The 117,871-nt window shown below is 38.4% G+C and overlaps 1 protein-coding gene and 1 long non-coding RNA gene across 2 annotated transcripts; one reads left to right on the top strand and one right to left on the bottom strand.

The window, feature by feature from the left end:
* Positions 1-47,712: 47,712 nt before the first annotated feature.
* On the top strand, positions 47,713-48,125 carry LOC113105278 (uncharacterized). The gene is made up of 2 exons (XR_003292330.1): positions 47,713-47,852; positions 48,042-48,125. It is a non-coding gene; the product is annotated as an uncharacterized LOC113105278 (long non-coding RNA).
* Positions 48,126-48,255: 130 nt separating this feature from the next.
* Positions 48,256-115,848, bottom strand: LOC113105645 (ephrin-B3). Its single transcript, XM_026266844.1, has 5 exons — positions 115,700-115,848; positions 78,229-78,524; positions 57,625-57,717; positions 56,344-56,412; positions 48,256-52,585 (listed from the first exon to the last, which is right to left on the bottom strand). Exons 1-5 carry the CDS (start codon positions 115,846-115,848, stop codon positions 52,164-52,166), a joined length of 1,029 nt encoding a protein of 342 aa, XP_026122629.1. The 3' UTR covers positions 48,256-52,163.
* Positions 115,849-117,871: the final 2,023 nt, after the last annotated feature.

Below are 117,871 nucleotides of genomic sequence, written 5' to 3'. Positions count from 1 at the left end.
CTTTTCCCATCATTTATTGTCAGATTCTGGTGAGCCTGTGCGAATCGTAGCTTCAGTTTTGACAAGAGTGGCACCTGGTGTGGTCTTCTGCTGCTGTAGCCCATCTGTTTCAATGTTTGACGCGTTGTGCAATTAGAGATGCTCTTCTGCATACCTGGGTTGTAACAAGTGGTTGTTTGAGTTACTATTGCCTTTCTATCAGTTCAAGCAAGTCTGGCAATTCTCCTCTGACCTCTGACATAAACAAGGCATTTTCTCCCTCAGAACTGATATTTTAGGTTACTTTTTTGGTCCATTCTCTGTAAACCCTAGAGATGGTTCTGTGTGAAAATCCAGTTTCTGAAACACTCAGACCAACCCGTCTGGCACCAAAACCATGCCACATTCACAGTCACTTAAATCACCTATATCATCAGATACAGACGTTACATATTTAAGGCATTGCCCTTTTGAATAGCTTAATGTAGTTAGCTACATTTTGTTAAAGCTAACTAGTGTTGGGAAAGTTACTTTGCATTGCACTGTAGCTTTCCAAGCTACAAGATATTTTCAATTTAAAGTAGTTAAACTCTAGCCAGATTAGCTTATTTTTTTATTTTATTTTTCTACTAAAAGTGGTTTCCTCAATATAGCTAACAGCTAACTACATTAAAACAATTCAAAAGAGCAATGAATCATCGCTTACAAACCACTGGTGAGTGAAAGACTGGTTCAAGGAAAAATATTTATAACGAAAAGAAAAACATATTCATATAATTTACCTATAAAAGTGGACAGGGAGATACAGAAAGAGAAGGATAACAAAAACATGTTAAATACAAATATTAGTCATATCTTACATCTTCAAGTGTTGCTGTTCAGTGTCATTCTTTGTCTCTAAACTGCCTGACCCTGAAACCACTACTATTTCCTGCTCCATCACAATTCAAGCAGTGGCTTCATTGTGGATCCTGCGGTGGCTTCATTAACCCCGCGACTGCACCGACTATTAAACCTCTGGCCTTCGCACAACAACACACGTTTGCTTCTGCACAACTGCAATCTGTAAAACACAGACGCACAGATTTATTCTGCATGCAACTTTGGAATATGAATAAAAATACTAAAATATCCACCACGAGCAAAAATCCACACACACAGGAGTAGATTATCACACAACTAATTATGCATAAATATGCATTAGCAAATTCAGATCCACACATATGCATATGCATTTGCCTTGCCATATTAATATTCACATAAACAAATGGTGCATGTGCATAAGTGCAGTCTTCACTCATGCATGCAGAATCTCAAGTCCTCATCACAAGATATAAGCACATGCTCATGCAGAAATGCTCCAATATAAACGGTATAGCCTCTGATACAAGACCAGACATGAATACACTTTCAGTTTTTTTTTATTGGCTTTATTCCTTATTTAGACTGCAACAGTCTGAAAAACAAGCACAGTTGCTTGATATGATATGAAACAGATTCTGAAATATGAACACTTAAAAACCAAATAAAGATGTATATTCCCCACCATGCAGAGCATGTTATAAACATTAGATGATAATGAAATATTTAATGGTACTGAAGATTGGAACTCGAGAGAGCTGCAAAAGATGGTTGCGTTCAAAGCAAACACCACGTTGTCTGAAAAGCCACTCAAGCTGTGAACTGTGGGAACCACGGCCTTGCAGTTAAAGAAACTGTTTGCACAAAAATGAAAAATTGCTCAAGATTTACTCAAACCTCAGTTGAGTTTGTTTCTTCATCAGAGCAGGGAAATAAATCTCTGAATATTTTATTTATTTATTTACTGGCCATTTGTGAGCTGTGCCTTAGATCACCGAACTCAACCAATGATCTCACATTACAGCAGGTCATACATCTCTGCACGACTGACCTCAACATTTCCCCCCCCACAAACTCTTACTGACAGGTTAAACAGCAGGATACCTACCTACTTTAAGCCATGAACAGAAATAAGCAAAAGGTTAAGACATAATACAACATGCTTTTTCTGGTCGAGGTTCAGTCAATATCTGTCCTTATCACAAAGCCTGCTGGGAAATCACTATAGCAACCAAATTTAGGGATTACAGGTTCAACAGTTTGACTGTGTCCTAAACCGAACGCAGACAGAGTATTAGCATGAAAGCTCCTTCTAAGAACTGGCTTTAAACCAGCACGCCACGTCAAGACTAAAACACAGAAAATATTCAAGAGCATTAGAACGTTCAGTGGCTAAAACATTTGCAACCATATTTACTTCACTCACACAGGATTGTGGGATACCACAGACAGTAGAAATAAGTATATAAATATTTTCCATGCTCCACAATTCCCTTGTAAACTGTAAGCATGGCCTAACGATTCTTAGCAAAGTCTGTCTAGATCCCAACTCATGAAAACTAGACTCGACAGAGATCACCAAACATTCCCACTTTTTTTTTTTTACCCTCTCTGTCTTTTCATGTCTGTTCTCTTTTTGCTCATGTTGTCTCTCACTCTCTCAGTGGATGAAAACCAGGTGTGCCTTCACACCCTGTCTAGCCCCATCTGTTTCTCACTGTCTGAAAGAGCGCAGGAGCGAGGGAGAGGAACGAGGAGGAGAGAAGATATTCCCAGTGGCAAACAGTAGTAAAGACATTCCAGAGGTGTGAATCTCTTCCTGTGCTCTGCCCACGATCCGTTCATCATTCTACCGCTCGTTCTATTCTGACTACTGTTGCAAGAGCCAGAGGCAAGGCATGACCCTGAAACACACACACACACACACACACACACTGAACACCTGCAACCGCAGGATTGAGATGTCATCTGTCAAAAACAGGTTTAACTCTGCAAAAAAGATCTAAATTTAAGATTTTTTAGATTAAGATTTAAAAACTTTTAAATAAAACACACATGCAAAGAAACAACGGTTTTGTTTGCATTAGATGTCAGAAGACATTTCCTCTGTTTATATATTAAGCACTGAGCAGCAGAATTGAATAACACACACACACACACACACAAACAACTGTGCGAAATCAGGAAATGAGCATAATTAAAACATGTGCACGTAAACTAATCTGCATGCGAGGGGGGCAAACACAAACACACGTGCAGTATTTGCAAACATTTGAATTGCTAGTTAATGGCCTGCAGGGCCCAGGAAGTGCACGCTTAATCATCATAGGTGTGACTATATCCTTGAACTGTCAGTCAAAGCAGAGGGGAGAAACAAAGAGAGGTCTGATCTCAGTACCCACACACACATCTCCATCCATGAGCCCGTGCAACTGTCCAAGGTCATTCGAATTCTTCATGTTCTCCAGAACTGCCCTGCATCTGAATATGACTCAGATATGTGATGACCTCCCCCTCGCCATGAAGTACCGGTGGGACTCGGCCATTTTTCCACAGTCTCACAGGCTGTATTTTAATGCTCGATGCTGCCAGGATTACACAAACACACACACACACACAGGGAACGAGAGGATCAGCGTGCCATTAGTAAGAAAAATCTCATAAAGGAGCAATAATAAAATCAGAGAAGTCACAAAGGACTCCCTCTCTCTCACTGGTTTTATTGGTTGCACTCCAACACTCTGGAATTGCAATTGCAGTCACACACACACACACACACACACACAAATGGCATTTGGGTTTTTGGAAGAATACGTGGTTTGGAGAGACAGAAGCAGAAAGGAAACAGAACAAAGGACCGAGATGGTAACAATTAAAGTCAGAGAGAGATTGGGCTGAGGCCGAGTCACCATTCAAAGGTTGGCGCATTCAAGCTCTGTCCCAAAACCTAGTGAGCTGCCTACCTAAACAACATTTTAAAGCGTCATAAGTATGCTCACAACATGAAAGATATGGCACTTCAACATGACATCAGTTGCAGAGAAGGCGATAGTGGAATGCACTATGACAAGCTCAGTAAAAAAAAATCATAATTGCAGATGAGTTCAGCAAAAATGCTGATTATAATTACAGTATACTTAGGCTTCATTTAAAATACAAAAGTAAGATCTAAAAGAAAAAATATTATTCTACCCATAATGTGTGTTATGTTTATGTATATTTGTTTTAGCTTAGCAATACTAAATGTCAAACTATAAGTAGGTACAGAACGACAACAATGGATAGATAGATAGATAGATTTTCATTACAACCACAACTTCTTTGAGAGAACACACATGAGCTCTGTGACCGAGTGTGTGTGTGTTAGTGTGTGTGTGTGTGTGTGTGTGTGTGTGTGTGTGTGTGTGTGCGTGCATGTGTGTGTGTGTGTATGGCTCAGGTGTGGATTAAAGCAGGAGGTTGAAGAGGGGCCCGTCACAAGCAGAGTGGAGGGGTTAATGAATGTCTCTGTCTCTCACAGCAGATGCTGGTATTTTCTCTCTGGGTGGTGGGAATAACGTGTGTGTGTGTGTGTGTGTTCATAGGTGCCTGTGCATGTGTGTTCTGCTTCAGATGTGAGTAATTGCATTGAAGTCCACAGGGAGAAACTCACAGACTCAGATTGATATACAATCAAGAGAGCATGTCAGATTAGAAAGAACTGGAAGCAGACTGACATTCTAGAGACAGAGAGACCATGCATTTAGCATCTAATGAACACTAAAGTTGATTAAAGCAAAAATAAAAGTTTAAATCGGCAATCACAGCTTTACACAGTAACGAACGGTGGATGCATGGATGGATGGATGGGCCAATACTTCCAAAAATCCCTAATATCAGCCAGTATATCAGCCTGGGTAACATATCTGTCAACTACTAACAAATACACATTGTATATAGTGGCTAATGAACTCTAGTGCTGATTAAAGCCAAATAATAAGTGTTTAAATGTGACACTCACAGCTTTATGCACTAGTGCACAAAACTGCATTAAAACACTCTAGTAAAGGACAAAAGTGATGGACAGAAGGAGAGTACAAATTAAAAGAGGTCTGTCAGAGACGACAGATAGCAGGGACTGAGCCTGATAAACAAAAAGACAGATAAGAATGAGGGACGCAGGAAAGAATAAAGATATAGACAGATATGAGAAGCTGGTAGAAGATTGAAGACTCACACACACACACATCCACGTTAATCTCAAACACACAGACACACACTCCTGTGGTCTCCCTCATTCACCCCTTCCCTCACACACACACACACACACACACACACGTCTTGAGCTGTGGGCGTGGTGCTCTTTGAACCCTCCATATGGGACACATGTCATCATCAAATATTCATACTATGGTTTTGTCTCATTAAATATTCAACAGCGCACACACACTTAAACGTACAGCGGTCTCCTCCTCCTGGAGTGCGTGTGGTGCGTCTGGTCTTGTATTGGAAATGGAAATGGTGCGCTAGAATAATTCACACCAATCTCAGTGAGGAGCCCCAGCAGCACGGAGTCAAGAGAAGCAGACTGATCTCAACGCTGTTATCACTCTCTCACACACACCATTGAGTGCTGCAACACAAGTGGCGTCAAACGTCCACTCATACTGTATATCACATACTGTACAGTCATTCTCTCTTTCTCCAGGCATGTAGGGATCTCCCTCTCACTTCCATATCACTGTATAATATAAGCTAATTGTAATTATAGACTAGGAATGTCAATCGATTCAAATGATATGCCGATTAATTAATCAAATCACTTGCAATTAATTGCATATATCAATATTTGCCAAGATAGGTCCTCAAATGAAGATCATTTACCAACATTACTGTTGCGACTGATTAAATCATTGCATACAATAGTCTTTACAAAAAAATAAATAAGTATGGAAATCACTATATATTTCATAACATCATTTAATACATGTCATTTATAAATGTAATTTATTCTTGTCATGTAAAAGCAGTCTTCAGTGTCACATGATTCTTATATCCTAATATATGGATTTGGTGGTCTAGAAATTTTTTTTATTATGATTATAAAAAACAGTTTGATGCATAATTTCAGCATTTATTTGAAAGAGTTTTGCAACGTTATAAATGTTTTAATGCAAATCCAAACTCATTACACACTCATACTACACTTTGCTAATGCCAACCAGAAAAACCCATTGCTATTCTTTTGGGGACGTTCAGAATTTTCATATTCACTTGGAAAAGCAAACTTCCCAAAAAGTACAGAAAACTCTCTTTGGTTTTACCACATGAAGTCACGGCCTAAAAGGGTCTGCCCTGGAACATTTCCCAGTCTAATTCCCCTTTATTTCCTCATCATTTCCTGTTGTCTCTCTCTTTCTACTACATCTGTAAATGCAAAATAACCATCAGTTTTATCAAATGCAGCATGGAAGCAGAACACGGGCCAAACAATACACTCTGATTTAGAAATGTATATGTCTATTTTATTGGCAACGGCTCATTCAGCTTGATTAGTAATCAGTGAGATCAGTGATTGTGTGATCATGTTAGCGCTCGCCTGCGCTGGTGTTTTGGCTCCAGCTGGCTCTGGCCCAGTTTAATCCTGTCATAAGCACACAGGTAGCCTGGGGCTCAATACAAGCTCCGCTCCGTTATGCTGTTATACTTCACAGCTCTATGGTCACAATGAGAGTTTAGCCCACCAACTATATATAGCAGCTATTAGCATGAAAAAAGACAACCAAAAGAGGGAGAGAGTGTTATGGAAAATAAATGAAGAAATGGAGATCCAGTCCAGACCCCTCCATCTACCCCTCAACTGTGTTTCTGCCAAACAATTACCTTACCACTGCCTGTATTCTTCGCATTACCTAAATGGACAATATTTCAGCATTTAATTAAATAACAAATGTAGCCTTTATTATAAATGTTGAGTAACTAGATTATTGTGTACACATTTGTGCCTTGTTGGTTTCTTTCAAGGTTTCTTCCTTGATGTAAGCATTTTTGTTCACAGTTGGAAATTAAAGAATAGTTTATCTGAAATTAATTCCTGCAATCATCTACTCTCCCTCATATCATGCAAACAGTATTAATTTCTTTAAAAAAAAAAGAAAGAAATTAATACTTTATTCAGCAAGGACACATCAAATTGATCAAAACTGACAGTGAAGACTCACGTTACAAAATATTTCTATTTCAAATAAATACTGTTCACCATGGTTTCCACAAAAATATCAACACTGATAATAATATATATATATTTTATTATTGTGCAGCAAATCAAAATATTAGAATGATTTATGAATGTTTTCTGAAAGCTTTGGAATCACAGGAATACATTATATTTTAAAATACTTTTAAAAACAATATTACTTTTTACTATATTTTTGATTAAATAAATGCAGCCTTTGTAAGTAAGCATAAGAGACCTCTTTTAAAAACATAAACAAATATATATATATCTTACCAACCCCAGACTTTGAGCAGCAGTATATATTCATCAAATTAAAACATGCCACTATTATAGATGTAGTCGATGCATGCAAATGTGATGAAATTTACAAGACAAGAAAAGAGCAAGTGTAAACGTGAAAGAGAAACAGATGGAGACAGTGAAAAGAGAAAAGGCGCGCTGGAGGGAGCGAGTGAGTGCGTCTGGATTAACCCGACTGACCCGTTACTGCTGTGGTGTTCAGATCAAACCTCTACTCACTGTCTCCATTACTGCTCCTGCAGCTCTCAACTCCAAACTTTGACCTTGAAGGTGCTGTCTGTGTTAACACTCCAACTGCAAGATCTACTGCTATGCATGCATCCTTATTATCATGATTGAGACAGTAATTATCTCTGGGCCAAACAAAGTAACTTCATTATCTGACCACAACTGAGCCGATCTGTCATGACATACTGGATTTAGCAAATCTGTGCATGTGCGGGTCCAGTTTTCCACCACATTAAACCCTGAAATCCCTTACAGTATATATATATAGTGAGCATGCAACTGCACAGTAAGAAAATGGCTTTAAAAACACACAAGAATATACTAAATATCTGTCTAAGGAAAAACATATTATAAAGTATTACAATATAAAATAGGTATAGCATAATAAATAATATAAAAAAAATGAAAATATGGTTTGTAATGAAAATATAAACAAAATTTCTGTGAATGTTAGAATTAGAACTAGGGAATGAAAAACATAATCAGCTCTGTGTGTCTTAATCTCCATCCAGTAACTGTGTGTGTGTGTGTGTGTGTGTGTTATGTGCTGGAGTGAGTTGTGTCTTCAAGCATTCATATATCGTATCAGTGCTAGAGCATTTCATTATATTGGTGTTTGTGCATGTGTGTGTGTATCTGTGCTGTACAGCATGTAGCTGTGGGCAGTACTGCTCCTAAATTGCAGTGTGTCCGGGGAGTTTGATTTGTGATGGTGCTATTTTGGATATTCATTATTAATGGACACTGGCCTAATTCAGACCACAGCTTTTAGCACTCCATTCTAAATGACACACACACACACACACACACACGCGCTCTAACTCAGTGTCTCTCAAACAAATCGCATCTCCCTTGAAAGCGCTGCCCTCAAAATTTCTCCCTCTCATTCATTCTCTCCCAAAGTCTCTCTATCATATCAGCTCTAGTCTTTCCATCATTCTCTCATCCTCCGTTCTATTCTCTCCGTCTCTCTCACTCCATGTATGTTGCAGCATTAGCTGTGTGTCTCCCAGAGGAGAGCTATCCGTCCCTCTTTGCTAATAATGCCACTTCATTAAAAGCATCTCATTTCTCAGCGGGCCCATCAGAGGCTGGTCTCTCCCTCAGACAGACGGCCATCTCTCCATCACAACTCCACCACACAAACTCACACTTATGCCACAAGCAATCTCAATGTGAAGGCCCGAATGTCCAAAGGACGCACAGCGAGGCATTACACACGCCATTTGGTTTTGCACACAAGCATTAAACAAACACTTTCTAAAAGTGAGAACAACTTTATCTAAAGGTTAGCATAACATTACCAAAAACATTAAAAGGATGCTCTTTTAAAATAACACTCAGAACATTCTGAAAACGCCAGTATGAACTAAAACGATCACATTTTTAAAGAATGCTCAAACTATTTTGCATTCGAATTATAAAAATGTTTACAGATTCTAATAACATCACACCGATTAAAAGGGCTAATGCGTTTAAAATGTAATGTTTTCCATTACAAAAACATCTGAGAGATTTTTAACCTCCAAACAGGACAAAAAAAGCCCATAAGCAGTTCGAGCCTCTTATGAAAACATATGTTGACAAAGGGCTTTTCCTTTCATATATGGGATCGGTCTGAAGCCTGCAAAGATACTGCATTGTTCACACATAATGAAATGAATCAGCTATATCCACAACATAAACATAATCTTGGTGTATACCATTGGTTCTTGTCATACACTAAACCCAATGCACCAGGTCTGATTTTGGAAAAACACAAACAACATTAGAGAGCCACAGCAGAGGGTCAGTTTCACAATATTCTTTTCCTATATACTGCTAAAAACACGTTTTTTGTGAAACAAAAATGGAGCTAATGATGAAAGAACTCAACTTATGTCCTTATGAACATTTGTTCATGTAACATTTAAACAGCCACAGGTTTTAGTCCGTTCTCTTTTATGCAGACGGCCGTCTTTGATGAATATGAATCAGAGCACTGTGGTGTTTTTAGAGAGTTACAGAGTTACAGTACAGACTCTTCAGGACCACCACCATGTGTTTGTGAAGTGTTAGGTTTGGATTTACCTGCATGTGACACAAAAGCTTAATACACCGGCAGAATGCACATCTGTCTCTCCCTCAACCCCTTCACGCTTCCCTCTCTCCCTCTGTCTCCGTCAGGATTTGTCCATCTCCCTCACCCCCCTCCTCCCCCCCAGGATATATCCATTTAAATGGACTCAGTTCCCTTGACAACCTAAGTGTGTAATGATTACCAATAATGGCTACCTGTAGCTTTATGAATCATGATTCATAAAAAGGAAATGACATAGAGTGACAAACCATGGCAAAATCAATACAGCAGGAAATGAAAGATTAATGACATCAATCAAGACGCCCATCACAAAATTCAAAATTATGAGAGAGGACTCAGGGTGTGTATAAAAAGATCAAGAAAACATCAAGATGGTGGTGAAAGTTGTACGTCTAAATTTACTGTGTTTCTTATTCATGTACTAACAAATTAAACTGTATAATCATTTTTTTTTTTTATCGTTTTAATGAGGCATAATAAGTCTTAAGTCGCTGGGGTATATTTGTAGCAATAACCAAAAATACATTGTATGGGTCAAAATTATTGATTTTTATTTTATGTCAAAAATCATAAGGATATTAAGTATAGATCATGTTCCATGTAATTTGTACATTTCCTACTGTAAATATATCCAGACTTATTGTAAGAACTATGGTCCTTTCATAACAAAGCTTATTTATTGAGCTTATTTTGAAAAATTGAAACTTAAGACTGGTTTTGAGGTCCAGGGTCCACATAGAAGTAAATCAGAATGTATATGTAAAAATCTGAATATTTAAGTGAAAATTATAAATATATAGATGTGAATATGTAGTTATAATTATGAATATCTCAATGTTAATTGTAATATGCAGATGAAAGTTTTAATATATTATGAAATTTAAATTATGAATAAAAGTATATGCACGTGCATCTCAATAAATTAGAATGTCGTGGAAAATTTTATTTAAAAGTTTATTCATTTATTTCAGTAATTCAACTCAAAATTGTGAAACTCGTGTATTAAATAAATTCATTCTTTAGTTCTTTTAATTGTGATGATTTTGGCTGAGATTTTGACCAAATTAGAATACTTCATAAGACCAATAATAGAAAAATAAAAAAACTTTTTTTTGTGAATTGTTGGTCTTCTGGAAAGTATGTTAATTTACTGTACATGTGCTCAATACTTGGTAGGGGCTCCTTTTGCTTTAATTACTGCCTCAATTCAGCGTGACATGGAGGTGATCAGTTTGTGGCTCTGCTGAGGTGGTCTGGAAGCCCAGGTTTTCTTTGACAGGGACCTTCAGCTCATCTGCATTTATTGGTCTCTTGTTTCTAATTTTCCTCTTGACAACAACTCCTAGATTCTCTCTGGAGTTCAGGTCTGGTGAGTTTGCTGGCCAGTCAAGCACACTAACACCATCATTTAACCAATGTTTAATGCTTTTGGCAGTGTGGGCAGGTGCCAAATCCTGCTGGAAAATGAAATCAGCATCTTCAAAAAGCTGGTCAGCAGAAGGAAGCATGAAAATGTCTTGGTTAAGCGGATGCAGTGATTTTGGTTTTGTGAGCTTCTCCAACCTTCCTCCAGACTCTAGGACCTTGGTTTCCAAATGAAATACAAAACTTGCTCTCGTCTGAAAAGAGGACTTTGGACCACAGGGCGACAGTCCAGTTGTTCTTCTCTTAGCCCAGTTAAGACGCCACTGATGTGGTCTGTTGTTCAGGAGTGGCTTAACAAGAGGAATACAATTATAGCCAAATCCCTTGACACGTCTCTATGCCTTGACAGCCTCAGTCCATTTCCGGTGAAGTTCATTCAAATTCTTGAATCAGTTTTGCTTGACAATCTTCATAAGGCTGCGGTTCTCTCGGTTGGTTGTGCATCTTTTTCTTCCACACCTTTTCCTTCCACTCAACTTTCTGTTAACATGCTTGGATACAGCACTCTGTGAACAACCAGCTTCTTTGTCAATGAATGTTTGTGGCTTACCCTCCTTGTGAAGGATGTCAATGATTGTCTTCTGGACATCTGTCAGATCAGCAGTCTTCCCCATGATTGTGAAGCCTAGTGAACCAAACTGAGAGACCATTTTGAAGGCTCAGGAAACCTTTGCAGGTGTTTTGAGTTGATTTGCTGATTGGCATGTCACCATATTCTAATTTGTCTAGATAGGTGGGTTTTTGTTAAATGAGAGCCGAAATCATCACAATTAAAAGAACCAAAGACTTAAACTACTTCAGTCTGTGTGCACTGAATTTATTTAATAGACGAGTTTCACAATTTGAGTTGATTTACTGAAATAAATGAATTTTGAGATGCACCTGTATATATATATATATATATATATATATATATATATATATATATATATATATAGACACACACACACACACACACACACACACACACACACTTATAACTTGTGGTACTTTCAATTAAATAACACAATATTTATATAAAAGCACATTTAAGAAAAATGCAAGGAAAATTAACACAAGATAATCACATTTATACAGGTGTTTCCAAAGAAACAATGCAACTGTTGGAAAGAAATGAGAGCAGCCCGGGTGTTTACAGACGGAGAGAGTTCTGATGAAAATTTGAGAAACTAAATGTCATGTGTGGATTGACTCTGAGACAAACAGAGTGAAGACACTATACAAACACACATCTCGGAGAGACGTGCACAGAAACAAGCGCTAAAGCACAGAAGAGAACTTGCTGTTTCCTTCACCCCTCAATTTCCTCTTCTTCATCTCTCTCTCCCTCCCTCCATCCTCCATCGCTCCACATGTGAGAGACATGTTGTCGTGGAAACGGCTTGCAGCGCTGCTTGTTTATAAGAGGTTGAGGGCTTCGTTCAGTCCCTCTCTTTTGCTTCCCGCCTTTTGAAAACAGAATAAAGCCAGTCAGAGAAAGAGAACATGAGAGTGAGAGAAATGGAAATTAATCATCTTTCCCCATGTTCTCCCTTTCATCTCTCTTCACATGTACCTCTGTGCTTTAATTTCCTTTTTGTCTCAGTTCGTGACCCGCTTCAGTCTCTCACACTTTTATAATAAGCAGCAAGATGAAGGTGACAATCTCATACACACAAAGACGTGTGACAGAACACACTCCAACCACTAAATTAAACACATTCAGCACGGAAATACAGGCACATTTACACAAAGATTAAACAATTACAGTCTCATCGATAGAGGGGCTGCTGGAAAAAAAAAAAAACACTACACACACAGTCTAAGGAGCTTTGCTGGTCTTTTGGCTGTTTTAGAGGAGTTTCCTGTGTTTTTTTTTTAGATGGAAGACCCACTGGCTGCCCAGTTAAACACCAGATTGGCCAGCTAAGACCAGTTTAAACAGCTGAGAGCAGAAAAACATATTAGTTTTTATTTATAGCCACATTTCAATTACCCTTTAAAATACACAAACTGAAATTGCAAATTGCAAATACGCCCAATGGAAACACATCAATTGTATAAAAACTCAAATTCATTCGCAAAGAAGTTTTTCAGGCAATTAAAAAAAAAGTATTTCCCAAAACTGCAATGTTTTTTTTTTTTTTTTGCATTTACAGGTCACCAGGCATACGTGATGATCACATGATCATTCTGTACTAAAGATCTAAAGATACATGCCTACGTCTTCCTCGATTAAAATGAACGGCTAGTGCAATGGCTGCAATGTATGCAAACCTCTTGGCATGACTTTTCGCAAGAGGAAATAAATTGCGTTTTAGTCACATTGGTTATTGAAAACACCGTCATTTCGGAAAAGTTTTTTTATCGACATTTATCAAATATTGCAAAAGTTTTGCATAAAATTGAAATGGAAACCCAGCTATTGAGATACTATTATAGGTTAAGTTAACATTTGATTTAAACTTAATTTTAATATTTTACATAGCTTTTATTGTAATTTTAGTTAAAGGTTTAAGTAATTTAATTAAGAACTTCAAAGCAATATATATATATATATATGTATTATGTGTTTCGAGTAATTACAATTATTTATATATAGTTTTGGTTTTCATTTGCTTTCAGTTTCATTTGCTTTCATTCATTGCTTTGGTGTTCAGAAGAAACAATAGCGATGTTAAAGAGATCTCATTCATGATTTTTCTTTCCAGCTTGGACAATTTTTAAACATTCAAACGACAAGATCCAAACACTAGCCTAAAGCATATGAAAGATGTGCAGAAGGAGATGCTGGTTGTGTGTGTGTGTGTGTGTGTGTCTGAACTTGTCACATTGACTTTTAGTCCTGCATGGTATATCCCTGCATAAAAACCATTATGTTAGCATTCACTGACACACACATGCACATTTGGCTCATATTACATATATAAAACACAGATGTTCGTGTGTATATAGCTGTGTTTGTTCTCGGTTTGTTTTGTACTACAACACTGACTCTCACATAAAACACAAGCCCTTTAATCAAGCCTGTATGTCTACAGAGAACTTCACTGACAACAGCAATAGATCCACCTGTCAGCGTACATTAAACAACACACTGTGTGTTTGTGTGCACGTTCATTAATTACACTCCGCCTTTCTATGGCATTTTGCATTTTGACAGTTATGCCAATAAAGCGCTATTGAACTGAAACTACATTCTGTCAGTGTGTGTGTGTGTGTGTGTGTGTGTGTGAGACAGAGAGAATGAAAAAGAGAGGGAGACACTGTCCAGCCATGTGTGTGTCAATAATAATATCAGTCTCATGAATGGATATATTGAGAGTTTAATAAAGTCGGTAGACTGATTCTCTCCATCTCTCTCTCTCGCACACACACACTTCACCTTTTCTCTCCTGTCCGTCGTCTCAAACGCTTGGCCAGACAGACCACTACGCTGTCGCCAGGGTTACCGCACCATTGTGTATCCCGTTGCCATGTAACCAGTCGCTGTGGCAATGATGGAGAATCCTAACAGTGGGGTTCTGATATAAATCTTCCCTCCTGTTTTCATTTCTTGTTTTTTTCGTCCTTCCTCTTTTTCTGTGTGTCTCCCATCTGCTGTGTAAAGAGGCAGAGCGACCTGTGAGAAACTGGACACGGCAAACAATGAGAGCGGACAGATGTCTTGTTTGTTTTCTTTTCCCCATTCCCTCCATCTTCCCCAGCCTTTAAAGAATGTCTCGATTTTGTCATTAATTTCTTCTGTCAGTCTTTCCCACTTTTTTTGTGTGTCAGTTAGGTCTCTTGGTTCTTTCTGTTATTACTTGTAAAAAATTGTGACCTTATGATTAGAAATTCTTATGGTTATGGTAACCCAAAGGTGTACAGCGCTCTCTCTCACCTTTAATACCATGACTGAGGAGCCCTTGAGCAATGCACCGAAACCCAACTGCTCCACAGGCGCCGCAGAAAAAAAAATGGCTGCCCACTGCTCTGGGTGTGTGTTCACGGTGTGTGTTTACTGCTGTGTGTGTGCAGTTAGGACAGGATAAATACAGAGCAATAATTCAGAGTATGGGTTACTATACTTGGCCACATGTCACAATCACTTTCACTTTCACAATCAAAAAGACTATCTATCGCGATAACCGAAATTTTGATTTAAACAACCCTTATTGTTCAAGAAGTAGTTCAATTTGGTATGTAGCTGAGATATGCACTTCTAAGTAATGTGTTTTTTGCTTTTTTTATATTTAAGCCTTACAAATTTTGGCTAGTGGTGCACTAAATTAAAATCATTGGCTCAAAATGAAATAGAAATAGTAGCACACACCTCTACATATATACACATATATACTGTATATACTGGTTACACACACACACACACACACACACACACACACCATTCAAATATTGGGGTCAATGTTTTTTTTGTATAAAATTTTTTTTTATCAAAATTATACATTTTCCCTAATAATATTAAGCAGCACAACTGTTTTTAACAAAAACAGTAAGTAATGATTCTTAAGCACAAAATCATCATCATATTAAAATGAGTTCTGAAGGATCATTTGACATTGAAGACTGGATGATGCCTTACATTAACAATAATTCGTTTTGTAAAATAATAAACAAAAAAAAAGCATTTATTAAAAGCAATTAGCATAATATAAAGATCCTACACTATTTAAAATAAATCGTTTTTTGAGACGTCTAAGTCCCTCACTCTCTGTATAATGCATGGATCAGACACGTGCATGAACGCAATCTGTTTGAGAATAGAAAACACTCTCTATTAATCAGCCTAATGTATATCCAGAGGAGTATCCTGGAAAGTACAAATATGTCATATAGTACTTGAATAATGTGTGTTATCTCATCAGTACTGTGGCCCAGTAGAGTACAACACAATGAAATCTCCACAACACAACGGAAACAAGCCACAAATTATGCCAAAATTATGCCTCTTGCCTGATGCCAGTAAGTTTGCAGGGACACGCACCAATCATATTTCCTTCAAACCTCAGAAAGTGTAAAAATCTAGTTTTGGTAACAGTTGCAGACACACGCTTGCCATCTCATTTTATTCGTTCTCATAATACACCGCCAACAAACCCTGAGCTACTGCAGACATGATTGCGCTCTCTCTCTCTCTATCTATCTATCAGTCTGTCAGTCTCTGGTGTTGTGTATTATGTGTGTATCAGGGATCTCCTGTCTCTGTGTGATGATAATCATGATCCAAACTGGCCTTCGTAGTTACAGAAGAACAGAATGGAGTTTACATCTGATGTTTGAATCTGAAATCAGCGTGTGATAGAGCGTGTGTCTGTGTGCGTGTGGCGCAGACGTTGAGAAAATGCTTCGCTGATTTGTATGGTAATACCGCCTGTTCACGCAGCAGGTTCTGCCTTCTGAAACCATCAGAAAGAGAGAGAGAGGGAAAACGAGAGACAGATGCGTTACTGGCGACGAGAGTGGGCCACAGGTCAGTAATGTCCACACTGAATGGATGTGTGAATGGGTGTCTGCTCACCTACAGTGTATACTATACGTGTGAGCTGAAGTATGGACTTCCCTAAATCCAATCTTGCTTCATTACAAGTGTGTTGCATGTGTGAGACGGGGTGCTATACGCTGAAATACACGAGTTCCCTATGGATTCCATATCTCTTTCTTCTCTTTCTTTCCCTGGTGTGGGCTATTTACAAAGTTTGAGTCCTAAGGGAATATCGACCATCTTCTAGCAACCAAATAAACACCTTATGGTGCCTGTCTTCCTGTCTGTCTGTCTGTCTGTCTGTCTGTCTGTCTTCCACCTGCGAGATGTGAGCCTCCCACCTCTTTTTCATCTGCAGCGTTTGCTCTCCCTGTCTGTCTCCTCACACTCATCTTCTCTCTCTCTCTCTCTCTCGAGGGCTGAGATTGAATCAGCGTCTTGACCCTCAGCACAGCACCTGCGCCTCTTCAAATGACGAACCCGAAGAGGAGGAGGGAAAGAATTATGGGTAGAAATCGTACGATGGTGCCTTCCGTGCACAATAGTTTCATTATCTGCTATATTGTGACTTTTCCATTCAGGCCTTTTCTGCTCCTGAAACAGAAACATTCAGGTGTTACGAGTCGTTAGGTTGAGTGAATCAGTGAGGGATCTCTGGTCAAAAGAAAGAAAGATCACAAATGAGATCTTGTCAGTGTCTCAGTTGCGTCTCCTCGACAGCTTTGAGATTGAATTGAGAGTAAATGGAGGGTTTTCTGCTTCTGAGAACTTTCTCCTAAGAAAAAGATACTAGTGATGAGACGTCTTCTCTAAAGAGATGTTACCTCAATGTCTCAGATTTCCAAAAATATCAATACTTGTTACTTATACACACACAGAAGTCCATGTCTGAGGTTTATTATGAAGTGAACTGGAGCACAGCATGATCTGTAAACACCAACATAAGCATCTGATTTAAAGTTGAGTGATATCATTTCTGTTCTTGGCTACTAGTGTTTTATTACGATGACAACAGCCGACTTGGGCAGATATTATTGCTGTGTGTGAGTGTGTGAATGCATCATGGATGCTTTTGCTGAACCTCTGGCTTTTGGTCTTATGGGAGTTACCTTGACAGTCAACAGAGAAGTGTTGGCAGAGTAGGACACATTACGTTACATAGGCCTCATAAAACTGGAGCGCCTGTAAAAATCACTCACGCACACCAGAAATTATCTGTCTCTGATACACCAGCATTTTGAACAAGTTCATTAAAGGAACAGTTCACCCAAAAATAAAAATTAGCTGAAAATGTACTCACTCACTCAGGCCATCCAAGATGTAGATGAGTTTGTGTCTTCATTGAAAAATTAAGCATTATATTCCTTGTTCTCCATTGGATCCTCTGCAGTGAATGGGTGCCGTCAGAGTCCAAACATCTGATATATAATCCACAAGAGTTCATCAAGTCTTGTGAAGTAAAAAATTTAGTATCTGTTAGAAACAAATGCATTGGGATTTGGTTTTGGTTTAAATAGGAGACATCTATCTATAATACTGCTTTCTTCAATTAAAAAGTTGACTGAGTCAGGAGAGAAATATGCACAGATCAAGCACCATTTACAAGAAAAAAACTGCACAATGTAGTTCTAAACAAATACGCCAGAGATGGACTTCATTGAAAGAAGCGCTATTATAGATTATAGACTGGTATTTTGGCTAGAAGTAATGGTTTAAAGTTAAAACGCCTCAATGATGGGTTTGTTTTGTACCGATATGCCGTTTTTCACTTCACAAGATGTTAATTGATGAACTGGAGTCATGATGCAATACTAAATTTCTCCAAATCTGTTCCAAACCCATCTACGTCTTGGATGGCCTGAGGGTGAGTACATTTTCATTTCTGGATGAACTCCCTCTTTAACCATCATCTCTCTCTGACTTTATTCATCGTCTGGTTTCATATTTCCTGTTTTCGTCTCATCCCCATCTCTCCCTCCATCTGTACTGACCCTGTTTCCTTCGCTCTCCAACAGAAGGTGGTGGTGGCTCTCTGGAGACAAACCCAGAAACAATGAATGGAAATGGGACAGTGGCTGAATACATTTGCCACCACTGAAAGAGGGAGAATGAGATGAAAAGATACAAAGATGGATTGCATTCATCTTCTTTCGCCTGTATGAAATGCGTGTGTGTGTGTGTGTAGCCTCACATTCACCCAACAGGCTTTGCCATTGATGCAACATAATTATGACAAGCTCTGTGCTGTACATCAGTGTGTGTGTTTCATACTGTACGTGCATCGCCACACACACTGATTTATCTGGTGTCCCCCTGCAGGCATCGCTACATTCATCATCAGTGCAGGATTAGAGAGGCATCAAGCTGAGAGAAGGATCGATACTGAAATGTATAAACAATCAGTAAAAACTGACCCGGGATCAGCTGCTGAGGCAACAAGTGGTGGCTGCAGCGCTGCACTCCAACAGCAGAGGGCGAACAAGAACTGCCCGCTGCAAAAACACAACTAAAGAAACAATTACTACATATCAAACACATGCTTGGAACACAAAAGCAAACATTCAAACTTTCATGAGTGGGCACACAACAGCTGGCAGAAGGCATGGCTGAAAATGTAGATGAAATAGATGTGTGTGTGTGTCTGTGTGTGAGTCAAAGTCTCCGCAGCTGCTTTTTATTGAGAAAGTTGAGTGGCGTTTTTATGAAGCTAAAGCACGCAGAGTAGGATGCGCACAGTGGTGGACAGTAACGGAGTAGCTTTACTTCGTTACTGTACTTAAGTACATTTTTCAAGTATCTGTACTTTACTGGAGTAGTTTTATTTTGAGTGACTTTTACTTTTACTTCACTACATTCCAAAGCATAAAATCGTACTTTTTACTTCACTACATTTCATAAAACATATCGTTACTCCCTATAATATATCACGTGCTCCGACACGCAGAGTCTGATTCATCATGAACGAACTGAATCTTTTCAAAATAAACTTTTAAATCGAATCGCGAATCGCACCAAATGATTCGTTTAGGAATTAGAATGATCCGATTGCAGCAGCTGTTCTGGAGTCGACCACTCACTGATTCAAATGAACCGTTTAGTGCGAGTCTCCAGAAGTAAGAACCGGGAGATCTTGTGAGCGCGCGTGCGTCTGATGTTGCTAAAAGTAAGTTATTAATGTCGAAATTTAGGATTAATAATTGTAACTGAAAATCATATTTAGGTCAAAATTGTCAGTTGTTTGGGAACTAAATCCGTTGTAAAGAGCGATCTGTTTAAGCCCACTGAAATGCTCGAGTGCAGACGCATCAATTTTAGGTAAAAAAAAAAAAAACTTTAAATAACACAGATTAAATACAATAACTCATGGACGTTCAAATTCCCCGCTGCCCTGATGTTAAACAGTTTTATTAAAATGTCCTATGTGACGTCTGTTTTTATATTGTTTATCAACAGTAACGTTATACATATGTATATTGTTTGGATTAACTAGAAGAGTAGACAGACATAAATGTTTATTCATAACCGTACTGAAAATAAGTAAATATTGTTAGCTGATGCTAACTGTCTAGCTAAGATTTTAAATTTTTATACATAATGTCCAAATATTTTTATTCAACCACCTATATATATATATATATATATGTGTGTGTGTGTGTGTGTGTGTGTAGATTACACCTGGGTAGAAAAGAAAGGATGTGATGTTCAGAACATGGTAACTACAGTAATTATCAAAGTGGGAAGAGATGCACCCCGTTTGGCCAGGGGTGTTTTTAAACCACAGACAAGGTTTGAGAAAGAAAAAATCATTATGAAAATATAATTATATTTTCCTTAATGTTCTTCCTAACTTCAGGCCTTATTATCATGTCATATATAAAGTTACAGTACAGACCAAAAGTTTGGACACACCTTCTCATTCAAAGAGTTTTCTTTATTTTCATGACTATGAAAATTGTAGATTCACACTGAAGGCATCAAAACTATGAATTAACACATGTGGAATTATATACATAACAAAAAAGTGTGAAACAACTGAAAATATGTCATATTCTAGGTTCTTCAAAGTAGCCACCTTTTGCTTTGATTACTGCTTTGCTCACTCTTGGCATTCTCTTGATGAGCTTCAAGAGGTAGTCACCTGAAATGGTCTTCCAACAGTCTTGAAGGAGTTCCCCGAGAGATGCTTAGCACTTGTTGGCCCTTTTGCCTTCTGTCTGCGGTCCAGCTCACCCCTAAACCATCTCGATTGGGTTCAGGTCCGGTGACTGTGGAGACTGTGGCGCAGCACCCCATCACTCTCCTTCTTGGTCAAACAGCCCTTGATGCCTTCAGTGTGACTCTACAATTTTCATAGTCATGAAAATAAAGAAAACTCTTTGAATGAGAAGGTGTGTCCAAACTTTTGGTCTGTACTGTAACTTTGATGTTCTGTGAAACAACAAACTTTAAAATACTTTGTTCTTACTGGTGAAAATCAGATGGTCATCTCTGTTTTCTCTCAGGTACATCACAGTGTAAGCTTCACAGTTAACATCACTCTCATCAGCGTAGTCCATATCAACAACAAAAATATATCTTGACTCCATATAGTGGTTATTTTGGAAAAAACCCCGGGTATTTTGAGCAGTAGGATTATAAAAAGAATATGTGCTAATATAAAATTAAATTAAGTAGCCTATATAAAATTGCAAACATCTATCTTTCAGTACTTTTTTACTTAAGTACATAAAAAATCGAGTACTTTTGTACTTTCACTTGAGTAAGATTGAAAAAGGAGTACTTTTACTCTTACTGGAGTAATATTTTATTATATGTATCTGTACTTTTACTCAAGTACTTGACTTGTGTACTTCGTCCACCACTGGATGCGCACGGTCTACACACACACACACACTTACTGGCTGGAGGGCACATGCACAAAAATACAAACACACACATACTGTAGTGTTCAGTCCTGAAACTAAAATCTCTGAGATTCAGTCCTAATGGAAACCATATTGCTGGAGAAAGTGATTGTGTTTTCCGTGTGCATTAGTATGTGATTGATGGCCTTTGCATTCTGGTGAACATGTACTTCCATATTCTGTTAATTAAACAGACTCATTTAGTAGGTCTGTATGAATTAATGTCCACACACACACACTCACAGAGTTTTGTGGAATAATATTAGCACTCTAGTGCCGTGACGCTCACAGCTGTAATTAGTTGAGTACACTCAGCTAACTGAACAAACTCACTCGCTCTCTCCATCCACAATGTGGTGGAACTAGAAGACCGCTGTTTCCAGGTACATATCTGCATAATTAAACCTGTTACAAATGCATTCAATTTAAGGCCTGGAATTAGATTTGAAGGGACCACCTTAATTATTTCTGCCTAAAACGGAAAAAGTGACATTTGGAAATTGGGCTTTTTAAAGCTTGATGAAGCTATTCTTGGACAAACTGGCCAAGCATTTGCAAGAAACAGTGCTAAAACACTCCGATTTTAAGCCTAGACATATCTATTATGACAAAAACCATTGTGCATTTTACATCTGGTCACTATGTTTTGCTTATCGTAGGCAATTTCAGATTTTAATATCTTTTTGACATTTAGTCCACACAATCTAGGCAAAAAACCTGTCCCGCTCACCCACATCCACTGAATAAAACATTTCATTCACAAACTAAAATATTTAACAAATTAATAAAAAAAAAGGCAAGTAACACACTGAATTAAACATTATATTTTTAAGTAGAAAAACTAAAATAGAACTTGCGGTCATGTTTTATTTTAAGGTCCAATTCTGCTAATAACAAACCATTAACTATGACATTTAGCTCTATAAATCCTAATTCACTGCTAAATACAGCAGTTAGTTAGTAGTAGTTAGGTAGTTGTTAAGTGTTATGTGCTAATGAACAGTCAATATGCTAGTAATATGCATGCAAATAAGCATGCCCTCTAAAACATTAAACATCTAAAACATTACATTTAATTTAAAATTTCAATTCACTATGTTTTTTTACAGTGTTCATGCTTACTTCACTATCTATATCTAATTACTTTTTGAATATTACAATAACAAAACAGTATTTTTCTTATATATATATATATATATATATATATATATATATATATATATATATATATATATATATATATATATATATAATACTACTTTTGAGAACATCCCCAAAAGCAGGTTTTGTAGCTTCTGGAAACATTTTCAGCACATTTGTGTTTAAAACTGAATACTTACACACATACAAAGAGCCAAATCATAACTACAGCAATGAAAAATTAATATTTGTAATTGTACAAATATCTCCTAATTCCTTTAAATAATGTGTCACACACCCACAGACACATGGTCTGTTAACGCTACGCTGGTTTATGTGTTGGGTGGTGGACAAAATCCAGACAGAGCACTTTAAGAACAAAGAAGAAAATCTCTTCCTCTTTCCACTACAGTGAACAGTTTGTGTGCATTTGCTTTCACAATCTTTTCACAATCTTTCATCAGTCTTTGTCTTGTCATGAGATCAACACAGAAATCGCATAGGATATTAGAGGATTGACTTTTTTTCTTTTTTTTCAGAGCAAAAAAAAATTTTTTTGAAGAGTGCTAAGCTACAAACAAGATTGTACTCCAAACACTATCATTGTATGAAAAAAAAAAATAAATAAAAATAAATAAATAAATATATATATATATGGCCCTGGAAGAAAGACGTAGCAAATTAATATTTTTTTTGTTGAACTTATTTAACTATTTTGTCTTCAACCATTGGCCAAAGTTATTTTAGTATGACTGAGGTACTTTTTTAATAATAATTTAAGTCTGTTTTAATTTGTATAGCTTTCATTTTCAATTTTAAAGTTAGTTTTTAATTCAATTTGGTTGTCTTTTGTAGTAGTTTAGTAGTTTATATATATTTACATATATTTTATGTTTTTTATGGTTGTAATTTTAATTTCAGGTTTAGATTAAGTTTACTATAATAACCCTATTCTTCACCAGTGAAGTGTTTAATTTTTGAACAACTAATGGTCCCAAAATGTTCCCAAATCCACATCCAGGGTGCTATTTGAGACAGGGACCAAACACGATTGCAAAAAACACTCACTTTTTAAAAACACCCCCAAATTACAGAGTAGGAGTAGTTCAGCCAAAAATAAACATTTTGACTTTTTTTCACATATAAACACACATGCATAGAGAACATCACAGTAAACACAGAAGCTCATGTCTTATGAGATATAACATATATTTACTATTTGTTATGTGCATTTTGATCATTGTTTAGATATAAATAACAAATCTGTTTATAACTGAATAACTACTATATCATTTCAGCTGTTCTAGGAGAACATATCTGAACTTTTCCTTAAGCATAAAAACATCAGACAATGAAATAACTATTGTATTATTACATAAAAAAGACATTCTTACAGTAACGCATCTGTGTTTAGCTGCAATAGCATTCAAATATGTCCAGTTTAATACTGTACGAGTGACACACACCCTGTGTCTGCATGTCAATGCTTTTTCCAGCTCATGTGATTTCCACGTCATATATTGTATTCATATGGACATAACACTCAATAAAACTACATAGCAGAACAGAGTTTAGCTAGAGAGAAAAAGAGAAAGACATTATACCTGCTCAAATGCACAAAAACAACCTTATATCATTCTTACTCCATAAAAAAAGAGCAAACCATAGCTTACAGAGAGAAATCTAGCTCTTCATACACACACCCGCAGGACAGAGAGAGATGGGGATGTGTGTGTGTGTGTGCATGTGTGTGTGTGTGTGTGTGTGTTGTAGACTCATACTAGCGCAATATTGTTCCAAATGTCAGGGATGAGACACCAACCCCACAGAGACTGCGGGAGCTGTCAGCACACACACGCCTCTCCTCTCTTTTCCTGTCTCACTCTATCACTCCATCTTTCTTTCCCTCCTTTCATGGATTTTTCAACCCATAATGCACAATCTCTCTCTCTATCGCTAGCTCTCTCAGTCGGTCAAACTCCTCATCCCTTCATTTTATAGAGGTGAGTATTTTTAAAGGCCACAGATTGTGTGGTGGTATATGGCCGATAAGGTCTTATGGGAGATTAGAGCTCATGTCAGTTATTGCTTTTTCCTCCTGCCATAATGAGGCCCGACAAGCTTCAAGAGAATTATATATAGAATTCACACACACACACACACACACACACACACACACACACACCTACATGCTGAAGCATCATACACATACTGCTTGGAGTATTTTTTTTTTTTTTACCATTTATGGAATTTAGCTGGTTGATTTGAACCTCCTGCAGATTATTTATTTTAAACAGAAAATCAATATCTAGCCACACCGATGACGTTCAGAGCTCATGATTTCAGATTTTTTTTTCCTGTGAAGGAAAATATGAGTCATACTTTTTTAACAGCTTTATTTGACTAAACAAATAAATATTTAACTTATAAACTTAAAAAAAACACAAATAGCTTTAAAAACTGGTAAAAATCTATTATATAAATCAATAACTAACAACAACAAAAAATTGCTTAAAGCTGAAGTAGTTAACTTTTGTAAAAATGTTATTTGTTAAACCTGTCATTATGTCCTGACAGTAGAATATGAGACAGATAATCTGTGAATAAATCAAGCTCCTCTGGCTCCTCCCAGTGTCCTATTGCCATTTGCAGAAATACATCGCTCCCGTTAAGAAACAACCAATCAAAGCTGCGCTCCGTAACTTTTTTTTGTGTTCAAGATTTACAAAATGTATATAATAAGCGAGTACACCATGAATCCATTTTCCAAACCGTGTTTTTAGCTTGTCCTGAATCACTAGGGTACATCTATAATAAGTGTTTATATTCGGACTATTTTAGATTGCTTCGGGGATACCGCGGCGGAGTAACCCAGTACCTTTGTGATTCTTCATAGACATAAACAGAGAGAAGTAGTTCCGGCTACAATGTTCCTCCGCAAGAAGCAAGCAGTTCTGTTTATTAACCGCTAGAGCGTCAAAAGTCCTACCGCAGCTTTAATATATAATATACTCAATATACAGTACTCAACCAAAAAGATACTAAAATAAATACCTTTAAAAAAAAAAACATACAAATTAACTAATCAAAATGTAAATATACTCAACCTACAGCCTGAATAAATATATTAACTAACTAACTAACTAACTAAATGTAAATGCCAGTGTACTTACACATACATTTTAAATGTAATTTTAAGTAAAAAGCTTAAAAACAAACTTATAAATAATCAGCATTAACATAAATATAAAAAAATAAAACTAATATCTTAAATAAATAAATGTAGAGTTTTGCAGCTGGGTGTATACTAAACAAGTATTGAAATATCACTGGAACAAAGGGCAACAGAAATGGACAGGGAGAAAAAATGGCAGCTAAAAACTGCAGACATATAAATGGTAAATCCCTGAAGTTTTATAAGGAAAAAAAACATGAAAAGTATGCCATCTAGAGAAGCAAGACGAAAGCCATGACAATACAAGGTCTGTGCAAACACAAAACAAACAACACATCTACACACTCTTTTGCCTGACTGAGTGCATTTTATGATTGATTGGGTCTTGTCACATGCAATTTTTGCGTTCGAGGTGGACAGACAAATTACTTGTTGCTTAAAATGTCATTGCGTTGTGTTTAATTAGTACGCGGTGCTATGGAATGAATTACTAAGTCCCTAAAAAGTTATTTTTTAGGTCAGGTCTGAACTGCAATAAGTGGGCAAGGACCACCAATGGTGCCTCCTCATAAAAAAAAAATATATATATATATATATATATATATATATATATATATATATATATATATATATATATATATATATATAAAAACACTGACATGAAGCTAACGCTGACCAGAAAGTCACGTAAACACACACTTGCACTAAACAGTGAGCTTTAATTAACGCGACTGCAGTGACACCGGTGAGAATTTATGTCTGTCTTCCGCTTAGCAGCGCACACAAATACACACACGAGACGGCAGATAAATGCACACATGTGTGTAGCATGTGTAACGGCGGTTTCAATTTAAGACGGTTGTAAATCTCGTTTTTGTTAATTAGACAGAAATGAAGGTTTAAGATAAATGTTGCCATGTGCTCTACATCACAGTGTGTGAAATGTGGTGCTCCGGCTTCCTGTTTTAAAAGAGCCGCATATGAAGGCGTGTGTGCGTCTAACAAGGAGGCGTGACATCAAGGGGACGACCGCCGAGGCTGGTAAATGGCGCCATCCGGACAGAAATACCCACAGAATCCACTCACATTGGTGACAGGATCGAGCGGCAGGTCTCCTTTTGGGAAGAGAACAACAGATTTTTAAATGAAAGTGGGAATAAATAAAATGAAGTGGGAAACTCCCAGCAAGGGTTTTAATCTGAAGACACACACACACTCACGTGTGCTTTAGAGTCAAAGGACCTGTTGTTGATTCATAGACTGGGGCGAGAGTGGTTTTTGCGTGTCTTAGTGCTGGTGGACTGCCTGGATATTAACTTTAGACTCAATCCTATAGAGGCTTAACCCCTAAACCCCAACTAACCAACCTTAACAAACCTCCCCCCATGACCTTATGCCATCAGTTTCTCTTACAGTGACCTCTGACCTCGCTCTCCACCTTCCCCCTGTGCACACACACATCCCCATCCGTCTGTTTCTCTCCGAGTCCAAATTGGGATCCCATCTGAAAAAACAGGCCGCTCAGATAAGCGCATCGGCTCTGAATGATGCCTTTACGTTGATTCAGCGTTGATTTAGCATTGATACAACACTGTAGATAGCCAGGTGCCTGCAGCGTTAGTAGAGATAAGGTAACAATTGCAGACCGGACAAACGTTTGCTTAAATGTAAGGCATCTAGCTAGAATCTTGCTGGTCTAAACGTTTTTAACCAGATAAAAAGAAGCTAAGCCGGAAAAGAGGGGTGCTTTAAAAAGCGGCGATCGCATCAGCGTGGCACAATGATAAAGTGTGTGCGAGTTTGTGTGTGCGTGCACAGAAAGGGAAGAAGAAATAAAACGAAAAAGGGACTTAATGACGGCAATCACTGTAAAGAAGGTGAGAATTGGAACTGGCAGCAAGATCAAATCAAAACGCCACAGGAGAGCAAGAAACGAGAGAAAGAAAGAGAAAGACAGAGCTATACTGTTCTTAAGTAAGGGACAGAAGGGCAGAGAACAAAGAGAAAAGAAAAGACAGGAAACCACAGTCAATGAATCACAAGAAACAAACAGACTTTGAAAGGGGGAGAAAAAAAATCATTCAGACCTTTATAGGAAGAGTTCACCCAAAAATGAAAATTAGCTAAATGAATGTTTGAAAGGAAGTGAATCATGAGTCTTTTTTAAACTGCGGTTGAAAACCATTTATTAACCAACGATGGTAAATGAAGCATCTTTCACAGATCATTCACTCTAAACACAAAATCAATATATAGCTATTCTTTTCCTGTGGAAAAGGAGTGATCATTTTTTACAACGTTGGTTGACTAAATAAATACCAATATACTCACCCTATACATAAATATAAAAAGGTCAAATATTAAATATAAATAAATATGTAAATGTCAGTATACTAAACAGATACATAAAAAAAACTAAAAATAAGCATAAATGCAAATATTATTTACACATAAGTATTAAAAATAAATATATTTTTTAAATATATAATATTATGCTTGCTATTTTGTAAATTTACGGAAAATAATTAAAATTAATTAATATGATACATAAAATAAAAATGAGTACATTTAACAGATATTTCCGAATACAAAACCTTCAAAAACAAACAGTACATAATGCACATGAAAATTATCAGAAGAGTTATTAAGGGACGATTGGTAATTAATAATGAAATCAAAAACTAAGCCACTTGAATATCTGCACACAAGGGAATTATTAATTTTTTAAAGCTGAAACCAATACCTTTGTATACTGTACACCAAAACACGACGTGTCCTCCAAAATAGGACATCAATGATGCCAAACAACTTGGGTTCTTACATGTGACGTATTGTATGGAGACGTGTGAATGCAATTCGAGAGGTGAAGCAGAGAGAAACATTTTCAGTGAAGAAAGTCATACAGGTCTGGGACGAGGGCGGGTAAATGAAGACAGAGTACTTCTTTTCGGGTGAACCAGTCCTTAAAATAAGCAAAACTGTAAGAAGAGAGAGACCGAGAAGAGAGTGAAGGAAAGAGAGCAAACGGCCAGGGAGGTTAAAGCCAAAGTCAATTGAACAACTAATGTGAATCGATCAGTTTCCTCTGCCATGCTCTTAGGGGAGGGAATGACATTTTACTGGCATATTTTATTATTGAGAGGAGAGAGAACTACTGCACTCTCACCACACTGACAGCTGGGCTTTTCTGGGGGAGAAAAACCCGCCAAAACTGGGTGTGTTTGTCGATGCGTACGTGTATGTGTGTGTGTAGATATAAGAATTATTTATTACGACTGAGTGAAATCTGGTAGCCCTCAGAGCCAGCCTGGAGCGAAGACGAGAGGAGAGAGGAATGATGGGGGGTGTCTGGGAAGACGGGGGGGTGAGAATAGAGCTCAATTAAAAATTAAAGCCCTTAAAACGAGATCCACCCTGCTGCCAGGGGCATCGCTCCCCGAGGACGAGAGACAGAGAGAGAGAGAGGGAGAGAGAGAGAGATAGATAGTGAATAAGAACTGTACATACAGTGTGGAGGCTCAAACCGGCAGAACAGTGTGTGTGGATATTTGATGCAAGTGAAAAAAAGAGAGAAAGTAAAAGATGGTAAAGAAGAGACAAAGACAGAAGAAAACAGAGGAGAGAAATATTTTTTAATGCATGCATATTCAAGGATGAATGCTTCAGAGACAACACAGATAATAATCCCTCACACACACTCTCACAGGTGCTCGCACACACACACACACACACAGAAAGAATGAGAAAAGACGTACGTACACAAACACACCACTCACTCTCTGTCGTGTGTGATCAAGTGAGAAATTAAATTTTTCTGATGAAAAACTTGTCATCCTTTCCCCTCCTCCCCCTTTTTAATTTATTCACTTGTTTATCAAATGTTTGTTTCACTGGCACAGAAAAATGAAAGCCACACAGCCGTGTGGACTATGTCACGAACACACTCCGATTATCAATGGCTGCTTGAGTTAGTAGAAAACGAGTTAACCTTTAAGACCAGGACCGTCTGGAAACATGCTTCAATGTACAGTACACAGATATATAGAGTATAGATGTATTCAAACCATATTGTCCAAACGCACACAATGATCTGAAGGTGCACAAATGCACAAAACAAAAGGTATGTTTGAATCAATCTTTCAAATATATCTGATGTATCTAGAATTTTACTTTAATTAAAAATAAATGTCTAATTTATCAAAAATTAAATTCCTTAAACTAGTGCTGTTATTGTTAAATGCAAATCAAACTAATGGAATTATAATCGTGCTAGTTAAAATATCTAGCTGGAATAAAATATAAATATTTGATGAAAAACTTAAAATAAAAACCCTATAATAAATTAGAAATAACTGAAATAAAACAAGTATTAAAATTACTAAAACAATAACTCAAATGAACATAGATAAAAGCTAATTAGAAATATTGAAAAAGTTGTGTAAGCAGATGCCTAAATTTTGCTAAAATTAAAATTCAATCTGAAATTCTAAAAATAAAGTTACATTTAAATCTGACCAAAAATTATATATATAAGATAAAATACTGAAATTATGATGGGTTTTAATTTGCGATGCAACAATATGGAAAGGTTCATCAATAATTTGTTATAATTTGAAGCCTTACATAAATCACATATTGCCCAATTTTAGATACTGGTTAATAATTAGAGTCATTTTAAAAAGTAACAACATAAAAGCCACAATCTACAGTGTTTAAAGTGATATCAAGTTAAAACAGGAAACAATAAAAAATAAAGGCACAGCAGACCTGTTGCTCTTATTTGTCCAGCCAGTTTTCATCATGTGCCTGCTTGACCTAAACTGACAGAATCTCACCAGCAGGCTCCGACCAAACCATTAAGAAGAGACAGAAGGTGTCCACCATTAACCCTTCTGAGGAGTGGATGAGTGGAAGAGAGGGATTTGAAGAGAAAAGCTGGTCCTCGAGTGGTCTCAGCCTCACGTGGACCACCCACAATCCCCTCACTGCCCGTCCACTGCACACAAAACTGGACAATCACAACTCCAATCACACTGCCTGATTTCTACACGCTCTGGACAGCAAGGTCTACCAGGAAACTACTGTACATATTATAAGAAAATTATAAGATATTAACAGCCTTATTTGAAACCCTTGTAGAAAATGTACATGTACTGTATGTGCATGCAGTGGTTTTCATGGAGAAAAAAGTAATTATTTGAAAAAATATTTCTTATTTAAGACTACATACAATATCTTTCAGTCGTTTAATTGTAATACATAAAATGCTAATTAATAAATCATCCCACACAGCAACATATCACAACTACTGTTATATACTGTTAAATAAATAAATTATTATTATTATTATTATTATTTATTTAGAATTCTATATATCTAAAATGTAACACATAAATAAATAAATGTGTGTGTGCGCATTTGTGTGTGTGTGTGTGTATACAGTACAGACCAAAAGTTTGGAAACATTACTATTTTTAATGTTTTTAAAGAAGGCTGCATTTATTTGATCAACAATACAGAAAAAAATGTAATAAATAAATGTATTATACTTTAAATTATAATTTATTTCTGTGATGCAAAGCTAAATTTTTAGGATCATTATCACATGACCCTTTAGAAATCATTCTAATATGATGATTCATTATCAAAGTTGGAAACAGTTCTGCTGCTTAATATTTTTTCAGAAAAGTGTGATACTTTTTTTAGGATACTTTGATGAATAAAAAGTAAAAAAAAAAATAAAAAAACTATTTTTTTAAAATATAAATATTTTGTAATAACAATATACACTACTGGTCAGTAATTTGGGGTCAGTAATTTTTTTTTCTTTCTTTTTTTTTTAATAAAATCAATACTTTTATTCAGCAAGGATTTGTTAAATTGATAAAAAGTGATAGTAAAGAATATATATTATTAGATTTTTTTTTTTTTTTTTTGAATAAATGCAGTTCTTTTTAACCTTTTATTCATCAAATATATTAGACAGCAGAACTGTTTCCAACACTCATAATAAATCAGAATATTAAAATGATTTCTAAATGATCATGTGATCGACTGGATGTTACATATGACACTGAAGGCTGGAATAATGATGCTGAAAATTCAGCTTTGCATCACAGGAATATTTTTTTTTTTTTATGTATATTCAAATAGATAACTATTATTTTAAGTTGTAATAATATTTCACAATATTACTGTTTTTTCTGTATTTTTGATCAAATAAATGTAGGCTTGAAGAACAGAAGAAACTTTTTTCAAAAACATTAGTAATGTTTCCAAACTTTTGGTCTGTACTGTATATATAAACACAGTGTGGGTGCGAGCTGGAGTAATCTGAAAAATTGGACCCAAAATTACACCAACCCATAAAAATCTGTCTTTATAAGACAAGTCGCAGAGAAGCATGAAGTGGCGGTGTTAAACAAAGCTGTTCTGTACATCTCTTCATATCTCCGCTCTTGCTTTAAATAAACATCATGTGTCTCTGAATACACTTCTGAATACACTTCAAGCCATGACATGCTTTGCACAGTTCTATCGTGCCTTCCTGCCTTTCCTTCAAACCGTCTTGCGTTCAGTCTATCCTGCCAGACACGTGTGCGTCTGGCATTCCCACGCCCACGATCTCCCAGCATGCATCAGGCCTCTGTGCAAACACACGCCCCCCGCATAGCGCCACACTTCTGTCTGCGTTTCGCCGCTCTATAAACAGTGGGCGAATTGAGGCGGGGCCTCGGTTCTTGACAGACAGCTGCGTAGGTTGTGGTCAGGCCCAGACATGTTAAAGGCCGCTGGGCAGCAATAGAGCTCGTTGACACGCTGATTGGTGGAAGTTTGTCGTTAAGTGGCAGTATATGTGCGTAGGTGGACGGCTCCATGTCCGACATGCTGCTTCTGTTTAGATTGGACAAGCCTAACACCCACAGCATCCATGCCTGTCACTCTCCGCTCCCACTCCAGCCACAAGGCCTCACGGACAGGAAGAATCCCCTTCTGCGCCCCCTGTCAGCTGATAGATCAAGACTGATTGACATCTTGTTTAAATGAGCTATAGAGCAGTCTCGCAGCATTGATCAGCAGACGTAAAAACCACTAATCAATAGCTAGTCATGGTGAAGAGGACGATGAGGGCTTTTCGACCCAGCTTTACCAGTTCCTCTAAGGTCTCTAAGGTCACTCATGGAGTCATAACAACTACTTAAGCCATCAATCCCATATTGATCGCCTGTTAAAAAAGCCCAGAGCCAACATCAGCCATCGTCTTTCTCAGTCCTGATCCCAGCTGGAATTGTCTAATGGACATAAACACATGATATATGTCAGCCACAAACAGATTTATCAGCCAATCAGTGACCTGTCTGTGCTTTATGTAAGCCAACCAAAATGATTTATCAAGCCATTACTGTGTAGTTATGCATAAAATGCCATACTGATGTAATATGTGTGTATGGTCAGACTGGTCAGTAGTGGGGTGCCTATAATAAATATTATCTATTTTCGTTTATCATTTTTAAGATTTAATTAATTAGTAAATTTTCAAAAAAAAAAAATAAAAAAAAAAATATATATATATATATATATATATGTATATGTATATGTATGTATATGTATATGTATATGTATATGTATATGTATATGTATATATGTATATATATATATTTCAGTACAAAACATGTAAGTGTGAGTGCATCTACTTGTTGTTATGTGCACAATAAATTACAATGAATGAACCTTGAAAAAAAAAGCATGACAAAAATTTGCAAGTCACCTAACAAACCATTAAAATAACCAGCTCAGGAGCATAATTTGCTTGAAGATCGGACTACTCTAATCGTGATGTGTTTTTTGCATGCATTACACTAAGACAACTGTAGAAAGATGATTTCTTGCCATTATTTTCAGTACACCATCTTTTCATGTCACAAGATTCAACTGCAGACTGCAAACACATCTGTGGTTTTGGTGTGGAGCTGATGATTCGTGCTGGAAACTGATGTATGGTCATCATTTATCTTCATGTGAATGGTCCAAATCAATTCTATAAACATATAATCAATGGTATTGAATATCTGCAGCTGAATACTGTAGCTCTGCACACGAGACATGAATATATCGGAACTAATCTCAGTCTTAAAGTGAACGAGGGAACTAATTAAGAACCTGCACATAGATTCTCTACTTGTTTTCATGATGGCACTTCATCAGCCTATGTACGTCAGTTATTATCCGAAAATAAGGTGTGAGAGGAAAATCATCCTCTTACAGTGTTTTTTTTTTACCTTGCTCCTTATCTTCTTGGGTTAAAAACAGAGCGTGACTTTCCTTCTCAAATGCATGAGATGCAGTGAGAGGAATTGACATCTTAACACAATAAAGAGCAAAATAAACAGAATAACCCTCATCGTTATAATTATCTACTGCCCTCAGGCTCAACTATGAATTATTCATTTAGTAGTTAATTAAATGCATGTGTGAGGGATGCAGTGACAGTATGTACAGGGATGTAACATTGATACGAGACGTTAAAGAAATAAATCTTTGTTTCCTGCAATCACATCCAACAGTCAGCTCCACGCAGGAAGCAAAATCTGAATTATCATGGTTCAGAATTGTACTTTTTTCATTCAATAGCACAGAATATTTATGACTAACAAGTATCGTACTGTATCTTTGCAGAATAAGCCAAGCTTCCAGTCTTAATGGCTAATATTATGGAAAAATTGTGGTCTATTACAGCCAGACAAAAGGTCACATGGGCCTCTTTTTGTGGTTTAATGCTTTGGTTTAGTCTTCACCACACATATATGAAATAACGTCACCTCACCCAGCACACAGTGTCCAATACCGTAACTCAGAAATATTACCATTAGTCACTACTTTATATTGTCCTTATTAAAAGAGAGTGTGTTTGAATAGAGAGCCTATTCCGCTCTGACGTGTGCACGTGTGCATGAGTCCAAGACCACTAATATCACGGTCTGGTCTGTACTGTAATAACATTACACTCCATTCACTTTATTACACATTACAGGGATTGTGGTCGGATTCATTTTGCCCTAATGGCATTTGGTGGGTTTACTAATCAGTCTCTAGGGAAGATTGTGTCTCCAGACTACTCTGATCCTCTAGTATCTGCATGCACACACACACAGCCCTGTAAACAGGATAGATAACACTACGTTCATGCAGCATGCGTACAAATCACGCCATCAGCAACATCCAGAATCTTTCATCAGACCAGCTGAAGCATTAAAACTTTCCTGTGCAGTTTCAAAATACAAGCTGAATTCTGGAAATAAGTGAGGAATTCTAAAAACAGATGAACATTTGGCAAAATGTGGAATTTTCACTATAGCACAGGGTTATTCAGACCCTTTAAATTGAAGAGTGTGAATAAGAACTGAATTGGCCACACTATAAATGAACTATAATGGAATTTGAATCGTAATGATCGGTGAAACTAATGAACTGAAATACAGAGAAATTCAAAACCTGCAATGCATTCTTTTACCTCTATTGATCATAGCTGTTCTCAACAATTAACACTTTTAATAATAAATTTTTATAATAAATTTAGTATATTTTCATAGTAATGCCAAGCGATTTCTTTCAAAACATTTTTTTTAAACTTATTTTTACTTAATCTTTATCCAGTAATTCATAAACAACTGGTTGAAAAACCACTGATCTAACAGGTTTATAAAACTTCGAACAAAACTTTACAATTCTTGACTTAAATTATGAGCAGAAAGCTGTATACTGTATTTATATTCACACTTGAATTAAAAATACAAAACAACCAATTTTGCAAGATGATAGCTGAACGCCACTTGCTGAATGAAACAAGATGATGAGGTCAAGTGGCAATAATGCGACACACAATATTTATAGTTACATAATGCATAGTTTTTCATGCTATTTTCTAAAATAGTAAGTAGTACACAAAATATACTGCATGTAATGCAGTAAACCAACGTTCTGTTGCAAAAACTGTGCATTTCATGCCAGACACTTCAGTTTCACTATCTTTCACAGTAACCACATTGCACCTTTATTAAGCACACATGTGTCGCTAATGAACGTAAAGGTGTTAGATGATAATTGCAGCTCAGAGAAAATTAAAAAAGGATGTGGCAGTTCCAATCTCTCTCACATTTACCTCAAGGACCTACATAAACATTTGCTATAACAAAACAAGTCTCCACATGAACACCAATGTATCTCGCCGTGAACAATTGGAGACATGAACACATAGAGGGCAACAAGCTCAAGGTTGAGCACCCTGGGGGCTCTTGGGTGGGTTTGAGACTCAAGACGGCTAATGTTCTTGGCACTAAATCTTCATTACCGATTCCACCAACACACCATCACAGCCCTCGGTCCAGCTGGGTCTCCCGTACCGACAGACTGGCAGACTTTAAGATGCCCAGGTGGCACAGGAAGCCCTGGAACTACGCCTAGACTAGCGGACACATGCAAATACACACATTTAACAACGCCGAGAATATAATACATTTTGCACACAAACACAGACCAAAGCGTCACTCCACCTTTGCGCAATTAGCGCGGCACACATTGCTCGAGGGCGCGGGAGGAAATGAGTTTTTTTGCTAGGCACGGGGAAAATGGGGAAAGGAGGGAGGGATAAGGAAAGAGAGAGAGAAGGGGAGCGGGGTTCAGGAGGATTAGGTAGGCGGTGGGGGTTATGCTTGGAGGAGGAAATATAATGCATGGTATGGGAGTATGTAGTCAGTAAGGTAATCGCTTGGCGCCCATATAAAAAACTCTCTGGTTCCCACACGCTCTCCTCACATGTACCTGTCTCCATCTAGCGCTTGTGCTTCCTGGCCCTCACTTCATGGCTCTCGCGCTGTCACGCCTAATTACAGGGAAAAGCAGGATGATGACAAAGCAAAATGCATTATAAAAGCGAGCTGCGCTTAAACAGGCTAATTACCCACCGTCAGCCGCCTTTTCCACATGCGACAAAGCGCTGGGTTCAATGGGATTTAATTAAAATTTATCAAAAGGCAGTTCATTACAAACACTCTGTTTCCACATTATGAATCATACAAATTTCAACAAATGTGTCACGGGAAGGACACGCAGTTATTTATTAACTGTAATACTGGAGGAACTCCAGATCTGATGTTGTGAGATTTTAGGTTAGGACTACAACTGTCACGCTATCTGACACATCTGCCCTTGTCGTTTAATGATCTTCTGGGTTAGCAGAATACATATGAGGTCTAACGCTCACTATCTCTGCTACTCAGACGCTCAAACCAAATCTTGCAGAAGTCAGGACATGCTTTAAATCCAGTTTTGAAGGAATAGATCATACAAAACTCTGCTTCATGTTCAGTGCTGGTGTCATGAATAAAGCATCCCATAGAGTGGATGTGTGTAACACCTGGCCGAACCAAAAATAATAATAATAACAAAATTAAATATGTCATTTGCATTTGTTAATTTTTTATAGGGATAGTTTCCCTGAAAATGAAAATCCTTTTACTCACCCTCTAGACGTTCCAAATCTATATGAGTTTCTTTCTTCTGTTGAACATAAAAGAAGACATTTTGAAGCATGTCTGTTTTCTAGATTTATGCATTAGAGTACGCATTACAAGTCATACATTTTTTATACTCCATAAAAGTAGCATATTGCATTCCCATCCTAAGTTAGGACCATTTTGTAAAGACGTAATATGTAAGATGCAGGGCTACATAAATAAAGTTGGAAAACTATTCTGTAGACATAAGTGAGAATAAGCTGAGAAGTGTTTGGCACATGCAACTCATTTCATATTCTTCTGAAATGAGGAAATGTCTGCTGGCCTTGCACAGAGGACCCTGGTGTTCAGCTTACTTTGGCAATCTTGGGGTGCGCAGCCTGAGGCTTTGGAGGCCCCTGGCAATCCGAGGTCCCGGGGCGTTGGGCCTACTGGCTCTATCCATAATCCAGCCTTGCACATTATGTTCCAAATCTGTATGACTTTCTTTCTGCAGTGGAGCACACAAGGAGTTGTTTAAAAAAAAAAAACAATGAAAGCATATTGTGACCATAAACTAGGATGGTTTAAAAATTGCCAAAAATATTCTAAAAGCAGTTCATACAGCTGGGACAGGCATTGTTGAAATAAAATAAATATTATATAAAAATGTAAACTCAATAAATACATTTTAATTTAAACTAAATAAATATTGCTTAATATGTGTATAGGTCATTTAAAGTCTTGTGCTTTTTATGATTTTAATATTATACAACTTTAAGAATGACGCTTTGCATGTATATATTTAAGAAAATTATGTTATGTTTATTTATTAAATATATGTATACAAAATATAAAATGTATTAATATAAATATATGCATGTTAAAACATGTAAATATTTTCTAAATATATACTGAACATGTGTGTCTTTATATATATATATATATATATATATATATATATATATATACATAATAAATATACACAGCACACGCACATGTATTATATAAACAAAAACTTTTATTTTGTATTAGATTAATCGCGATTAATCATTGCCCATCACTAGTTAAAATGCTTTATATAAAAATAAATTAACTAAATGAACTAAGTTTAAGTAGTAAAATGACTAAAGATTAAATAAAAATAAAGCTAAATAGTATAATATATAATAATAATTAAAACCAGAAAACAAATTACTAGAATATTAACTGAATTAACACTTGGCCAAAATGTGGTTAAGCAATAGTTAAGAAATAGTTTTCTGGGTTATCTGTTCCTTTACATGCTCTTCTGGGTTATCCCACAACACATTTCAGCAACCAACTAATTACTTTGACACACAACTCTTGTAGAATAATGATAATAGTAACAAAAAAAACTTTTGTCCACTCATTAACGAAACATAAATATGCCAATAAAGTGGAAGCAGTGAGGAAGTAATGACTGAGTTTGAGTCAGTAATGGCCGTCCTAATGAAAAGTACTGGCTGGGGAAGAGAAAGGAAAAGTCATTAGTGTTTTTCACAAGTAAGAATGGAGGGAGGGCCTGACATCTGACAGTGTTTCTGTCTTATACTCTCCTTCTTTCCTGTTGTGTCCTGATGGCAGATGGATACTGCATGACAACAAGGTTATGAGGTCACAACCATGTGTGTGTGTGTGTGTGTGTGTGTGTGTGTGTGTGTGTGCCAGTCCGGGACATGGATGAATGTGAGCATTACATGTGTCAGCAGACGGGTGACAGCACGGCATTCATTAATAAAAACAAAAAGAGTTTAGCTCCAGTAGTGCAGAAGAGGGGCTCGAAAAGGGGTGCAGGGAAAAATGGGAGGGATAGGTTTCACAGACAGGCCTGAGTGTTCAGTACTGACACGGTTGTGAGCTTTCTCTATCACTCTCTCTCTCCTTTTCTTGCTCCCTGACAGAGCCAACAAAGAGCTCACACTCCAGTCTATGCTGAGGTAAGCCAGATCATAATAAAGCTGAGGTCTCAAAGGGGATTCCCTTGTGTGGCGGCAAATTTCTCTGTGTGTGTGAGTGTGTGTGAGTGTGTAGCTACACACTATGAAAGTATGTACCCCTGAATATTATGTCTCCAGAAGTGCGTTCAAACATCTTGGAGTGTTTAGTAGTTATCCAAACTCTCCGTGTCCGTCTGTTCACTGCTGAAACGACCAGGTTTTTCTTTAGGGTTGCTTAACTAGCAAGTCTGCTTAGGTCAATGAGCTTCTCTTGCTATACTTATCACCCAGCACCAAAACCAGAACCGAACTTCAATAAAGTGATAGCTCACCCAAAAATCAATGACAAATTCTGTCATTGTTTATTTATTCTTCTGTTTTTATCGCTACAATGAAAGCCAAAGGCTATGCAATAGTTTGGAGAAAAAAAATACCAATTATGCAATGTATATCGTTTAAATAAATATATGCACTGCGTGTTTTAGTGATGCGTAGCACTGCATTTTTATATGCGCTGCAACCATCAAGCCAAAATTGTAATGAGAACTGCTTATAAACCATTTGTTGTCCAAAAAAGCTTTCAAATTGGACATTTGAAAATTATTTAATATCATAGAGTTGTATTTTTAGTATCATGTGTGTGACTGTATACAGTACATATAGATTTTTTTTCTTAAAATACTCTCGTGACATTTAATTTTGCAGTGAAATATTATTAAATATTTATTATTATTTATATATTTTATTAGTTATATTAATAATAATAATAATAATAATAATAATAATAAATAGCTATTATTTTAGTTGTTATAATTAATATTTTTAGTCATATTGATGAATAATCACAACAACGTTTGGCCAAATGTTACAGCTTCATAAACATAAAAACTTTTTTTACCCCACTGATTTTTCGTTGTATGGACACAGAAACACAGAGACATTTGGAGGATCAATTTGTGTACTACAGAAAAATAAGGCTATATATTTTTAAAAAATGACATGACAGTAAGTAAATGATGACAGAATATTTGGGTGAACACTCCCTTTTAAATTCAATGGAAATTCAATAAACAGTGTGTTTAAATGCTCAGCCTCCCTCCTGAAATCTCTCCGTCTGTCAGCACACAGGACTGAAGCCCAGTTTAGTATTAGAGCTAGATGGGATGGAGACAGAGAGACACATTATACTGTTTAGGGACCCTGCACAGCCCAGGACCCTCGTGGACTGGAATGCTGAAAAAGAACAAATTAGGAGTGGATGGACGAGTACGTGGGGATGTAGTTACGATTGGGAAAAAAAAAATGTGCGATCAGTTGTTTTTGGACACGCATCATTTTCCCTGCAAAGGAGCCTGGCAGCTGCTGCGTGAGCAAGAAGGGGGTGCTGGGGTAGATGGGGGTCGGGGGCGGAGCCAAGCGGAGTTTGGGTGAGTTTGTTCTGGCGGACGAGAGAGACCCTCCTTCAAGCATTGTTTGGAGAGAGAGAGAGAGAGGAGGAGGGGATAGAGTGACTGAAATCACAAATGAAAAGAGGAGGAGGGGGTGTTACACAGAGACCACCTGTTTTGTTAGAGAAACAAAAAAAAACATGCATTGAACTGATGAATGGTATAAAAACATTTCCCAAAAATCATTTATTATTAGTGATGCTTGGGGATTTGATTAAACTCTAGCATGCAATTCATCCCGTACCATTAGTGCTACAGACCTCAAAACATGTGGCGTGTTGAGGAGAGGTGTGCTAAAACTTTTCTTAGCAATCTGACTCAGGATTTTCACTTGGAGCAAACAAACGCATCCTATAGACTTACACCACAAGAAGGATGTGAGTCATATTTACAGGCAAGAACACATGAGGTCATTTATGCCCACCTCAGCTTCTAGTATAATTATAAACAGTGTACAAGTTGCTGTGTAAAATGCATTTACTGTAAGCCACACCTGAGCAACATTAAACCATCTGCAACCTTTGCATTCAGCAATAAGGCCTTGGTGGGCTCTGTTGACCAGAATCGATCACCTAGAAACGCCCTGATAACCACACAGCAACATACTGGCAACCACCCAGAATACCCTCACCTTGAATGTAAAAGTTGCTTTGGTGTCTGTGCAGGATTTCATTTAAAATATCTTAATTTGTGTTCCCGAGATGAACGAAGGTCTTAATGGTTTGGAATGACATGAGGTTGAGTAATTAATGAAAGAATAAAAATGTTGGGTGTACTATCCCTTTAATAAATCTGTGGAAACCGTGCTACATTATTTTTCACAATTCTTTGATAAACAAAGTTTTAAAATGCAAAAGAACTGCATTCATTTGAAATTTGTTACACTATAAATGTCAAGCCCAAACTTTTGAACTGTATTGGAGATCTAAGCCAAGAACTGAACAGGATTTATTTTATTGTCCAAAACCCCACTTGACCTAACGCATTTCCAAACTTTTGGACTGTGCTTCCTGTTATTCGGTGTTCTTGTGTGTAAAAGTGTGAGGATTGAGATCTATATGTATTCTGTTGAGATTGGAGACCTTAAGGCTGCTGCAAGCATATATGGAGGAAATGCTAGGTTCAGTTCAGCTTGGCTGAAGAGATTAAGGGCCTGCCCAACACAGGAACTTAAAGTAAATCACTCCTAGATGGTAGACTACACAATATACATCTGCTATCCACCAGAGAGATCGATAAAACCAAGTGTGTGTGTGAGAGGGCTGAAAAGAAAATCACCAAACTGCCCCCATATCTCTGAAAACACACATTTTGAGGCAAAGCGTGACGGAGCACCTTTGTCTGTATGTGGCACAGCTGCACAACCTGGACACACACACATTCCTTCTCTGAATACAGCATTTGGCAGTATTTGAGGCTGACACTGCTGATGTCATTTGCAGCAATGAGTCACTGGGCCCACACTCCTGCTGTGTGTACTAGGCCCCTCTCACACACACACACACACACACGTCTAGAACCAAACATGGGCCCATCTTTTAACTTCCCTTGGCATCGGAAATCATATATTTATGAGTGTGCCAAGACAAAACCAATATCTCTTTTCTCCTCTTCTTTTAAATGCAACTCTTTTTCTCTCTTTTCTCACTGTCTCTCAGTCCCCCTCGCCGGTTTAGGGAGCTAGCACGACTCATTGGCCCTCTGGACACACTCTATTCTGTCACTCTATTGTCGATCCGACAGCCTTTGTTGTGTGGAGAAAAAGAGACCCCCGCCGTTCTTTCTCTCTCTCTCACACACACACACACACACACACACACACACACTCACACCCACACACACACACACACATTCCACAAGCACAAAGGTTAAAGGGTGCAGCTGCCTCAATAAAGCAACGGGAGAGTGTGTGAGTCTTAAACAGAGAGTAAGTGGGGGAGTGAGGGAGGCGGCGGATTCATTTTTACTTTTTTCTGGGCTGAAAGTGTGAGCGAGGGGGGGGAGAAGAGGAGATGCAGGGCAGCTATTCTGCTGCTGAAGGACTCTTGTCAATTGGGGAATTTTTGAGAAACTTTCAAATTGAATTTCGAGGCTTTGTGGGGGTCCATTTTTGTCTCATTGTTTGGGAGACCATGCGTGTTTGCGCATGTCTTCGAGGCTAACAATTTTGTCTCGTTTTCCTGTGACATCTTTTTCAATGTTAACGGAACACCATAGAACTGAACACTTTTTCTTTGGGGACTTAAAAAAAAAAAGAAAAAATCCCTTCAGACGAAGGCCATATTGATTTTTGTTGTTGTTGTTGTTGTTGTTGTTGTGCTGTCTCAGGGTGTTGAAGTATTAAAGCAGGGTGAGACTGACCTCAGGTCACTGGGCATCAAAACAGGTTGTGAAGCGGAGAGATGGACGGTTGGTTTAGAAACAACATGAGTGGACGCTCTAGAGACTGTCTGTCTGTCCAACCTGAAAGATACATGATGATTGGGTTTAGAAACAGACAACTTTATGTGAACATACAGACTGACAGATGCTTATTCTGTTAGCTCCACAACCTCCTTAGAAAATTTTAGCTTTACTATCATCAGTGAACCACAGATACATCATTTTTTTATGAAAATCAGTCTGGAACAGCATTTGCAACCCATTTTACTTCCATAATGTGATGCATTTTTTGCATGGGGAAAAAAAAACATATGGTACACTATGATTTAAAAGTTTGGAGATGGTAAGAAGTCTCTCACGCTCATTAAGGCTGCATTTATTAGATCAAAAATAGCCTACATAAAAATCATTATTATTGTGAAATATTAGTGCAACTTAAAATCACTGCTTTATTTTAAAATATATTTGTAAATATAATTTATTCTTGTGATTAATTTTAAGCAGCCATTACTTCAAAATTCTTTGATGCTCAAGAAAAGTCTTACAATGTTATCACTGTTGAAAACATTTGAAAACGACTTTTTGAGGAAAATGTGATACATTACTTTTACAACTCTTTGATGAATAGGAAAATTAAAAGAGCAACATTTATTGGAAATAGAAATCTTTTGTAACGTGATAAACGCCTTTTCTGTCACATTTGATCAATTGAATGTGTCCCTGCTGAATAAAAGTAACAATTTCTTTCAAAGAAAAACTATCTGCTAACCATAAATGTTTAAACAGTAGTATACAACAGGAAAAAATGCATTCTGTCCATCTAGAATTGATTGGACCTTGAAAAGTGGGTGTTAATATCAGGGTCATCTGGTGTCCATTTTCAACAAGTTGATAACATTCTTTAGGATCTCAATGAAAAAAAAAAAAAGAGGCCAAGATTGCATTAAGTCTATAAAATACCTTGATTAAAATTTCTCAATGGTAGTGTAAAAAACACCCCTTTTACCCGATCAAAATCAGCGCTGCCGAAATCAACACGTTTTTTTGCATGTTGCTTTAAATGCTAATGAGCTTTGCTGACCCCGCCCCTCTCTTTCGTGGGGTGATGAACTGTGCACTGAGAGAATGTTAAATGTTTAATGTTTATGATTAAATAAAACCATTGGGTGGATTCTTATCATTATAGGGTAGATGTGTAGCCTGCACATACTGCCAACACACATATATGTTCAAACAACATGGAGACGTGAATTTAGCATCCGAAGACACCTTTAAATAAAATTTGCAGCAAATTTTTGTGAGGATTACATTTTTGTCCCAGGCATCAGGCCATATTTATTTAAGCCTCTACCAACTGGGAACCAAGATGGTGGAGAATGAAGGTCAAGCTCACCCTCGAGAGCTCCTTGATGTCACTTCCCAGTCACTTTATTTGCTATTATTGCTGTAACCTTTAAATTTACATACATTTAGGCAACCTGAAGGTACACTTTTTATCAGTTCATGTGTTCTCTGGGACTCTACAGCTGCTCTACAGTTTGAGTCCCAGAATTGCTTCAGGTTGTAACTAGTTTTAAATTACAGCAGGAAGGCTGAATTATCTGCAACAGCAGCCTCAAACAATGTCTAACTAGACTCTATCAGACTAAATAGCAGCCTTGGTGACATCAGACAAAAAGAAACGTTGTTTTAGAGACAGAGGTATTAAGATGAAAGTTTGATTATGAAGAACAAACCTTTACTTCTTGCGGTTAGAAAGCAATAAGCCAATTTTGGTTTCTCCTCGACTCGAATAACATAAGCAACCGAAGCATCAAAGATGAAAGAAGCACTCTAGATATAATGTGAATCAATGAATGATGAGATCGTGGGACCACCATACAATTTTCTGTGTGAATATCCGAGGGCAAACGATTACCCATAACTCACGGCAATGTTTTCGGATGCTATCACATACAGTAGATCTAAGGGTTTGTGAGAGCGTGTGGTTTGTGAATAAAGTGGAAGAGCGAATGTGAAACCGTGTGGGTGTATGAACTGTATTATATCGGATGTTCAACTGGTATGGTGTCATGTTAATAAATGAATCATCTGAAATGAACACCCTCTAATGACTCTCTCTCTAGTTCTTTTGCTTTATCAGCTTCGTTTTTACCAGCCCAGCTGTACCTGTCATCAGCCCCATTATTAACTGTAGCAGTTTGTTTTTCTCTCTCCTGCAACATAAAGAATGCAAGGCTTGAACGAGGAAGGGAGGAGAACATGTCGAAAGAGTGAGGGAGAGAGAGAATGTCCCTGTCAGAGATCAGAGCTGTGGTGGCTGTGAGACCGAAAGAGAGATTAAGCAGAGGGGGTTCCTGGTGACGACTTAAAGACCCGTCTTTTCATCAGTCGCTTCCAGTCGATGCTGCCTTCAGGTGCAATCAGAAACAGAGAGAGAGAGAGAAAGAGAGAGAGAGAGACACTTGACTTTCAGCCACCACCTTTCCTCACCTCGGCCTTTAGAAAGAAAGCGCAGGGGAGGTGGCCTGTACTTAATTCTCCTCTCCCTCGCTCATGTCGCACATTTGATATGCAGATGACTGACCGGCTTTTCAAATGGCCAAATTGCAGGCGGCTAGGAAACGATATCTCGCTCTCTGTGACCTTCAGGAGGGTCCCCATAGCAACGCGGTCTTAAGGCTCCTGTGGCGACATTCAAGTCAAGCGCGAGGTCTTCGGGATTTTTAGCTTTACCGCCAAAACCTGTTCAAATCTGATTATAGAGGATTATCTCCTAATTGATTTCACTCCAGGCCAACTCTGAGTTTTTTTTTCTTTCCTTTTTAATAACAAAAGAAAAGCACAGCTGTTGTCAGGAAGAAAGCAGTAGCCTATATGTGCATTTAAATTTTTTTTTTTTAAGTCTTAAAGCATAGCTACAGTGTGGTAGGAATATGTAAATATTAGATGTAAATGTATTTTTTCAGTTATTGTACACACCCACACGCACAAAGACTTTTGTTATATATGGAGATTAATATTCATATCTGAGACATTGATTTTGGTTTGGTTTAAACTGATCAAAAGGAGAGAGCAAAGGCCTCATAAGATTTAGGCATGTACTGTTACATGACGTCATTAAAACAATCACCCGAGTTGAATATTTTCTCATACAACAAAAAGTCTGTGAAATGTTAGGATACTCTTTTCCATCCCACTGGTACTTTGTAATATCCTTATACGTTAAGACTGAATGTAAGCTATGCCTTTTTATTATTTTGTTTCTCTTATTTGTTTGTATTGTTATTATTTGTATGTTCCTTTTTTCTGCAATAAAAAAAGTCTCTCATACACCTGGCATGGACTTTGTTGCGAAAAACAATCAAATTAATTTAAATCAAATCCTTGTACCGTAGTCTACTTCGACTCAAAGTGCATGACATCTTAATGAACTTGAGACCGCTCGAGTCTGTCAGACGCGCCGGAAGTGACGTCGCAGAGAAAATGCGTTTGCATCAAACGGATGTTCATGAATGTTAAGAGCGCTTTTGTTTTTAATGTGAAGTTATGTGATCGGTTGTTTATTATGTTTTCTTGACGCGAAATATAGATCCAGCTTAAGACTTGTTTTCACGTTAAGGGGTGAAGCAGATATTCAGTCATGGGCTTTTTTCCCACGAGGGAATATTGAATGGCTGTCTGATATGCATAGCAATGCTTTTCTTGGGAAAATGTATAATTAATTAATTTAAGGGCTGCCTCGGCCTCCCTTTCAATTCAGTTGACATTTTTATTTAGGCTAATGGCAGTGCCCACAAATAATGAACTGGAATTTGAAAGCAAGTTCAACAAAGTTGGCCTATGTGCAAAGCTGATGAAATATAAAATATAAATGTATTGCATATGATATATAGGTTAAACATTTCTATTTGTTTGATTTCAAACCAAATTTTTCCTGAAGTGGATGGCAAGCTGCAGTCCACAGGTTCATGTTAATGTCTTTTTCTTTTATCAAAATACATAATGTTTATACTATCAAAACTGAACACTTGCACAATTTTATCTCAAAATCTCTAATTTTTTTCCAAATAATGTGAAGATTCAATACGTTTTAATTAAAGTTTAGCGTTATGTAAAATTTGGGGGTACTTTGTAAGGCTTTTTATTTCTTTTTGAATGCAGATTGGATATATCTGTAGCACTTTTGGAAGCTAATCATATAATTAATTCAGGTCCTATGAGTTCAACTGGGGAAAAAAAGGTAACCACTCAGAGACAGCAATGATTTTAGATGGAGATTAAAAGGAGACTTTCTTATTAAATCCTTACAAAACCTAATTATCTGTGCAATCCACGTTAATTTTACCGCTAATTCTATTTAGCACAGAATTCTTGCAAAACCTAATTATCTACGCCGTCCATATTCATTTGATCAATCTATTGACTGTACATCAACAGTTGTCTTCATCTGCTGACATTTTATTTTTACCCACGGAAACTGTAAGAGAACAACCTGAGACACAGTTGAGAAATTCCCTGAGCAAACCATTGGGCGATAAAATACTCCTCTGGGTCATTAAAGGCATTTTAGAAAAATGATTACGCAATAAAGATGACCGCAGAAGCCTATAAGGCCATTTTAAGTGTTTTCTTTCTCTCCCTTGTGTTCCAGAACCTCTCTTCACACCTAAATCACATTGCACCAATGAGAGGACTGTAGCATGACATAAGCGTTCCCAGGCCAATAACACAGCCATCGCCTCTGCATCACCTGTAACTGTGTGGAAACCTCACGGGGGCAATCAGTACCAGATTTCGTGAGTTTTCATAAAAATAAAATTGTTGCCAGAAAGCAATGGTTGCTTTGGCAACATAATAGCATTAATGAAAACATACAGAAGGTTCTCTAAAGGAAAGCAATAAAAGAGAAAGAGATACAGTCTGAAATAACTAATATAAGAAAAGGTATTTCTGTGCATTTAAGAACACATTCATTTCTCTACTAGCAACGGATGGTGACTGTAAACACCACTGTTTACTTTAGAGAAGATGAAATACCAGGAAGAAGAGATTGATGGTAGAGTGAAAAATAAAAATAAAGAACATTAAATGGTTTCTCTATCTCATTCAGTTGCACGTTCAGTGGAAATCCACAAAACTCAATGCATTCGAAAACTAACACACACACAAACACACAGTAAAAACAAAAAAAGCCAAGAATGCATTGTAAAGTTTTTTTGTCTTTTTTAATCAACATTTCTTCAAAGGAATGTATTAGTTGTTTAACCCTTTATAAAGGCATGTATGCAGGAGGGAAAACAAGAGAGGGATCGTGAGGGGGAAGATGGAGCGATGGACACGGAAAAGAAAACAGCACACACAAAAACATGGTGTTTTACAAACGTCTGAACACATCACTGGAGAGGAATGGAGGTCTTTAAAGTGGCCACCACCCGCTGGCTATTGGCACAGAGAAACACGTACACACAACTGAAGCGTTCTCTAAAAAAAATACACACTTTGTGGTTCGTCCCCGCTTGTGTCTGCGTACAGAATACTGGTCCCAGCGTTCGTGGCGAAAAGCAAGTGCACAAAGAACCACTCAATGTGAAAGATGGGAGGGAGGATGGTGAGCAGAGAGAGTTTGTGTCTCCTCGTGTGTCCTCTGTGATCCGAACGCAATGCGTCGGTCCATCTTCGAACGATGTCCACGTGTGTTTCGGACATACGCACACCTGCACGCACACACACGTATCCAAGTCCATGTGCACAGGGTCAGAGACATGGCTTACGCTGATTGTTTTAGTAAATGCTAAAAAACAGAATTTGAACAGAAATCGAATGCTTAAATATGTATGAAACAGCCCACGAATACAACAGCGCCGAACAAACGTAACACCTCCACATTTTAGGCAACTTGATATTGAAGTGACAAAATCCAAATTGGCGTGTAAGAAGAAAACATCAATGTGACAGGAAAACAATGTCATGTTGTTTCTTTTTTTTATATCTCACAGTCTTGATGCACCAGAGTGATACGAAACTAAATGCTTTTGAGAGACAAATATTTAAGCTTTCTAGGCAGATTGAAAACAGTAACAGATTGTTCGAGTCCCAACGTCAGTCACAAATCACATCTGCAAAATAAGACCCCCAACGTATTTGGGTATGAATGGCTTGTTATTATGTGCATGTATGCGGCGTATTTCTTAGCGATAACATTCTTTTACACGCATACAAAACACACTGTGACAATGGCAGTGAAACAGAACACAATTTGTACTCCTAAGGCCAGAAAAATAATCTATGCTAGTATGCTGAGGCTTGGTTAACACATTGCAAACGCAAGAACAGATGTCATATCAACCTTTTTGAAATACAAAATGTACAAATTGGATACAGTTCAAGTAAAAATCGGTAACAAATTATTAAATTGTTTACTTTTCCCCCCACATTACATGTGTGGTGCTTCATTACTATTTACTACTAGTTAACTGTTTTCGGAATAGCATACTAGCATACAGTTCTTACAATGGAATCTCACACATGACATGCAGGAAAAATAAATAAATAAAAGATAAAATGGCCACAAATTTATTAAAACGTATTAATTAGTTTCCTCGTTTTAGTTTATTGGCGACCATGTTGTAGTACTTTGTTCCCTCACTTTAGTTAAAGTGTGGATTTAACTAAAACAACAGAGCTAATTAATGAAACGTGGCCACAAATGAATAACTCGTATGAATGATTTCTTAATTTGTAGCAACAATATCTTGTTTTGTATGGGGCTCTGTAGTTACCATTACCGCCATATGGCAAAATTTTCTCTGCTAATTAGCTAAAAGCTAGTCAAAGCATGCCATTTTTAATTCACTTTAGCTAATATTTCGAAATAGCATACTGTATGACAGATATTTTAAGAATAGTGTTCTATTCCAAATTCAGCCATCGACTAACTGAAGCTAACTAGTTTTGTAAGATTCTTTGCCAGACGGCTGATCAGCCATGTCAGAGAAAACTGACCATAGTTTATGCCAATATGTGCTGAGAATGCAACTGAGTCCTGACACATTTCAGAAAGCAACGACGTGTAGTTGGAAGCGTTTGCGTTCACATACATGCGTAGAGTGTATTTCAGGCCTAAAAGAGAGATTTCCATTGGCAATAACAGAGATATACAGTACACACAGCTAGTTACAAAGCTGCATGACTGTGTGTGTGTGTGAGTGTGTGTGTGAGAGAGAGAGAGAGAGAGAGAGAGAATGTGAAAGAACAATGCTAATCACGGCATTTGTTGAGGTAACCAGCATGTATGCCCAATTAGAATGGCTTTTGATTGTGTTTTTGAGCTGTGCATGTGTGTATGTGATGAAAATCTCTACAAGAGCTTTTCTGTTTGAGTCTTTCTCCATATGTGTGTGTGTGTGTGAACATATCTACTAAGCTGTGACACGTCCGGTACTCATGAATTTGAAACGAGTCTAGAAATATTTCCAACCCACTTCATGTGAACAAAAAAAGAGCACTGTGTGTCTGTAAAAGAGTAATTATGTGTGTCCATCTATCCTGTTGTCCATCTGAGAGAATGAGTTTGTTTCTTCCGCTCTTTGTACCGCAGAAGACCACCGGCCCCAAATCGGCCTCTTCCACCGCTTCAGACGAGTTTATTAAAAACCTCTCCATCCCTCTCTCTCTCTTCTCCTTCACTCATCTTTCAACTTGCCTTCTCTCCCCCCCACCTCCCCCTCCCCCTATTTTTTTCTTTTAATGTGTAATTCTTCCATAGTTTCAGTCTTTCTAGAAGTTTCCTCGCTCATGCGTTTGCTTTCCCAAACAGGCGGTGTTCGCATACTTTTCTTTTTATTTCACCCCCATCCGATTCTTCCCTCCTCTCTGGATTTTTCCCCCCTTTATTCCAAGCGTCTTTAAAAATAATAATAAAAAAAAACTCTCTCGGATTTTTCTACCTCAACACATTCACAAACGAGGTCTAGCTTCAAAACTACATCAGAGTAAAAGGAGCTATAAAAATATATGTGTTGAGCGGAGGAGACTCCAGGGAAAGAGGAGAATGAGGGGGAACCAAACAAACCCGGTTTCTGCAACGGAATGAAAGCATTAAATTAATTTACAACTCAAAAAGGGTAAGAAACAAGGTCAGCATGTCATATAAAATAGAAAAACCAAAATTATGCCTAGCAAGCTAACTTTACATGAAAAAAAATCTACAAATTATTTTACTGAGTATTCATATATAATTATAATCTATGTGTTGAAAGCGATAAAAAAAACTTTTTGTTGTTGTTCGCTCATATTTTTGTGTTTTGGTTTTGAAACAGTCACACGCTCCCATGCTCACGCTAACACTGTACTCAAACACGCACTCATCCGTACGCAAAAACACTCGCGAGTTGCACTGAAGCACACCGGTCGCAACGTGTGCGACAGCAGTGTCGGAATATTTATCCTACACACTCACAAAATACACACGTTATTAAAATATACAAGATTCTCCACGCCACTGCGACTCCACCAATCAAACACATGGGTCCTAGATCATGTGATGGCAGCCCTGTGTGACGATTGGCTGAATCGATGGCCCCTCCCTCTTTCGAAGGAGTTTAACACAAACTAGACTGCTATTTGTGAGTAAATGTAGCATTCGAAGTCGAAGTTCACATGTTGTCTTTGTAGGTATTGACAAGTTGAGTTTTCTTTTCTTTTTGTGTGTTTTTAGTCTTTTTGCAAGTACATCAGAAAAAGTTTTGATGCTTGTGCTCCAGAATGGCCCCCAAGAAAGGAGTTCATGTTTTTTTCAGTTGGCTGAATCACTCCAGGAGGGCTTCTCTAGCTTTAAGAACTTTTCCCCATGTGGGACGTCAAAGAGACAACCTCTCTCTAACAAAAGGCCAAAGTTGGGTGAGTTGCGAGAAATGGTAACACACACACACGCACACACACACACAGACACAGACACAATCGACCTCAATCAGTCAGGGTGTCGGAGAAATGCATGTGAATGTAAAAGGATCTGATCTACAGGGATTTGATTGTGAGGGCGGGGCTTAGGTAGTCGTTTAAGGTGGGTGTGGTCTTAGCAGATGTTGTCGTAAGGTCGTCTCCGGTTCTCATACTTTATAGTAGATGTTGGCGGGACTCTGAGGTGGCATCTCCTGTACGATGTAGACCGGATGGCCATAATCCCCGCTCACTTTCTCATAGTGTGGGCAGTAGGCGGAGTCAGAAGTCCGCAGCGGGATGATGATGTCGCTAGGCTCCGAGCCGTTGTTGTTGCCGCTTCCTACGCCCCCGCCACAGCCCCGTTTGGGCGAGGTCAGGGACGAGAGGGAGAGCGGAGGGTGGTGTGATTCAGAATGCTTGGCATGTCGTCGTCGGTAGCACACCACGCAGATCACGGCTGTTACGAGCAGTAGGAAAGCCGAACCGCCGGCTGCACCTGCGATAACGGCGATGTTGGAGGGGGGAAGGGGGCCGTTTTCTCCACCAGGACCTCTAGGGGGAATTCTGGGATGTGTGTTGTTTCCAGCACCTGCAAAACAGAGAAGAATTTGATCAATTCAACAGATATATAAAGACACTCCATATATGTGATCTGCTCCATCATTTTGACTTTTTTTTTTTTTTCAAGATTTCAAGAAAACAATATAAAAATAATTAAATACGTAAAAACTACAATGCTTAATTCAGGGCTGTACAATTAATTGATTTGTAATCATGATTACAATTAATCGTTCAAAGATGAAACTACAAAAAAAGATCCACTTTCATTATTCTGAATGCTTAAGATTTTTTTTTTTTCGACATTTTATCTAGTTTTTCAGGAAGAGTATCAGCTTTTATTTTCATATCATTAATGACTTGCAGTTGCTTCAAATAATGTTATAAATCTATGCAAAACATTCATAATTAATCGAAATTACAATTTCAAAGGAATAATCAACAATTATTTAATAATATAGCCCTAATATAATAATTGTATCTTTACTGTAGAATTTTTAAAAACATTAAATCTGTAATAAACTGGGCAATATGAAGGCTAAAAAAAATTTTTTTTTGCTTATAATCACATTTCCCTGCAAACAAGCTTACTGTGATAGCTGCTAAAATGATAAGAGTGTGTCACATATTGCTTTGAACAAACTTGGACATTAGATTAGTTCACATAAGTCCCCTAAATTGACATCCCTTGGCTAAACATGAAGTTTTCTAAAGTTCAGTGCTTTTGTCAGGAAAACTTTTCTGAGTCTTTCTGGATTGCATGTGGTGATGACACCCATTAGTGAGATGACCACCTTTAACTTGTTCCCGTATTGGAGCGCGGACTCAGAGAAGTGCCCTCTGACACTTACATGAGTATTAGTCTGATGTAGCGGGTTCATTAGCGCTGCCACATCCTGCCCTATAGCATCGCCTTCCTCCGTCTACCTCGTCATCTGATGGGCTAGTTAATGACTTTAACCAATCAAATGGAACAAATTAAATGGGGCCAGTCATCTAACCCTTTGATTGGCTTGTTCGTGTCCCTTAACAGATCAGACCGAACCAATTAGAGTCCTCTGTGTTCACTCAAACTGTCAGAAATCTGAATAAAGTTTGGAGGATGTTGTAAAGTACTGGACTTTTCTCTGAACTTGCTGACCAGTGACTCACATCACAATGAGTCAAGGTGGATTGGGTTTCCGCAAACATGCACGTTTTGGCACGGGGGTAAAACACGCAGTGTAAACCTGCGGTCAGCCACTGCGGTCTGGCAATGGAGACGTGAACCGCAATCATCAGACCGATGAGTTGAAAAATAAAGATGAGGAGATGAGTATTTGGACACAGCGTTAAGACCTGTTCACAGCAAGAGCGAAATGTAAAAGTGGCATTTCCCAGACAGAATGTCTAATGCAATGAGAGTAAATTGGAAAAACCTTTGATAATCAGTCAAAGCATGAATAGTTTCATAGAAGTGCACTGTTTTTTTTTTTCATTCAAAAGTCTCTTTTGAAAGAATATCCATCCTCAATATTTCCTCTCTGTGTAAACTGGCCTTTACAGTACTTGCAGACGAGGCTAGACCATGAATTATTCTTAATATAGCAACTTAGTGCTGCTGGAAGTTGTTTATCGTTCTTTTTTTCTGCCCTAAAAGCTGTTAAACACTCAGAGGACACACCAGGGAGCAACAGTTCTAAATGTTATCTTCTGTAATAATAATAATAAAAAAAACATAGTACAGTAAATATATATCTATTTTTTACATATGAAACATGAACTGTGGTTTTTGTGCTGCAAGTTTAAACACTGGAATGGTGTATTTAGCCTCTATGAACAACAGCTGAGAGAGCATTTTAATAGAAGTGGGATCTATGAAGCTATATTAGTCATTTTTCTTTACATAACGGGATTATGGCGTGTGGGAGGCATTTCGCAGGGGAAATGAAAGCCAATCTAAATGCTGTGGCTTGATTGGGCTCTTTAAGACGAGGAACCTGAGGAAGTACAAAACCACACAATAGAGATGTGCTAGATAACAACCACATGGTCATTCTCAAAGGTGGACTGCCTTACTATAAAAGACTTTATAGGTTATTAAAGGGGCACTTCAAACAAAAATGAAAATCTAACTTGCAGGACTATCTTTCTTGTGTGGAAAACAAAATTAGATGTTTTGCACAAAGTCCAAGCAGCTGTTTTGACAAATAAACATAAAATGCTCCATATGACTTGAGCAACGGACTGCTATGTAAGTGGTTTTTACAATGTAAATCTTGCCCTCTGTTGCTACAGCATGTTTTGTTTGCAATGTGTAGAGAACCAAAGGTGTTTGGTGACATCAAATTTGCTTGAAAAGCCAACTGAAATGAACTTCCATTGAAAAACAACTTGACACAGTCACTTTTGGCTGTATTGAAAGAAGGGCATATAAATTTGAATTTAACTGAATCAAACTTAAATTTTGGTGTTCACACAAGCCTTCAGAAGACCTGAAATAGTTGAGTTTTATGGACTACTTTATAGTTACGGTGTATGCAAACTGGCAGTAGCAAAATATTCTCATTTTGTGTCCCACAGAATAAAACACTGTTGATTTTGGGTGAACTATTCCTTTAAGAAGGAAAGCTATAGCTTAGTGGCAATGGGAAACACAGATTGGAAATGTACAACGGGTTTGATTACACACACACACATTAAATACAAGACATGGAACAAATGACCATTGTGCTTACTTATCTGATGTTTCAGTGCGCGTATATGTGTGTGTGCAGTTGTGATCTCTACGGGAGACCATGAGAGCCCCTGCAGAGCACGGGAACGGTCGGAAATACAGGGATCTGACTGCAGGCGCTCTCAATTGCCCCATCATTATTCTTGACACAATTCCTCTTGTTTTTTCTCTCCATCCCTCACTCCTTTCCTCCACCTCCTCCTTCGCACCGTGTCTCTCTGACTTTCGGTGTTATTGTGCTCATAATGACCTGCAGCCTCCCAAACTCACCTACATCCTCCACCACTCCAAGTCATGACAGACAACCAGAAAGACAGACAGAGAGACAGACAGACAGACAGACAGACAGACAGACAACCAGACAGACAGACAGACAGAGAGACAGACAGACAGACAGACAGACAGAGAGACAGACAGACAGACAGACAGAGAGACAGACAGACAGACAGACAGACAGACAGAGAGACAGACAGACAGACAGACAGACAGACAGACAGATAGACAGACAGACAGATAGATTTTGTTTTCGTCTGTGTAAGTCAGAGCAAAAACAGAATAGGACACAAGGCAACAGTCTCTTGCTCCCAAATGTCACACCCGACGAACAAAGAGTGTGAGTAATTTTCTCTTTCTATCATCCTACACTAATCATCCTTCCTCTCCCTCCCATTTTCTGTGTCTTTCTTCCTCTCAGGACCAACTAAACTCAAGCCGCAAAAACTAATGGCATTAATAAGTCTCCGAAACGGCGGCTCTCTCCTCCTCTCATCCTTTATCTTTCCCCGTGCGGCCATTACCCCCACCGCATTCTGCCTCCAGTCCGTGGCTCCAAGGCCTCCGTAGAAGACAGCGGATGGTGAATTAGAGGGGAAAAAATGAGGGAACGTGAGGAGGAGAGAACAAACAGAAGGGTGGAATATATCAAAAAGAACCCGAGCGCCAAGATGCCTGTTTCTCTCTATCCATCTGTCGCTTCCTTCCCTTGTTTCTTTAGTTAGTTCTGTTCTTTTATTAATGTTGTGTCTGTTTGGGATGAGCCATGTCCTCCTGATACCAAAGGCAGCTGTGTTTACCTGGATTCAGGCTGTTGATACGGTCCGCAGGGTCAGGTTTGGGAGATTTGGCCGGCAGACCATATGGACCTATGGACACATGATTGAGAAACTTACAACATACAGTAACAAAAACAAATATGCTACCGCATCACAACCTGATAAGCATGATACTGGGATTTAAATGCAACTTCTTGCATTTACACACAAATACATTTCATTTTAGAACATATTAAAAGAGAAAATATTTCTGTTTTTGCTGTATTATCAAACTTGCTGCTTGATGAGAACGAAGACGAGACTTATTTCAAAAACAATGTCTTAATCACTCCAAAATTTGTGTGTGTGTGTGTGTGTGTGTATGTGTGTGTGTATATATATATATATATATATATATATATATATATATATATATATATATATATATATATATATATATATGTTGTTGTTGAGGGGCTACTGGTGAGGTTACAAACACTTTAGACAGCAGACAGACATTTCTCGTACACACACACACAGACACACACAGACACACACAGACACACAGACACACACACACACACAGACACACACACACACAGTCATCTCTGAGTCTATGGCGAGCTGTCACACTTGTCAAAATGCCATGACAGTCTGTGTGTTTATGTGCAGGCACATCTCATCAGATATCTCCAACCGAAACGGCTTTTATTTAGATGACAAACAAAACAGACGTGACCTTTCAGCCACGAAGCAGATAACAACTACAGTGAGAGAGCGAGAGGGACAAAGAGAGAGCAAAAGGGATTTTTAAGTAAAGTCAATAAATGTTCTGAAAAAAATAAAAATAAATCTAAATCATAGCCAAAGATGGGAGGCCGAAAAAAGAGTAAAATAAAAACAAAGCGTTTCATAGTCTTTGAGCCGTGGTAATCCTCTCTTATTCAACAGTGTAGTGTGATAGGCATGACTGATAAATAACTCTAAACACACAACAGACACGAGTGTTTGTGGTGTACTGTTACGGCTCAGGGACTTGTGTCCACAGTCTGTTGGGATTCACTTACTGCTGTTTTCCTGAGTTTAATAATGAAAACTAACAAGAGGCCAACAGAGTTTGTGTTTGCGTGCAAACAAAAGCTATTGGTCACGAGCGTGGTCATGTGTGCCACTGAGAGAAATGCTATACTGAGCCTAAGTTTCAGCAAATCCAGCATCCATCCGTAACTGTTTCAGGTGACCAACCCTCTGGCCTTGTCTGCCGATATGCTCCCAAGAGAGTGTGTGTGTGTGTGTGTGTGTGTGTGTGTGTGTGTTACTCACTCTGTCCCACTTTCAGCACCACCTTCATGCCCTGTGTAGCGCAAACTCCGCCTCTCATGCTCTCCAGCCCCTGACGCGTCCCATCTGATGTAGCTGTGAAAGAAAGAAAGATTTATGACATTAGTATACAGGTATCACACACAGCAGACAATCAACCGCAATCACTTCTTGTTCTTAATCGGGCTAATTTGTCTTTTATGACTTGTTTCCACATATGAAAAACATAAACATACTTGAAAAGCAACACTGCATGAAACATTAAGCTTTGTTTTCATATACTGTACTTCTGGCAGCCTTATCAAATCATGAGTCAAGACAGATGTTAACAATAATGATTTGTTACAGTATCAATATAAAAGATTGAGTTAAGATCACCACAGTGTGGGATACAGTATCTCACAGTTGTGAGTCTGCTTGTATACTACACACAATACAGACAATTTTCTGGGAAATTGTCAACTAGGGAGTATTTTACTGAAAATGACCTCAATGTGAACAGCATAAATTCTGCATGCTACACAATAATGTGTGATATGGTGTCACAAACAGACTCAAAGACACAGATCTGATACTGTAGCAATATTAGTTCCCTCTGACACACAGTCATTCTGCACAGATATTTGATTGAATGTAGATTTACACACACAAATGTCACTCTGCATCATGGTGCAGCTCTAATGAGGCCTAATTTCCGGTCCCTGAGGAGGTCATTTAACATCCTAAAATGCGTCAAACTGCATCTATCACTCATACACACACAAACTCGCTTAATCCAGGACTCCTCCATAATGCTGACAGGTTCTTGAGAAATGATATTGGTGAGCTTCATGGACCTATAGTAAGTGGGCCAGTGATGGCTGCTCCTGATATGAAGTGGGCTACAGGTGGACGTCATGTGAGATGCATGTGGGTCGAGGTGAGCTAAGAGCGGCCGACGGCTTGTTACATGTGGGCCAGACGCATGGGCCGAAGACAGGACAGGACAGCTTGTCCTTGGTAATAAGGCCTGGCCGTCTTAAATGAGAGAGAGAGAGAGAAATAATGATCCGATGTAAGTGAGAGTGCCAGATCTTATTTACCGAGGGATGGCGTGAGAGAGAGAATAATGGAGGACAGACACACCTCCGCCCCACGCTGGTGAAATATATTGTGCCTCCTGATTCTGATTGCTTCATTTATTTTAAATAAATCACGCTCTCTCAGTCTCAGGTGGACATTTTAAACGTTTTTATCTATTTCAGAAACAAAACACCCCTGGGCAGCAGAATAACATAACACCAATGACCCATGGAAGGTGTGAAAAAAGAGGCCTTCACACCTTCATCTCTCCCTCACTCACGCTCTCAGGACAGAGGCATAAAAAGACGGACGGATGATTGATAGATAGATAGATAGATAGATAGATAGATAGATAGATAGATAGATAGATAGATAGATAGATAGATAGATAGACAGACAGACAGAGAGACAGACAGAGAGACAGAGAGATAGACAGAGAGACAGACAAAAAACAGACAGAGAGACAGACAGACAGAAGACAGACAGACAGACAGACAGAAGACAGACAGAGAGACAAACAGACAGAGAAACAGACAGAAGACAGATAGGCAGAAGATAGACAGACAGACAGAATATAGACAGACAGACAGACAGGCAGAAGACAGACAGAGAGACAGACAGAGAGACAGAAGACAGACAGAGAGACAGACAGAAGACAGACAGACAGACAGAAGACAGACAGACAGAAGACAAAGAGACAGACAGACAGAAGACAGACAGACAGAGAGACAGACAGACAGAAGACAGAGAGACAGACAGACAGAAGACAGACAGACAGAGAGAAAGACAGACAGAAGACAGACAGACAGGCAGAAGATAGACAGACAGACAGACAGAAGACAGGCAGAAGATAGACAGACAGACAGACAGAAGACAGACAGACAGACAGACAGACAGACAGAAGACAGACAGACAGACAGACAGACAGACAGACAGACAGACAGATAGATAGATAGATAGATAGATAGATAGATAGATAGATAGATAGATAGATAGATAGATAGATAGATAGATAGATAGATAGATAGATAGATAGATAGAGCCGGAAGGTCAAGGTTAACTGTAACCCTTAAACATGGATATTTTGAGACATTACGTGAGATGGAAAGAAAAGAGAGAGACGGAGGGAGGGAGACACTAATGGTCTCTGACAAGCTGTTGCTGATGTGATTGAGAAGAGAGACGATAGGAGGTGATGGAAAGACCAAATGTGTGAGCAGACGACAGAAAAGACGAGAGGGACTATGAATGTGGCTCTTCCCTATAAGCTGAAGTACTGAAAGGTCTTGTGGCAGAAAAAAAATAAAAATGGGAGAGTCAAAAGACAAGCAAGAACAACTGTTTATTGTAAGTAGCAAAGCTGTAGCTTCAGCTCTCCTTCAGAGATAAATGGGAGGCAGAGAGAGAGAGAAACAAACCGGCACAGAGAGATAAAGAGGTAAAAATGGGATGAGAGACTGATGGAAACACAAAGACTTAGAGAAGGAGAGAGAGAAAGAATAAAGGAAGGACAGGATGAGTAATTGAGACAATGATCAGCAGTGATGGCGGGATGAGGAGAAGCGGAGGACGGAGTGGAAAAGAAACACCATTCTCCAAGTCATATATAGCAGGAACAGAAAGAAACGAAGTGCAGAAGTCATGAAGAAACATTGCAGTCATTCGTTCCTAATCGCTACGTGTGTTTTATTCACCTCAGTGTGTGCATTTCTCTCCAGGATAAGAATAAAAACCGCTGCGTGTCACAAAGATTCAAGACAGAAGAACTGATACAAAGAATGAAGTTTAAAGGCCAGAAGTGCGATTTAGTGAACAAAACAACAAATAAATGAAGCCGAGGAGGCTGTGTGTGTGAGTGTGATTGAGCGTGCATCTCCCACGCATGTATTTATGTAAAGGGGTTCTGGGATGCCTCTCGTCACACTAATGATGGTGATAAAGCGCTAGTCAGTCAGACGTGTGTGTTATGTGTGGGTGTTATCCCACGGCTATTACTGTGGAAGCACATTTGTGTGCGAGTGTGTTTATTAGAGTTACAGACAGTGAGAGACTGTGTGTGTGCAAATCTGATGTACTTATGTACAGTAGCATATATGTTAGATGTATTTTAATGGCAGATAATCAAGGCATCATAAATATTCAAATTCTGTCTGTTAAAGGAATATTGTGGGATATTTGTAACCTGTCGATTTAACTGCGAAAGCATATACGCATGTGTATGAAAATGTGGTCATCATTTAATCACCCATATGTATTACATAAATGCATAAATATCTACATCAATGAGTGACAGTTACCTGTTAGTTACAGGAAATCCAGTGGTAAAAATAATTTAATCACTTTTAATTCAAAATGTTGCCTTGGAAACTAACAACAACAAAAACATTTTTAAACTGATGTCTTAACTTACTAAAACTAAATCTGAAAAAAATAATAATAATAATACAATTTATACAAAAATACAAAAACTAAACAGAATTTAAAAAAATCTGATAAAAAGTCACAAAATCAAATTGACATTTTTAGAAATAAAAGCTCATTTGAAATATTAATGTATAAATAAGTGCATAAATTAGTGTATAAATCAGTGCATATATAATAATGCTAAACACTTCAAATCTCACATATAGTCAACTATGGCACATCATTGAGTCTTGCAATCACATCAGAGATTGATTATAATGATTTTGAATATGAAAATGTTCAAATCACAATAATGTGAGATTAGTGGCAGAGGGTAGGCTTTTTAGCAAACACTTAAATTAGGATCTTTTCATCACACATGGCTTCTGAAGACTACTTTTTTTTCACTTCTGTTACTTGCTAGACAATTCCCATTCGCTTTGGAATGGAAAAGAACAGCATTAGCATCTGCTTTCCTTGTCTACAGAAGAAAGAAAACCACAGCATTTAGAACAACATGCGTGACAGTAATTCATTCTCCATTTTTATTTTTGACGAAAATGATCCTTTTAATAAAATATCAGCCTCACATTTCTGTTTTCAACCCCTCTGGCGCATTTTCCTGCTACGCTTTCATTCAAACTGCATATGTATACACACTAAAAGCAGGTTTTCTCTTTGTTACAAACTGAGGAACAGGTCGAAATGAATGTTCTATATAATCGGCAACATTCCACAGATGCTCTTCTCAGACTACGAGCTGTAAATAACTCACGATATTCCATTAAAAATGGCTCAAAACACATGCAGTATTGAGCTGCAAAACATGAAGTTAGCGTGAGAGTGTGAAATATGTGTGTGTGTGTTTTTTTAGTACAGAACTGAATCAGGAGAGATTTGCACTGCTGTCCTCAGCCAACTATTTCCACCTCTGGCTCACACTTCATATTTCCTGAAACTAAATAAGACTCAATAAATCAAAAGCAACACATTCATATGGTTAATTTAAGCCATTAATGAAGCCTTCTTAAGCAATTAAGAGCGTACTGACAGCTAAAAAAAAAAAAAAGGACAGGAGAACTCACCAAAAAGAGTTGCCAAGTAAGAGTCACAGCTGGGGCAAAATCATAATGTTTTCCATTAACTTTAAAAGCAGGAAAAATGCCGCAATATTCTTGCAAGGCACAATTTATGGCGTTATCTACCAAAACAACAGCAATTTATAAGACAAAATGCCTGCTGATGTCAAAATGGATGCAGATTTTCATGGCACTTCTCTTAATGTTTCTGAGCGGAGCGTTCTGCGCTCTGATTGGTCGGTTTATGACATCCTCAGAAGAGGCACAGGAGGACGGAGACGACGTGCGCTGTAAATGACTTTCACCCTGACGTGTCTGACAAGACCGCGCTGTCATCATGAATGGCCCAGTGCGAGTCTATGATAAAGCAGCACAGGCTAACATCAGCTCGTGTGTGTATCTGTGAGCGGGACAGATTAAGGAGCCTCTCGAGGTAGGCACGAGTATATCACACTGACAATCTTGGCAATGGTGCATAATTGCAGCTCATAATGTCCCAGATGATCACATGCACACAGTAACACTAGAATACAGTTGTCAAAAGCAAACATGTTTAAAACATAAATGACATACGAGAGTGTATATATAATCTACTCCCCACACACACACAGCTAGGAATTCTGGGCCTCCTGACTGTATATTGAGCTGGGCCTCCTTTTTAAACAAAATGTTAGGACAATACATTTTCTGATACCCACTTATACTGAAGTATTACAAAACTGAGCATTTCTCAGTCTTTCTTTCATAAGACCACGACTTAATATTGAATATTGCTGGCTCTGTACAATCGAAAGCATTTGTAGAATAATTACGACAATGAAATAATTGACTTGCCAATTGTCTATTTTTGAATTCAGAGTGTTTTAAAAGCATTGCACACTACCGTTTATAAGTTTGGGGCAGTAAGATTTTTTTGGAAAGAAAGAAATCAATACTTTTATTAAACAAGGACACATTAAATGTATCAAATGCAACAGTAAAGGCTTCTGTTGCTTTTTTTCTACTATCTATTCATCAAAGAATCCTGTAGAAATGTATCAGTTTCCGGAAAAACATTAAGTAGCACAACTGTTTCCATTACAATCCAACAATTGTAAATGTTTCTTAAGCACCACATCAGCACATTAGAAACATTTCTAAAAAGATCAAGTAACAATTAAAGACTGGAGTAAAATAGGAAAACAGAATATCATTTTTTTATTTGTTCAGTTCCACAATCTTCCTGTTTTAAATTGCACTTTTAATTAAATAAATGCAGCCAAAATTAGACTAAAATTAATTTAACCAACCCTAAACTTTTGAATGGTAGCGCATCATTTTATGATTCTTTAGTTCTAAAAAAAACAACAACAAAAAACACCTGCTTTCAGTCTTCTGTCATAACTTTATAACAGAAATTATAAAGTTTTTATTTCTTTATTTTAGAGTTTGTTGCTTTCCATTGTCATGCCAATGAAGTGGAAAATTCATGGAAAATTGTTAATACAATTTAAACTCATTTTTAACAGTTATGACACATTATGCCACAAATGCTGTCAGTTAAGGCTAATTTGTATCAAATCTGCAATATTTCTTATATTCTCACATAAATACATTCTTGAGGGCCCCTCTGCACCTCTGGACCCCTAGGGTTGTTCCCACTCACATTTGACCCTATAGAGCATACATGGTAGACTTAAAACCAGCTACGGCTGTACTAAGCGATAGTATATGCTCATATAAACGCCAAAGGTTCATGGGGCACTAACCTTGTTTTGAGATACATTTTTTCACTCGGAATGATGGTATATGCTTATGAGTTCAGCCGTAGGTGGTTATCCTCACACATGCTCTAAAACTCTTTAGATACGGATTTTTCCGAAAGTCAATGAGAGAAATGAATGGGAAATTTACTTCCGGCACCAGAGCTCTCTCGGGCTGTGGGCGGGACTGTGATGCTCTATTAGCTACACCCCTGCATGATCTTTTCTATATGTACAATGACATTTTCAGTTGTGACCAGCTAATCACGTTTCTACCCATCCAGACAGATTATGGTCATTGCTCTCTCGGGCGGCACATTGCTGCCAGCGTCTTCAGGAGGACCCGACCGAAGACACGCAAGGAGCACATATCCTTCCTCTTATATACACACCAAAACACACTCTTTCAGTCACAAAGCTGAATCCAAAGCAAGCATGACACCACAAGCACTGCCAGCGCATACATTTCCATGCTGTAAATGGATGCTGTAGTAGTGTGTCAGAGCGAGCATGAGGTTAAAGGCTCCAGTGGTTCGAGTACTAAGAAAAGGTTGGTGCTGGAGGCCTGCCAGGCAGACTCGTGAACCACTAGAGAGAGTTTAACCAGTCTGACCTCTTAACCATTCCACTTCCAGCTGCCAGCCCATCAGCCTGTATGAGTAAACACACAACACAAATACAAACTCCAGCGGAGCAAGTGTCCGAGAGAAAAAAGCTGCTTACGAGGGCAGAGGTCATAGAGAAAGAGAGACAGAGACAGATCTGAAGAATCCCTCGTCCTTTCCTCCAGATAAGGTTGAAATGAGTCTATAAATAAGCTTGTAAACAAATAAAGCATTTGGTGGCTCATGTAATGAGATCAGACAGCTCTAATCCTGTTGGACTGTAAATCAGCTGTGGGATCTACTGTATGAATATCAATACCATCAAGGCTTATAAAGCCTCTAAATACATTACATAAAACAAACAAAAACAAAAATGATTAAATAAGCTGATGGAACATGCTTGGTGCAAAAGAGCCATGATGCAAAGGCACACACATTGAGCCATTGTCCAGTTCCCTTGTTATCTTTTAAAATAATAGAAAACAAACCTAAATATACATATAATTATAATATAAAATAATTGTGTGTATGTATATATATATATATATATATATACACATGGGTCAAAGACGAAAAAGTGTTTAAGCATAAAAAAAGTGTAATACTGCTTAAAACTGTTCCCCTCAAAAAATGCAAAAAGTTTTCTGTTTTATTTAATTGCAATTTTGTTTTTGTTTTTCTGAGCAAAAAATAAATATCATACATTTTCCCCTGATTTACCGAAGATTTAACATTTGCCACTATCCTAGGTTTTGCCCATTTGCCAGTAAGAATTTTTTACTAATTTAAAACACAATAAAAGTTAGTATGCTCCATTATTCTTTTAGATATTTTAATATCTACGCGTCAGAATAAACATGTCGTTTGAATTTTTGCATAAATATTGTGTTACACTCAATGACAATGTGACATTATTTCAACCAAATTTTGACATTTTATTCTCCAAAAACTTATTTGAAACCTTAAAAGTAGACATTTTACTTACATTTAATGTGCTTTTTATGAAAATCACTTTTGTACATTTCTTTTGATGTGGACATCTTAATGTCTTTGACCCACATACATATACACACACATTATATATATAATATACTGTAATATGGTAATGTATTGTAACTACGCAAAATATAACAATTGTAAATAACCGTAGTTTAAAAAATTAATAAACATAGTACTGTATTACAATGTGCATTATTTGCACATAGATAATTTTCATATTAGATAATGCATTCTTTAATGAATAAAGAATGTCATAATGAATTATATAAATATGCATTGGCTACAGTAAGTGCTACCAACAGGCCTCTCCAGACGGCAGCAGCATTTTAGAAAGCAACACTTCATCCCAGAACACAAGAGTGGAGCAAGGCATGATGGGACATCTCCGCAGGACTCCTAGGTTCTGTGGGGTTACGGAAAGAACGTCATCGGCGTTCAGGCACGGATCTTTCGTAATCTCAGAAGAGTGGCGGGCTGACAGTGAGGATGTGGGTCAGAAAGGAGGAAGGACATCCAACCTAACTGGGTCATGTCTGTGAGCAACAGCGCTCAAGTGCAGACCTCAGCGGAGAGCATGCGTGTGGATCTATGCAACAGGAATCTGAATATATCTGCTTCCACTGTGTGGGTTCAGTTTCAAACCGCATGAGTCATGTCTGCATGAGCCTAAACATCCAGTGAATTTTAATTAAAGAAAGACAAGAAAAAAGAAAGATTGAGAAAGGACTGGGGGAGATCAATGCATTTGACACTTAACATTTGTTCATGTGCACCTAGATATCTGTAATATCACCAATCTATCCACAGGCTTGTCTGCCTATGCACGCATGTAATCTATGTATACTTTACAACTTGTTATATTAGCCTTGCCACACGAAACACGCTGCTGACGCAACATTTGTTTGCCCTCCGGACAACTTTCACTTCAAGAGTGGAGATGAAGAAGTTGTTGAGGTGAAGGACAAAAGTGTGGCGCGAGAGAAGGAGCAAGAAAAGAGAGAAGTGGGTCAATGGTCTGAAGGGAGGAAGGAGATGGCATTCTTTAAAGAAAGCGAGAGGCAGAAAGAAAGAGAGATAAAGAGATGGAGAAAGAGGGAAGGAGGGGGTTGCTATATTAAGAAAGATGCTGGGAAGTATGAGACTGAAAAAACAGGAGAGGAGTAACAGAGCGGAGAGTGTGGCTGGACCGTTCATTTCTGGGTCATATCAAAGCCAAACGGCAAACACACAGGCACACGGGGGACAGCTAAAGTGTTTCAGTGAAGAGGTGGGTGGATCGGGAATCGTTTCGTATAACTGTAATGGTATGTATGACAAACTACTTGCTGAATATTCCACACAAAAATATTTAATAAGATAAGACACTTCAGATTATTTATTTATAAGAACTTAATGGACGCAAGTGAATAAGATCATTTATAATCTTTATAAAGATTAACAATAAAATAAAAAGGCATACATATAAACATTTTAATGTTTTTAAAAGTTCATTTATTCTTGTGACACAAAGCTGAATTTTCAGCAGCCGTCCAGTCTTCAGTGTCACAGGATCCTTCCGAAACTGTCCTTATATTACCAATGCTCAGAACAGTTGTGCTGTATAATATTTTTGTGGAAACCATGATAAAAAAACATTTTTTTTTCAGGATTCCTTGATGGAAGTTCAAAAGAACAGTGTTTATTTGAAACCAGGGCTATTTTAATGTTTCTGTTCCTGCGTTCCTCTGTATTACTATCATTCCAAAACCGGTTAGAGAAGAATAAATACCGCTTCATAAAGTTATTTTTAACGTAAAATTTTGTTCATTTCCGGTTCTCGTTTTTGTTCCTTGAACCGGTTGAGAGCCCTGTTTGAAACAGAATTTATTGTACCGTTATATCTCTACTGTCACTTTTTATCCAAATGAATGTGTCCTTGTTGAATAGAAGTGTTAATTTCTTACTGACCTTAAACTTTGAACGTACATATTCACATATGTATACAAAAACAGTATTCAACCTCACCAATCCGTTTCTACCATTGCACAGTGTGCACAGTGTCGTGCCGCCCAAGCCCATGTCAGTGTGTGCAGAACAGTCCAACATCTTAAAGACTGTAATCACATTTCACTGTCGTTTTAATTACAGGTTCTAATGAAAGCAAGCAGAACACTGCCAAACGAGAAAAGCAGCAAGAATAGAAGTGTGTGCCTAGAAGCCAAACACGAAATAACGTTTTTAAACACACACACAGGGTAAAAAACAAAACAAAGAAAAACCTGAATTCACTTTGGCCCTTCTGTTTGACAGAACAGCCAGAACCGCACACACACACACACACACACACACACACAGTCCAACATCTGGAGTACTTTAGGGCTGGACATATTCTAGAGCCAACCATAATTCACTGGCCGTGTGTGTGTGTGTGTGTGTGTGTGTGTGTGAAGAGAGAGAGACAGACAGACTGAGAGACCAACTAGGGACAAAATGTTCACCTTCTGTGAGAGATCCTGTCGAGTTTTTAGCTCTTCTTTTATCATCTGTATATCCGAAACACACAAAACCCCAAACATCACCATCACCAGGAGAGCGCAGGATAGAGAGGAAAAGAGAGGAGAGGAGAAATGGGAGAAACATGGGAGGTAGCCGGGTGAAATAATGTATCCTGACATCTATGCCTGCATAGGGCTCGAGGGAGAGAGATAGAACGAGAGCGAATGAAAAAGAGGGAGATGGACAGAAAGAATCAGTCGGAATAGAGATGATGGATTGTGGGGAAGAGAATGAAAGGGATAACTAAGATTTGTGTGCAAATGTGTGTGCGTGTGTGTGTGTGTTTATACTGTGACAGGAAATATGTTTGATTAAAGCTTGCTTGTGCGGTTTGATTTGCCGAATGTGACATACTTTCTGTTGTCTGTTTGTCCTCTGTGGATTCACAGACTGGAGCAGGAATAGAAGAATGAGGGTTTGGAAGGCAGCGAGGAAGATCTCTTGGATGTGTTTGAGTGTGCGAGAGAAAGAACGACAGAAAGAGAAAAGCAGGGTTGGTCTGTGTTTATGTAAATGAACTAAATGAGTTATTCAAGCTTATCCAAAGCCACATTGTGGCTGGCTTTGCTAAAATGACAGGATGTGTAAGTATATTTAAAGGTTTGGATCTTAATATGTGTGTGTGTGTGTGTGTGCAAGAGAGAAAAATATATAACATGAGAAAGACAGAGATTAATATAGTTTAGAGTTTCTTACACAAACACAATGCCTTGTCTTCTGTCTGTGACTGAATCTGAAATGCATTTTTCCTTTTGAAAAACCAAGTTATATGGGATGTCTAATTAATTGGAATGATTCGGTTCATTTAGACACTTAAAAAGATTTGTTCATTTTTCACTGGGGACAGACATACACAGATGCACAAAAGCTACAATTCCTCACACGGTGGAAAACAAAAAAGACATAAATGTAACACTCCGTCCAATTTATTTGAAGGAATCATTCATTTGGACAGTTCATTTGAAAAATACAAGTTTGGTATTGGATCCTCAAAACATCACTGTTGGTTTGTGAATCGATTCAAATGAATCATCAAAAAGAGTCGTTCGCAATGTTCTATATCATACCTTTCCCCATTTCCTTCATTTTCCATGCCTGAGGAGTTTCCAGAGCATTTGAGTTTGAGAGCAGTCTGTTAGCTTGAGAGAAGACATTGGATCCACGCACGCACACACACACACACACACATGCACGCACGCAGAGTCCCTGGCCCCCATTATCTGAGACAGCTTTGTGTTTGGAGTGTAGGGCACAGGGATTAAGTCAGATCTATAACCGTGAATGGAGAAGTGTTGGGTTCCTCTCTCCCACAGAATTAATTACCCTAATTAGACTCCTTAATTGCATGCATTACAATTCTGGTTTCAGAGGGGAGGAACAGGCTTCATGCACTGAGCAGAAGGTGCGGTGGCACAAACCCAGCTGAGACATGCATCTTCTACTCCATATTAATAAACTCATTCGCACAGCTGTAAATATATGGAGGGAATATTAGCACTCATTAGTCGGTAGAAGAGCATATTAAACCATAGGACAGAACGTACCGTGGTAATGTCTTGTTTTTAAACGATGTCTGGTTTAATCTGCCCTGGCTGTGGTGACGGTAGGGTTCTGTCCTATTCTATTTTCAGCATTCGGCTTCATGCTTCATAGATTCGTTGATTATTACAGGAATAGTCCCAGTCTCAGATGGTACGACCGGATTCACAGACAGATGCATATTGCGCAAAAAGTGCCAAGAGCTTTCTCAAACTGGCAAAGCTGCGTTTTTAGGAAGTCAGGGTACTCAGGTTTTATCTGTCTCACAGGAACATCATGTTTACAATCTCCGAAACTTACAAGTCTCTTCCTGTCTAAGTGGTCGGTTTGTGGCCAACAAAAAAAAAAAAAGCAAAATGGATGACTTAATGCTGCTGATACTCAAAAAGCAGTATGAATAGTTCAACCAGAAAATATGTGATCATTCTGTCCCTTGTATGACTTTATTCTGCAGAAGAAAAAAAAATGTTTTATTTTTATTTATTTTACTTTTTTTGACCTTACAGCAGAAGTCAATGGGATCCAAAACTACATTACTGTAAAAAACAACAACACTGCTGTCTAAGCAAAAAACAAGTCATTTTCCAAAATTAGATTTCATAAAGATTTGGAACAACAGAATAATGACAGAATTCAATTTTTAGATAAACTAAGCCTTTGAAGTATATCCACCAAATCTTTAATCCAATGTATGTTGCACAAAAAAAGGTAGGCACTTTTCTTCAATTGGCAACCTCAAATCTGATTGGCTGACTTGATGCAATTTCCGAGAGTTGCCATGCACACGTTTATATCAGTTTGCTGGGAAACGAAACATAATGAGCACATCTTAGAAAGAACTAGTTGCTAAATTTGCCAAAGCTTGTAAGGTTCTTGAGACACTGAATCTTTCGGAAATACAGACTTTTGTTTTCGTTATACCCAATTTCAGCTCAACCCACATCTAAACATCATCTAAAAGTAAACGGTGGCTGGTTCTCAGCTAAATACAGATAAAACTGGATCAGACATTGCAAAAAAAAAAACTTGATGTATTTGCAGGGTATATCTGATCAGATCTGATGATAATCACCAGGGCTGCGTTTCCCAAAAGCATAGTTGCTAACCTGTTAGCATCTTAGTTCGTTGGCAATGGGAAATTGTATTGCAACCAACAAAGTTGCTAGCTATGCTTTTGGGAAATGCACCCCAGATTGTTCTAATTGTTGCGCTTCATTCACTCTCAGTGTAACGCTACTAGAGAACTCTGAACCTACTATCAGTGAGGTTTCGTGTTTGCTGTAATGCTCATATGCACTGTGAGGCGAGTTGAACACACACACACACACACTCAAAAATGCCAGTGTGGCTTTGCATTTTTAACGATTATTAAAATCTTGGCACGCCAGCCAGTGTGCTCGGTGAATTATGGCTTTGGCATCAAGAACGGCAGAATGAGAAATCTGCCAAAAAGAAAAATGGGAGGCCAAGACGGGGTAGGAAGAAGGAAAGACGACAGAAGAGGTCAGATAAGGGGAAGAAACTACTTTGTGCTGGTAAGATACACTAGCTTAAAAGAAAATAAATAAACTAAGATGTAAAGATTTATCTAGGGGACAGATGAGTGGATGAAGATCTGGAAGGATCAAGGAGGAAAGAGCCAAATGAACAGTGAGCATATTTTCAATGCTGAGAACAGTTGTGTTTCTTAATATTTTTGTGGGATTCGCAGGATTATTAGATAGATTATTAGACAGCACTTACTTGAAACTGACCGTCATTTAATGGATTGTTAAAAATGAAAAGTAATATTTTTGAAACAAACGAAAACATATGAAAACGAAAGCACTAGGTGACATCGACTGAAACGGCGCATCATTTCAGAAGCAGAGAAAGTCAACACATTTTGATGAAAGATTGCGAGGACAAACATTTCTTTCTTTGGGAATAACGTGGCCAGTAACGCCCATTAAGAAAGCAAACAGAGTCAGCTTTGATTTCACATTGACTATTCAACAGTAGAATCAGGATCTGAACCAGAACTTTTCAATTCCTTTCTCTCTGTATCTGTCTGTCTCTCCCGTGGACAGCTGGTCAACCCCAATCCCACCCAGACTCTTTAAGCTCCCTCCACACACAGTAAACATCCTCTCTGCCTAAAGTCTGTTTACCCGAAAAGTGTGTTTGTCATGCGAGTGTGTGGTTGATGAATAAATGATCTATGTAGATGATCTAAAGAGATTTACAACATGAGCTTGTGTGTTTCACATGTGTGAATTAATATCAGAGGGATCATTTGTTTTCCACTGTGCGTTCACACACACACACACAAGCCGTTGTGGCAGCTGTGTGCGTATGTGTGTGCTCTCTGTTCATTATTGCTATTAACGGGTCATGTTTGCGTGATCTCGCACACTAAATTGCGACCATGTCGTCGTGTTTCTGCATTCGGCCTAGTGAGGCGATGTCAAGGGTCAATGGCATGGTGAGCGCTGGATAAGCGCCCCCACCACATTCTCGGGAAACACATCCATCCACAAGTGGTTCCTCAGCAGAAAGAGGCACAATGATGGCTTTGTCTGTTACTGCATAGAGAGAGAGAACGTGGAGGCTATGTGTGTGTGTTTATATGAGGTTAAATGAATCAAACAAATGTTAACTAGTTGGAATCCAATTAGTGTGGTCTTTTTTTCTGTCTGACCTTTGGGGAGTATCTTTCCAATCCATCCGTCCACACACATAAACACACGAATCGGTTTCACTATATCTCAAAGGATTTAAACAGAAGTGATCACATTTGTTTAACTGCAACCTTAAACTTAGCCCTCACACAAATCTGTCAATATTAGTACATTTGAAGAAACACATAAAGAGGTAGTTTATACGAAAAGTATTTTTTTCCCCTCACCCTCACGTATTTGCAAAAAAATGAACTGAAAAATCTTCTGCAGAAAACACGCAAATCAGAAAATGAATACAAATAAAACGTATTGTTAGTTCATGTTAGCTCAGTTCTATTCCTTTGACAGATATAACTTCTTATTTAAATACTGCATTAGTTGCAATCGAAATAAACCTTAACTTAGGTTAATAAATGCATTAGGATTTAATGTAGTTATCTAACATTAACAAATGGAATCCTATTGTAAAGTATCTTCATTATTGTTCCACAAGAGAAAGTAAATCAGGTTTGGCAGTAAATTATGACTAATTTTTCATTTTTAGTTATAATATCCCGACCTCAAATGTCCTCACAACTTGGTTTTGGTCATGTTGTATTATTTCAGTTTTATCTCTTTAAAACAATTTGCCCCAAACACATAAACGTTGCTGTTCTGATTCTTGACCTTAATTGGTGAGGCGACCCGTCACATTCACTTACTCACTCTCCACAAACAAGACTCGTTAAACCCAAACCTTTTCCTTCTGTTCCACAGAATGTGCTAGAGCTGGGCAAAAGCTTCGATTTTCTGATTAGTCACGATCTTCATTTGAGCGACACTGATAAACATTCTTAAAGTCCCAAGATTACTCTGTCAGTGTTTTCTGCACTCCTTTTCAACGCCGATGCACCTTCTGCTGAATCTACAGCCCATCAGTAAAAGAAGACTTTTTTTTTCATTCTGAATTATATGTGAAAAGAAGGAAAGCCGTGTCTCATTAAGTAATGGCTTACAAATCTTTACGTTAAAGGGTGCAGTGGTAATCAGATGCATGACTCTTAATTTCCAGTTAAGAATCAAAAGCATTCAAAGTAACAAGGGTAGTCGAATTCACCAACTATGCTTATGAACAAGTACTTTCTAGTGAATCAAAAACACCACAACCAGCAAGTGACTCACAAACAGCCTGCACTCTTTAACGGGAGTTCATAAGTGAAATTATAAATTGAACTGATTCATAATTTTACACATTGTTGCGAAAAAAAGAATAACGTACAAAAGTGGACATCTGAACAGAGCAGCTTTAGGTTGTGCTGATTATATTTGTTAAATAGCAACTGAACCGTTTCTTTCACATGTAAGCAAAATGGACAAAAACTGTGACCTAAATGCCCAAATGAATCAGAATCAAACTGAATCAAAATGGAAATAGGCATGGATTCAGAATCAGAATCAAATCTCTGGTAGGTGATTTGGGGTTTTAAATGGCCTTTGACATTTGGTCGTCACATTAAAGGCCAAACTTAACCCCCAAAAAACCTTTTCAAGCACCATCCATTTCTGTATGTATGCATGTGACATTCCTTCTGTTCAGCATGATTTGATCGTCAATCTGTCAGGGTCGGTCAACATGGCTCACATGTTCATCTGTATATATGTGTGTGTGTGTATGTGTGTGTGTGTTTCCTTGAATCCTTACTGCCCTTGTTATTCTGATCACTGTCATCACTCAGGGAATGGTTGTGCTCATCAGTCTGCACCAAAATGTTCTGATTGGCTAAAGGCGCGAAATGAATTTCTTCTTATCCAATCGGATCGCAGGAGCCAGATGTGCACTGATAAAAACAACTCAGCCAAAAACCGCTGGCAGAAGATAGCGGCTGCTGAGAATTTAAGTGTAAAAAGATCTCTCGCTCTTTCTCTCATTTACCTTTCTCTTCTCCCTGGTGTTTGTGGTTAGCGTTTGTCTCAGTGAGAAGGGAAAACTTCGGTCTGGGGGCTTTAAAACGTTCAAATATTCATCAAATATAGATCTCTCTGAATCCCTCGATCCCTTTGCTCCTCGACTGCCTCTCTTTTCTGTTTTCTTCTCATTTCCTACTTCTATTTCTGTCCCTCTGTTGTTACTCTGTTCACTCAAATCTTAAAACAGTCGCCATAAAAGAAGCAATTAATACGGATCAAACCAATATGGCACACTCAAGACATCACACGTACACGCACAAAGATGATTCACGGAGTCGTAACAGAACCGTACAGAGATTTTTGGCATCTGCGTGTGTGTCTGAGCTGCTGTTCTTTGGAGAAACACTGTAAACCCTGGTAAGACCCGTCTGTCCGCCTTGTTCTTCTTCCTCTCTCCCCTCACTCTCTCATCCTCTTTTCCTCTTGAGTTCTCTTCTCTCAGTTTGAGTGACAGTTAGCCATCTGTCTGTATCCGCTGCCACAGCAATGCCACGGCGATAAGAAGCCCAGAGCAGCTCTGCAGTCAGGTACCTCAAATCCCTCACGCTGACTGACAGCAACGAGTGTGTGTGTGTGTGTGTGTGTGTTTACGAGCAACTCTGCTGTAAGATAGATACTGCAATGACTGCAAACCAAGGAAAATCATGCTTTAATGGAATAGCTAAGCCAAACATGAAAAATGTGTCATCATGTACTCTTCCTCATGTCGTTCCAAACTTGTTTTCTTTAATTGAATACAAAAGGAGACGCTTTACAACAAAAGCACATTATGACCTAGGCCTGTCAAGTGGCAAAAAAGGACCAAAAAGGACAATAAGGAGGGCTATTTTCAAGTAAATACAAAATCCTCCAAATTTTACTGATAAATGTGTCAATTGTAAACCATTGGTTATGCATAGATACTTAAATTCCACACCATTGATACCATTTCATTGCATGGCAAGTAAATGCCTGATGATACAATTCTATACCATTTTGTTTCAAAATATACTGTATAATAAAATAATAAAATAATAAAAATAAAATAGAAAGTTTTAAAAGTGAATTTAGGCATTTATTAAAATTAGTTTTTACAAATATTCAATGCTGCCCTATATAGATATACTATACTGATGCCATATAAACTAAACATAAAATAAAATTAAAATAAATAAATAAAATAATAAAAAAAAAAAATAAAAAAATAATAATAATAATAATAAAATAATACAAAAATTATAAAAAAATACTGTGTTAACTGATATGCAGTGTTATTGTTATTGTTATGTAACAAACTAAAAACTAAATTAAAGCTAAATAGAAACAGACCAAAAAAACTTTTTTTTTAATAAAATAGAGAATTAAACTATGATTCAAAATGTTAATAAGTTCAATAATAGCTTATAAAAATACAAAAATAACACCAATAATATGATACCGATATAGCATACTTTATAGTGCAGAAAACCATAGATTTGGACATGAAAGTGAGTAAATGATGACAATAGTTTAACAAATGATAATCATTTTGATTTTGAGGTGAACTATTCATTTAAATGCACGTGTGTGAGAGTGTGTAAACACTATTATTAGTGACCTACGGGCGTCTTCATGACCCATGTGATAATTAGACAATGAGATTGCAGCAGCCATAATGACCTGTCAATGCTCTCTTCCACATAAACACACACACACACTCTCTCTTTCTCTCTCTGTTTCATGAATCATTCCTGTTCCAGCTCATTTGAGCTAGGCTGAATAAATTAGCGCATGTTAAGGTAGGTTAATTAATACCATTCTCCCTAAGGTCCAAATCTCTAATGTACACATACCCTTACACACACACACACACACACACATATGCGCCGACACATGGGCATGAAGATGTCAGAAGTCATCAAATGTGCACTCTTTTGGAAAATAGAACATCAACCGGTCATGACAGATGCTTTATAAATGCACCCAAATCGCACACACACAACTATTTTTAACACGTATGCACACACACAAACACTAAATTAAATGTTCAATGACCCTTAAAATCACTTTTCTGCTTTTTTCCGTGTGGATGCTTGTTTGATGGTTTCTCTCGCTCTCTTTTTTCATCTCGCAGGGTATGTGTGTGTTTGTGTGTGTGTGTGTGTGTGTGCCTCTGACCTTGCATTTGAGGACTCATAGACTGGCACAGCCTGCCGATCGATGCGTCGGGCCTGTTTGAGCAACGATAAAGCCTGCAGCGTGTGTGTGTGTGTGTGTGTCACTGACACCTACGTTAAGGCTTAACAGAACACGGAAGAGCCCTGGATTGTTCCTGACGTCCACATACCACAGAAAACTCACTCTTGTTTGTCCACTAAGGAGCCAGTGGAAAGAGTTTGATTCTTATCACAGAGAGCTGAACTACATTAGACACAAGACATCCGCCACACCTTCACACACACTCTGCACATGTCATAAAAACAAACACAGAAATATAACCGCAGGCTCCTACCCACCAACGATCTATTATCTCCTGTGTTTGAAATGCGGATCACATCATTACCTGGTTTGGAAAAGTATGAATACAATCTGACTGATAACTAACCCCGGAGAAAGAAAATCTGACGTATCTATGCAGCCGCCATCTATCTTTTTGGTCACATTCGTTCTTTCTCTTCCAAAAAAAATTATGTTTCTTCATGTGAATAAAGGGCTCACACACCTTAGCCAATCAAACTCCTTGACCAGTCCATGATTTTGCTAGAAAAAAATATATTATAGATATTGCTAGGAGGGATTTCCATACATAAGGTGCTGATGTAGGTGCTGTTTAGAAAGCCACTTTCTAATTTGTGAAGCTCGATTATCTTTTACTGCACATCAGAAATATGTTCTTTGTTTTTTCTCAGTGTGATGGGTGATTAATCTGGAATTTGGGCTTTGTTTTCCCTCCTCTTTATATTTTTCTGTAAAACAGGAATCCATGGCTGAATAACTTAATGTTCATAAGCACGCTGGAGTGCTCAAAATGGGAATATATTTCAGATATATTTTAATCATAAGAATTGCTAGGGGTACCAGTCCTGTTCAACATGTATTTGATAAAAAAAATAAAAAATAAAACATTTATTTCATAATGAAATTTCCCTCCATTTAAAAATCTTATTCTCCAATTATTATTATTATTATTATTATTTTTTTTTTATAAAAGATCAAAAGGATTAACAATGCAGACAGGGTACAGACAGTTCTGACCACATGTGTATATATATAAAAAAGATTTGTTTACTTTCTTAATACACACTGTTTTCTCTGCATAATTCATTTGTACACACAAGGGTTGTACTAACGTCCAGTTTCATGAGCAAATCATTTCCCGATGGATAAAACTGAGCCAAGACTTACATTTTTTCCAGCTTAATATCCTTTTTGAAACCATATCACATTATGATTTATTAAAATGTTATGATTCATTACAATTTATTAAACTGAATGAATTAAAATGTTGGTTGCAAACGCAGTTTCAGGTCTTTTGACATCAAATCGACTTTTTAATATACAAATGTGTCAAAAATTGCCCAAGATTTTTTGTGTGTGTGTGTGTGTGTGTGTGTGTGTGCTTCAACTGAGGATTTAGGAACATCAAACCAGAACTGACAAACATCTATTCGCTATAATGTTCTATGACCTTTCCCTAACTTTTTATCACCCCTCCATGTCTTTGCCAGATCGGAAAATCTTTTCAAATTCACATACTTTTCCAGGTATTCTATGACTGGGGGAATTCTGGCAATAGATGCTGAAAACACACCCATTGCGTGTTTTGGGTCCGAGTGTTATAGTGCATCACTTTCCTGTGTCAGATCTACTTTCTGAAATGTTGATATCGATGGGCTTCCGTTGACGTTGGCCTCATTCCCTCCATGCTACTGTGCACTTTTTAAAAACAACCCCCAGTAACACAACCCAACACGAGATGTTCCAGTTGATAAAGTCACAATCAGCCGAATCCCAGCAGAAGATTACGACTTCCCTGAACTAAAGACAACAGACATGCCTTGATTCAAATCACACTCACCGATGATGAAGTAGTCCTGATTGGTTTTAAATTCGTGACCCCACAGGTTGGGCGAGTACTCCTGAAACTTGATGGTGAAACGCATATCACTGTTGGGCTTATCGCAGGTGAGAAGCAGGTTGGGGGCTCCGGTCACTTCACACCTGTCTGCCTGATCCCGTGACGAAACCAGGTACAGTTTATAGAACTCGTATTCGGTGGGTGACCGGGGTCCGGGAGGCTCAGACGCTGGGCAAATGAGGTCCAGACGATCCCCGATTTGAGGGTAGAGGACATAACCCTTATCATCGCTAAACCTGGAGAACGACAGAGAGGGAAAGAAGAGAAATTAATGACAAAAAATGGCACAGCTAAAAACCTGAAACCATTTTAAAACCAGAATACAAAAATTGTGTGAGGTAAAAAAAAATAAGTGACTTTATTTTGAAGAAGCATTTGTTTTTTTCTTCGCAAAATTTAATTCATAACATAAACTTTTGCAAATCATGTAATTGAATAAAACTGAATTTATGATTATATAAAAATATTAAATCATAAAAAAAAAACTGCTTTCTATTTTAATTTTTTTTTTTATGTGTTTTTTTAATGATTTTTTATTTGTAGTACAAAAAGTTGCTGCTTATTATTTTCATGTAAACTGTGGGAAAAAAATCCTCAGGGGTCTTTTACGATTTTTTAAATTATTTATTTAGTTTTTGTGCATTTCCATGTGCAGCTACACTCTGGTTTGTAGCTCTTTTCACGTCTTTTGCATATAAAATTCAATGCAAAATCAGTTCCTTTATTTTATTTTTTTCACGAAATATCCTCTAGTCTCATTCATAAAATGTCACACTCCAAAAAAAAAAAAAAAAAAAAAAAAAAAAATAATATACTGGTCGCATATACAACATATTTTTAACTTTCTTTGTGGCAGAGCAAAACTGCAAAAATCATTCAATTATACTGCAAAGAGTACATGGATGCATCATGGGATACTAACGACTGGCTTAATCTGGTACTATAACCTCAAAACCATACTTCTCATGAAAACTTCTGTGGGTATGCTGGCTTCCTCGGGAGCAGGCTGGCTTTTACTGGATCCAACCACACGCTACACTCTCTCTGTGTTTCTTTATTCAATAAATTACCTCCTACAAGTAGAAACTCATCCTCTTCTTTTACACTTCATTCATCTACTCTGCTCGCCTCGCTTCCTGTTTTTTTTTTTCAGAGCCCTAATGAAAGTGCTCTCTTCCGCTGTGTAAATCATCTGAAGGTGCTGAGACTTCAAGGTTTTTTGACGACTGTATTTCTAGAAATATGATATTTTGTTCTTCTATCTTCAACAAGTGACTCTAATGAGAATGAATAGGCCAGTCTGGATCCAGATCCCACCCCGAAACGCTCGTTTCCAAAGGAGACCGTGTCAGATCAAAGCACAGCGGAGGACGTGTCTAGAGCTTCCAATTTCCAGGAGAATTTGGCGGTTGTGGAATCTCAGGGAGTTTCCTTTGAAATCTTTCTATGTAAACAAATGACTAAACGGCTCACAGGCGCTAATTACCATTTTATCATCATCTCTAAACAGCCAGCCACACCGATGGCTATTTACATGTAATCAAATGAAGCCTGTTGGGCTTTAGCTTTTTTTTTTTACGGGCTTCATGTTTCCATGTGAAAAGAAATGCAGAACACATTGACGTAATGACGGGTTGGATCCATTCACAAGTCACATACATTACCATAGCATGCTAACCTAGGGCATGCTTACAAAGCTAGTCGTTCTTGTTCATAAGAAACAAAAGCAGAATCGTGTATGAGAAAAAAGGCTTTGTGTGTGTGTGTGTGTGGCATTCCTATGGGAGAAGAGCTTCCTGTCCTTGTCACACAGGTTAGGAAGGTTATCTGTGGCTCTTACAGTGAAGAGAACAGACTCTCAACACACACTTCATGTACTGCAATTAGACTGACTGATACCCACACACACACACACACACACACACACACGTGACTTAAAAGAATGTTTCTCAGTTCAACACAACTTCAGTATTTGTGACATATCGCCCAGCAAATATGTATTTTAAAACACACATTTAAGGGCTGTATTAAGACATATTTGAGCATGAAGTTCACTAAATGTCTTTTTAAAGTGGGACTACTTTTCTAAGCGGATGAACTTCTGGTTTTACATTAGCAATGTTATTCTAGTGGGTCTGTTGTAAGAGTTGAGCACGTAATCACACCGGAAGAACTGATGAACAAAAGTATCAAAACATCCTGCAGATGCTAAAGACATGTTTTGCATACACGTTCTGTTAGGTAGATTTTTGTCTGTTGGGTTATCGCAGACACCGTCACAGTAGACTTGACGTGAAGAATAGAGAGAATACAGACAGAAAGACAGAGACAGAGAGAGAGAATGAGAGGTGTCGCGGATCAGAGGAGAGTATGAAAGGGTTGAATGAGAGCTGAAATAGCTTACGAAACCGAGAGGAAAAAAGTAAACAGAGACGAACAATGACGGAGGGAAAAAACAGGTGGACACAGAGAAAGAAGCAAGCGAGCGGAGGATGCAGGAGATAAGGCCGTGTTGTTGACATGGTCACGCTGCTCTGCTCTAACCCACTGAACTCTCTGCTGAGACCCAGACACACAAGGAGAAGAATACTGTCCTTTATCACCACATTCACACCTTCTCTCTCTTTCCCTCCCTCCCACGCCCTCCGTGTCAGCCTGACAGAACAGCATTCAGTCAAACTCACACTCGCTGCTAGCAAAAACGCAAGTACACACTGCAAAAGCTAGGTTGCTCGCATTAGAATCAAAGAAGTGGTCTATTAAACACAATGCCGAGAGAGGCCATGTGTTAGGTGTTTTACCTCATTAAGGGAGAAATTGCCTGAAAGTTCCCTAAATATCATATGAAACGAAAACCATTAAAACATTTTTGTTTCTTAAAATAGACTTTAACTGAAGCTAATAATTTTATTTCAGCTAGTTGCAAAGGCAACAATCCTCATTTTCATGCAAGTTGATGTACTAAAAAAGTAATAAAGCTATATAGAAAAAAATAAAAACGCACCGAAAAACGAAATGAAAACAAACTTAAAAATATAAAAGCGTTTAATACAAAACTATTAATACAAAAATATAAAAGTGATTAGTCTCGTGATCAAGTAGAAAAAAAAGTGTCTTAAATGAAATTCTTTAATGCATGAAAATATTCAACACAAACATTTCCAGAAGGAAATTATGTTTCAAATGCATCTGATGTGTCGTGCCAACTTTAGCACTTTAGCACCAACTTTTTTCACACATTTTCACCAACCTCGCACTGTAGTACGCTACAGAACTGCACACAAGTACGCAAGTTTAAGGTAACAGATTTCACATCAACTTTGATTGCAATAAAATAAACTGCATATAACAGATCGTAAAAAACTTTGTAGATAAAGAGACTCAAAATTATTCTATGCAAATATGTTAGCGCAAGCACCTCTTTGTCTATAGCTAGTTTCAGCAACTATCACAATAGCAAAGCAATGGTTTGATGACGAAGTGAAACCTGTAATGTTATGGAAATGGCAACAGTACAATCTAGTAGGTGAAACTAAATTTGAAAAGCTCAAAATAGAAATACATAACATGAATGAATTGTTTATAATAAGCTGCATTTAGAAAATGGATAGTATGAATTTTAAAGTCAACATGTCTAGTAACCTGCATAATAATGAATTTTGCAATGCATTGACAAAGTCTTCACGCCTTTGTTTGCATACTAGCACAAAGCACATGCCTAGCATAGTGGTACTGTTTTAGTATACAGTAGTTGCACAGAGATGGCTTTGTTTATTATAGAAGCATTCTAGAATTTTGGGCTTGCTTACAGTGTAAAAAACTGGAAGTGAAAAACCAGTTCAACACAACAAACGCTGTGATCCATCAACGCTCCTTTTTAAAGCATGTGTGTGCGCCAGAGCCTTTCGCACAGCCTGTGTAATTACATATGTTTCAGCACTGGACCGCATTAGCCTTCGTGATTGAACAACTGTCAGGCAGCAATGTCTAATGAGCAAACTCAGGGTTAAGCAAGCACTCGGCAGATAATTAGAGAACGTTTGCAGAACCTCGCCAAAGAATTTCTGACCCGCGTGTCAAGCTCGAAGGAGAAAAAAAAAAAAACTTCAAGGAAAAGGGACACGTATATAAATGTAGCCACAAAGTCAAGTTAGAGAGTGTGGAATTGAAACAAATAAAAAATAAAAGAGTTCTATGCACCGAAATGATTTCATGGAAATGTGTGTTTGCAAGCTCAGAAAAAGCTAAGCGCATACATGGGCAGGCCTTCAAAGCACAGATTAAAGTGAAATTATATCGACATCTCTGTTTACTCGAAACATAAACATGATAATACACTCCTTCAGCCATTGCTTCTCATCCCAAACACTCATCATTCCTGCTTTGCTCTCTCTCTCCCACCCTCGCTCAGTTTCTCTCCCGCTCTGGAACAAAGGTTGCATTCATGGTCACACATTGAAACAAGGAGTGGGGGGATGGAGAGGGGCAGAGGTGACAGGAGTGTGTGCGCCGGGCTCGTTTATGAGGGCAGAAACATCATTTTGTCAAACTCCGCCGACGCCCTTCCCTGACCCTGACAGCTCTTGAAAAGAGACGGGTGTTAGTTTCACCCCGTCCCGCCCCCGACAGCACTGACCCTCAACCCCCACCACCACCACCTCTCCAGAACCCACCTTCTCTTGTCCATAAACCCCTCCACCTCTTGTTCCCTCGTCCTCTTGTTCCTCAGTCTTGCATTACAAAGATTCCACACTAGAAACTCGAGCTGTGTCCAAAAACAAGCTCGGGGCACAGGTGCAGTGAGGTGGACCCTTGTGTGTGTGTGTGTGTGTGTGTGTGTGTGTGCGTGCGTGCATAAGAAATGGAATGCCTGAGATGGCCGAGAATCCTTCACATGCTAAATGCAGTGGTTTCAACACACCCTAGATGAGGACATCAGCCACAGATCTACAAGTACACCGATATCACATACTGCCAAAGAAATCTGGAAACTAGATTTTCACACATAGGAAAATGAGCGGTGGTGGCCAAGGTGTTGCTATGCAGCTGCTTAAATGTTTTGGGTGGTTTTTATCTGACATGCAGTTGTTTGGAGGTCCTCGGTGGCTCCTTATTAACACATTTCAAATGTGGCCAACACTTGTGATCCTCCTATGATAAGCCAATATTGGATTTTTTGGCCTGTTTTTCCATCCACCAGGTGAAAAGCTTACAAAGAATGCATAGAAACATAAAAAACCCGGCATATTTTAGGTCTCATTAATGTTTGTTGCATGATGTAAGCCTTTGGGATTTCAGATATATAAGTAAACAAATGCAGCATGATTTTGAGTTCTCATTCATGTTTGTTGCACAGTGTAAGGATGTCCTATTTTATCTTTCACCAAACATGAAAACGAATAAAATATAAAATAACACTCTCCACACCAAACTGCATAATTTGAGGCCTCCTTTCATGTCTGTTGAACAAGCGGCACTGAAACTGAATGCTTTGCTACGATCTCTAATCCTACACGAGCAACAGCTATGCCTTCTTTAGCAAACACCACTAAAAATGTTCTCCTGGAGGCTCAACAACTTCAATCCCACCAGCCAAAAAAAAGAAAAAGCTTTCCAGATTGAAGAATTAGATCTAAGTTGGTGATTACATGTGATAACAAGCTATCGAGCTAACACCAGCTCAAATCCTTCAATTCAAATCACTCTGATATGCCGTGAGAAAGACTTTTGACTTCAGCAATTTCCACTTCATTTTCAGCTTCTATTCCACCTCACTAAGCTGATTTCACCTGCAAGCGTGCATTGATCTCATCAGGAGCAGTGCCACGGAGGAGCTGGAATCACGGCTGGCGTCCAGCAGACCAGCGGTGGGCCGGAGATATCAGCCCTCTCAGAGGATGAGTAAATCTCCCATCTCTCTTTTCTCTTCAAGGCTATATCGGCAGCTTCCAGGGCCCGATTAAACCCTGTTCGGGGTCTCGAGTGACCAGACTAAACAACACCTACCAGTTAGACATCCGAGCCCTTATCACACTGCCAAGAGACCAGCAAAAACAGAGAAGGAAAAGTGAGAAAGACATTTAACTATCTTCCTTTCTATTCAATTTCTATTGAACTCTGTGTATTGCAAACACCACACACACACAACATAAAACATGCGTAGAGACTAAAAATGAGATCATATTATGCCGATTATCATCTAACATCCTCAAACAATTGCGTCTTGAAAATGATATGTGATTGTTTACAGATATTTAATGACAGCTAAAGGGTAGTATGTAAATACGGAACAGTACTTCGAGATGTTGGTACAACCGAAACCGAATTGTCTGACAATGAGCAGATCACATGTGGCCAATCATCACATGACCTCTGCAGACAAACTCTGAAAATGATGGAAATGAGGACAAGGAAAACAGGTGAAAGATAAAAGGGGAGGAGAGGAGGGAGAAGGAAAGAGAGGCTGCTGTGAAGAAAGAGAGAGCTGGAGGCACTGCTGGAATGTTTGTGGTGAGAGGAACAGCGGGCGTAATGGTTTCCATATGGCAACTCCTGGCGGGAGAGAGAAAGCGAGGAGAATTACAGAGAGAAACAAAAGAAAAGGATTGAAAATTAAGTTAACATTAAGGGAAAAAAAGAGGCTTGATGCAGGAGAAAACTGGAAAAAGATGCAAATGGAACAAAGGAAGTATACTGCAAAAAAAAAGAAAAAAAACATATTAAGTTTGCTTTTGACTTGTTTTCCACTAAAAACATCCAAGCGATCTCAAAACAAGATAAATGTACATCATAAGCAATACTACATAAGATTTTTTATTTAAGATGCATGTTCAGATAATGTTTTTTTTTTCTTTTTAAATGTAAAAAATTAAACATGCATGAATGAATCTTTCAAAATAAGATAAATAATTAAATATGCATATGGGGTGAATTTTCATTTCATGTCAACTCAAGCAGGATTATTATAGTTAACTTAAAATGAAACTATATATATATATATATATATCCTAGAACAGTCAGTCGATTTGAATTTTGATGGGTGCTGTTGAGGGGGTCAGTAAATGATGACAGAATTTATTGATTTTTGATTAACTATGCCTTTAATGTTTATTTATTTATTTATTTATTTGTAATAAATTAAATTATACTCTAAATAAAAAACTACAATTACCTGCAGTTGGTGTTAAATGTCTTTATGAGTTGATTCGTTCAAATGGCTGATTCATTCAGGAATGAAGTAAGTGGCTCTCTTTATGAATGGGTCTTTGAATCACTGGTTCACATGATTCATTCAAAACACAGAGTCACATAACACAACAATTCTGCTTTGGCTTTTTAGATAATATTTTCATTTGCAAAACTGGACAAAAATACACTTTATTGTGTTGAAAATATAGCACAATATTAACTTCTAATTTTTTATAAAATCACATTTGCACTCATGTTCTTGTGACAAAAACAGCACTCGTGTGATATTACTCTTGTTGCTGGTGTGATATCACTTATCATATGGCATAAATATGAGACCATTTTTTGCCCCAATATCTTGAATTTAATAACATAACTGCATTTTTATATATGAGTGCTGGGCAATGATTAGTTGCGATTAATCACATCTAAAATAAAAAAGAATATATATATTAAGAAAATATTTAAATGTATAATTTTACATGTATATAATTATATTCATATAATTTATATATATAAATATATTTAAAATATAAACTTCATAATTTCTCAATTGAAAGCTTCAATTTATTCATTTTATTTCAGTTAGATGCCAAAGCTGGGTGAGATTTGCACCCCTAGAGGCACCAAACAGAATTGCAATCCGTTTATTTGCGTGTCTAGAATAACACTTTAAAAATATTGAATATTGAGGTTTTGCTATTATATTTGGGGCCACTATCAAAAAACGATAAAGCTTACATTTAAATTGTGTTGTTATAATTGAGTATTTGTTTTGTACAACTTTTAGTTGGCAGGGCAAAATGGCTTTATCTTGTAGAGATGTTTTACTGGAAAGCAAAACAAAATCCCTGGGGTGTGTGCAGGCACAAAGCAGGTGAACAGAAAATCTGTGTGTGTGTGTGTGTGTGTGAAGGTAAGTCCGTCCTTGTCACCATTACTGTCATGCCCTTTCCTGACAGGAGGTGGTCTACACTGGTGTCATATCCCTCCAATGCCATGCGCTTTCAAACCAGACAGCAGAGAAGCTGCATTCCCTTGTGTTTCTTATTCAAACATCCCTTGTTTTCAACGCCGTGATCGTTTCCACACCCTCAGAAAGCCGTCTGGAAAGTTTAGCATTAATCACATGTGAAATAAATGCTAATGAACGGCCAACCCCCTCCTTCTGGCCAAAAAGACGAATTCAAAATCCATCACGACTGACAGAGAGAAAGAAAAGAGAGAACATATGCTTTCCTTCTTTCGCTGTCTGTATTTCATATCCTCAGATCAGGCCTGTATATTTATGCAGCCGTATGTTCTCAAAGCCCCCCGTTCAGAGAGATTAACATATGTGTGTATGTGCACATGAATATGATTCACAGCATAATGAATCATAATGCCGTTTAAAGAGGTGAGCATTCATGCCGGATCAGAGGAACACACACACACACACACACACACACACACACACACGAGTGTAGGTGTGGATGAGTGAAGGGTTTTTCAAAGAGTAAAATGAGTCTTTCAGCCCAGCTGGTGTGTGACCACGGGTCTCTGTGTCAATGTCTGTGTTATTCTGTGTGTGTTCCTTTTAAATGTGTGCATATGAATACGGTCTGTCTGTGTATTAGTGTGCGGACTCCTTCCTCGAGGGAGATGACTTCAGGTTAAACTCACTCTCTCAAACGTAACGGTCTGATTAGATCGTGTCACCTGGGGTCAGAGGTAGACAGAGGGGCCACATACTGAGGGGCCCCATGGAGACCCACTGTCCACCTCACAGAGTCCAGAGCATCCGCAACGTCTATAAACACCCCAACATGGGTCTCAAATGTCTTTGGGGCCCCGAAAAGCTGTTACTCAAAGGTTCACCTGACTCGGTGCATGCAGAGATTATGAGCTACTGCGAACAATTCCAAAACTGGAGCGATGGTTACGAGAAACAGATTTAGAATCCTGGGGGTTCTAAAAAGACACGGAACACATAAAACAAAGGGCTATCGGCTTTCGGAGCGCTTAAAATAAAAGGCTCCAGATAGAGACAAAAAGTATTCACCATGGCCAAATAATTATTGCTTTAGCAAACTCAAGTTTCACATCTATTCTGGTATGAAAATCCTCATTTATACTGACTAAAAACTTTTTTGATTAATAACATTTACTTAAGAAGCAATTTGTAAATTAAAAAAAGCAAAAACTCCTCATATTTGTGTATAATTTGAGTTGAAATATCTAAAAATATCAAGATAAATGTACTTGAGAAGCAATGCTCCATAAGATATTAATAATTGTTCAACACAAGCAGATAAACTGTTTAAAGAATAATCAATTAAAACAATACGTAAATTTTTTTTCATGAAAACAGAATTTTAAATGTTTAATTCAGTGTTGCTAAATTAAATTAATGTTGTTTTAAATATATTTACAGGAATAAAAGTAAATCCATTTTATACATGAATTAAATAATACCATTAAATTAATGTATCAAATTATTACATTTATTTGATTTCTTTAATGACCACATTGATCATTTATATATTTATCACTTTATATTTATCCACTTTTTCATCAGATCATTTTCACAAACAACATGAAAACAATATGCTGATCAGAAAAACCTAAAACGAAATATCACCAGCTTTTTAATAACAATAAGAATAGAAATAAACAACAATATTAATTATAATATAAAATAGTAATATTTTAATAATTTCATTTAAAGAGAACCATAAATAGTAATTTAAAATAATAATAATTTATATTTAATATATAGAGTACTTTTCAAGGTACACAAAAACAATTAATCCTTACATATTCATATTAAAAGCCTTACAAAACAACAGCTAAGAACCCATTACTTGTAAGAGCGAACAGGCCTTAAAACATCTTGAAGTATTGTTATGCCAAAAAGCCATGTATAATAGTAATGAAACGCCTGCTTGACACTTTGCTAATAAACTATCTGCTATTATGTGGCATCCTTAAATTTGTGAGCTGTAAAATCTACCTCAGAGTTTTCTGAAGAGTGCATTACTGTATGGCGCTGAATGTGTGAAGGTCTCTGATTCCTGGCCTAACGGGGCCGTGTTTGGCGTGCGGGGCGAATCAGGGCCAATGCGGAGTGATGACAGGCTGCTATTCCACACCCTGAGGCCTAGCGCTCCACTCCACACCAAAAACAGCCCAACGCCTTCACAAATCCACCTCACAGACCGTCCCAGCATCTGAAAGTCATTTCACTCTCTTCCTTCCACACTATTTCTATTTTTTCCTTCTGACTGCCTCCTTTATCTGCATTTATTCTCTCTCCGGTGAGCCTAGTGCGGTCAGGCCGGGGTCCCGGCAGGACCCGAGGTTGAGGAGCCCTGTGGTAAAATCAACAGCTAAGAAAAAGACGGCAAGAGAGAGAGAGAGAGAGAGAGAGGTGTCAGCAGACAGATGAGGCTGACTACTGCTTCAAACACCTCTGCTTCCAATCCTGTCAAGATGTGCGTCATGCCAGTCTCTGCTGCGATTGTGTGTGTGTGTGCTGTACCACAAGAATCTCATCTCCTCCAGAGTGCTGAAGGGCATCATTTCAGCACACAAAACTTTCATCTCAAACTCATACAGGGTCACGGGGTCTTTATGATACTCTTCTCTCCCCCCACCCAATTAGAAACAGCCTCTTAAATGGCGTTCTCAAGAGCACTTCCTGTCGGGGGGGAGATTGACAGCTGATGAGATGATTGACAGGCCTCTGGCGAGAGAGGACTTGCAGGCTTTGGAGCTGCGCGGTGGTCCACAGGAAAGTTTTCTGCCGGCAACCCATTTCATTTGCATGAACGAGGGATGCTGGATAAATAAAGAGAGCGAATTTAATTTGGAAGTGAAGTGCGAGTGTCCCAGCGGGGTAGAGGCACGTTTTAGAGAATGCGGCGACGTTTAGAATCCCGTGAGAGGAATACCACAACAACCGCTCTATTCACACACACACACACACACACACGCGCACGCACGCTTCGAGAAAGAAAACAACAACTCCAATCCGCTACAACTACACTGTTACAAACAGGATGCTATCCATATGCACACTCAGTCTGAAAAGATGCAGCAAATCCCTGATGATTACGATAATTAAATATGAAAGGGTTTAAAAATACCACATTTCTCTCCTTAGTATCGTGGAATTCTGAAGAGGACGTTCACAAAAACAGTGAACATGAAAACGCTGGAAAAAAACGAAAGCAGAAATTCCCTGTTCACTCTTTCTTGACTCTCTTGCTCTCTCTCAGCCCTTCTCGCCACTCCGTCTCTCCAGAGAAAGAGAGAGGGAGAAAAAAATGTGGATCATTATTCCTATCAAAGTCTCGGAGAAAGAAAGTTCACACCAACTTGCTGACTAGGTTAACGGACTGAGTGACAGAGAGAGATGGAAAAGAAAACAAGAAAATGTGCTAGATTTTAAAAAAACCTTTACAGGATAACTATCGTAATTTAGAGCCAATCCAAAATATATGTAATGCTGTGTTGTGGATGACTGAGTTAATAATGGTATGTGTAAATGAAGAAATGACTGAAAAGAATAAATAGAACTGCTCCATTGGTAAAATCAGACTAAAAAAAAAGCAGGAGAGCAGGGGCAGAGCGGACTGAGGGATGGAGAGACAGGGAGAAAAGATGGACGCAGAGATGTCCTGCTGGGTTAAGCCAGGTGTCTTCAGCAGAGTGTCACGAGAGGAGAGAGGGGAAGAGACAGAGAGGAGAATAATTAGTCAGACCTCCAGCCGAGGAGACTGACAGGTAAAGAAAGAGAGGGAGAGAATGGTGAGGTAAGAGACTAAAGCGAGACAACTATGGATGGACAGAGAGTCTGAAAGTGAAAGAAGAAAGATTGAAAGAAGAGAAATTGGGAGATGAGGGAGGGGCTTGAGAATGAGAAAGAGCTTGAAAAATGCCCTTTGTCATCATTTTACAAAAGAATGGATGACAAAAGGAGACAGAGAGGGAGAGAAATCACAAAAAATGCATGACCCGGCCCCTTCTGGACAACAATGAGCATTTGTCTATCCATCAGTCCAGCTCAGTGGTGTTTTTTGGTGACCTAAACACACCGAAGAGATTCATTGTGACATGATGGCACTTCCTGTCAGCATCTGCCTTCAGAAAGCCTGCCTGAACTCAATGCATTGTACACTGATTGGTAAAATACTGTGCTTGAGTTATTTCTACACTGTAGAAAGTAAAAAAAAAAAAAGTGTGGTTGTTACCTTAAAAAGCTAAATCAAGAGCTAAACCAGAGTAGAAGCCAAGGGGGAGATGTTAAAATACTTTTTCTAAACTCAGTTTTATATGAAGAGATGGCTACCCCTGTTGAAAAAAACCAGCATATGCTGGTTAGGTATGTTTCGAAGCATGGCTGCAGGTTTGAGCTGGTTTAAGATGGTCCTTAGCTGGACATGAGCTGGTTTAAGATGGTCCTTAGCTGGACATGAGCTGGTTTAAGCCGGTCCTTTGCTGGACTTGAGCTGGTTTAAGATGGTCCTTTGCTGGACTTGAGCTGGTTTAAGCTGGTCCTTTGCTGGACTTGAGCTGGTTTAAGCTGGTCCTTTGCTGGACTTGAGCTGGTTTAAGCTGGTCCTTTGCTGGACTTGAGCTGGTTTAAGATGGTCCTTTGCTGGACTTGAGCTGGTTTAAGCTGGTCCTTTGCTGGACTTGAGCTGGTTTAAGCTGGTCCTTTGCTGGACATGAGCTGGTTTAAGCTGGTCCTTTGCTGGGCATGAGCTGGTTTAAGCCGGTCCTTTGCTGGACTTGAGCTGGTTTAAGATGGTCCTTTGCTGGACTTGAGCTGGTTTAAGCTGGTCCTTTGCTGGGCATGAGCTGGTTTAAGCCGGTCTTGTGCTGGACTTGAGCTGGTTTAAGCCGGTCCTTTGCTGTACTTGAGCTGGTTTAAGATGGTCCTTTGCTGGACATGAGCTGGTTTAAGATGGTCCTTTGCTGGGCATGAGCTGGTTTAAGATGGTCCTTAGCTGGACATGAGCTGGTTTAAGATGGTCCTTTGCTGGGCATGAGCTGGTTTAAGCCGGTCCTTTGCTTGACATGAGCTGGTTTAAGATGGTCCTTTGCTGGACATGAGCTGGTTTAAGATGGTCCTTAGCTGGGCATGAGCTGGTTTAAGATGGTCCTTTGCTGGACATGAGCTGGTTTAAGCCGGTCCTTTGCTGGACTTGAGCTGGTTTAAGATGGTCCTTAGCTGGACATGAGCTGGTTTAAGCCGGTCCTTTGCTGGGCATGAGCTGGTTTAAGCCGGTCCTTTGCTGGACTTAAGCTGGTTTAAGATGGTCCTTTGCTGGACTTGAGCTGGTTTAAGCTGGTCCTTAGCTGGACTTGAGCTGGTTTAAGCTGGTCCTTTGCTGGACTTGAGCTGGTTTAAGCTGGTCCTTTGCTGGACTTGAGCTGGTTTAAGCTGGTCCTTTGCTGGACTTGAGCTGGTTTAAGCTGGTCCTTTGCTGGGCATGAGCTGGTTTAAGCCGGTCCTTTGCTGGACTTGAGCTGGTTTAAGATGGTCCTTTGCTGGACTTGAGCTGGTTTAAGCTGGTCCTTTGCTGGGCATGAGCTGGTTTAAGCCGGTCTTGTGCTGGACTTGAGCTGGTTTAAGCCGGTCCTTTGCTGTACTTGAGCTGGTTTAAGATGGTCCTTTGCTGGACATGAGCTGGTTTAAGATGGTCCTTTGCTGGGCATGAGCTGGTTTAAGATGGTCCTTAGCTGGACATGAGCTGGTTTAAGATGGTCCTTTGCTGGGCATGAGCTGGTTTAAGCCGGTCCTTTGCTTGACATGAGCTGGTTTAAGCCATTTCTTTGCTGGACATGAGCTGGTTTAAGGAGGTCCTTTGCTGGACATAAGCTAGTTTAAGATGGTTCTTAGCTGGACATGTGCTGGTCATAAGCTGTTCCTAACCAACTAGCTCCTACTCAGGACCAGTTTAGGACTAGCACATGACCAGCTAAGGACCATTTTAAACCAGCTCCCATGCTTCAAAACATGCCTAAGCAGCATATGCTGGATTTTTCAACTGGGACAGTACATCATTATAAGGTTAAAGTGGTTGTTCAAGCAAAAATGAAAATAATTTACTCATCCTTGTTCCAAACCTGTCTGACTTCTTCTGTAGAGCACAAAAGCCGCTATTCAGAGAAATGCCTGTTTTTTGTTTTGTTTTGTTTTTCGTTAAAATCAATGGGTAGTCAATACCAGCATTCTTCCAAATATTTTGATGTATATTTTGCTTGCTGCAGAAGAACAAGTTATACAATGTAATTATATAAAGAGTAAATAATAGAATTTAAATTTTTGAACAAAACGTCTATTTAAGTCTACTGAAAAGTGTAAATGCCATGGCTCTGAGGTTTGTTAGAGAATCCTCAACAGCCAAATAGCAATTTGTTGAAAAACAGTGAGTTTGGGGTCAGCATTATCGGCTTGCCAGAGAAACTGGTTTCACACCAGTCATTGTTTTGCCGATATGACGACATCAAAAATGTCCACCTCATCTTTAACTTGACACAAATAAAAACTATGGTAGAAATTAGACATGAACTCAGACAGTCTGAACAAACAGCATCAGCCTCGTTCTCATTTCTGACAAACTGCATTTCTTCCATACATTAAAAAAAATTTTGGACCAAATGTACTCAGGTTTATTTTATTACAATATATATGACTTTGTTAATTTAGGTGCTACTTTACATTAATGTTATCTGATAAAACATTTTTATTTCATGTGAGCCTTACAGAATGCTTTCATTAGGTTTGTTCACTTATATTAAATACTTTCTTTTTAAAACTAGCTAATCAAAATTTTAACATGAAATACATTTAAGTTAACAGACAAAGAAATGTTTACAGCGACAGAAGCAATGTGAAAATTACAGCTTATTCAGTTTTTAAAGAACATGGCCTTAAAGAATCCTCAAGGTCACTATCATCACAGATAACTAGAATCATATATCATATATATGTTGCATATTATATATGCTATGTTTTTTTTAATTTTTATATTTCCTCTGAAGCACAGATGTGCACATTTATTTTCAGGACAGATTTTTTCCCCCTCCATCCACTAAATAAACAGCGGCATTCACTCTAGAAAACGTAACTTCATCAAGCTCCTCCATCTTCACCTACAGGTCCCTACGGGTTTCTGTTAACAGTTTGCCATTTGATCCTCAGATCCAGCATGTGTGCACGTTTGGTCCAGAGCCAAAGGTCGTGTCTTGTTTTTGCAGAGTTTGTGGTTTGATGCCTCTGCCCTGGTATTAAAGGGGTTTCATGAAGCACGGGCACCTTTAAAAGGACCATTTCAGGTTTAATGGCATTTGTGGCATAATATCCAAACTCATTGGGTAGAAATAATTGTCTGCTGTAAAGCCACAAATGCAGTCAGTAGAGCTTGAGTTCTACATTTCTATAAACTCCAAACAACATCAAATTTCTCTGTAAAGGTCATGCAGGGACATATATACATGCAAACACACACACACACACACACACACTCGGTAAACAGTCAGAACTAAACAATCTTTCACGTTTATATCACCCCTTCTTTCTCTCTGCTCTGTGCCTGCATCTATAGCAGCTCATCGCAGTGTAATTAATCAAGAGTTCTTATTAATTATCTATGCGCGAGGTCGTTCATTACCGCATCAATTCAGGCATAGCTAACGCCGCTTGTGGGAGCTCTGCCCGCCCCCTTCCTCCGCACTTCCTCCCAACTTACATCTTTCAGTGGTCTCGAAAGTCAAGTGATGTTTGCTCTCTCCAGCCCTCTCTATTTATGTCTTTACTGATGCAGGGAGTTTTTTTCCCCCTAAGGAAACACTCTGAATAAGAATCTCAGAGATATAGGTTTCTTTTAAGTATCAACTTGGCCTCAAATGTTTCTGCTGAAATTCTTTGAGAGAAATAAAAATAGAAGCACATTAGACAATGGTTGACAAAGTAAAGAGCATAGAGTTATAAAATTAATGTGGATAGCCAGGAGCGCAGTCTCCATATGTAAGAGAGGGCATAATACAACATTTATCAGCTTTGTTCATTAATATTAACTATGCAATGTGACATTCGCCAGCTGAAAGTGTAGACCGATTCACGAACAAATTAATCTTGTGAGCTGATTCTTTTTAGTGAATCAAAAACTGTTATATGTCTTAGTGAATCACAAAGGTTGCTATTTAATTAAATAAATATGTGCTGTGTGAAGACCACACATGAACAACAGTAATTTAATAAAAATAACCATAATAATAATCATTATTGCTATTATATTGATTTATAAATTACAGTATTTTTGGCCAAATTGTCCAGCTCAAAAACAAGCACAGTAAATATTGTGCTTAAAAAACAAAACGAATCAAAAATCTAAATATTTTTCTATAGTGTGACCAGTGCTATACGATTCCCAAAACAAATGACTCTTAAGAGCTGATTTTTTTTTTTTCTGAACAATTTGAAAAATAATTTTGAATCAGTCTAAAATATTATTATGTATAATTTACAGCATTAACTGAGGATTTCTTTTTTTATGCAGACACAACACAAGATATAAACACAAATATATAAACATACGCTAAAGAATTCAAATGTAATCACAGGTTTGAAGTGAATCGAATGCTTGTGTGTTGGAACTGAATCGAATTGGAATCCGCTTTTAAATCTGATGTTTGATTGCAGACTTTGGCGTAGATCGGTTCGTGAAATCTCTTCTGAAGACACATGTGAGGTGTCTTTTCTCATGAGAAAAATCAGAAAAGAAATCTCCATTTGCTCTACATTAACTCCCACTGTCTAGAAGAAATATTTAAGATCTGAAACATATTCTAGACTAGATTCATTCATAATACTGAAAGAATTTCTAAATTCTTTTTGTAAATGACATTTTCCGTCTCTTTGTACATGAGCACCAGAATCCCCACAGCAACCAGCATCCCTTTCAGAAGCGGGCACGTTGTAAAATATCACCCTCCCAAAACATGTGCACCACGCAATTACTTCCCCTGTCTAGCAGGGCTCTAATCTCTGTCACTGGTCCACCTATTATTGCTTTTCCAAGTCTCTTTCCGTCCATTTTTTTCCCTTCCGCCTCACCTCTCGCTTTCCATTTCTTTCGCAGCATCCCTCTATTCTAAAAGCAAGAGCACTTTCCTCTCTTTCCCTCGTTTTTTATCTCTCATCAGGCCAAAAGCTTTTCGGTGTACACCTCTATATACAAGTGGAACAAAAACAGAAAGAGAGAGAGGAAGATGGAGAGAGCAGAGGGTAAGAAAACAAGAGAAGGAGAAAGGCAGAGAGTAAGAGAGGCTCTGACGTTAACAAGATAGCTCGTTAAAGCAAGGGGACAGGAAAGAGAGAGAGAGAGAGAGAAGTGGATGTAATTGGTGGCTTTTTGAAAAGGAAAGACAGAAAAGACAGAATTAGGTTTTCCATCTGCGGCCCTCGTGTGTGTGTGTGTGTGTGTGTGTGTGTGTGTGTGTGTGTGTGTGTGTGTGTGTGTGTTTGCAGAAAGAATGACAGGCTTGATGTCTGTGAGCACTGCAGACATCAACAGGTCACACACACACACACACACACACACACACACACACACACACAGCTTTCAGTCAGAAATACTCCATCAGGCTCTTGTCACATTTATACACATGTGACTATTACTGGAGTGAAGCATATTCAATCATCACAAACTTGCTACTGTACACAAGGAATTATGAAAAGTAAGAGAAAGTGGTACAGCATACCCGGATTAAAAGGTGTAAGTAATGAAATGGCGTGAGAAAATCTGCTTATTGTCTGCGCCGCATGTTAACGGGTTATTAATACCTTGAAAACATTGCAATTAAAGCAAAACGCTGTTTTTGTGTCTTCAATTTCCTTCCATTAAGTGGTTTTCCGGTTAGCATATAAATGTACTTCTTGCACTACGCTCAGCATTTCACAGAGGGACAAAAAACAACAACAACACAACCAGTGTAGAACGATTCTTGAACAAACAACTCATTTGAACCCAATCTTTTCAGTGCCATGCCGCAGTGATCGGTGTCTGATTCCTGAAATAAAATAAAAAAACTCATAAATTAGGATGAACTAGCAATGAAGTAGCTTTAACTGCGCCAACTCAGAAAAATTTGGTGGATTCTGATTGGCTGTCATCTACTGGAAAAAAAAAACGATCCCAATGGTATATAAATCATAATTTAATCATTTCTCTGTCTTTATCGTTTAAGTTGTGGTGTGGACGTCAGTGTTAAAATGTTATATTTTTTCACCATCCTTGGTGCAAATGGACCTACTTTATTAAATGAAGTCTAACGGTTTGTTTCCACTACAGCGTCAAATCTGCCCTCAGTGCCGCTGGCAACGCTAAAACGCCACTGCTTTGAGGCGTGTCAAATTTAGGCCAAAGCACGCCTCTGAAAAACACCCTGTTTATGTTTCATCTTCCTCTTTCACAGTGATTGGTTGTCACCTGGCTCAATATTTGCATATGGCAACATTCATTCCATAGGAATTAATTGAATACGCTCGCTCCGCTGCATCCGCTACGTGCAAGTGGAAACACACCGTAGAGAATTTCTTTCATATACAAAAAAAATTAACATTGTAATGAACCAAAATATACCCAAATTTATCAGAATTGAAACTATATCCTTATCTAGCCCTAATTATGAAACTTCTTATGAGCTAGTCTTTTTTTATGTAGTATTTGATTGTATGAAAATACAATCTGAAAGTCTGTGATTGTACATTTTATGAGGTTTGTGTGTGGCAGGCTCAGTTTATGTGTGTGTGTGTGTGTGTGTGTGTGTGTAATTCTTCCTAATCCCATCTCTGATGGTCTCCTCTTATCCTCTTCTCTCTGTGCCAGACAGAGCAACATCCTGCCAACGACAGGAGCCAAGCACACATGCACTAACACTCACACAATATCCAGAAATATCCCTGCATCGTGTCTATGCCACAAGCGAGCGGCGTGACAAAAGTAGATCACTTCATTTATAATCAACCAAGCCAAACTGCATATGTGTGAAGATTATAACGAGAGCGATCCAGTTTTGTCGCGTTACATCACTCATTTGCAACATAGATATGATGTGCATTCTTAATGCATGATTTTGATCTTATTGTGAACAATTCAATAGTTGACCAGAAAGGGAAAATGAAGATAAATTAAGACAATTAGGCCTACACTAATAACCACAAACATAAAACAATTGAAATTAAGAGTATGTTTCTTGGCTAAACTGAAAAAAAAGTGAATTCGAAACATATATGCTAGTTAATTTTACAAAAAGAAACAGCAAGTCACACTTTGACAAACATGAAATTTTATTGAATAGTATTTTTCTTGTAAAAAATCCTCCAAGGATCTTTCTAATGTTTACAGCTTTGAAAATGTGTTTTTACAGCGTCAAGTTTTGCTAGCAGACACAACAGTCTTGGTCAGCTAATCAAAAAACCATTTGCTGATGTAAATGCAGAACTAATTTTTTTTCGGCAGCCATAATTGTCACAAATGATTAATTTATCCCACAAAATGAAAGTGGTGAATAACATGAGGTTAACCAAGATAAAGTGAATATTTTAATAATATTCCGCTGGTCATGTGAGAAAGGTGGAGCCCGCTATAAAGACATAACTAGATTACAGGCCTGTATTTGTCGCACATTTTAATATGTGCATTTATTTACCTGTTAAACCCAGAGGAAAAAGTCACCACCAAAGTATGATACACATGACAATGATTCCCAGAGTCACACACACATCGCTTTCACAGCCTCCAAAGAAAAGCCGCGCCACAATCCGGCCATGAGAAAGAGAAAAAGAGAGAAGAAGAGTGATGATTTGACACAAAGACGCAGCCGGCAGCTCGCCATGACATGGCACTATGAAACGGTTAATGACGCAGCTTACGGCAGGATGGATTATCTCTCTCCTCCTCTCTCCTCCGTTCCTTTATTGGCTTTTGTCTGATTGTGCTACATTATGGAACAGCAGTGAGCTGAGCTTAAAGGAAGCTGCCATTCTCCAGAGGAGACATAATTAATAACGCAAGCATATCCATCTGCTCTAGACTCCTATATGTTCCCTTTTCTTTCTTTTCATCACTCCTTCTTTTGCTTAAACATTCCACTGTGAGCGTATAATGTGTGAGGCATCTCACTCTTTTGTCTGGGTGTGTGCATGAATGCATATGGAAAAAGCCATGTGATGGTGAGAAATTGCATTTGAGTATTATTTTAGTATCACTAATACACTATTTCAGTTTTGTTAATTATTTTACAATTTTTATGTATATATATATTTATTTTTTTCATCTTAGCTGATGTTTTATTTTCAGTTAGAAAAAAGTAAAAAAAAAAATTTTTTTTATTGTTTTAGTTTTAGTTAACAATAATAACCTTGATATGTAGAAATGCAAAAAAATTAAGCATTATGCATTAATATGCATTGAGTTAATTATGCACGTAATATTCCATGTCTCTCAAATAAAATAAATTCATAAGATATATTAAACAAATACAAATTAAATGAAGTGTAAAATACCATTTAGATTAGTATAACACAATCACCTGCTGTCCACTGAAATGTGAGAAGAGATGGGCAGAGTGCGAGTCTGGATCAATTTAACGTTAGGTTAATGAGTAAGGCAGAGTAATGTAATTGTCTTTTTGGTGTGTTTCGTGACTCTCTTGAACTTACGGCCTTGCTTGTTTCGAAGAGAGAGAAGGAGAGAGCGAGCCTAACTCTCACTTATGACTGTGGGTTTAATCAGAGCATCAATCTCTAGCAGAGGGGAAGAGAATAAAAAACAAATCTAATTACACCCGATCATTCAGAAGATGAATTAAAGAAGACAGAGATAACGTTACAGACAACCATGTTAAATCACCCTGCACTTCCTCTCTCACACGCTCCCTGTTTCTGCAATAACGGGAAAACGCTCTCTCTCTCTCGGAGCTTTAATCATGAGGGATTAAAGCCTGCGATTATTCCTGGTATTTCAGCTGATTATCGTGTTAACCTCTAGGAGTGAACCCTAGACATCCACATTACTGATATTAGAAAGACAGAAAGGTGAGGGACTGGAGGAAAAGAAGTTTACATTTCTTTCAATCTTTTCTGCAGCATTATGACATAAACCCTGCATGTGTGAGGCCACGTGAAGGCAAATGTAATTGCTTAAATGTTGCTTAGATCATAGCTCAAAACCTTTTGACGCCACCCAAACGGACACCCAAATATACGATGATGCCCTTTTTGAAAAGACCAGGTTAAAAGCTATGGATCACATGAGTTCTCAGTTGTCTAAAATAACTTTATCAGGTCGTTCTCTTAAAGTTGCTTTGTTTACTTTGTTGTTTGTGTAGACAGACAATATGGAGAACTTAAATTAGTGCAAATATTTGGTTTATATGAATGAATTTGATAAGAAATGTTTGCATTCATATTTAAATATATATATTTTGGGTTTTAGTCTCTTGGAAATCAAGATCTAAACGTACATACATAATTAAATAATTTAAAAAATTCACCCCAGAAATGGATGTTTTGAATTTAATAACTATTATTGAAACTTAATTGTTTTAATATCAGTATCAAACGAATAAATTATTAATATATTAAAATAGTTTACTACGATGCTTAAAAAATAACACAAGATCAAAATGTAACATATTTAAATGTAACATAATATATAATGTTACATATTCCTATGATTTAATGAAATAATTAAAACAATAAAATCCTTGTCCCAAAAAGAAAAAAAACAAAAACTGCTGTTTTTAATTAAAAAACATGTCGTTCTTAAAAACTTCTGGTCACAAAATGAATAAACTGTTAATTGTTTTAATATCAGTATCAATCTTGATTTGTAATATATTAAAATAATTTACTACGATGCTTAAAATAACACAAGATCAAAATGTAAACTGAAATTTGTTTCTTACATAATGCTATAATATAATAAAATAATTACAACAATAAAATCCTTGTCAAAAAAAAAAAAAACTGCTGTTTTTAATTAAAGAACATGCCGTTCTTAAAAACTTTTGAAGTCACAAAATGAATCTGGCTAATGAATTCAATATCAATACTCCCGCTTAAAAAGTTTAATTAGAGAAATACTGGAAATAGCTAGTTTTGGGAAGCCTTTATATATTAGATTGGACAACAGGGGGCCTTCGAGTCCAAAAGTTTGAGAACCACTGATTTAGGAGACACAATTGAGCTACTAAAGAGATGGCATTCGTGATTTCTCTTTCCTGTGGGTGGTGTTGGTCTGGACGAGTTCAGGTTGATGCTTGGCATCCCTTTTAGCAGTCCGTGTGTGTGTGTGTGTGTGTGTGTCTGTCGCTGTGGTCCTGGCACAACTGAGCGGCAGCATCCTTGCCAAACACCCCTCCATCTCTCCCGCAGAAACCAGGGACGAATGGGACGGAGAGATAGAGCGGACAGACGCGAAGAATCATTCGAGAAAGCGGCTTGAGAGGAAAAGCAGGTACGGCGAGAAGATTACAGCCAAGAGGTGAGCAAACCAATGAGAAAGAGAGAGCGAGAGTTAAAGAACGAGAGGACGTGTGGAAGCAGGAAAACAGAAAATGAACCGGATTTAAAGACAGCTGCCAATGAAGGGAATAAGTGAATGAGATAGAGACACACAAGAGAAGAAATAGGAAGAAAGAGAGGGTCCTAATCCCCTAACAGACAGCTTTGTGGCGTGATTGACAGCCGAGTGCGCTACACTGGGGCGGCCCTGGAGGGGGTCTCAGAGGGGTGTGAGTGAAGGGGGATTATCCAGCCATCGCTCATACACCCCTAAGACAGGGTCAAGTGGTACAGGCCGTTGGCTCTTGTTTTCCCACTCACTTTCACACGTCCATTGAGCGACCCGCTCTGTTTTGTTTATGGTTTTAGTTTGCAAATGTCGCCTTAATATGGACGGATAAATCAAAACACCCCCCTCTCCCCCCACCCCTGTCCTTTCAGCGTGCTGACATAATTATGTGTGCTTTTAAAGACAGATTCGCTCAGTCTAGCCGGCTGTCACACTGTGTCATGATTCAACAGAATGACAAGATGCAACTTTAACAGCGATATATGGCAACTTTTAGATTGATTTATTGACCCACATCAGAGTAGGTGTCTAAAAACCCACAACTCGCATTTAAATTAATACAAATATATTTTATAGCGCAGACAGTGAATGAGGAGGAAACTTTCTGGTGCACATTTCAAGCAAATTAAGTATACTATACAATGCATATTAAGTATACTAATTAAGTCTGTGTTCAGCTTTATGTATACGCTTGCATTTGCATCAAAACTCAAGTTTAATTTATGTACAAGTTGACGAATATTTAGCCTACTTGATAGGAACAATAATTCGGCATGTCATGCTTTTGCATATAATAACGAAAAATGATTAAATTATAAAAGCTACATTTTGTTGGTGTTTGTTGCTGTCTTTTTTGGTAACCGTTCACTTACGCTGAATGGAAACATGCAACCTGACAAGAAAAATAATTTTAAAAAGTTCTGTATTTGGGGTGAACTGTTCCTTTAAACAATTACTGCATTAAAGTAACAGCGCTTATATCTCTCACAGCCTCGTTTTTATTTGCATTAAATAAATATTCCCTGTTTCAATATTGCCTAAAATTCAAGACAGCAAAACGCCAAAAACTTCACATTCGACACTTCAAAAAAAATAGTTACAGCCCAAACGATCACATTTCAAGATCTTACAGGACTTTATGAATCTGATCTTGTCTGTTCCTGTCTGCGCTCCGATTCCAGTATGAAGAATAAATAAATGTTCTGCACTGCAGGGACTGGGGGAGAAAGCAGCTATGTTTTCCTTCATGATGTGATATTTCCCTCAGAAGAGAGACGGCAGCACCCTGCGGCCCGAGATGTGAGGGAGGGAGAAAGAGAGAGGGGTGAGGACAGACCAGTTTCATCTGCACCCCATTTCACTTCCGAACCCAAGCGAAACTCAATATCCCGGCTCCCACTGAGTGCGAGAGACAGATACAGGGAACGCTGTTGCCTGACGATGCCTATCAAACTCCATTCAGTCCAAATCTGGGCACTTATTCATGGAAAGAGAGAGAGAGAGAGAGAGAGAGAGAGAGAGAGAGAGACTAACATGAACCATGTGGCTAGGAATACATGCACAAATGAAAACTCTGGAATGCCGGGCAAAAAAAGTAATTGATAGTGTGCGTTTCACTGTATGAAACAAGACACACTCATCCTAAGGGTCTGTTTAAAAGCATGTACACAAGTATTTGTGTGAGGCTAACCATGCTCAAATTTCCATTTTGTTACAAAAAAATTTTTTAAATCACTGACTGCATGTTTGTGTGCATTAAATCACAATAAATATATATATATACATACTTTGTTTACAGTTGCTGTTCTGACTAACAAATCAGACACATGGTACCTCTCAAAAACTTAGCGTAACCAATCACAGAATTAAAGACTTAACCGTTTCCACTTAAAAACGCAATTTCTTAATTTTTATGATTGAAAATTGTTGTCACTTCTTAGTATTCAAGCATTCGGATACTTCTGGCAATATCGTATGCTTAATAGTACATTTCAGTGTGGCTGTCGTTCGGCTGAAAACACATATCCATCACTTCTGTGCAGCGAAAAGCAACGGGAGTCTTTGTTTCCGCCGCCCGACCAAACCCCCACACCCTTCCGCCTGGCATTTTTAACCCCCCTTTCTTTAGGTGGACGCACAGAAAGAAAACCACTCCATCTGTTCACCCTCCCGTGGCTTTGGAGTTACACTACAGCCGGACTCCAACAGAGAGAGAGAGAGAAACGCACTACTGAAAAAGGAGAGGAAGAAAGAGAAAGAAAGAAAAGTGCATAAGGATGGGGTAAAGGAAAGGTAAAGGAGGATTGATTTTCTTGTGGCCCAGCGATACGCCACTGAGAAGATGTGAGTCACACGGTCACTCACTGCGGCTCATTTACTCCAATACTCTCAGAGAGCCAGGCCAGATGCATTCTGGGAAGTCTTTTCCAAATGAAATAAAATAAAAAGTGTCATTAGTGTTTATGGACATATAATGTTTTTAAAGATTAACTTTAAACGAGCGTCTAATATTAGCTGATAATCAATATGGTTCTGATATATTGTATTTTTACAATCCTGAAACCTGCTAAGTTAACTTTGCCTGAAAGCGTAATCAAATTTGCCAAAATATTGACTAGAGGAACATGCAAAGTGCATGAGACATGAAATGGTCTGACACGGGCCTGTGGCTTTAAAAAACCAAGAATATAAAAAAAAAATACTGTGTGTGTGTCTGTGTGGGTGTGTGTGTGTAAGAGAGAGTGCATTTGAGATGTTCGGACTGGCACAAACCCGTCAAACCACCCACTACGAAAAGACAGGCAACGATTTAAACCCAGCACACACACCGAGTCTGGCCAAACGTGTGTAATATGAGAGAGCGACTGGATTAAGAGACAGGAAAACTAATAGAAAGAGAGAGTAAAAGATTGAGGGGGAAGGTGGAAAGAGGGGGGATTCATCGAGCAAGGCATCATTTTTGACCAATGACTCAGTGTTTAAGATATATGTGTTAAGACATTTGTGTGTGTGTGTGTTTTTGAGGTCTTTGGGCGAAGCGCAGAGGAGACCTCTTTTGTTCTGAGGGGAGGAGAGGGAGAGGGGGCAGACTCCAGAAAAGCGAGCGATACGCTACTGAAGGAGAGCGAGAGGGAGTCCGGCCTCCTAGGAAATTTAACCCCGAAGTTGGATTTGATCCAGCGCTCTGAGCTATAACATTTTTTTAAACAGACGTACGCGTTAAAGCTTTTCTGCAGAAAGAAAAGAAACTGAAAAAAAGGGGTGAAACTCAAAGCCGACCGCGCTCAGAAGTGCATCTCAAGGCTGGGCTGAATTATAGGAAACGCAGCTGAAATACTGAAGCGATATTAAAACATGGCATCAGTACCCGGGGCCAGACTGGAGCTGCCACCCAGCTCATGAATACAGGGTTCACCCTGCCGCCCCCAACACCCTGCCTGCAGTACTCTACAAACACACAAACACTAAACGCCTCTCTTTTACACAGTCGAGGAAACACAGCTCTGAACTATGCCTAGAAACTCAAAAGCGATGGCAGTGTCATCTGATATTATAGTCAAGTAATGAATGCTTGAGGGATGCATACGTTTAAACTTTAAAGCAAGTTCACTCAAAACAAAATGAATGTACTTTAATGTTGTTTAAAACCTGTGCAACTTTCTTTTCTTCCTTGGAAAACAGGATACAGAGTTAAGCATAATGCTAAAAAAAACTTGCTTTTCCATTCAATTAAGGGCTGTCAAACGTTAAACACAACAAAAATCACCACACCGGTTGTAAACTATTTTACTATTCTACTAGTTTGTTAAAATAAAAATGCAATCATCTGAAAATCTTTCCATCTCAGTTGCGCTCTCATTCAATTTAAATCTAGCGTGTCAAGACATATCGCATCAGGTTTGACGTAAGTGATATTAAGGGCCCTATCTTGCACCCAGCGCAATTGACTTTGTACACCGACGCTTGTGTCATTCCTATTTTGCACCTGCGCAAAGCGCGCTTTTCCCTCCACAGAAGCACGTCGCTAAACTAGTGAATGAACTTGCGCTCCCTGGGCGGTTCAGCGCAAAAAAGGAGGCTTGTTCCGGCGCAAACAATCCCTGGTGCTATTTTGCTGTTCCATTAAACAATTGCGCCACTGACCAGAAAAAACCTAGTCTAAAGTCAGTGGCGCGTTGCGCGTTGTTCATTATGCTATTTTAAGGGCGCATGCTTGACCATAATGTATAGCGTGCACAACGCGCATACACTTTGCTCATGTAATCTACACAGATGCAACAGTTATTTTTGCAAATCATAAATTGTAACACTAAAAAAATATTAACACATGAGATGACGGAAATCATTGTGGTGTGCCACGAAGATGTGAACAAAATAGGCATAAATCTAGTTTACAAATTATTCAGGCTAATTATTCTCCCATCCCCATACAACACAACTTCTCTGTCTTTCACTGCTCTTACAAGAACATCAGTCTCCTTGGCTGTGAACCGCTCCTGGCGTGCGCCTGGTAAATACGCCATAATAATAGCAATCCATAATGGAACTTGCGCACCTGCTTTTAAAGGGAATGTTGGATGACGCTCTGATTGGTTTATTTCACGATACGCCCAAACCACACCTATGAATAATGAAGCTACTTCAGACCAACCCACTTTAGATTTGCGCCGGGCGCAAGAGCCATTTATCCCGCCGGGAAAATAGCAACAGCGCCGAGACCCGCCCACAAACTTACTTGCGCTTCGCGCTTTGACACTTGCGTTTCAGATCGTTAAAATAGGGCCCTAAATGTAATTTGTTCTCATTAATTGACGTAGGACCATTGTGTGTCATGTTGATATATTGCGATGGTTAATTATAAGCTGAAACTGAATATTTTCAGCTAATAAGGACTTACATTTTTTTTTAAAGTTCAAAGATACTGTGCAACTTTAAAAAAAAATGTGTGGGGCAAAAGTTGTATGGACTCATTTTTGGGGGTTTTGCCACACAACTGAAAGCTCATTATTAAGAGCACAGTAAAACTAACATCTTCAGCTGGTTCAACGTAGAAATAAAAGTTCACGATCACCTGCTGTCTTAAAAAATTGATTACTTTTGGTTAATTTTTCTACAAAAATTATAAAAACTGACAATTGGACAACTGGAGTTAAAGAGAATAAATAAGTTGAAATAACTTATTTGTGCTGTATATTAAAATTCTGGCTGATAATAATAGCATTGCATTAATTTATTAAAAATAGCAATGCATTAATATATTAAAATTATCATCAAATATTAAAAATAAAACACTAAAAATGAAATGTCTGATATGAAACATTTTAAAAGGTATAGTGAATATTTCCAATGTCAATATATACATAATACGTCATACAACATCCGCATAGCTCATTACGTAAAAGAGTAGGAATGCACCAATATTAAACTTCTGGCTAATAAGAAGCTACAAATTAAATATTACAAATATTAATAATAATAATTAGCAAAAACAAATGTATTAAAAGCTAGTGATATGTCCACTATTGATCAATACCGATAAACTTCAATATTTGCTGAGAACTTACAAAGTACTGGATGATATATTATGCATCGCTTTAAAAGGCGCACTCTCAAAATTCTATAATATACTGAATCTTCTTGGGTGTTCCATGAAGAAAATACAAGTCACATGTGTTCTGAGTGGCATGAGGGTGAGTAATTGATGACAGAATGTTTATTTTTGGATGAACAATTTCTTTAAGAGAACTGATTCAGCATTGATTACAACTGTTGATGGTAGTAATTGTAGTCTCCGACATTTGTTTTGTCCATGTAAAAAGCGATCGATGACAATAGCAGGAAACAGCGCTGCTGGTGGGACTGGTTTCTGTTTCCTAACATGACGGATTCTTCAAGCTGAAGTGTGCAGAGGAGTCGTGGGAGGACCATGCGTTCTCGTTAGGCTGGAACACGGCCCTAGCGCTGTCACCAACTGAGTACAGCGTTCTGCTTTCTATAAGGGAAGACTGTGTGTGTGTGTGTGTGTGTGTGTGTGTGTGCGCGGCAGGAAGCCTTCAGGGTCGTGATCCATTGACCATCTCTCACACTCTGTAAGTAGGTCACGTCAAACCCCGGGCCCCCTAACTGACAATTACAAACTGTCACACATATACACACGCTAGGGCATTTTGGTCATTTTGTCTACTCAAGCACTGATAAATCAACTGATTACTTGAGAGGAGTGGACGGAGGAGGGGGCACATCTGTGCTATTCTTGTAAAATTTCTTCCATTTACATATGCCCGATTTATAAAGGAAATAATATATCAGTGCAATAAAAATACAATACAATAATACACAGTTCAAAATGTATGTAATTGAAAAAAAAACACCTCTCATGGACACCAAAGCTGCACTTTTTTAAAATCAATTTTAAACGATTTAATTCATCCGTGCTCAATAAAAGTATTTAATTTCTTCCTGACCCCAAACTTTTCAACAGTAATATGCTGAACTTTCCTAACATGCAAATTCTTATTTGTCCCTGATATATTTCATTTTAACTGAACTGGAGGATTTCGTACAGATAAACACACACACTCTCTCTCTCACACACACACACACAGTATTTTTAGCACAGGCCTTAACACAAATCATAGGGCCTCTGTCAAAATCAGACAACACTCATCACTAAAACAGCACAGTCAGACGCCATGGAGGACAGGAAAGGTTTGCACATTGTGTGCACTTTGAATACATCTGCCGATGTCCCAGTTTCCTTTGATAACTTCTGTTCCTCTCTTGTTCTTAACTGTAGAGACGACGGTGCAAATGAAGTCTGGCTCCGTGTGTCCGTCTGCAGATCTGAGATCAGTCACCTTCGGCCCGAGCAGCGACACTGACCCCAGAACAGACCGACAGAGATATCTGATCTTCATCACAGAGAACAGATGGCCAAACCGACTTCAAACCGGCTCTATCCTCTGATTAATATTGACCGCCAATGATTTTGTCCACTAGAGAAACATTTCAAAGCCGGAGTATAGAGTAAACGGTGCTATCTCACACAGATTTTAGCCTCCAGACCTTTAGATCTGGAATCAGTCGTGTAAAACTTGCCTTTCCTTTGTTTCCCATATCAGAGCTGATTCCAGATCAGAAGGCAGACAGAGAGGCAGGGGAAGTCAATAAAAGCAGACCTGGGTGGCATGGGCTAATCTATAGTAGTATGGAGGTTTTCCTCGGGCTGATTAAGTTTACGATTCACCTAATCAACTCTGGGGAAAGAGGAAGCCTGAAGGGAACAGCAAGAAAATGTGGCATTGTCGGTGGTTGCCAGAGTAGTGCTTACAGGCCAGAAAGTGTCAAAAACACCCATCTTGCTCTGTAAACATATTGTTTGTATGCTATACTATTCAAAAATTAGGATTTGGTCATTTGGGGGTCACCAGAGCTACATTTATTTGATCAGAAATACAGTAAAAAATAATACAGTTAACTGTTATTCCATTCCATCCATAATATAAATGTTTTCTATTTTAATATATTTTAAAATGCAATTTTTTTTTCTGTGATGGCAAAGCTGAAATTTTCAGATACCCAGTCACATTTCACATGATCCTTCAGAAATCATTCTAATATGCTGAACTGGAGTTCATGAAACATTTCTTATTATAACGAATGTTGAAAAACGCTGTGCTGCTTAATATTTCCGTGTAAACTGTGACAGAAATATGTTTTAGGATTATGTGATGAATAGAGAGAAATTGGTGTTATTTGTAACATTATAAATGTCTTTACTGGCTCTTTTAATACATTCATGCATCCTGGCTAAAAAAGTAAGGTCTTTAAAAAATATTAAAACAGTAAATTACACCAAAACAAGGAAAGAAAGAAAACTTCCCAGTCTCATGATGGTATGTGCGCGTGTCTTTGACCCATGCTGGACCTTACGGCAGCAGGAGAGGATGATCCTGATTAGTAAAGGCGGTCTGTGTGAGAACGAACCAAATCACACACACACACACACACACACACGGAAAGCCTCCTGGACAACGCTCATGTGACCCTTTAAATCTGTGAATGGAATTAGCCAAAAAAGAAAGAGAGTGAAAACCGAAGTGAAGGTCTTAACATCTATGGCAGCAGGTGGGCACAGACCCTGATCAGCTTTATTACTCTTAAAACAAACACACACACACACACACACACACAAGTAAGACTCCATTCTCTGTTTCACATTCGGTCTGCGTTCGAATATTAATGCTTTAGTGAGGAGGCCCAGTTTCCGAGAACTGTCATCACATACCTGCACACACAAACACACAGATTCAAACACACACCGAGTGATGAGAGATGTTCAGAGCGAGACCACACACACACACACACACACACACACAAGTACCATGCTGCTGGGCTTTAGGAGGCCCCAGGAACACAACGTCCCCCGCACGTCAGCACGAGTTTAACAATCAAACCGTGTGTGTGTGACTATGAACGTCCTTTCAATTATTTCTAAATAGTTTAAATGAACACCCCGCAAACGTCAGGAGGTATTTGGGAACACAGAAGTGTGTTTGTGTAAACATGTGTTCCTTATATTTGCATCACACATCCCCTGAACACACTTCTGGCTGTCTCTGCAGGGACGGCGCCTTTGTTTCCCCTTTATAGAGCCCTGTGTGTGTGTGTGTGTATGTGTGTGTGTGTCTGCAGTTATTCTGCCACATCAGCTGAGAGCCATTTTCACCGAGAGCTCGTAAAGCTTCCAGCAGACCCTGCACCACACACACAAACACTCCCAATTTTCCCTATTTCTCCCTCCAGGGTACTGAGAAGATCCTATACAAGAGCTCAAATGCTGTTTCACACACATTCGTGCAGTACAACCGTTCATCTAATATAGCATATGCACTACACATATGCCATCTAAAAGAGGAGACAACATTATTATAGAATTATTTCTATTTCTGACCAACCAAACCTTAAACCCTAAAACTCCTAAAAGGAAACTTTTTACAAAGGGATGCCCCAACAGGTTAATAAATAAACTGACTTTACTTACTAACTGCTAGTTTACTTTCTAATCATCAAAAAAATCCTTGAATATACATATTAAAATGATTTCTGACGGACCATCCAACACTGATGACTGGAGTAACGGCTGTTGAAAACTGTAATAATATTTCATAATATTACTGGATTTTGATCAAATGAATGCAGCGCATAAGAAACTTCTTTAAAAGCAGTGTGTGTGTGTGTGTGTGTGTGTATAAATACATATTTCTATAACTTCTAGGGACAACTGCACCCTCAAATCATAGATAGGTAAGCCCATAAGCTCACACAAAGACACACAAACACACACTCTCTCTTTGTTTCTTTTTTTAGACAACACCAGTGATGCTGCACAAACAGTCGAGCCTTTAAACTTTCTGAATAAAACCAAATTTCCCTTGACCAAAGGAAGTCAATCCCTTAAATCAAGCTTAAATGGATCTCCCCAGTTTAGCAAATGAACACAGATTCAATCCTCTAATCCATTTGTGAGCATGTCAAAAAAAAAACTTTTACATTCATTTAGCAGATGTTTCCGCAAAGGCGACTTACAAATTCGGACTTTCTGAACACAACAATGCATGTCAGTGACCTACTGAGATCGTGTCTTCTTCTAATCCCTTCACCCAATGCCCTCCCTCCCAAGTTTCCCTCGTCTTAAGCCTGAGATCGGTTAACTAGCGCTTTTATCCGAGCCCAATTAGCCTGCGATAAATTAATTATTAAAAATCCAGTGGGGGTAACATGTTTCTTTGAGAGAGAGCGCTGATACAAAAGGCTCATCACGCGTACACACACAGACCCTGTGACATTTATGATAACACACAAATCCTTACAGTTACCCACAATCGCTCGTCTGAATTCATTATCGGAAAACCCCCCAACAGGTTTGAGCTGGATCTGAATCTCTGAAACGCAATTACCCAAACGCACCGTGATTTCGACAGAAGCACAGAAACCTTCTGAACCGTAAGTAACCATTTGGGATCAAATTACCCAACCAGCATCTCAACATAGTCAATTGGAAGAATTACACGGCCGTAACTGACCCCTCAGAGCATCAGTCAGAGACGTGTTTGCTCATCCAGAGAGAGCCGGGTACCAAGGACACACAAACACACTTTGTCTTTCTTGTGTGTAAACAATGTATCAAGAGGTGTGAATGTCAAAAGGTGAAGGACGCTCACTGAGAAACACTTACTGTTTACTAAAAGTCCTGCTTCGTGCTTATTCAATCTCAAGAAACCATTTTTCATCTACGCCTCCTTAATTAAATATACATTCCGGAATTACATTAAAACTGCAGTGTCTACGAGCAAACACAATTTTTGCTTTATAGATTTACTTTTTACCCTATGCAGACAATTTCAAGGTGATCTTTGTGCTGGACTTGCATTTTCTTAAGCCTAACTCAAACTGACATTCAAGGCTTAGAAGATATTGATTTTGGTACATTTAAGGATGCGCCCCGCTGTTCCTCCCTCTTCTCTCGATCCCTCTTTCCTCCCATCACTTCTCAGCTGTGTCTTCGCTCCCCTGAAGGCTACACATGTTTCTAATTTCGCACGAGGAGGAGAATGGCAGCGCCATCGTGAGAGGGTGAGATGGAGTAGTAGTAGTGACGGAGAGAGTGATGGGATTGAGCGGGTGAATAAAACACTCTACAGGTGCAGGACCTCATCTTCAAAGCACTGAGGAGCAGAGGTTCACTGATCCCTATTAAATATACAGCACTGCCAACAATGTAACCTGCGTACAGCTACTTTTAGTGCGAACTGTGCAGACTCCTGTAGCCTGGAGCAAAACCACACGGTGCAGATGTCTTGTAAGTGTGTGTCTGCATGAGCAGCCAAATTTACACTGCACTGTGTATTTTCGAATCAAATATGAATATGGCGACACTGTGTTTGTGTAAAGAAACCAGACTTTCCTTTACAGAGTTCAAGCTACCATGTGACACAATAGTAAGTGATTAATACAACCAAAGATTAATTAATATGCAATGTATGGTGCTTAACACATAATGCAGATTGTCCTGGCAAATTAATCTGCCGATATTTTTCCATTTTGATATCGGAAGCCATTAAAAATGCATGCTTCATTTGCCAATTCGATGGACTGTTCATCAGTGTGCGTCGCTAGGCCAGGGCTTGACGGGGATATAGCCCCATCAGAAACTGTTTCTTGGTGTCACTTTCGTTAACATTGAAAAATTAAAATTAAAAACCTAAATAAAGGTGGAATGGTCCAAGGAACACAAGCAAGCAACACGCAAACTGTGTGCAAGAGTTATGTCATTAATTCACTACAGAGAATGTGAAAGTTTAAAAACTGATGGAGAATTATACGGCTGCATTAATGGCGCATGTTCTTTAACAACGAGAAATGAAACTACTCAAAATAATGGTATATAACTGACTTAAATTATTTTTGTAATATATCTCTTGTGACCCGCATAGTGGAAAAACATGAGACGAAACGTATTTCATGCTAAACAGGTTTTTTGTTTTTGAAAATCATGCACAAAATAAAACTGCTTTTAATTTTTATTGATGACTGCAGTGTTAATAATTTTAATTATAGACCTATAATTTGTTGTATAAATGAATAGACCAGTTTAAAAAAAACTGTGGGTTTTTTTGGCGTTTTATGCCTTTATTTAGATAGGACAGTAAGTGACTGGAAATTATGTGGGAGAGAGAGTGAGGACAGGAACGGGAAAAGTCCGCGAGCCGAGACTCGAACTCGGAACGGCCGAAGCGCAACTGCGCTACATGTCGCAAGCCACAAGGCTATCGGCGCAGACAAAAAAAATCTTTTTTTTTTTAATTAGGAGTAAGCTAATAGTCTAAACTTTAATTATCCTCAAAGTGTGTCATGCAGTGATGAGCTATGAAATTATTCCGGGGCAATAATTTTGTGTAATTTAGTAATAAAAGTAGCCTAACCTAATAATAAAAAGCCTAATAATAAAAAGAATGTAACAGGCCTACATTAATCGGAAATGGTAAATCCTCTTAATATTGCCTATTTCCGATGCTTTTGACAATATCTCTGGTTATCGCCGACACACGATACGATGCATCTCAGCACGGGGAGGTTATCGCGGGGCGCCACCTTTTTTTTTTGTTTTGCCACTTTATCTATTGTAAAAAATGAATTTTTTGAATTTACCATGTTTTCCTTCCAGTAGGCATTAAGAGTGACTGAGATTTGATGGTCAGAAAAAAATACTAAATAGATAGTGTAAAAATACAATAATAATAATAATAATAATAATAATAAAACAATGAAAAAAATCCCTACTTTCTCGCTTTTCTATGTGCATTCATGAATTGTATTTATTTGTAATTGTCATATTTGGCAGTTGGCATTAGAAGTTATATTACTAATAACAGTGACATATGAGAAGTTTAATACCACAGAATTTATATATTTTTTTATATGCCTTTTTCGAAGCTGTTGTATATAATAAAAACACAAAGTGCCTGAATTTGCATGCTATTTAGATATATATAAAAGTTCATTATTTTCACTCAATTTAATTAGTTTTTTAGCAACCCCTCTGAAATGGTAAGCCCCTCCTTAGCACCCCCAACAAAAAAAAATCCTGGAGCCATCACTGCTACATTTTTGGTTTTCTTTTCTTTTTCTCTTAATTTCAAGTGTTCCTATTAAGCGAGTATGTAAATGTGTAAAATGAACACTGACTGCAGTATGTCAAGAAATATGTGACCCTGGACCACGAAACCAGTAGCACATTTGTAGAAATGGCCATACATTGTATGGGTCCAAATTGTTCTTTTTTGCCAAAAATCATTAGGATATTAAGGAATGATCATATTCCATGAAAATATTTTGTGAATTTCCTCCCGTAAATATATAAAAACTTAATTTTTTGATTGGCACAACTTTATTTGTTCAACTTTAAATGCGATGATTTTTTGCACACTTTTTTGATTGCAGATTTGCAAACAGCTGTACTGACTGTGAGCGTTCACACTGCGAAATGACGCGAATTCGGATCATTTAAAGTGCGAAAAATCCGTGAGAAAACCAGCGCCCACTGCTGATCGACTTACATCGATTACTAGTGATTGAATCAGTTAAACCCATTGTCATCCGTGCGCCTCTCCTCTCTCCTCTCAGGTAAAGGTCAAGCAGAAGACGGTCACGGGCATGCCCCCCACCCGCGCTCCCGTTTCCAATCAGGTCCCCACAAACCCTTGCTAGATTAACACAAGCAACACCGACAACAACCCTCATTAAGAGCGTCTGCCAGCGGCCACTGGGACAGAATAAAGCCCCTCCATCACCCCCAGCAGCATCTGTTGAAGCGCACAGCCCGGTATATGCGCCACATGGACACATTAAAAACCTATTCGTCTTTCAAGAGCTCGTGGCACCACTAATAGCCCCTCATAACCCACATACCGATTTAGACCGGGCACACAAGTGCTCCCACGACGCCGGGTGTCCATTTAAACAAGCCCAGTGTAATGACAGAAGGGCGAAAGAAAGAAAAAAAGAAAGGGGTCTGCTCGGCCATAAATCGTCGTTTATGTGCCGGACACACCGCTTGCATGGGTTTCTTTGGCTCCCCACTAAATTAATTCACAGTTGCTGGGTTGCAGAGACCTCCCCCTTATTTACGGATATATAGTATGAGAAATCTAGCTGTAAATTATTCCCTATTCCTTCCTGCTGCAGGGAAAACAGTGTCATGCGTGACTGGAGTAATCAATTCTGTCGCGTGAAATGGCACTGATTGACCATCTAAAGGTAACACCTGCGTGTAAAACTTTTCACTTTAGGTGTTTCCACGCTAACTAGGTCCAGTAAGGTGTCGAATAGGAGTGAAAGCGTACTCCTTCTTTTGTTTTAACTGACATGACAGCAGAAGTTGCCAAACTAATAATAGGCTAGTCCCTGAAAAGGTGCAGTTTGCATTTTTCAGTTTCATTTAAAGTTTGAGTTGTTGTTATCACGTAGCCTATAAATAAAAGTGCAATTGGTTTTTAAGTCATGTAAACAGTTTTGCATGCTCTTTTGTTTGAAATGCTGCCATGACAGAAGTTAAGTTGGTGACTGGAGACACTCTGAGGGCTTCTACACGTTCTCACAAGTTAAGCAAGAACGTTTTACAAAGGCTACATTGTTTAAGTGGCATTAAGACGGAAAAAAAATAGCCTACTTGGTGTTAAGCAACTAAAATTCATGCCAATCTAACTGGAGCGTATCTGAAGGAGAGTCAGCGGTAAATGTGGCGGCTACTGTCGTAAAACTCCTCAACACACACCTTCAATGAAATGTGGCATTTATTAGTCTGGCGACATTGATGCTCGTAACTTCTGCAGACTCGTGATTATCCACTAAGGGGCTTGTCTGCGTAATAGCGCTTAACAGCTTTCTTTCCCCCTGCGAGAGACGTTTCAAAGCCGTCTTTTAACGATTTGTGCGAAAACACGAGGTGTTTGACTATCTCCAACGCAAAGCTCTTCTTAAATAAACGGGGAATAAACGCCGTGCCCAATGTCTTTAGTTGCGGCTCTTACCTTTTGTTCATGGAATTCCAGTAGATGGGCTCCATGTTGGTCGCCGTGATCCCGAGTAAATCCACTAAGAACATCAGGAGAATTCCCAATCCATTTTCACAGCCCCGACTCGCCATTTGAAATCCCGAATCCCGTCTATTTACTCCCATCAAAGCCGCGTGGGATACTCTCCCAGAGGTCGGAGATCTGTGGACTCGGAACAAACCGGGTGTGCTTCAGGTGAATCCGTCAAGTGTGATCAGGAACAACGTGTTTTGGGAGCCTGCATTGGATATCTACTAAAACACACACACATGCGGGAGCACAGATTAAACAAAGGTGCAGTCTGTGTGGATTTTAAGGAGAGAATTCCTCACACGTCTTTAGGGGAAAAGTAGCTCGTGGACAATAGTACTCCGCCGCGATTTCAATTCCCACAGCCGTTTTCTTGCTATTTGTTCATGCAAGAGTTTACTTTTCCAGTATTTCGTGATGCTTATTGTTTTTTTCCGCGGCTTTCAGACTGGATCTTTCCCATTCCCCTTTTCACTCCCACTTCATTCTGTTTTCTCCACGAATTAGGACGGGAATGTGATGGCAGATGGATGATGGTTTGGGAATGAGCTTTTCCTCGCCTCTTCAGAAGAACATGTTGATGCTGGATACAGCTGCTTCTCTTTCTCTCCTCTAGTTCTCCAGTTGGATTTTCCTGCTCGTCCTCGAGATTCCAATAATTCCGCATGCACTTGAAACGATGCGCGCGGCTAGCAATCCGTAAGGCTTATAATTAACGCAAAGATAGCAAAACGAAACTAATCAATGCATGTTATAAAACAAGCATATCAACTGGACACAGATTTATAAGTGTGCCGAGACTGGCAAAATGATTGCCAGGTTTTCCAGGGTGGAAACAAATATCGCAATCCTTATTCATGGGTCTCGGTTGCAGGGTGTTTGAGAATGTGCTCGGATGTGGCAAGTCATTAGATAGTTCATTTCTCGTCTGTCCTGCTTGGATTCTCTCGATGTGTCTCTCTCACTGGCTGCAAATCCGACTAGTGAGACTTGTTCCTAACGCTAGGCGCACACTGACAGACTGAGATGTTTGAGAGAGAGAGAGAGAGAGAGAGAGAGAGAGAGAGAGAGAGAGCAGAAGGGAGGGGGGAAGAAGAGGTGTGCGCGCTCGAATAAGAAAAATCCCATCTTCCGGCTGGAGTGCGCACTAACGGAGCGGATTTTTCTTTGGGGGATTTGTTTTTCCGCATGCAGAGGTGCTATTAAATCAGTCACGAACACATCCATATGCCATGCAAACATATTTCCCAACGCTCATGTAAAAGATCCTCTGTATCCATAAATAAATGATACCAGTCTCAGTGCACGTACATTTTTGTGACTGCTTCTCTTTCCGTTTGATATGATGATCGTGATCCGTGGCACCCGATCACACCGATCAGCGCCTGTCTGTGCGTTCAGAAGCGACGGCTTACGGAGCTACAGCGCCCCCAGTGCATTCGCTGGTAACGGTGCATGTAATAACATTTCATGCCGGTGGTAACGACACTAATGACAAGCTTAGTAAGATATGCAGCAGATAAAGAACTTGTTTAATAAATATCCCTACCGTCCAGTTGAAACTGCAGTGATTTTCAGCGTTCTGCGTATTTGGAAACTTGGTAGCCTAATTAATTGTGTTTGTATACCTGTCTATTGCATATAAAAAACTATAATTTGGAAGTGTATTATGGACTAGGCGCTGCTGATGGGACCCAATGCGTTAAGGCGAAGGAGTAAAACCTTGCCAACAGTGACACCCGACGGCGAAGTAATGCTACTGCAGCCGACTAACTCTAAATAGTGCCCTGCGAATTTTGATGCCCTTTTGGACAGCCATATCAATTTTAAACGATTAATCCATCATTTTCATACATCCATCCATCCATTCATGTCACATATATTCTACTGCTGTCCCAATTCATCAAAGGACTTTAAATGGCATTTAAAAAATTGTATTAAAGCAGGTAGTTGATAAATAGCTAGGCTTTTTAACGACTAGCAAACGTCTAGTAAACTAGGTCATTTTGTTTGTAAATTATTTATGTAGCAAGTTATCAACAGCACTAATATGTTATTGTTTATTTAATTGTAATATGTGTGTGTCTGTTTGTTATTATGGAATCTTTCTTTGAAAGG

Source organism: Carassius auratus, chromosome 7 (genome assembly GCF_003368295.1).
Source record: "Carassius auratus strain Wakin chromosome 7, ASM336829v1, whole genome shotgun sequence".
Classification (NCBI taxonomy): domain Eukaryota; kingdom Metazoa; phylum Chordata; class Actinopteri; order Cypriniformes; family Cyprinidae; genus Carassius; species Carassius auratus.
This window is presented reverse-complemented; position numbering and strand designations above follow the sequence as displayed.

Coding starts and splice junctions, on each gene's coding strand:
- LOC113105645 (XM_026266844.1), bottom strand. CDS start 115,848: ATGGGAGTAAATAGACGGGATTCGGGATTTCAAATGGCGAGTCGGGGC. Junction 57,718..78,228: donor TCAGGACTACTTCATCATCG/GTGAGTGTGATT, acceptor TTTCTTTCACAG/CTACATCAGATGGGACGCGT. Junction 52,586..56,343: donor TATCAACAGCCTGAATCCAG/GTAAACACAGCT, acceptor TCTGTTTTGCAG/GTGCTGGAAACAACACACAT.